Source organism: Hyperoodon ampullatus (assembly GCF_949752795.1).
Source record: "Hyperoodon ampullatus genome assembly, chromosome: 2".
In the NCBI taxonomy this organism is placed as follows: Eukaryota; Metazoa; Chordata; class Mammalia; order Artiodactyla; family Ziphiidae; genus Hyperoodon; species Hyperoodon ampullatus.
The window spans coordinates 161,543,299-161,665,194 of NC_136915.1; the positions used below are offsets into that span (position 1 = coordinate 161,543,299).

At 38.2% G+C, this 121,896-nt stretch overlaps 1 protein-coding gene across 4 annotated transcripts; it reads right to left on the reverse strand.

Moving 5' to 3' along the window:
• Positions 1-29,088: 29,088 nt before the first annotated feature.
• TDRD5 (tudor domain containing 5) lies at positions 29,089-119,923 on the reverse strand (the record flags this gene model as incomplete). 4 transcript variants are annotated; one of them, XM_079696398.1, is made up of 17 exons in its annotated part: positions 29,089-29,336; positions 33,831-34,041; positions 39,111-39,254; positions 40,012-40,194; positions 50,275-50,439; positions 52,677-52,814; positions 53,305-53,505; positions 65,777-65,843; positions 66,424-66,636; positions 68,717-68,937; positions 70,422-70,630; positions 72,590-72,743; positions 87,930-87,986; positions 91,241-91,324; positions 116,309-116,445; positions 118,663-118,842; positions 119,692-119,923. In XM_079696398.1, 17 exons carry the CDS (start codon positions 119,921-119,923, stop codon positions 29,089-29,091), a joined length of 2,844 nt encoding a protein of 947 aa, XP_079552524.1. The 4 variants fall into 4 exon arrangements, with proteins under 4 accessions (XP_079552524.1, XP_079552522.1, XP_079552521.1 ...); XM_079696396.1 differs by having other exon boundaries at positions 52,656-52,814; positions 70,422-70,594; positions 116,309-116,499; positions 118,432-118,842; XM_079696395.1 differs by having other exon boundaries at positions 116,309-116,499; positions 118,432-118,842.
• Positions 119,924-121,896: the final 1,973 nt, after the last annotated feature.

The following is a 121,896-nucleotide window of genomic DNA, read 5'->3' on the forward strand; positions in this document are numbered from 1 at the left end:
ACTAAGAGTAGCCCCCGCTTGCTGCAACTAGAGAAAGCCCGCGTGCAGCAGTGAAGACCCAACGCAGCCAAAAATAAATAAATTAAATAAATTTATTTTAAATAATAATAATAACAAAATAAAAGGACCCATTAGACAGGGACTACATCACCTCAACCTAGTCTCTTTGGCCAGTGGAAACATCTCCTCCTCCCTTATCTGAGAAGGCTGTTCCTGTCTTTCCAAAGCTGTCTTGGTGTTGTCAGTATAATTGGGTAAATAAAAATTCTTTTTATCTAAAGACAGGTTTTGCTGGTGGAAGCTTCAAAAAGGAGTGTTAGTTAGTTAGTTTAATTTCTTCCATATGACCAACTCTGCCGTCTGACATTCAAGCCACATATTAAATCAGAGCTAGGATTTAAGTTTTTCTTTTTAAAGATGTCAAATACTGTTTAATCAGTGATTAAGACCACAGATGTCTCTAGAGAGGGGTTAGATTATAAAACCCAGCTCAGTGGTTTTCTCTTATACAGCTCTACAATCCCTTATCCACAATTTGAAATTCAAAAACCTCTGAACATCAGTATAGAAAAGATCTCATTTGAGAAAGAACCTGAGCTGATCTGATCTGATTTGGTGGCAAATCTCAAGCAACAGTGAGGCTATTTAAAATCTTTATTTATCTCAGTTGGTGCCAGTATTTATTAATTCTACAAAAACATTGATGTATTTGAATGCCACTCCAGTCTCTGTAAGGGTTGTGTTATGTTAATAGACAGGATATGCACCAAATTTCTTTTCTAAATTTAGGGGGGAAATTGATTTTCAAAAACTGTTCTCGGTGAGGCAAGGGGAAGACTTTGTTGCTCCTGGGATGTAAAGAACAAGGAGGGGGCTTCCCTGGTGGCGCAGTGGTTGAGAGTCTGCCTGCCGATGCAGGGGACACGGGTTCGTGCCCCGTTCCGGGAAGGATCCCACATGCCGCGGAGCGGCTAGGCCCGTGAGCCATGGCCGCTGAGCCTGCGCGTCCGGAGCCTGTGTTCCGCAACAGGAGAAGCCACAACAGTGAGAGGCCCGCGTACCACAAAAAAACCAAACAAACAAACAAACAAAAACATGAGTGCGTTGGACTTGTATCACTAAAACTAATTGTAGGCATTAATATACAACTTTTTCTGTTGCAAATTCAAATTTTGCAAATTTTAATTCCAAGTTAAATTTTAACAAATAAATTAAAATACCAAATTAAATGCCTGGCTCAGCAAATAAATTTCTATGTAAACTTTTGAGCTTTCCTCAAAAAAAGAAGCATTTATTTCAATAATTAGCTGTGGAAACAAGATAGGGATAAACACTCATAATCTTTCTATTTATTTTCCCTACTAACAATGATTTTGAGCTTTACATTCCATGTATTTTTTTCATATATTTTCTGAGTGCAAATCAGTGCTTTTTTACACTAAGGGCTCACAAAAAATATACAGATTCTGGTTTGAGATCCAGCATAATAACCTGCATAGACGGGCTCTTAATATTTTCTGCTGATGACAACAAAGGTGTTAATTTCAGCTTGAAAAACAAACATCCCCATGGATTCTTCATATGGCACTGGTTCCTATTTTATATCAAATGCAAAGAAAGGGAAACTAGGGGACCTTTTCCTTCCCAGAAACTTGCTGCCAGTGGTCTGAGGCAAGAGTCCAAGTATTGCTCTGACCCACTAAAATCACATCAGAGGCCAGATGTGAAGGCTGTCTGGCTGTACCATCTGTCACCCCGTGATTACCAGGATTGTTTTGCCTACTTTGGAGGAAAAGGAGGCCCTGCTCCTCCAGCACTGTTCCATGTTCCTAGAAAGAGGAAATCCATTCCTTTTCAAAAGTATACGAGGGTTACAGAAGCTTAGCCTTGATTCTCTACTACTGTTGTTTTTTGTTTTTCTGCGGTACACGGGCCTCTCACTGTTGTGGCATCTCCCGTTGCAGAGCACAGGTTCTGGACGCGCAGGCTCCGGACGCACAGGCTCCGGACACGCAGGCTCAGCGGCCATGGCTCACGGGCCCAGCCGCTCCACGGCATGTGGGATCTTCCCGGACCGGGGCACGAACCCGTGTCCCCTGCAACGGCAGGCAGACTCTCAACCACTGTGCCACAAGGGAAGCCCTCTACTACTGTTTTAAAATCACTTTATGGATGCCAGCACATGGCATCTTGATGGCTTCCCTAATGGCGGTCAGTGCTTATAACTGGGAGGATAAATGCCCCCGTGTGATATGAAAGGTGATTGGGCTGTAAGGATGGTAAGGGCTCCTTGCAAATACCCAACCTGTCTTTCTTCTTGATTACCATTCTCAAACACTGTCCTCATTTCAGCCAGGGCTGATGGGAGGCCAGGCCCCAAAGGTAGGAGGCTGATGCTCAAATCTCCTAATGGAGCTTGACAGCAGCAGGATTAAAAGCACAAGTGCAGCACCCAGAAAACAGCACAGGAAAGCGTATGCATCCTTTCTATGCCCATTCTCCTGCTATCGGCTCTTTCTTTTAGAGAGCTGAACCATAAGAAAAATCTTTTCATAGAAACAGAGGTTTAAAAAAAAATAGTGATGAAAGGGCTTTGGAAAGTGGGAAAAGAGGACAGAAGTAAACTTTGCTGGGAGATTTCTAGGGGCCAGGATCTAGGTTTGTCTATAGAACAAATTCCTTGTGGGAAGCAGAGAGATCTGTGTACAAAAGACAAAATGACAGTTGCAGTAATACTATTAGGCTAGGTAGATTCATTTGTAAAACCAACTATAGACTTATTCTCTCAGGGCAAGTAAGAGCCTTCTCAGACTGGCCCAGCCTTGTGACTTTTTCTCTCCTGGCATCCTTGGCACTGTACCTCCTGGGTCTACATTTCCACTTTGGCATTGAATTGTTGCTTTGCCTTGTTATTGAACGATTTCACCTGAGTATCCCTTGCCTCCCCAGTGAAACGCTAAGATCCTCAAGGGTAAAGCAATGCATTAGAACTAATTCAAAGGTATTTACAGAGTGTCTACACTATATACTCAGCTGAAGGGAATTCAAACAAATTTAAGGGGCTCACAGTTATAGTTGGAAAAATAAGACACAGAGAACAACTATATGTCAATGCAAGGCAATGACTGAAGTCACAAATACATGGGGTTATATAATGAATATCTATCAAATTGCTTTCAAAAAGGAGACAATGCTAAAGAGACATCAAGGGAGCAATTTAAGAAGCCACAACTCCAAGAGGAGAAGCTTCAGGATGGTGCCTTTCAGCTGGCAGAAGGAGAAACAGAAGGGCCCATTCTGACTTTATCCCCTTGAAGATAAGAAGGAATGTTCTTCTCTTTCCAGAACAATAGCTATCCAGCTGGCTACAAATACATTCATTTACTGAGAATCTGGGATTAACTGATGCTTTAACAGGATTGACATGCTGCACATATGCCCAGGTTTTGAAACGAATATGGAGCTACTGCTTGGGACATGAGCTGGTGCCTTGAGGAACAGGACTAGAGTGACTTAGGATAGACACCATTAGCGCTCTTCCCCTTCTGCTAGGGTAGTTTACCTTGGTTGTAAGTTGTCCAAGTTGCCTTGTCTTTCTATCCTTATGGCCATTTACGTGATCGTAGACAGTGACAACTGGGAAATATGTCTATGTGGCAGACATTTCTCAAATAAAAGACCAAAAGCAAACAAATCACAAACCCGCCACCACCCAACAATTGTCATAGGAAAATATGCAAATGCCAGAAAACCTGTCTAGAGACAATGAATGTGGGTGCTCTCACATCTGTACTATGATTGAGCTGAAGGTGGGACCCAGCAGCAGAGAGAAAAAGGAGAAAAATCACTTCCTGCATGGAATCTGGTACTTGGCAGCCCCTTCAAAACACTCTTTCAGGCTGAAATGACTTGTCATCTGACGTCACCCTACCAGCACCAAATGCACTCTGACAAGCCACTTAAGCACAAAGCCTTTCCTTTTATAATTTCTGGAACAATAACTTTTGTCTATAGTCGCCAGAGATACAATCATTCATAACTGTGGATGATTCTCTGAGTCACTGTACGTTCCCAGGACTCAAATAAGACAATCAGAGATTGAAAATATTTTTAGAAGAAAATGTGCTTTGAATAGACATAGAAAGGACTAGGGATAGGAAAGATAATACTAAAAATACCTATGTGCTCACTCTGTGCCAGGTGTTGGTCTCAGCACTTTATATGTGCTGTTTCATTTCACTTGTGCAACAACATGCCAGCTACTATCCCATTTCTCTGCCCACTCACAGCAAGTCTCTGGAGTGAGTTAATATTGTCCCCACTGTCTCACTTCTCATTCATTCTTCCACCCATCGTAATCAAGCTCCTATCCCTACCCTCCACTGTCAAGGTCACCAACCATCTTCATGCTGGGAAATCCAGTAGACACATCACTACATGTAGCTCCACACTCAACCTTTTGGCAACATTTGGCAAAGCCGACCAAGCTCTGCTTGAGAGCCTCAAAGGCTGGTCTTTCTCAGGCTATTTTACGTTTCTCATAGGGTTTATCAGGACCCAAAGCTATTTTGTGTCTCTCCATACTAGAATGTAAGCTCATTGAGGACAGGGACTCTGTTTCGTTCACTGCTCTATCCCCAGGACCAAAAACGATGCCTGGCACCATTGCCCCTGGGATAAGATACTGGAGGATTAAGGGGAATGGATGGGAGACTTTTTTCTGTAGACCCTTCTGAATCTTTTCAAAGACTCAAGTTAGGGCTTCCCTGGTGGCGCAGTGGTTAAGAATCCGCCTGCCAAAACAGGGGACACAGGTTCAATCCTTGGTCTGGGAAGATCCCACATGACACGGAGCAACAAAGCCCATGCGCCACAACTACTGAGCCTGCGTTCTAGAGTCCATGAGCCACAACTACTGAGCCCATGTGCCACAACTACTGAAGTCCGCACGCCTAGAACCTGTGCTCCACAACAAGAGAAGCCACCTCAATGAGAAGACTGAGCACCCCAACGATGAGTAGCCCCTGCTCACTGCAACTAGAGAAAGCCCGTGCGCAGCATCGAAGACCCAACATAGTCAAAGATAAACAAATAAAATAAATAAATTTATATTTAAAAAACCAACAACAAAGACTCAAGTTAAAGAAGTAAAAGAATCTTGAAAAGTCATTCATTTCTCTCCCTTACCTTTTCGGGGCCATACCAAAGTGCCCTGAATGTGTTTTAGAGGAAGAGGAATGGAGACCTATGGGAAGTGATTTTTGTAGGTCATCTTGATAGTTTTGGTTTTCTTGCCATCTCACTCAAACCCAGATGTATTAGCAGTTGTTTTATTAGACATTGTCAGTAGCCATTTATGAATCTGAGAAAACATTATACTTCGGAAGACGGGCAATTTTCATCACCCCTATCGTCCTGGGCAAGTGTGCAGTGGGATTCCTTGATGTTGATTGTCCTTGGAAACTGGGAGCCAGTTCAGGCTTTATTAAACCTGGCCCTGGTTTCTGGCCACAGATGCAAACTTCTCATCTATAATTAAGCAGCTGATAACTTTGCAGGAAAGAAAGGTGATTTGTGAGCCCAAGATAGATTCAAGATGGTACATGCCCCTTTCTCTGCCAAAATGTCAGACATGGCCTCTGTAGGTCTGGACCAAATAGTGGAAGTCACCACTGAGGTAAGGGGATTATAAATCATAGAAACAGATTGAAGCACTCCACGGGGTTCTTGTCATGAGTCATTCTTCTTTTTCTGGGACCCACTGTGTTTGGGACAACACAGTTGAGAGTTCGTGTTTTAATACTTGCCAAGACTGAGGTTGTGAGCAACAGATTTACATACATAATGCCATTTAGTGATGAAGGAGATTTCTAATCTTCACTAGAATTCATATTTACTTTTAGACTAACCAATATTAATCCTTATCTAATTTCTTTTTATTCCCAAAATACTCCAAGTATTATTACAAAAGCTACTATTCCAAATCTCAAAGTTACTATTAGAGAAAGCTATTCATTCGTAAGGCTTTAGGGACTCAGACATAAGTAGATATAAAGAAGGGAAGGGACTTCCCTGGTGGTGCAGTGGTTGAGAATCTGCCTGCCAATGTGGCGGACAGGGGTTCAAGCCCTGGTCTGGGGAGATTCCATATGCCGCAGAGCAACTAGGCCCGTGACCCACAACTACTGAGCCTGTGCTCTAGAACCCGTGAGCCACAACTACTGAGCCCGTGTGCCACAACTACTGAAGGCCATGTGCCTAGAGCCCATGCTCTGCAACAATAGAAGCCACCGCAATGAGAAGCTCACTCACCGCAATGAAGAGTAGCCCCGCTCTCCACAACTACAGAAAGCCCGCATGAAGCAATGAAGACCCAACGCAGCCAAAAATAAATAATAAATAAATAAATTCATTTTTTTAAAAAGGGAAAATAAATTACATTTATTGAGTACCTCTTACATACCTAACACAGCTGAGATATTGGCATGAATTTGGGAAAATAAGTGTAAGTGACCAATATGCTTTGCAAATACTCATCATGAAACATGAGTTAGGGACAGCAATTGCTCTTAGAGTAGAGGGGAGAAACCTTGGTATAGAATCAGAATGACTTAGAATGAGAGGAATCTGGATTTCTTGATTCTAATTTCTCATGCTGTCCTCTAATAACTGGGCAGTCCTCAACACCTAAATCAGGAATATATAAAATCGTAGGTTTGGTCTTATCCACACTTTAAGAGACAGGATGGGAATTGGGGCATGGAAACACTCATAATTCCACTGCAGACCCACTAAATCAGAAAACTTAAAAGTGGGCCTATTGTCTGTATGTTCTAAAAGCTCCACAAGTGATTCTGATCCATGTCTCTGATTAAGATCCCATACAGCACTGTCCCGAGCCTCCTTTGTAGTCTGTGAAGTCAACAGCCCTGCTTGATCAGATATAGGCTTTTGCTCCAATCAAAAGACTTTTTTTAATTAACTTTTTAAAAAACTGAGACATAATTCACATGCCATAAAATTCACCCCTTTAAAGTGCACAATTCAGTGGTTTATTCATAAAGCTAAGAAACCATTTCCATTATCTAATTTCAGAATATTTTCATCACTCCAAAAAGAAACTCCATACCCATTAACAGTTACTCCCTATTCTCCCCTCCACCCTAGCTGTTGGCAATCACTAATCTACTTTCTCTCTCTATGGATTTGCCTATTCTAGAAATTTCATATAAATAGAATCATACAATATTTGGCCTTTTGTGTCTGGCTTCTTTCACTTACTGTAGTGTTTTCAAGGTTGATCTATGTTGTAGCATGAATCATTACTCCATTCCTTCTATGGCTGAGTAATATTCCATTGTATGGATATACCACATTTTGTTTATGCATTCATCCATTTGTTGTCATGAGTCATTGGGTTGTTTCTACTTCTTTCACTATCATGATTAATGCTTCTATGAACATTTATGTCCAAGTTTTTGTAAGGACATCACTTTTCATTACTCTTGGGTAAACAGCTAGGAGTAGAACTGTCAGGTCATATGGTAATTCTGTATTTAGCCAGACTGTTTTTCAAAGCAGCTGCATCATTTTATATTCCTGCCAGAAATGTATGAGGGTTCCAATTTCTCCACATTCCCATAACACTTGTTATTTTCTGTCTTTTTTATTATAGCCATGGTAGTGATTGTGAAGTATTACTTTGTGGTTTTGCTTTGCATTTCCCTAATTGCTAATGATGTTTAACACCTTTTAGTGTGTTTATTGGCCATTTGTTTATCTTCTTTGGAGAAATATCTATTAAGATCCTTTGCCCATTTTAATTGGGCTGGTTGCCTTTTTGTTACTGAGTTGTAAGATTTCTTTATGTATTCTAGACACAAGTCCCTTATATATTTGCAAAAATTCTCTCCCATTCTTTGAGCTATATTTTCATTTTCCTGATGTATCCTTTGAAGTACAAAATTATTTTGATGAAATCCAATTTGTCTGTTTTTTCTTTCGTTGCCTGTGTTTTTGGCGTCATATCCAAGAAATCATTGCTAATCCAAGGTCACTGAGATTTATGCCTGTATTTTCTTAGGTCTTTGATCCATTTTGAGTTAATTTTGTATATAATGTGCTGTAGGGGTCCAAGTTCATTCTTTCCAGAGCATATGCACAGCCTCAAACAGCTTTCTAGAATCTCAGGAATATGTACATCAGAGCTTTTCAAAGTTCTAGGTATATCTCATGCCCTACTTTTCTTTTAAGACTTTTGGTCCAGCTACTGTCCCAACTATTATCTACTGCCTCAGGCATTCATGATGTAAAATAATTGTCTCTGAATAGGGAATAGGTTGTTTGCACTGGTTGAACTCTGCCTCAAGTCAAATAAAGATATACTTGCTAGTGGAGTCTTCCAGGGAACTGCTAGACAGGTCAAAAAATAAAAATTCTCTGGTAATGGGATTGTGAAGAAGCTCCAGTCCTACTGCGCCCCTACAGTAGCTGCCAGGCTGCTGATTTTCACTGTGATTGTTGGTTTCAAGACCACCATGATGCTGGGGAAAGGGGGAATGGAAATAGGGCAAGTTAAAATGCCACAATGCGTGCTCTTCTTACCAAGTTTTTCTTGAACATTCCTCAGATTGCTGCAAGCCTTTGGTTAATTTCCAGAGTTCTGAACAAGTTGATTCTCACAATGTTGCCAATGTTTTCTTTGCCTTTATGAAAGAGAGAATTTTTGGAGATCTTTACTCCACCAATTTCCCAGATGGCTTTAGGTCCTGGACTCCTCAGTTGTTTCCTTCTCATTCTTAAATGACCAGTTGGGATCCTAGTCCCCTCTAAGAGATCAACTTATCTATCTTTCCACTACATGCCAAAGAAAATACCAACTTTAGCAAAAGAAAATGATGCATTTTTTAAGAAAAAGAGCTTTGATTAGTTATAAGTGATTCATTGGAATTGTAAAAATGAAAAATTTCTGTTTCCAAAAGACTTGAAGGGAGATAACTGTAGTTCAAGCTTTCTGCCACATGACCATTTCCTCTCAGGGTGCTCTTCTTTGGAACATGTGGAAAGTTTCATAGACTCTGAGTTCTTAAATGTATGTACAGCAAAAGATACAGCTGGAGAGGCCAAATGTGAAACAATATTATTCCCTGAACAGATTCAAGACACATAGATAAAATTCCTGCTTGGAATGTTATTGTTATCTCTTTGCTTTCATACAAATAGATGTGGAGACAAGACATGGGAAAGAGTTATACTTTCTGATAGGATCTTTGGACAGTTTCCTTTTCAAGGGGAGGTAATCTGATCCTCCCTATCCCCTATGTCTTCCTTTAGGCCTTCATTACTTCTACATGGATTATGGATTATTGCAATAACCTCTGAATGAGTGACCCTGTTTTCAATCTTGCCTCCTTCAGTCTATGCTTCATATTTGCTATCAAAGTGATCTTTACAAAGTGTATTTGAAATCCTTCAATGACTCCTTATTGCCCTCAGAAATCTCCACTCCTTTGTATGGCTTGCAAGACCCATTTTCATTTGGCTTCTGTCTATTTGGGGCAGCTTTATTTCTTCATTACCTTATCTGCTCAGTGATCCAGTCGTACTGATCTACTTGGAGTTCCTCAGATACACTCTTCCCTTGCTCCCCACATCTCTATACCTCTGCACATGTGGTCTCTTTGCTTGGTGCATACTCACTCTCCACCTTATTTATCTATATACTTGTCTCTCAATTTATATGCAATTAATTAAGTGAAGAAGAAACGAACTCCTTTAAAAATAACCATGAACTAATTTAAAAATTACTCAGTTTAAACTCATGTCAAAAGTTTTGGATCTTGTGATGGCCAAGCTCAGAAGAAAGTGTCCTAATCACAGTACTGCAGTACTTCCAGTAGGATGTAGGCTTGTTTCCTGGCAGGTATACACTTTCTTAATTTCTACATGGTACTATTTTGTTCTGGTGTTCTCAAATTAATCTCTGTAAATGTATATGCTTTTTAAAGCACAAGGAAAAAACCCCACAAATGAACATTTCCATAGGCCCCTAGATGAAGCAGTGAAAAAAGGTCCCTATTAGTTCACATAGGTGACAGATCAATAGTTGAGATTGCTGCCTAGTTGAAAGTGCTGAGGCTAGATCATTACCGAATATCCCTATTTTTCTTATGATGGAAAAACAGAGGAGAACGTAGCTAATAAGGGTTGGGTAATATCACTAAATTCAAAACCTTTATTTTATAAGCAATTTGCATACCATATATGCTTTTATAATGAGCTATTATTTTCTGGTCATACTTATCTATCAAAGGGTAATTCCCAAAATGTTACAAGCCTGATTTTTAAACAAAAAATAGTGAGCTCATTTCAAAGTTTTATTAACTCTAATGATGAAACCAGCAGGGTGGCAAAGTTGTTTTTAAAGGCAATGTGAAAACTTGGGATTTTTATAATTAATGAAGAAAAGAAAAAAGAATGGTGAAATAAATTTGCTAAGTTAGTTTCAAATTGGTTAATGTCCTACAGGACAATAAACTACAAACCTCAGAGTTATCTTCTTTAAATTGGCAAAAAAGAAAATCACCTTATAAATTTTACAGACTTGTAAAATGTTTGGGCCATGATCAGCTGGGCAAATAAAGTTAGGTAGGCTCTTTAGAAAATGCCCTTAGCTTGACATAAAAGGTCATAAGATCATCTTTTACTTTCTTTAGAGGTTCTGGGTATTTTCCTTAAACTTATTTTTTAAACTTCCCATCTCCCCCACAACTGGAATATGTCTCCCATACTTCCTTTCTTCTTTTTGTGCTTTTGAAATACCTTTCCAGTGGTTTTTAAATACCTTCTATGCACTAAAACCAGAGACAGGTAATAGAAATTCAAAACCTAGCACAGGCGAAAACTTCAGAGAAGTCTTCCCTGCAACGTATCCTGCTCTCCAGCCCTAGGCTTCGTCAGGCCTTCTCTGCTGCCGAGGATCCCTAAACATGCTCCACAGAACATTTATCAAGCCTACAGTGGTTGCTCATCGGCAAATTCCCGCCATCCTGCCCATCCTCTCACCAAACTGTGGAATCCTTAAAGACAAGAACAACATCTGTCTTTAGCATCTAGCACAATGCCTGACAAATGGTAGGTCCCTGACAAGTATTTGTTGATTGAATGAAGAAGCTGGGCTTTAGCCATCCAGGACCAGTGGGCTAGACATTTATTCACACTTGGCTTTAGTGTTTCCTCTTAGAGCCTATTCCTCAGTTTAAAATGGGTCCTTTGAGTTGGGGGAGGTGGAGACTTAGTTATCTTGGAAGAAATCTTTAACAGCCATCTTTCATTTTGTATGTGACTGGATCACACATTTTTGGACAAAGTGATGAAGAAATTTAACATCTTTTTGTAGTTAAAATAATACCACTTCATGTTGCCACAGGTGAGGAATTAGAAACAAGGGGAACTGGCATCTGTCTGGAGAAGGGGAGGGTTGATTAGGAACTAAAAGTTGTCTCAGTTATGATGAGGGTCAATGGAATGGTTTCTTATTGGCATAGTCGCAGAACTTAAGTTAATTCTTATATTACTTTGAGGCATAGCAGCTAAGAAGGGCCTATTTGGTCCTGGACATTTAAGGCCTCATTTTCTTGATTCATTCACTGCTTCTCCAAAAGACAAGCACTCCAAGAAAGGTCATCTAAGTGCTTATAGTCATTAGCTATTCCTTTTGACTTGGTTTTATCACATTCCCCTCCTAGATGGCTAAGTTCCCTGGGAAGAAGATTGGGGTTCGGGATAAAGTTGTAAGTGGATCTCATCAGATCCTAGTTTTTGCAGCAGCAGAAATTTTGTTAACCTTTAACATGAAAGTAATGGTGCTGAACATTCAGCCTGAATGTTCCCAATGGTTGTGGACAGTCTGCTGGGCCTGCCCTGAGCATTTTGTTCTTGGGACATGATCTACTAAAATGATTTAAAATAATGCTCTTACTCTGGTGCTCAAGGTGTAATTTTTTTCAAGTAAAATTATTTAATTAATTTTAAAAATTATTTTTGCAATTTGAATCTTATTTATTCCAAGATTCCCACCTCATCAAGGTGATAGGAAGGATAAATGCCCAGTGCCAAAACAAGTTTAAGATACTTCCTCCTAAAAAAAAAAGATACTTCCTCCTAGGACATTACCAAGAAAAAGAAAAACATTATGTTAAGCCAAAGATAAAGGACTGATGGGAAAATCTTCAAGTTGTTGAAGCAAGTATGCAGAGAGCATAGATTCTCTCCCCTTTATATGTGCAATCGTTAAAAAAAAAAAAAAAGAGGGAAGATTTAGTCAGGGGACTAGATTTCACTATAAGACACTAATAGTTACTAAGAGTGATGGGTAAAGTTTTAAACTGGATAGCCCAATCCTGCCTCTAAAAAGTGAAACAAGGGTCATGCTGCCTAGCAGGGCCTGCATGTGCTGTGATGGGGGAGGGCAGGGCAGGGCCCCTCATGGGGTGCAGCAAACAAAGATCAGAGAAAGAAGAGTTGAAAATGAAAATCTAAGAATGCTGAGGATCAATATGGCTCCTCCCCAGTTTGGCTGGGCCAGTTCTGCCTTACAAGATCTGGCAGGTCTAGGATTTCCCTCTAGAACCCTGGGCTGTCATCTAAGGTGTCCTGAGTTCAAGCTAGCATCTGGTCCGTTTTCACAAGAAGAAAGAACAAGTTCTTGCTACTGGCATTTAGTTGATCCCAAGGCCTACTTTTTTTTTTTTTTTTTAAACCCTCTCTCTGCCTGGTCAGTTGCACTAGGGAACTGTCTTCTTTTAGTAAAGGATGAGCTTTTTTGGTAAATTTAATACCATGGAAACAGGAAGTTTTACAGCCTGTGTCAAATAGGCCATAGTAACTTTTCATTGAATTAGAAAATGACAGCCCTCTCATTGAGTGACCAGTACAAGCTGAAGGTCCACCCGGAATGACGGGGGAGAGAGAGAAGGAAAAACCATCCTCCCCCATAGCTACTTCTTGCTCCATCTTCTAGTTTATGCATTTTAGCCGTATTACTACTACATTTCTGCAAACCGCTGTAGAGTTTTCTAGTTAGCAACTGCATACTGAGATGGTGATTTCTCTAATCAGTAATTCAGGAACATAACAGTGCAGAAATAAGGTGGGTTGCAAATTTACACAAAGTTATTGAGTAAACATTGTTATTTTAGTTGTTAACGATTATTTTTCCTCCTGGGACATTCTAGGAGGAAATGATTTTCAGCAGCAAGTCTGCTTCTCGGGCCCCATGTGTGCACTCTCTCATCCTCCCTCTCCCGCTCCACCTTCCTGTTGGCGTCATTCGAGACTGACGCCAACAGGCTTCCTGCGCTTGCTTTAATTTGTCTCTGCCCAGTGCATCGGGGTCACAGTGAGGTTACAGCAGATGTTCTTCTCACTGCTGATGCTTAATATTCATTTTGTTTTTTCTCTGGGGATTACCAGAGTAGGAAAAAACCTGGGGGGAGATGATTGGATATGGAGGGTGTTTGGAAGCTGTGGTGCTTTCTTTGGAAAGGGGGTAAATGTGGTCAGTCAGGCCCAATTCCCAATTTTGTTTTATCAGACAGGCAGGAACCTCAACCCCACTATAAGGTCCTTCTAGGTAGGAAGTATCTTGTTTATTCTCATATCCTTGGAGTTTAGCATGGGGCCTGGCATATAGAAAATAAACAACTTTTTGTTAAATAGGGTGCTGAGGGACTTGGTGATTGCCTGGGCAGAGAGACATGGACAGTCCCCGTCTTGTCTCAGAATGTCCCAGGACTGAAGGACCATCATAGCTGGGATATACGTGCAATCCCCACCTCAGCCAATAACCTTTTCTCCAAACCACACACTCTCCGGTTCTTCAAATATTTTTCATAAGACAAGTTGAAACAGGGGATATAACGCAACGGAAAGGAGCGTAGTCTTTCGAAATCATTCATTCATTCAACAAATATTTATCAGGTACCTATGTGCTATTGTTTTAGCCCCTTGGGATATAATAGTGAACAAAATAGGTAAAAATACCTGCTTGTGGAGTTCATATTCTGGTTGCTGGAGACAGACAATACACAATAAGAAGTAACATCATACGTTAGATGTTAGGTGCTATGGAAGAAAGGAGGGCAGGGTAGGAGGCATTGGGAGTGCAGGGTCAAGTAGTAATTTTCAAAATGACCTCTTTGAGAAGATGCAGATACTAGAGAGAGAAGAGCCAAGGCAAAGCCAATGGTGGGAGCGGCCTGTTTTACTCGAGGAAAGCAAGGTCAGTGTGGGAGGAATGGAGTGAGCAAGGGGGAGGTTGTGGGGATGAGGGCAGAAGGTAATGGGGGGCACACGTCAGCTAGGGCCTTGTGGGTAGGGTTGGCAGAGTTAGCAAATAAAAATATGGATTCCTGTTACATTTGATTTTCAGATAAACAATGAATATTTTTAAGTATAACTGTGTCCGAAATATTGCATGAGACATACTTACACTAAAAAATTATTTGCTGCTTATCTGAAATCCAAGTTTAACTGGGCATCCTGCATTTTATCTGGCAATGCCACTGAGGGCCACTGTAAGGACTCTGAGTAGAACTGGGAGCCCCTGGAGGGTCTCAAGCAGAGGAGAGATTCCTTCCAACTTATGGTTTGAAAGTTTCTCTCTGACAGCTTTGTGGAGAACAGAGTGAAAGAGCAACGCAGGATGCAGGGAAGCCAGATGAGGCTGCTGAAGTAACCTGGGCTACACACCGTGATTCAGACCAGGTGGTAGGAGTAGGCGTGGTGGGGAAGGGGTCGGATGCCAGATACATTTGGAAGGTAAAGCCAGTAGGACTCCCCCGCTGATTGGGTGCAGGATGTGAGAGAAAGAGGAGAGTTGGTGATAACTCTCAGGGTTTTGGCCTGCGTGGTTAGATGGAGGGAGTTGCAATCATGTGGGTTACAGAAGACTCTGTACAAGGCATGGTTTTGGTTGCAGACAGGGCAAAGACCATGAGTTCCATTTTGGACCTGCTAAGTTTCAGATGTTGTTTGGGTGTAGAGGTCAAGCGGGCATTTGAGTATATAGTTCAGGAGAGAGGTCTGGGCTGGAGAGAAATATGTGGGAACATATAGATGATAATTAAAAGCCATGGGACTGGAGGAACTCACCGAGAAAGTAAAGGCTGGTGTCCTCCAGCATTAAGAGGTCGGGGGAAATAGGAGGAGCCAGGAAAGGAGATGCCAAGCATTAACCAACAAGTAGGAGGGAACCCTAGAGAATGTGGTAGCCTGAAGGAGAGAAAGGGCGTCAAATGCTACCGATGGGTCAGGCAAGATGAGGACTGAGGGCTGACTCTTAGCATCAGCAATGTGGAGGTTACCGGTGACCCCTACAGGAGCACTTTTGATACAGCCGTGTGGGTGGAAGTGGGGGGGTTTAAGAGGGAATAGAAGAAGCATGGTGTGAAACAATGTAGACAACTCTTTGGAGGAGTCAGACATTTAGTTCCTGCCACTTACCAGATGCGACTTTGGGTAAATTAATTTTCTGAGGCTCAAGTTTCTCCTCTTGTAAAACAGGAATAGTAATAGGGATGCTGTGAAAATTAAATAAAATATGTAGAAGGTATAGCATATAATAAGTACTTAGTAAGTTAATATTAACATTCTTATGACACAATATTAATTTCTGTCAGTGTGGGCAAGATACTTAACCTTTCTGTGCCTCAATTTTCTTATCTGTAAAACAGGAGTAATAGTACCTACTCCACAGTGGTGCTGAAAGGATTAAATGAGGTAATCTGTATAAAGCAGATAATCTGTAACAAGCAGCTTGTGGCACCTTACATAAACTCGATAAAGCTCTTATTATTCAAGCAATACTCTTGGGAATGATGGTCTACCTCTTCTGTAAATGCGGTGTTGCCCAGAAGTGAACAGGGTGCTGAACTTATATACGATCCTTGTGCTAATGTGACCCAAACTCATTAGCTTTTGATGGCGGCTGTCTCTGCTGCTTTGTGATGTGTACAGCCCTATGAAGTGACGGTTATTAGAACTGATTCAAGATCTTGTTGTGAGTCAAACCCATTCTCTGCACCATAGAAGTTGCTTGTCTTCACCAGAGAGTGAAGTCACAAGGGTTAACAGTTGATTTCCATTTCCTCTATAGTCTTTTAACACAGCCTGCAAGATTCCTGAAGGCATTCTTAATCATTCTTGACGATCCAAGGAAGCCATGGACCTTCCCCCAAGAAAACACAAACACACAATTTAATGCCCTGGGATAAGAAAATCCTTTTAAAGACTCAAAATGTGCTTAAATTGTAAGAATTTTGCATTTTTTTTTTACAACAGAAGTTTATAAAAGAGGGTAAAAACATATCTGCTTGGAAAGTCCAAAATAAAGATGGAAAGGTGACTTTTTTTTTTCCTTAGAACTTTTTCAATGGAGCAAGGTAGCATTAGTAGTTGTAGCTTCCAAATATGGTTATGTTGGTGTTTCCCCTCCACCTTCACGTAATAAAGATGGACATACAGTGTTAAAGTCTAAGTTCTGTAAAGAGAGAGCTCTGTGGCAGCTTCTTGCAGGGTCAAATTAGAAGAAATTTTAAAGCGTGGTAAGAGCATCCTATGAGAATTACTCCAAGACCCGTACTTACCAAAGAAGTCACTTATGTCACTTTGTTTTTTTCAAGTAAAAAGAGAGGTTGGATGAAGTGAGCTCCAGGATCCATCCATTTCCACCACTGAAACTCTACAGTGCTGTGAAACAAAGTATTTCAAGGAAAAGATTTTTAGCATCAGGCTTGGCAATGGAATTCCTGTCCTAGAGCGCCACCTAGCGGTGAGGAGGCAGCAAAACCCAATCTCAGAAGAACCACGTACTTCAATTTAGAACACAATAGATTTTTTAAAATGCAGCTTTGTTGAAATATTCCTTTCACCAAATGTACTCTGAGAGGTAATTCAGGTAGAGAAAGTCTGGGTTTATAATCCCCAAGTTAAAACTCCCACGAGGTTTTCACACACTACTTTCACTCTTGCTGTCTGTCCCGTTTTAGCAGCTGCTCCTCAAAGCTCAGCTGTGTCTGGTCTTGAAGAAAAGCCCAGGAAGTATCACCAACAAACCCTCAGCTAATGCCCTTTGTGACACCAGATCACCCCAACACTCCTACAGACTCCTTCCAAAGACAGCAGGAAATTCAATTTCCTTAACGTTTCATATCAAGTTTCCAGTTGTACCCGTTTATCTTGTTGAATCAACTGGTTAACAAAGAATAAAAGAGTTACTGCTGACTTCATGGTTGGTCATGTCCTTCCTACACTTGTCATGTTGCTGTAACACTTGGTCCTTTTTGAGAGAGGAGAGAAAAGCCACCACAACTCAGGCATACAACACCACTCACATTAATCTGTTATTTTTTAAACATCTTTATTGGAGTATAATTGCTTTACATTGTTGTGTTAGTTGCTGCTGTATAACAAAGTGAATCAGCTCTACGTATACATATATCCCCATATCCCCTCCCTCTTGCATCTCCCTCCCACCCTCCCTATCCCACTCCTCTAGGTGGTCACAAAGCACCGAGCTGATCTCCCTGTGCGATGCAGCTGCTTCCCACCAGCTATTTGGTAGTGTATATATGTCCATGCCACTCTCTCACTTCGTCTCAGCTTATCCTTCCCCATCTCTGTGTCCTCAAGTGCATTCTCTACATCTGTGTCTTTATTCCTGTCCTGCCCCTAGGTTCTTCAGAACCTTTTTTTTTTTTTTTAGATTCCATATGTATGTGTTAGCATACGATATTTGTTTTTCTCTTTCTGACTTACTTCACTCTGTATGACAGACTCTAGGTGCATCCACCTCACTACAAATAACTCAATTTGGTTTCTTTTTATGGCTGAGTAATATTCCATTGTATATATGTGCCACATCTTCTTTATCCATTCATCTGTCAATGGACACTTAGGCTGCTTCCACGTCCTGGCTATTGTAAATAATGATGCAATGAACATTGGGGTGCATGTGTCTTTTTGAATTATGGTTTTCTCAGGGTATATGCCCAGTAGTGGGATTGCTGGGTCATATGGTAGTTCTATTTTTAGTTTTTTAAGGAACCTCTATACTGTTCTCCATAGTGGCTGTATCAATTTACATTCCCACCAACAATGCAAGAGGGTTCCCTTTTCTCCACACCCTCTCCAGCATTTATTGTTTCTAGATTTTTTGATGATGGCCATTCTTACTGGTGTGAGGTGATACCTCATTGTAGTTTTGATTTGCATTTCTCTAATAATTAGTGATGTTGAGCATCCTTTCATGTGTTTGTTGGCAATCTGTATATCTTCTTTGGAGAAATGTCTATTTAGGTCATCTGCCCCCTTTTGGTTTGGGTCGTTTGTTTTTTTGATATTGAGCTGCATGAGCTGCTTGTATATTTTGGAGATTAATCCTTTGTCAGTTGCTTCGTTTGCAAATATTTTCTCCCATTCTGAGGGTTGCCTTTTCGTCTGGTTTATGGTTTCTTTTGCTGTGCAAAAGCTTTTAAGTTTCATTAGGTCCCATTTGTTTATTTTTGTTTTTATTTCCATTTCTTCCACCCATAGGAGGTGGGTCAAAAAGGATCTTGCTGTGATTTATGGTATAGAGTGTCTGCCTATGTTTTCCTCTGAGGGTTTTATAGTGTCTGGCTTTACATTTAGGTCTTTAATCATTTTGAGTTTATTTTTGTGTATGGTGTTAGGAAGTGTTCTAATTTCATTCTTTTATGTGTAGCTGTCCAGTATTCCCAGCACCGCTTATTGAAGAGGCTGTCTTTTCTCCATTGTATATTCTTGCCTCCTTTATCAAAGATAAGTTGACCATAGGTGTGTGGGTTTATCTCTGGGCTTTCTATCATGTTCCATTGATCTAGATCTCTGTTTTTGTGCCAGTACCATACTGTCTTGATTACTGTAGTTTTGTAGTACAGTCTGAAGTCAGGGAGCCTGATTCCTCCAGCTCTGTTTTTCTTTCTCAAGATTGCTTTGGCTATTCTGGGTCTTTTGTGTTTCCATACAAACTGTGAGATTTTTTGTTCTAGTTCTGTGAAAAATGTCATTGGTCGTTTGATAGGGATTGCATTGAATCTGTAGATTGCTTTGGGTAGTATAGTCATTTTCACAATGTTGATTCTTCCAATCCAAGAACATGGTATATCTCTCCATCTGTTTGTATCATCTTTAATTTCTTTCATCAGTGTCTTGTAGTTTTCTGCATACAGGTCTTTTGTCTCCTTGGGTAGGTTTATTCCTCGGTATTTTATTCTTTTTGTTGCAGTGGTAAATGGGAGTGCTTCCTTAATTTCTCTTTCAGATTTTTCGTCATTAGTGTATAGGAATGCAAGAGATTTCTGTGTATTAATTTTGTATCCTGCTATTTTACCAAATTCACTGATTAGTTCTAGTAGTTTTCTGGTGGCATCTTTAGGACTCTCTATGTATAGTATCATGTCATCTGTAAACAGTGACAGTTTTACTTCTTTTCCAATTAGGATTCCTTTTATTGCTTTTTATTCTCTGATTTCTGTGGCTAAAACTTCCAAAACTATGTTGGATAATAGTGATGAGAGTGGGCAACCTTGTCTTGTTCCTGATCTTAGTGGAAATGGTTTCAGTTTTTCACCATTGAGAACGATGTTGGCTGTGGGTTTGTCATATATGGCCTTTATTACGCTGAGGTAAGTTCCCTCTATGCCTACTTTCTGGAGAGTTTTTATCATAAATGGGTGTTGAATTTTGTCGAAAGCTTTTTCTGCATCTATTGAGATGATCATATGGTTTTTCTCCTTCAATTTGTTAATATGGTGTATCACATTGATTGATTTGCATATATTGAAGAATCCTTGCATTCCTGGAATAAACCCCATTTGATCATGGTGTATGATCCTTTTAATGTGCTGTTGGATTCTGTTTGCTAGTATTTTGTTGAGGATTTTTGCATCTATGTTCATCAGTGATATTGGCCTGTAGTTTTCTTTTTTTTTGTAACATCTTTGTCTGGTTTTGGTATCAGGGTGATGGTGGCCTTGTAGAAGGAGTTTGGGAGTGTTCCTCCCTCTGCTATATTTTGGAAGTCTGAGAAGGATATGTGTTAGCTCTTCTCTAAATGTTTGACAGAATTCACCTGTAAATCCATCTGGTCCTTGGCTTTTGTTTGTTGGAAGATTCTTAATCACAGTTTCAATTTCAGTGCTTCTGCTTGGTCTGTTTATATTTTCTATTTCTTCCTGGTTCAGTATCGGAAGGTTGTGCTTTTCTAAGAAATTGTCCATTTCTTCCAGGTTGTCCATTTTATTGGCATAGAGTTGCTTGTAGTAATCTCTCATGATCCTTTGTATCTGCAGTGTCAGTTGTTACTTCTCCTTTTTCATTTCTAATTCGCTGACTGGTAGTATGTGAGGCCAGGAGGTCTCTGGTGGTCTAATGTCCTGAACTTGGCTCTCCCACCTCAGAGGCTCAGGCCTGACACCCGGCCAGAACACCAAGACCCTGTCAGCCATACGGCTGGAGTGCCTTCAGAGTTGGAGAAGCTGTCCTGCAGTGGCCGTTCTTCTGCGCTGAACATTAGAATCACCTGCTTCTTCCTTGTTTTGCTCCAAAGGCAGTGTTCCACAAAGAAAAACAGTAGCCTTGAAAATAGTCACAGCTCTGAGATGGCTTTTTTTTTTCCTTTGTGCTTAGCCGGGTTTCACTTGCTCACAGGGGGCTACATGCAGAGGCCTTGCGCCTGGCTCTTCCGACCAGAGTTCTTAGTGTGGAATGGCTGCTGCCAGCACCTCAGCTCAGGCGGGTGTGTGCAGAAGTTGGGTGAAGGACACTGCATCCAAGATGGCATCTGGGGGCCGTGTCCCACATTAAATCTTTACAATGTTTAGTGGGAAAATGCCACCATGCAAGATCAAAGAACCTGGGATTTAGATATCAGATGACCAAAATAAGATCATTTTCGGGGACATGGGGAGTTGCTAATCCACGGGGTTAAAACCTCAGTAACACAGCTAAGTTCTAGGGATCTGCTGTACAACATGGTGCCTATAGTTAACAATGTGCTATTGTCCACTTGAAAAATCTGTTTAGAGGGTAGACCTCCTGTTAAGTGTTCTTACTACAATTAAAATTTTAAATTCAGTTGCAGTAGTCAATCAGCACCCTATTTATTTAAAATAAAAATGATTTGCTAACACAATAGTTCTCAACTCCTCATTCCCAGGCCAGTGTTTCCGAGGGATAAAACGCTCCAGTCTGTCACAGTGGCTCACGTAACTGTGCGTGGGAGGGAAAGTGGGGGGTGGGGATGGTGGGCTCTGTCAGATGAGGCAAAGGACGAGGAGGTGGGCAGGCAGGACCAGGCAGCAGGAGTAGTTTGAAAAAGTTGGACAGCAGCCTCCTCTAACCCCTCCCTGAAGAACCATCACTTTAAACTTTAAAGCTTATGGTGAGAAAGTTCAGGGCACGGTGTGTAGTTTTTCTTGTCGTTGGGACTATCCTCCTGCACAGTAGTTCTCGGCCCTTTCTGCTCATTGGAACACCTGGGACCAATAAAACCAGAACCTTTGGAGGATGATGTGGTCCAAGCTGGGGACGTTTTTGAAAACTCCTTCAGGTGATCAAAACACAAGGCCAGGATGGCGAACTGCTCCCCTTCCTGTGGGCTCTGTAATGTCGGTAACGGTCAGTCATGAGCATTTTATATTTCCGTGTGAATCTTTAATTTAACCTTTGCCATCTAACAAGTTTAAAGCTGGTGGCGGTTTCCCTGCTCGTTTCTTTAGTTGCAAATCACTACACTGAATTCAAAACAGGAAAACCTCACAATATTAATCTTCCAAGTCAATATATTCTTAGAAAGTATTAATGGCATAAAAGTCACCAAAAACTAAAAAGGAGGTTCTTGGTAAGAAGAGTAGATTCTCTGGTGTCTTTCATTTTGCTTTTGCCCCTGGAGGCCATTATTTGGCACCATACGTAGCGCTGTCACAAGCCTGCCCCCCCCCTCATTACACAACTCAATTTAGCCCCAACTGAGAGGCCACCACAAAGTCCACAAAAGCAGTTTATGTCCAAATTAATATATTAACCCTGAAGAACACTTTTAAATCAATTTCTTTTGTCTGAATACTGAACTGGAGTCTGTGGTGCTGAAAGAATTTTCTGGAAAATAAGATGGGAAGTCAGAGGTGAGGCTCCAAGAGTAAAGAATGATAAACTAAAAGGAGCCAATTTGGTAAATCAAATTTTTCTGAGAGACGGCTAAGAGGCTGGTTGCTGAGAAGCTGAAAATGTTGAACTTAAAAAAATTTTTTTTTTTTAATTTTGGCACTTTCTTTCACAAGCCAAACCAGGAAAATAACCAAATATGGTTTGTGCAGAAGAGTGACCTGGACAAAATATCTCTGGTTCTTCTACTACTCAGTTGTCTTATCTGAAGGATGTGCTCTTTATTCAATTCGAAATGCAAAGTTTAAATGGGCTGTTTGCTCGTATTTGATTAGACTCTTCCCAGTAATGCCTTCTGTTTAATAGATATTCAGAACATAACCTTGTAGAAAAGAGATCAAGATTTCAATTGACCTTAATTATATCTTATTCTCTGTCCTGTATACTTATTCACTCAATAAAATGTACTGAACATCTACCACCTGCCAGAAAAGACATGAAGGTGGCTTGGCCTAAGGTGGTGGCAGTAGCTCCACAGAGAAATAGAAGGACTGGTGAGTATTTAGGGGTAGAATTTGACAGCTCTTTATGATGGGCTGGATGTGGGACGAAGGGCAGGGAGCAGTCAAGAATGATTCTACTCCTAGGTTTATATCTGAGGCAACTAGGGGATGGTGGCAGGGACACCAGGGGTGGAAGTGGGGGGGCAGGGAGGAGGGCAATTTTCTTCTTCAAGAATGTGTAGGGTGGGTTTGAGTCACAGACTCTTTAAAAACAGGGAACAATTTTGTACGAACATGCACTTTCTGGGGAGACAGTCCTCAGTGTTTGGCATTTATTTAAAATAAAGTTAATGACCCCATAAATGGTTAGGGATCACTGATGCATAGCATATAGAACTTGGAAATTCTTAAACATTACATTCAGGTCAAACAGATGGTTCTGCCAAGTTGTTCAAGCAAATGGTTTTGTTTTTTTTTTTAATGTAAATCTTCTCATGTGCCACAATCACATTCTTGGTAATGACAGGGAATATTTAAAAAAAATTTTTTTTAAATTTTTTGGCTGTGTTGGGTCTTCACTACCGCACACAGGCTTTCTCTTGTTGCAGCAAGTGGGGGCTACTCTTCGTTGTGGTGAGGGGATTCTCACTGCGATAGCTTCCCTTGTTGCGGAGCACGGGCTCTGCAGTGCAGGCTCAGTAGCTGTGGCGCACGGGCTTAGCTGGTCCACGGCATGTGGGATCTTCCTGAACCAGGGATCGAACCCATGTACCCTGCATTAGCAGGTGGATTCTTAACCACTGCACCACCAGGGAAGTCCAAGCAAATGGTCTTTAATAAGACTATGTCTCAAGAGTATTCTATGCTTATGATCTGGTACAAGAACAAGGTAGCATCAGTGAGCGTTAATTTCATTCAACTTAGCCAAGAGACTTGATAAAAATTCTGTAGAACTCTAGAATTTATAACAAAAACTAATCTCCACAATAAGTTGAATGACTTTGTAAATCTGAAAAGATTCTAAGCAAAGCCAGTACAGAATGCTGGTTTATTGATAATTACATGTTTGCTAGAACTGATTTGGCTTTTATTGTAAAACTCACCATTTTTCTCTTAATGCAAGTTTTGAGGCAACTTTGCTGAGCCTCGTCAATCTGGGTAAAGTCAACTGTTGGGTCAATTCCATGTAGAAACCAAATAAAGACCAAAAAGTTTTGGTGGAGTTATATTTCTGAATCCAGACAGTTTAGCAAAGATAAATCTGCATCAACTGCAGAAAAAGTTGTTGAAGAATAGTCTACCTGATCATAAACAGTTGTTCCACTGCCTAAAATGTGAGATGTAAGAAGGATGTTATCACTTAACTATAGCCAAATGTTCTACCCCTCTCCTCTCAATTCGATTAAGGTGGTGGCAGTAGCTCTACAGAGAAATAGGTGGACTAATGAGACATTTAGGAGGTAGAATTTCACAGCCCTCTTCCCCACTCCAGATGAGTACAGGAATGTTGTTACTTTTAAAATTCAGAAAAGAAAGGATAAACTTGTGGCTCTGGCCCATATCATGTATGTCTATTTAAGTTTCATCCTTCTAAGCAAAAGGAAAGACCAGTATTTGTTAAGGAGGGAGGTATTGTGAGGAGGAAATATGGAACATCCTATGGGGATATATTTTGCCTAATAGTATTCTAAATGGTTCATACACAGTTTTATTTAATTGACAGGTATTGTCATATACATGGTATGAGAAGAGATTTTTTCATCAGAACATACGAGTAACAACACTGTAGCAACAGGACGCTTTTGTCAAGGAGTCATTTATTGTAGTAAGAAATGAACTGAGCTCAGTCTTTGGTTTCTACCTGTGGTCCTGTGGAATGACAGATTAAGGAAGAGTTTGTACCAAACATCACTTAAATGGAGTTGAGAACCACCTGGAAATACTCTGCTCGAGGCAGAAGAGCTACTGCAGCAGACTCTGAATGTGGAACCAGGAAATCAAGGAAGTGACTGAAAGAGCACTGAATTACAGTCACAGCAAGATGGGACTAGGTTTGGAATTCATGTGTGGAATAGTCTCAAAAGAGAATTTAAGAAAGTGGAAGATGGCTTAGAAGGGTTTGATCCGTTGCTATGAAGAAGAGAAAGAAAGCAAGTCTTTGAAATGTGGCTGCCGGGTACTTAAGAAAAGGCTCCAGTGTGAATGAGTCTCCAATTTCATGGAATAAAAGTATTTACAATACAGCAAAGGTTTACAAAGGCCAAACTACTTGAAGAATAAAGAGGTCATGCCAAAAATTAAGACATATATTTTGGTCAAGAAGAATGTCAAATATTTGTTTTCACAACTACACAAGGAGATTTTGTATTTTACTCAACTAAGCTCTTTGGGTCACATATTTAAGTGACATTTTCATTCCTGCAGGATTATCACAACAAAAACTATAAAAAAACCACCTAGACATTTTTGACAAAACAAATTCCATCTTCATAAATATTTAAATAAATCAAACAAAATGCTGTTACAAACTCCAAAGATTAGGCTAATCGTAATTATTTGAGCCCAATAACTTCCCATTAGTTCCATAACATAAGTTTAGAAGGCAGAAATAAAGTAATATTTTGGTTTCCTCATCAAATTATTTATCTAAATTGCACCAAGAAGCAATAAGCAAGTAAACATTGTTTCCTATATAACCATTTTTCCATGAACTAAAAAACATTAAAAAAAATTTAACAGAAATATAAAACAAAGTTTACACCAAACAGAAAGATAAAAGCATTTCCTGAAATCTATGCTTATAACCAAGAAAATTTAGCTATGAATAAATTCTCTACTCAGTTTTGGGGTATGTCGAACACTCAATTTCATGTGAAAAGTGGCACACAATGATAATTCTAAATTTAGAGAAGTCCTTGCCTGAGAAGTTAAAACAATTTCTGTCTATGTGGTTAAGAATGGCAGAGTTTAAAGTATTCTGGTTCCAAAAGGCTAATGACACCAAGAACTTACTAGGCCAATTGGTGACTGACTAAATGAGACAAATGACACCTGTTAGGAACAGGGCTGCGTTCAAAGCACATGGACAAATTTAGCTGACAGGCACCTTGGTTGGCATCTTGGAAAATGTCAAGATCTGAATGAGCCATCAGAAATGAAAACTTTTAAATGTCTTAGTGATGGCTCCTAAAAATTATGAATAATGTGGCACTGTATACATAAGTAAAATGAATTTAATTCTGAAAAGATACCAGAAGTTTGTTAGAAAGGCCTTGCTACCTAGTATAAATGTTAATAGGAAGCCTCAGAAGGACTGCTCTGTAAGATTTTAGTTTCTCACCCCCGAAGATGCCCCCCACCCCGATTCAGATTCTTCAGCTGTATAACTGGCCCACTGTTAATCTATCCACATTCAAAAATATGAGATCTTTGTAAATCAATCCCTCTCCCCACCAACACCAGGGGCCGCTCAGCTATCTATCAGAACCGCCATTCTTTTGGACTTATGCCCAAACTGTGTCTTCTGGCATCAAATCATTTACATGACACAAGATGGTGTTGCAATATTTTCCTGTGGAAAGGGCCCTGAGGAGCTAGGAGTCAGCAGAAATGGGAATTTAAGCTGTGTGACCATAGGCAAGTCAGTCTTTCTAGGTTTCAAATTTCCTCATCTGAGGTCCCTTCTACACCAAAATTCGATAATTCTAAGTCTTTAGGTTAGACATAGTCTGACTGCAGGCAGAAGTCTCTAGTTATCCCGATACCTTGAAATGGACAACTGGCATCTCAAATGTGTGAGAGTGAGAGGGAAAAGGCATGGCTCACTCAGCTGGAATGGCCCTCTTTTGATATCCCATGGTGTGTTTTTGGATGGGAGAGGGGTACTGGCACAAGCCACTGGAGTTAAAACCTGAGTGGCTAATAGTAAAGCCACTCTCTCTTCCACCCCTAAGGAGTTTACAACCAGGATTCTCCTGTGTGTTCTCACCCCCATTCCCTCAACACACACCTCAGGCCCCCACTTCCCAGTCAACATTTCTTGGGGACCGTCACTACTTCTAATAGATCCTTAACACCAAAAATATGGGGGGGGGGCTGCTCTAAGTATAGTAGATATCAACCCATCTTTTGACAATAAAATATAATTAACCCTAAACCACGAGCATCTCCCGATCTTTTGAACATTTCTTATTGCTATTCCTGCCCATATACAGAAACCTATTTATTCATTTTCAAATGATCTATTAAATTTGTTTGATGCTTTGAGCTATTTCAGTTAACTATCAAACAAAGCACACCTTTTGGGAGAAGGAAGGGAAACATATTGGCAGATTGGCTGTCCTAGTCAAAGTCAAGTAGTCAAAACGTACGAGCCTCCAAAGGTTCATTCTTCACTCTGCTAATTCAAATAGGATCTTAACTATTCATTACTAAATAGGCTTCTGTCAAAGTGTGTTGACACTCATTAGTTTGACATGGATCTGTCCAAATGATTCTCTATCTGGCCATTTGCAAATGGATAGGATTCTGAAAGAGCCTTATTAGCACAGTGATTCCATTATCCCCATCTAACTGGCAAAGTGTGAAATTAGTTGCTGTCAGGTTACCCAGTGTTGGTAGAGTTCCTGCTGGTAGTTTTGTGCCGGTACAGAGAGGGTTATAGTTTGACCTACTAAATATGTAAATACTGCTTCTACCAGATTCACCCTTCCGGAAACCCAATGATTGTCCATCTGGAGAAGTGATGAATATAACTCAATATTCTGGGTTTCTTCTCTAAAGAATGAATTCTAAGAAGCATCATCCAAAATGAATTTTCTTCTTTAGAAACAAATTGTGGATAATTATCTAAACTTATATGAAAAACAGCTTTTCCAGTTCATATCACGGTTGAGTATCACATACGAAATTTAACTGTCATGTGATATTTAACTGTTCATTGACCCTCCATATAACTCTTCAACTGTCTTCTCCAATAAAGATGTCTGATGGAAAATCACAAAAACCCAAATGGGAAACCTGTTCTTTTCGGGTCAACTATCACTGATGTTTCCAGACTACAGATTTTTGGTCAATTAGTATACCATCATTCTTATAGATATATTGGAATTAAAGGTAAATGTGGATTTTAAAATTTTACTGCATTTAACATGTTTTCTCTAAGATCTTTAAACCAAAACACTCAGTAGTTAGAGACTTTGGGTTAAACTTTGTTTCATGATCACTTCATTCTAAGAAAGAAGTTTCAACCAGTAATACTCTACATTTAAATGCACTCTGATATTTACTCTCATCTCACTCCCTTCCTCAGTGGACATTTTGCTGATTAAGTAACTGAGAAGGAAAGAGGAGACATTCCTTATTGTAGAAAGAGAGAAAAGAACTAGGGGCCAGCTCTGCCATTTAACGCCAAAACAGGAGGCCTTAGAAGAGGGGCTAGAAGGGTGAGAACCTAGTTATACGCAGCGTGCCAGTAATTCACACCTCTTTCTCTGATTTTACCACTAAGAAATGCTTCTGTATTGGATTTTTTACATTTGGGTATAAGTCTGGTATTTTATCACAAAGAAATCTGTATCACTCACATTCTTTAATTTCACCTTTCAGTCTTTTCTCCTGATGGTTTATACTATGAGCTAAACAGAACGTCACATAATAAACTGGACTTCAGAGAACATAATGTTACATAAATGCTTAAACAATACCACTGTTCAACTACTGTTACATTAAGACTCCAGGGAACTATGATGACTTACAGAGATGGCTCAGCTAAGTTTCAACAATCGGTCTCTATAATTTTGTTGTTAGTCTTCAAGAAATTGCCTATATTGAAAGATAGCTTAATATTTTTTAAATGTAAGAGGGTTCACATGACCAAAGCTTCATGGTGTGGATTTTCTTACTGATCCTAGTATTTCAAAGAAATAATGATGGTAAAGATTGGAGTCCTAGATTCTCTCTATGATATAGAAGTTTTCAAATGAGAAAAGGCAGCCTTAAAATTCAGACATCCTTTTTCTGGAGATAGGGATGTGAGAATTTTTGTCTTACTACATATGGATCACAAAACATTAGTTTTTCAGTTTACGTTTATCAGTCATGATATATACAAGAAAAACATTTATAGAAACACAAAAACTCCTTTAAACTACTACGTTGAACAAAGGTGAACAAAACCATACAGAAAAAGAAACATCCATAAAAATGAAAATTAACATTAAACATCAATACTTACACAACAAAGTGGACTGTTCGCATAACGAAGCTAACGAAGAGTCACACAGAAAGACAAAAGCATCAACTAACAAAATACTACTTTGTCTCAATACCTCCTTCTTCTTTTGGCCTGGGAGGTCACCAGGCCCTAAGCATCTAGTTTATTTTTTTCCTCCCTGCTCTCTCATGCTTCCATCCTTTTCACACTGGGGTACCAGTGCAGGAGGCTCCTGGATGTGGCTAGCCGTGCAGCAGCTCCTAAGGCAGCAGTGGCTGTGCTTCGAGGAATGTAGAGCTTCTGAGAAATCTGGTGCTCAGGAGACAAAATCAAAGACAGCTGGTCCATGGCTCCCTGACTCTTATCTTTGAACACTGCAATAGCATGGCTACTAGAAAAATCTTCATTCTCTAGGCTCTCTGGAGAGCTTTCCACTGAAAAAGAAAGAAAACACAGGTCTTTTCAAGAGGTTCTCACCCTCTCCCATTCTAGATCTTTACTAACGTGTGTTACAACCATCTTCTGGTTAGGTGGTGCCAATTACCAATGGCAAATCAGAGAGAAAGAGACTCAGAAACCAGTCAAAAAATGGATAGGAGATGAGGATGGGGGATCATGCACAGAGATAAAATAAATCTTGTTAGGATGAGGGCAAAGAAGAGAGGAAAAAATATGTACTTGTGAATAAGGAAGGGAAGATATCTTTCTAGGACATCAAAAAAATAAATTGGATATAATTCCAATTCCAGGGAAGAATCCTTAAGCTCCCTTACTTCCTCCTCTCAGCAGTGAGCAAAATGGTGTCCCATGGGCCTTCTCTATTGTGAAAGTGGTTCCAATTCCAAGTCTGCCAGCATAAAAACAAAACTGACCAAACTGACCATAAAAAATGAAAATTAACATTAATTAACATTAACTGTGTTTGCTAAGAAATTCCAAAAGCCAATTATTAACCACAAAAAGAATTCCTTGGGAATTAGTTTAACTAAGAAGAAATAATCTTTTCAATGGAATAAACTGCTGGGAACTCCATGCTGAGAGTTCTTAATAGCCACGGAAGTGGATACTAGCATCCTCACATGTGTACTCTAGACCAGGGCTACTGAAGGAGCTGGTCTATGAATTGTTTGAGCCTGCCTGCAATGAGAGAAGGAGCTTTTGCCAACATATAAGCCAACACACTGCTTCCTTCAAGAAAGTCCTCCTCTAGGAAAAAAAAAAAATCTAGGGGAGCTAAACAATGTGCTATTGTGTTGTCCATCATCACAAATGCTTCATAGACTAGTATCGGTATGCTGACTACATTCTGAAAAGCACTGCTGTAGAGCTTAAAATTACAGATTTCAAAAATTCAGAAAAAAATCAGGCATAATCCAATATCTTATTCATCTTTGCATCTTTAGCATCTAGCAGCAGTAGCATGTGGTACATGTGCCATACATTTATGATAAATTAAATTAAGGAGAATTTTACAGGGTATTCTAAAAAGTAAAACTCTGACCGCAAGACTATAATTAATGCCCACTAGAGTGGAAAAGAGACAGTGAGTTCTAGTGAAATAATGGGGCTTTACAGGAAGTCATTGATGAGCTCAGATTTTAAAAGGTATAAAAACATGAAAGCAGGGACACATGATGAAAGAATTTAAAAGAGTAGCAAAACTTCTGCTTCCAGACATGATGCTAATTAAACAGGGATTGAAAAATAATCTCTCCTGCTTTAAACACTGAAAAACTGGACAAAGTATATAAAACAACAGCTTTCAGACACTGAACAACAAGCTCAGAGGACAGTGCTCCCTGAGAGACGGGAAACAAAGTGAGCCCTACAAGTGCCTGAGCTCACTGTCAAAATAAAGCCCAGGCTGCAGTACAGGGAGGGAGAGTCCACATTGAGCCTGGAGGTCTCACTGTGCTGAGAAGACAGAGTTTGGAATTCATGGAGGCCAGGTGTCTGGAATTCGTGGGGGAAAAGTACAAGTGAAGAGGCAGCTGCAGAGAGAGAAGAAGCTGGAGACCTGCAGAGGTCGCTTTGAGTCTTAGGCTGGGTAGTGATCTGGCTCACGTATGTGAGGGGACCACCAAGGCCAGGGAGAAAACCTACGTGAAAGGAGTAGGCAGAACAAACACTAGGCATTTTATACTGGGGCAAAATAGTTTGTGTTCCCACCAGCTACAGTGTAAAGACGTCCTAACACATAGGACATCAAGTCCCATCAATACCCTCAGAAAGGTACTGCCTGCCTAGCAGGGCCAACAGACTTAAGGCTTTTCTAAATCAGCCTAATGAAACCTAAAATAAACACAGTAATAATCAAACCAATTTCAGGTAATTTAATTACATTCCTACCCCCCCAATAAATTATACATACACAGCAGGGAGGGAGGGAAGGAAGGAAGAAGGAAGGGAGGGAGGGAGGGAGGAAGGAAGAAAAAGAGATTCAGCCAACAATATATAATTCAGCATCTGCCATCCAATAAAAAATTACCAGATATACAAAGGAGCAGAGAAATATGACTTGTAATTAGGAGAAAAACCAATCAATAGAAGCCAATTCAGAAGTGACAGATGACAGAATGCAGAAGTGATACATATGCTAGAATCACAAGACATGGGTATTAAAATAGCTGTCATAAGAACACACCAAGTATTCAAGAAGTGAATGATGAGTATGCTGAAGAGAAAGATGGAAGATATAAAAAAGACCCAAACCAAACCCTAGAGATTATAAATTGAACTTCTGAGATGAAAAATATACTGGATGGGAAAAGAACATATTAAACACTGAACAGGAAAAGGTTATACTATGCTCATAGATCAGAAGACTCAATATTGTTAACACGTCACTTCTCCCCAACTTGATCTAGAGATTAAAAAAAAATCCCAATAAACTTTTAGCAGGCTTTCAGTAGAAATTAAATTAATCCTAAAATTCATATGGAATATGACCTAGAATAATAGCCAAAACAATTTGAAAAAGAAGAAATTTATATGATTTCAACACTTATTATAAAGCCACAAAAATCAAGACAGTGGTATAAAGGCAGACGTAATAGTAATAGAACAGAATGAAAGTCCAGAAATAGACCCTCACATATACAACTTAATTGGCTTTTGACAAAGACATCAAGGCAGTTTAATGGAGAAAGGACAGTCTTTTCAATAAATCATGCTGAAACAGCTGAATAATTATATGTAATCAAAATAAACATTGATCCTTACATCACACCATACACAAAAATTAACGAATTGGATCACAGACCTAATGCAGGACCTAAAACTACAGAATTTTTATAAGAAAATGTAGGAGAAAGTCTTAGTTACTTGAGTTAGGAAAGATTTCTAAATAGGACACAAAAAGTTCAAACTATAAAGGAAAAAAAATCAACAAATCTGATTTCATCAAAAGGAAAACTTTTGCTCTTCCAAGGATGCTGTTAAGGAAATGAAAAGGCAAGCCACTTACCTGAAATATTTGCAACAGATGTATCTGACAAAGGTTCTGTATCCAGAATAAAGAAGTTTTACAAATCAATAAAAAGAAGATAATCCAATAAAAATGCACAAATACTTGAACAGGCAATTCACTAAAGAAGATATACAGATGGTACATAAACACATGAAAACATAGTCAACATCACTGGCAAATAGGGAAATGTAAATTAAAACCACAATAAGATACCACCACACACCCACTAGAATGGTAAAAGTTTAAAAGACTGGCAATATAATATGTTGCCAAGAAGATGAAGCAATCAGAACTTACTTATATCGCTGGTGTGAATTACCAAATGGTTCAGCCACTTTGGAAAACATTTTGGCAGTTCTTAAAAAGTTAAACAGGGGCTTCCCTGGTGGTGCAGTGGTTAAGAATCCACCTGCCAATGCAGGGGACACAGGTTCCATCCCTGGTCCAGGAAGATCCCATGTGCCGCAGAGTAACTAAGCCTGTGCGCCACAACTACTGAGCCTGAGCTCAAGAGCCCGTGAGCCACAACTACTGAGCCCGTGTGCCACAACTACTGAAGCCCGCACGCTTACAGACCATGCTCCGCAACAAGAGAAGCCACTGCAATGTGAAGCCCGTGCACTGCAACAAAGGGTAGCCCCCACTCGCTGCAACTAGAGAAAGCCCATGCGCAGCAACAAAGACCCAACGCAGCCAAAAATAAATAAATAAATAGATAGATAGATTTATTAAAAAGAAAAGTTAAACATTAAACATGCAGTTAGCATATGACTCAGCAATTCCACTCCAAGGTACTTGCTGAATAGAAATAAAAAACATATGTCTACACAAAGAGCTGTATGTGAACACTCACAGCAGCTTTATTCATAATGGCCCAAATCTGGAAACAATCCAGATGTCTGTCATCTGGTGAACAGATAAACAAATTGTGGTATTTCCATACAACTGGGTACTACTCAACAATGAATAGGAACAAACTTTAGACACCACCAACAACATAAATGAATCTCTAAAAATCACGCTAAATGAAAGAAATCAGACATAAAAACGACATACTGTATGACTCCCTTTATATGAAATTCTAGAAAAGGAAAAGTAACATGCCAGAAGCCAGGAAGTAGGGGTAGGGAATGACTGCAAAGGGATATGAGGAAGCCTTTTAGACTGACGGAAATACTCTATTATCATGACTGTGGTGCTTATTACAAGACTGTACACATTTGTCAGAACTCATAGCATTGTACACTTAAAAACTGGCAAATTTTCCTGTGCATAAACCTGACCCCGCCACCCCCCAAATTGCAGAAAAAAAGAAGAGTGGCAAAGTGAAAGGGAACAATTGGAGGAGTTCAGACAAATGCTAACATCAGCAATTTTTCAAGTCATGTTCTGAAAAGATAAATGAAGGTTTTTAACAACATGGCAAACCATTGTATTTGTCAACTGTATGTCAACCTACCTGAACCAGAGTGTTTTTGTGGGTAATCGACCACTGCAGGAGTTGAGTTGAGTGCTGCTGTGGACAGCTGAATTTGCTTTGGCCAAGTCTCAATGCTGCTAGGCTCAAACTGGCCACCTTCTGCTGACTGCTGTGACTGGATAAAAGAGATGTAGAACTCCTCCAATTCGGGCAACGTGGGAGAATCTGAGCAACTCTTTAAGTTTGGTCGCTACAGAATGGGGAAAATGGGGCAAAAGCATGAAAAGTAACTGTTAGTTCAACAGTAAGAATTAAGTCTATTTTGTTTCCTTACTTATATACAAAAGAATATTTTCATATCATAATTAATAAATAAAACTCCCCACTTTAAAAAATCTAGATACTCTCTGGAAAACAAGTCCTTCTCTAACTTAGTAACCATTAATTCAAGAAGCGTTTATTGAATGCATATTATGAGCAAACATGGTACTGAGGGCTGCCAAGGAAGAACGGCAGGAAATGAGAGAAATAACATTCACTGAGCACTCATTGTCAGGCACAATGCTAGGTTCTTGGCATGTGTTTCTTCAATGAAACATCAGAACGTTTTTCTAGGTTAGGTGTTATTACATCTTCTTTTTTTTTTTTTTTTTTAAAGAATGGGAATAGAGGGAAATCTCTCTTTTTTAAAAAAATTTATTTATTTATTTATTTATTTTTGGCTGTGTTGGGTCTTCATTTCTGTGCGAGGGCTTTCTCTAGTTGTGGCAAGTGGGGCCACTCTTCATCGCAGTGCGCGGGCCTCTCACTGTTGCGGCCTCTCTTGTTGTGGAGCACAGGCTCTGGACGCACAGGCTCAGCGGCCATGGCTTACAGGCCCAGCCGCTCCGTGGCATGTGGGATCCTCCCAGACCAGGGCTCGAACCCGTGTCCCCTGCATTAGCAGGCAGACTCTCAACCACTGCGCCACCAGGGAAGCCCTGTTACATCTTCTTTATTAACGCTTCCTTTACTTAGCATAATGCTTTTTTACAAGAGGATTACCAAGTTATCCAATGTCAACCAGTAAGCGACAAGGCAGAGATGAACTCAGGCTAGCCTATGTTCTCTCTGCTCCATCACACCGCCTCCCAGTAAATACGATCCCTGTCCCTAAGGAGCTCACAGTCCTCGGCTAGGGAAACAGTACACGTGCTGCAGGTGGCCATGAAGAAGGCATTAACTGCATTCCGCAGCATCAACAACATGCTAGGAGAACACAAAGGACTTAAAGGAAGGCTCCTCAGAAGAAGTGACAAACTGGAGTACTAAGAATCAGGGTTTGAGAGGAAAAGATGAACTTCCCAAACAAAGCCTCGATTTGGGCTAAAGTGAATGAAGTGCCAAATTTTAATCAATAGATCCTATATCCTACCACAGAGTTGCTGCTGAAATAGCCACAGTTTACGGTGACTCAGAGAATTCGTCTTCTGTGATGCTAACTAACTGGCACTGACGATTAAGTGGGCCCCATCAGGACCAGGCCGTAACGAACCAACCTAAGTGGCTTACAGCCTGGGATCTGCCCAGGGTAAACTGAAACAAAATTTATACAGACAGAAAATGTAGCTTTGTGTGTTCTTTAGGCTGTGGAGTAGACATTTAATATCAGCTGGCATTCCTTTTGCATTCCTTTTTTCTTCCATTACAAAACACCTTGTTCATTTTCAAACATGGCTGGCATGGATGTGACTGATATATAATTATGTCATATACAAATGGCTGTGCCCCTTTATTTGGCAGCAAAAATGAAAACCCTAAAAGTCCACATAGCTATCCTGCCATACAATATGCTACTTCAGGAGAGCGAAGAGCTGGATTCAAATTTTTGCTTAATTTATGCAACTTCATGTATGTGCTTTAGCTACCCTTTAAGTTTATTCTCACTGAAAATGAGGTTCTTTCAATAAAGCTCCAGTGATAATTAAGTAAATATTAATATGGCAAACTTTTAGAGCTGGAAAGATCATTAGTCCAAATCAGTCCTTGCAGAGGATAAACTAAGGCCCCAAAAGCCAACTTGTTCAAACTTGTGGTAAAGACTAAGCCATAGATTACAGAACTCCCAGACAGGTGTTTTTTACACTAAGCCCTGCTGCCTATTTTCAGTAGTTTAACAACAATCAAAATCAGAAACCGTTTTTTAAAAGCTGTATCTTTTTTCTTTCCTGATAAATATGATTTTGAAGAAAGACAAATTGTTAAAACATATTTAAATGCATTCTGACAGCTTTTCACACTGGAAAAAAAAGAACACAGGTGAATGCCTTCTAAATTTGTATGCCAGTACTGAAAGCAAGTACTTGTGGTCAACTTAAGCACTTAATTGAAAAGTAAGAGTCTCTTCCTCTAAACAGTGGTTTAGAGTGCTGCTGCTCAAAATGTGATTCACCATCAAGCAGCTTCAGCATCACCTGGAAGCTTGTAAGACATGGAGAACTTCAGTCCCCATACCAGATCTGCTCAATCAGAATCTGCATTTTCACAAGATTCTCAGGTGATCTGTATGAACATTATAGTTTGAGAAGCATTGCTCTACCAGATTTATCCCTCTGTAGTTATCAACTACTGACTCCCTCGTAGTTGTCTGAAAATATACCTTTATGGAACTAGAGGTTAGTAGCAGATTTTCAAGAAACGTGTTCATGGTTTCTGAAACATTAACTTATGCAATCAAAAGCATAGCCCCAAACCACAATAACATACACCTTCACGCCCACTAGGATGGCTATAATTTTTTTTTTTTTTTTTTGGCGGTACATGGGCCTCTCACTGCTGTGGCCCCTCACGTTGCAGAGCATAGGCTCCAGACGCACGGGCCCAGCCACTCCGCGGCTTGTGGGATCCTCCCGGACCGGGGCACGAACCTGTGTTCCCTGAATCGGCAGGCGGACTCTCAACCACTGCGCCACCAGAGAAGCCCCCTATAATTTTTTAAACTAGATAATAGCAAGTGTTGGCAAAGATGTGGACAAATTGGAACACTCTTATATTGCTGGTGGGAATGTAAAATGGTGCAACTGCTTGGAAAAGTCTGGCAATTCCTCAAAACACTAAACACAGAGTTACCATAGGACCCAGCCATTCAACTCTTAGGTATATACCTAAGAAAACTGAAAACATATGTCCACATAAAAACACATACACAAGTGTCACAGCAGCATTATTCATAATAGCAGAAAAATAGAAACAATTCAAATGTCCTTCAGCTGATACATGGATAAACAAAACGTGGCCTATCCATACAATGGATTATTCAGCCATAAAGAGAAGTAAAGCACTGATACATGATACAACATGATGAACCCTGAGAACATTACGCTAAGAAGCCAGACACAAAAGGCCACACACTGTATTGATTCCAATTATATGAAATGTCCTGAAGAATAAGTAAATCAATAGAGAAAGTAAGATGAGTGGTTGCCTGGGGGGAAGAGGGTTGGGGAGGTTGGGTGGGGGTGACAGCTGAAGAATGCAGGGTTTCTTTTTGAGATAATGAAAATGTTCTGAAATTCTTACGGTGATGATGGAGGCACAATATGCTAGTAAACTAGTGAATATACTAAAAGCCGTTGAATTGTACATTTTAAATGGGTGAACTGTATGGTATGTATATTATATCTCAATTAAGCTGAGGAGACAGAGGATGGAGTCTGAGCCCCACGAATGTGGAGGAGCTTTGACAATCTCCTCAGGCTTTCAGCCGAGATCTCCAAAGAATCATGCTTTAGGAGTAAGAGCCACATTCAAGGAGTAAGGACAACAGTGAAATACAGCAGTCCTCACCAAACCTAAACCAAGCCTCAATACGTGTGAAGGTGACTGGCCGGTATCTGCCAGCCACTAGACAACTGAACCCTCTTTGGAGGAAGCTATCTCATCCAGAGCCTCTCTAATTTTTTACCCATCATGTTCAACATTCAATTAAAAAGAACCATGAGGGGGCTTCCCCAGTGGTGCAGTGGTTGAGAGTCCGCCTGCCGATGCAGGGGACACGGGTTCACGCCCCAGTCTGGGAAGATCCCGCATGCCGCGGAGCGGCTGGGCCCGTGAGCCATGGCCGCTGAGCCTGCACGTCCGGAGCCTGTGCTCCGCAACGGGAGAGGCCACAACACTGAGAGGCCCGCATACTGCAAAAAAAAAAAAAAAAAAAAGAACCATGAGGTATGCTCCGCCTGTCTTTCCCCTCCCCTGAATGCCCAAAACAGGATCAAATGACAAGATCAAATAAAGAAAAGACAGTAAGAACACACTCAAAGGTAATTCAGATATTGAAATCATCTGCGAAAAACTTTAAAATAACTATGATTAACATGTTCAAGAAAATGGAAGTTACAGACAAAATTGAGGAAAATATGGAGAAAACGGAGAACTGGAATCTATAAAATAAAGAATCAGGGCTTCCCTGGTGGCGCAGTGGTTGAGAGTCCACCTGCCAATGCAGGGGACATGGGTTCGTGCCCCGGTCTGGGAAGATCCCACATGCCGCGGAGTGGCTAGGCCCGTGAGCCATGGCCGCTGAGTCTGCGCGTCCGGAGCCTGTGCTCCACAACGGGAGAGACCACAGCAGTGAGAGGCCTGTGTACCGCAAGAAAAAAAAAAAAAAAAGGAAGACTAAAGTCAGAAATATGGGAAATTAAACATCATACTCCCGAACAACCAATGGGTCGAAAAAGATCAAAGGTAATTAGAAAATATTATGAGACAGACAAAAATGAAAACACAGAGTATACCAAAATTTATGGGATGCAGCAAAGGAAGAATTAAGAGGGATGTTTCTAGCAATAAAACATTAAAAACACATTAAAAAAGGAAGAAAGATCTCAAACAACTCAATTTTACACCTTAAGGAACTAAGAAAAGAAGAACAAACTAAGACCAAAGTCAGCAGAAGGAAATAGTAAAAATTAGAGCAGAAAAACAAATGGATTTTATTCCAGGGTTAGTGTTTTCTGCCAAAGCAACAAAAAGAAAAAAACTGGCCTAGATGATAGGACAGATACAGAACTTAAAATGTATGGTTAAGTGAAAATACCTGTTTTCTCTATCCCTAATGTAGAGGCTTAATCAATCTTTTAATTCTAGTCTCAGAATTTTTTTCTGGAGAGATGAATAACTATAGTAAGTTAACTGAAATTTATTTTTAAATAAACATACATTTTTATGTATATGTATTGTTCCAAATGCTAAGAGAGGGATCATTAACCAGAATTTTACTTTCTAAAAATGAAAGTATTTCCTCATGAAAACTTGTAACAATAACATTCATTAGACATTTACCTTTTGAATTCTGGTTGTGCCAGTATTTTTTTCTTGAGCACCCAGTCCTTCTGGTTTTTGAACTTCTACTTTCTTCCCACTCACAAGGCCTGAAGGCTGCCATGGATCATCCCATATATCTTTGGGTGTAGAAAAACACCAATCCTATAGAGAAAAAAATTGCAACAATAAACTGAGATATAGTGCCATATGGTCCAAATGGAGGATAACTTGGGCAAGGTAAAGGCAAAGAGGCAATGTATACTAAACAAGAAAAGATATTTATTAACTTTCTATATCAGTGTGAGTTTTCCCCCTTGCTTCACTGGTCCATGCCCAATACACTGAATTCCTCTGAATACACAGATCACATAAAAAAAACCATAACTCTCTTTGTAGTATCTTCTTTAATACTGTTTTCATGGTTAGATGATTTTCATGATCATCCGGTATTTAAATGGCACAAATAACAAGGGGCAACTTAAGTGCTGATATTTCTTCTTTCTAAGAGCTGGTGGAAAATAAATTAAAATTTAAATATATAGGGCCCAATATTAGTAAATATACTCACTGCAGAGATCCAGACATAATATTACAAGGCAATGCAATAAAAATTAAATTAGGGAAAACTGTTTATTTCTAGATCCTAAGGCTGTGACTAGGTGCCAATGGTAAAACAAAAATCATAATGATGGATAGGATAGATAGCCACAATAAGTCCATGGTTTACTCTCCCCTGATTCATCCTGCCCCCATCCCTAACACTACCATCTTTGGTGGGGGTGGGAATACATTCTTCTGAATTATTGTCTGATTAATCCCTATGAAATGCAGAATGCATAGCTTTTTTGAGGCTTGGACAATTACATTAATATCTCCTTTTGCAGTAGTGATTTGCGTTATGTTTTCCCAAGGATCTAACCTTCTGTGGCATTTCTTTACATGATGAATATGGTTTCTCTCCACCAAGCCTTGAGGTAGATAAGTGGGAGGCAGTATCACTTCCTTCTCCCATTCCAGCCTGCAAAGGTATCCAGTTCTCATCCCATATATCATCACCTATGGTTACTGACTCCAGGCATGGCATTCCAGTGGGAATCTCATCCTAGAATGTATCAGGTGACAAATAAAACTTTAATTTATGGTTCCTGTATGGATACATTTTGAAATTTAGGTTTACAATTTTTCCTAACTCCAGGTAAAGATGGCAGTTCGAGTACATAATTTATTACTCTCTCTCTCTCCTGACACATCACCAAAATAAAATAATTTAAGGTATAAACTTATGGTCAAAGAGAATGTAAAAGGAGAAAACATCACCTATGTTCTGGATACAGGAAATCAGACAACTGACAACTTATTATGCAATCCTGAGAAAGTGGAATCCTGAGCTTGGAGCAGGAAAAACTGAGAGTCAACCCAAATTTATACCATAAATACTGCAAAAGTTCAGGAATTGCTCCTACAGAGTTTTTGGAATTGAGGGTGTAAAGTGGGAATGAAAACAAGAGCTCTCGTTAAAAGTCTGTGTAAGAAGCAGTTAGATCTCCAGGTACCCTCCCTTATTTAAAAAACCCAGGAAACTACACCTCTTCCTCCTGCTGGAAGACTAGAGGTCTTCTGGAGGGTAAAGCTGAGGATAGTGCAAGTACATAATAAAAACAGTAGAATTAAATGAAGCGTTGTTTTATACTGAATATAGAGCTCTATCACTGTCTTTTTGATAGCAGGACAGAGATGAGAGTAAAGAATGCACAAACTTGAAGATAGATCCATTCTGATTATCCAGTCTGAATAACTGAGAAAAAAATTGGGAAAACAAACAAACGTACATACAAAAATAGAGCCTCAGGGAACTATGGGACAATACCAAAAGGTTTAACATTTGTGTCGTCAAAGTGCAAGAAAAAGAAGAGAAAGAATGCAGTGTAGAAAAGTTATTTGAAGAAATATGTCTGAAAACTTCCCAAATTTGGTTTGGGAAGACACAGACCTACAGATTCGAAAAGGTTAGCAAAACTCAAACAGGATAAACTCAAAGAAATTCATGCCTACATAGATTACGATCAACATGGTGAAAACTAAACACAAACAAATATCTTGAATGAAGCCAAAGAAAAATTACACATTATTATAGTGGAACAACAATTTCAACACTGCACATCTTGTATCAGAAAACATGAAAGCTAGAAGGAAGTGAAATGGAATTTTTAAAGGGTTGAAAGAAAAGAACTGGCAACCTAGAATTCTACATCCAGCAAAAGCATCCTTTAAGAATGAAGATGAAATAAATACATTCTCAGTGAAGAAAACAAAAATAATTTGCTTTCCACAGACTTGCCCTAAAAGAATCATTAAAGGGAGTTCTTTGAATAGAAAGGAGATGATACCAGAAGGAAACTTGGAATATCAGAAATAAAGGAAGAGCAACAGAAAAAGTAGATATCTGGTTAAATATAATAGACTATTCCCCTCTTGAATTTTTCAGAATGTTTGAAGATGGAAAGCAAAAAATATAACATTATAAATTCTCAATATACATAGTTATTATACATAGTAGAAAATAAAGAAGGTGGGAAGGGGTAAAGACCTATATGGTAGTAAGATACCTACATTCCACTTGAAGTGGTAAATATTGATTAAGTCCACTGTGAAAAGCCAAAGGTGTATATTGTAATTCCTAGAATAATCAGTACAAAACTATACATATACAATGAAAATGTAATAAGTAAATTAAAATAGGCTACTAAAGAAGAATGCTAGGGCTTCCCTGGTGGCGCAGTGGTTGAGAGTCCGCCTGCCGATGCAGGGGAAATGGGTTCGTGCCCCGGTCTGGGAAGATCCCACATGCCGTGGAGCGGCTGGGCCCGTGAGCCATGGCCGCTGGGCCTGTGTGTCCGGAGCCTGTGCTCCACAACGGGAGAGGCCACAACAGTGGGAGGCCCACATACCGCAAAAAAAAAAAAAAAAAAAAAAAAAAAAGAAGAATGCTAAATAATAAAAGAATACTACCAAAAAACTGTGGTACTAAAAGAAGAAAGGAAGAGCAAAGGAATGAAAAGCTGGGGAAATGAATAGAAAAATAATAAAATGGTAGACCTAAAATCAAAACATATTGATAGGGCTTCCCTGGTGGTGCAGTGGTTGAGAGTCTGCCTGCCAGTGCAGGGGACACGGGTTCGTGCCCCAGTCCGGGAAGATCCCACATGCCGCGGAGCGGCTGGGCCTGTGAGCCATGGCCGCTGAGCCTGCACGTCCGGAGCCTGTGCTCCGCAACGGGAGATGCCACAGCAGTGAGAGGCCCGCGTACTGGGGAAAAAAAAAAACATATTGATAATTTTATTAAATGTGAATGGACTAAACATACTAATTAAAATTCAGATTGTTGTGCCTGGACCTAACCCTTCCCACCTGCAGGCTGGAACCAGCCCTGGGACACCCAGAACCATGCAGCCAGCTGTGCTGGAAACCAGCTCCACCACCAGCAGACCGGCACTGCAGAACCAGCCGACCCAGAACCTGGCCCAAGCCACCACACAAGGCAGGGCCTGGCAACCAACCAGGCTGAAAGCCAGCCTTGGCTACCAGTTCACCCAGAGTAGTGGGCCCAGTCACTACAGAAGGGCCCATGCAGCCCACATGGGGGCATCCCTATAGAATATAGCTCTGGTGACGAAAGGGGAGTGTGCTGCTGGGCCCCACATGACGTCTCCTATATAAGGCCACTTTCCAAGAGCAGGATATGGAACAAACTAACCCAATATGTAGATATAAACACAGAGAACTAGGCAAAATGAAAAAGAGGAATATGTTCCACATGAAGGAATAAGACAAAACCCTAGGAAAGGAACTAAGTGGATATAAGCAATTTACCTAATAAAGAGTTTAAGGTAATGATCATAAGTATGCTCAACAAATGCAGAAGAAGAATGGATGAACACAGTGAGAAGTTTAACAAAGAATTATAAAATATAAAGAAGACCCAAACAGAGCTGAAGAATACAATAACGGAAATAAAAAATACACTAAAATATCAACGGTAGATTATATGGTACAGAGGAACATATCAGAAAACTGGAAGACAGAGTAGTGGAAATTATCCAAACTGAACAGAAAAAATAATTTTTTAAAATGAGGATAGTTTAATAAGAGGCCTCTGGGACATCAAGCATGCTAACATTCACATTATACAGGGGTCCTGGAAAGAGAAGAAAGAGAGAGAAAGGGGCAGAGAACTTACCTGAAGATGTAAATAGCTGAAAACTTCCCTAATTTGGGAAAGGACACAGATATCCAGGTCCAGGAACCACAAAGAGTCCCAAACAAGATGAACCTAGAGGTCCACACCAAGACACATTATATTTAAAATGGTAGAAATTAAAGATAAAGAGAGAACCTTAAAAGCAGAGAGAGAAAAGCAACTAGTTATATATAAGAGAACTCCCATAAGACTATCAGCTGACTTCTCAGCAGAAACTTTGCAGGCCAGAAGGGAGTGGCATGATGTATGTCTTCAACCAAGAATACTCTATCCAGTAAGGCTATAATTCAGATTTGAAGGAGAGATAAAGAGTTTTAAAGACAAGCAAAAGCCAAAAGAGTTCAGCATCAGTTTTACAAGAAATGTTAAAGGGACTTCTCTAAGCAGAAAAGACCACAACTAGACATATAAAAATTATAAAAGGAAAATCTCATTGGTAAAAGCAAACATACAGTAAAGGTAGTAGATCAGCTACTTATAAAGCTAATAGGAAGGTTAAAAGATAAAAGTAGTAAAATAATCTATAACCACAATAAGTAGTTAAGAGATACATAAAACAGAAAGATGTAAAATATGATGTCAAAAAAACACTATATGTGAGGCGGGGGAGGGAGTAAAACTGCAGGGTTGTTACAGTGTGTTTGAACTTGAGATCAGCAACTTAAAATAACTATATATATATGCCTTTAAAACTTTACATATATGTGTGTGTGTGTATATATATATATACATATATATATACACACACACATACAGAGAGAAAGAGAGGGAGAGGGAGGGAGGAAAAGGGGGAGAGTTAGTTATATATAAACCTCATGGTAACCCCAAACCAAAACTCTATAATAGATATACACAAAGAGAAAGAAATCCAAACATAACACTAAAGATAGTCATCAAATCACAAGGAAAATGAGCAAAAGAAGAAAGGAACAAAAAGAACTACCAGAACCAATCAACAAAATGGCAATAAGTATATATCTATCAGTAACCGCTTTAAATGTAAATGGACTAAATGCTCCAATCAAAAGACCCAGATTGGCTGAATGGATTTAAAAAAAAAAAAAAGACCCATCTAAATGCTGCCTACAACAGACTCACATCAGATCTAAAGACACACACAGACTGAAAGGGAGGGGATGGAAAAAAGATATTCCATGCAAATGGAAATGAAAAGAAAGCTAGGTTAGCAATACTTATATCAGACAAAACAGACTTAAAACAAAGACTGTAACAAGAGACAAAGAAGGATATTACATAATGATAAAGAGATTAATCTAACAAGAAGATGTTACAATTGTAAATATATACACACCCAACACTGGAGCACATAAATACCTAAAGCAAATGGTAATAAACATAATGGATTTTATTATAAACAATAATAGTAGGGGACTTTAACACTCCACTTACATCAATGGACAGATCATCCAGATAGAAAAATTAATAAGGAAACACTGGTCTTAGATGACACAGACCAATTGGACTTAATAGAGATATATAGAATATTCCATCCAAAAGCAGCAAAATCACATTCTTTGTATGTGTACATGGAACATTCTGCAGGATGGATCACATGCTAGGCCACAAAACAAGTCTCAATAAATTTAAGAAGACTGACATCATATTAAGCATTTTCTGACCACAATGGTATGAGACTATGGAAGTCAACTACAAGAAAAAGCTGCAAAAAAAACACCAACACATGGAGGCTAAACAATATGCTACTAATCAAAAATGGGTCACTGAAGAAATCAAAGAGGAACTTTTAAAAATACCTGGAGACAAATGAAAATGGAAACACAATGATCTAAAAAATCTATGGGATGCAGCAAAAGCAGTTCTAAGACGGAAGTTTATAACAATACAAGCTACAAACAAGAAAACAAGGAAACAAGAAAAATCTCAAATATACAATCTAACCTTATATCCACAGGAACTAGAAAAAGAGAAACAAACAAAACCCAAAGTTAGTAGAAGGAAGGAAATAATAAAGATAAAAATATTGTAAAAATAAATGAAAGAGAGATTAAAACAACAATAGAAAAGATCAATGAAACTAAGAGCTGGTTCTTTGAAAAGATAAACAAAATTGATAAACCTTTAGCCAGACTCTTCAAGAAAAAGAGTGGGCCCAAATAAATAGAATCAGAAATGAAAGAGGAGAAGTTACAACTGATACCCCAGAAATACAATCATACAAGACTACTAAGAACAATTATACACCAACAAATTGGACAACCAAGAAGAAATGGATAAATTCCTAGAAACATGCAATCTTCTAAGACTGAATCAGGAAGAAATAGAAAATCTCAACAGACCTATTACTAGTAATGAAATTGACTCGGTAATTTATAAAAAACTCCCAACAAATAAAAGTCCAGGACCAGATGGCTTCACAGGTGAATTTTACCAAACATTTAAAGAAGAATTAAAACCTATCCTTCTCAAATTATTCCAAAAAATTGAAGAGGAAGGAATGCTTCTGAACTAATTCTATGAGGTCAGCATCACCCTGATACCAAAACCAGACAAAGACACCACAAAAAAAGAAAATTACAGGCCAATATCACTGATGAAGAACTAAACTTGTAATTACCATACAACTCAACAATTGCACTCCTGGATATTTATTCCAAGAACTTATGTTCACATAACAACCTGTGTACAGACATTCATAGCAGCTTCATCTGTAATAGCTAAAAACTAGAAATAGCCCAAATGTCCTTCAACAGGTCAATGATGAAACAAACTATGACACATACATGCCATGGAATACTACTCAACAATGAAAAGATCTAACTATTGATACATGCAATTACTTGAATTATACTGAGTGAAAATAGCCAATTTCAAAGGGTTACATACTATATGATTTTACATAGCCTTTTTAAATGACAAAATTTTATAAATGGAGAACCAATTAGTGGGGAGAGGGGTGGTGGGAGGGAGTGGGTGGATGGATATAAAAGGGGCAACACAGGGACCCTCGTGATGACAGAATTATCAGTATCTTGACTGTGCTGTTGCATACATGAACCTGCATGTGTTAATACTGTAGAGAACTAAATACACACACACACACACAAATAAGTACAAGTAAAACTGGAGAAATCTGAACAAGATTGGTGGATTGTATCAATGTCAATATCCTGATTGTGACACTGTACTACAATTTTGTAAAATGTGACCACTGGGGGAAGTGGGTAAAGATTACATGAGATCTATCTGTATTATTCCTTATAGCCGCACATGAATCTTTTAGTTACCACAATAAAAATGTCAATTAAAAAATAAAAAAGAAATAAAACTAATTCAACATTATCTTTTCCAGAAAACAGAAAAGGAAGAAATGCCTCTAGACTCATTTTATGAGGCCAGCATTACCCTGGTACTAAAACCATACAAAGATAGTACAAGAAAACTACAGACCAATATCCTTCATGGAAATAGACATAACAATATTCAACAAAACATTAGCAAATGGAATCCATAGTGTATAAAAAGAGTAATACACGATGACCAAATGGGGTTTATCCCAGGAAAGCCAGTTTAATCCAATATTTAAAGATCAATTAATGTAATATACTGTATTAATACAATAAAGGAGAAAACATGATATCAATATATGCAAAAAAATCATTTAACAAAATTCACATCCATTCATGCATGATAAAACTTTTCATCAGGATAACAAAGACATCCTCTCTCACAACTTCTGTTCAACATCGTGTCTGAAATTCTAGCCAGTGCAATAATAAGGCAGGAAGGAAGATAAAGACACACAGATTGGAAAGGAAAAAATAAAGCTGTCCCAATTAGCAGACAACACTATTTTCTATGTAGAAAATCCCAAAGAAATCTACAAAACACCTCCTAGAACTAATAAATGAATTTAGCTAGTTCACACCATACAAGGTTAAAACACAAAAATCAATTTCTACATACTAACAATGAAAATATAGAAACTGAAATAAAAAGATATCATTTATAATTTCTCCCAAAGTAAATTAAATAATTAGATAAGTATTACCTAAGTTAGCTTAATCTTTGTTAGCTTTAAATACCTGAAGATAACAAAACATGTTCTGTGTATTAAAAACTATAACACCTTGGGCTTCCCTGGTGGCGCAGTGGTTGAGAGTCCGCCTGCCGATGCAGGGGACACAGGTTCGTGCCCCAGTCTGGGAGGATCCCACATGCCGCGGAGCGGTTGGTCCCGTGAGCCGTGGCCACTGAGCCTGCGCGTCCACAATGGGAGAGGCCACAACAGTGAGAGGCCCGCATACCGCAAAAAAAAAAAAAAAAAAAAAAAAACTATAACACCTTGATGAAGGAATAAAAGAAAACCTAAATAAATATATATACTGTGTCCACAGATTAAAGATGTTAATTCTCCTCAAATTTATCTACAGATTTAATGAAATTCCAATAAGAATCGCAGATACAGGGGCTTCCCTGGTGGCGCAGTGGTTGAGAGTCTGCCTGCTAATGCAGGGGACACGGGTTCGAGCCCTGGTCTGGGAGGATCCCACATGCCACGGAGCAACTAGGCCCGTGAGCCACAACTACTGAGCCTGCGCGTCTGGAGCCTGTGCTCCGCAACAAGAGAGGCCGCGATAGTGAGAGGCCCGCGCACTGCGATGAAGAGTGGTCCCCGCTTGCCACAACTAGAGAAAGCCCTCGCACAGAAACTAAGACCCAACACAGCAAAAATAAATAAATTAATTAATTAAAAAAAAAAAAAAAAAAGAATCGCAGATACAGATAAGTTGATTCTAAAATTTAAATGGAAAGGAAAAGGAACCATAATATTAAAAATAATTGTGCAAAAGAGTAAAGTAGGAGGAATCATACTACCTAATTTTAAGAGGTATAAATCTACAGTAATCAAGACTGTATGCTACTGGCAAAGGAATAGACAGATCAATGGAGCAAAATAAAGTCTAGGAATAGTCTCACACAAATATGGACATTTGATTTTTGGAAGGTCTACAAAGACAATTCAATGGAGAAAGCAGAGTCTTCTCAACAAATAGCACTAGAACAACTGGACATCCGTATGCAATAAAATGAAACTTAACCTAAATCTCACACCTTATAGTAAAATTAAGTCAAGATGTCTTGACACTGAAAACACTGTACATAAAAGAAAAAAACCTGATAAACTGAACTTTCTCAAAATTAAAAACCTTTCCTGTATGAAAGACACCATTAAGAGACTGAAGCTACAAGTGGGAGAAAATATTTGAAAATCGCAAAACTGACAAAGGGCTATCCAGAACATATCCAGAACAAAAACCCAACAGTAAGAAAGAAAAAAAAACAATCAAAAAATGGGCAAAAGACTTTAATAGGCATTTCACCAAGAAATACATGTGGATGGCAAATAAGCACTTGATAAGATGGTCAGCATCATAGTCATTAGGGAAATGCAGAGTAAAACCACACTGGGATACTACTACACACCTATGAGAATGGCTAAAAATAAAAATTACTGACAATATCAAGTGTTGATAAGATATGGAGCAACTGGAACTCACACACTGCTGGTGGGAATGCAAAATGGTATACCCAGTCTGGAAAACAATTTGACCACATAAACCAGCAATCCTACTCCTGATGTTTATAAAAAAACCTGTACACAAATATTTATAGAAGCTCTATTCATAATTACCAAAACCTGAAATAACCAAAATGTCCTTCAATGCATGAATGGATATACAAACTGTGGTACATCCATACAATAAAATACTATGCATCATCAAAAGAAATGAACTATTGACACATGCAACAATTTGGATGAAGGTACTATGCTGAATCAAAGAAACCCCTATTGGGAAGTTACAAACCGTATGATTCCACTTATATGATAGTTCTGAAAAGGTAAAACTACAGTGACAGAAAACATAAATGGTTCCTAGGGGGTTAGGGATTTGGGGAGATGTAATTATAAAGGGGTAGCACCAGGGAGCTTTTTCAGATGATGGAAGCATTCTGCATCCTGATCGTGGGGGTGGTTACATAAATGTATATGTGTATCGATAGGACAGTACTCTGAATACAAAGTCAATTGTGTACTGTATGTTGATTTAAAGAGAAAGAAATATTAACACCAGAGAAAATAAAAGTTATGCAGGAAAGGAAAGCTTGCTGTAACATACTACTTGGCTGTAAATAGCATTTACAGAGTCATAGCAATAAAATATTGAATGGTGATCTAATGGAAAGCTTGATATAACTATATTAGTAAGATGATGGTGGGGGAACAGAAAGGATATTTTTGTCTGTGGTGGGGGAGAAGGGATGAAAGAGAACTAAACCCTCATGTCTAGTAGTAAGAAGGGTATACATCCTTAAAACTGAAGAATCAGGAAATAACATTAAGCATGCTATTTAATGAAAGAAATCGAGGTAAATTCCAAAAAAAGCAGCTAAAAGAGATGAAAATGGTTGCTCGGTGAAATAGGAAATGTAGGGGAAGGGGTTATAGGGAACTCTAAGCTGTGTGTACCCAAACATTTGTTTGTTTTTTTTAAAGCTGTGAATACATAAACATTTGATTAAAATAAAAATAAAGTATATCCTTCAAAAAAGTTGTCAACATTTTTCCTGATGGGTTTTCTTAATACCATTTCTCAATACTAGTTTCCATTCACTGCATAATTCTTGAAGACTGTCCAGAGCTATGGGATAGTAAAACACATCAAAGTTAAATAATGGCATTTCTTTTTTTGTGATCAAGGCTATATTGCTGCAACTTTGGTCTTGGTGACTGTTGAAGAATTTGTAATTCATCTGTGGGAGATGCTCTGATGGCACTGGAGCAGTAGGGTTTAAAGAGCTATGTTATTCCAGTACCCTTCACTTATGAATTAATTATATTACATTAATTACATTAAAAAAAACTGTCTTCCCTTCTCCTACCTCATTTTCTTCCTTCAGATCTTTTAGCTTGGAGATGGAACACTTTGGATAGTCTTCACAGCTCTTCTCTTGGGTTTTCAAAGAACTGAATTCAGAATCCTTTAACGGCTCCTTTGAGGTGACTGACTTAAGGTGGCTGAAAGCCTTTTCATCATTAATATCTCGCTAGTAGATATGAAAGAGAAATTATTTTATTTTCTATACTATTTCCAAAATCTACTTGCCTATAAATTGAGGGGAATTTTTTGCTATGGTTCATGCATATGCCATATTATTTTCTAACTTTATGCACGACCCTAGGTCTTCCCATCCTACTAAACTAGTTCAGGCGGAAAAACATTTATGGAGTACAGATTACGTAATGTGTACAGGGTAGCTCTGTGGATATAAAGATGAATGCAACAGGTCCCAGCTCTAAAGGAACTCAAAATATAGCATGAAGACACACAATCAGATAATCACAGCACAACCTTCAGTGTAGAGCCAACACAGAGATATGACCAAAATATCACTGGGGAAGGAGGATGTCTGAGAATATGTAATAAAGGAGATAACACAAATTGTTAGGATGCCTAAAAGAAGAGTAGGAATTACAGGGAACTCAGTGTATAGAGGTAGGTGTATGTGTGTATATCTGTGTGTGTAGCATATGGGAGTCTTGATATGTTAAAATATAGGCTGGGATAGGATAGAGGAGCTTTGGACCTTATCTTTTTTGCAGAAAAGATGGCCTTATTTCATTTTCAGGACTGAACTATGATTATTTAAACACATCAACACAGTGATGATAAGATATCCTAAAAACTTTTAAGGTTGAATTCAACTCACTATTTAAGAATCAGGAAATATAACTGTTCTAATCAAGTAATAACAACTAGCAAAAATTCAGGTTTCAGAAAGCCAAACAAGCCCAATTAATTTTAACTAATTTTATTTTATTTTTTAAAATAAATTTATTTATTTATTTTTGGCTGCATTGGGTCTTCGCTGCTGTGCATGGGCTTTCTCTAGTTGCGGCGAGTGGGGGCTACCGTTCGTAGCAGTGTGTGGGCTCCTCATTGCGGTGGCTTCTCTTGTTGTGGAGCACGGGCTCCAGGCGCACGGGCTCAGTAGCTATGGCTCATGGGCTCTAGAGTGCAGGCTCAGTAGTTGTGGCGCATGGGCTTAGTTGCTCTGTGGCATGTGGGATCTTCCTGGACCAGGGCTTGAACCCGTGTCCCCTGCATTGGCAGTTGGATTCCTAACCACTGTGCCACCAGGGAAGTCCACTAATTTTAAACTAAAATGAAATCTAAAATGTTGACATCATTTTAAACATGCAGCAGTAAACATTCACACATATTTTTCAGAGTAGGTTAATCTCTCTGTAGTCAAATGGCCTTTAAAAAAATTTTTTTACTGAAATATAGTTGATTTACAATGTTGTGTTAGTTTCAGGTGTACAGCGAAGTAGCCTTTCCTTTTTATCTTTTCTAATAGTAAAAGTCCACTAAAAAAATAACATCATCCCTATAATTTAAAAATTCAGGTATATAAAACATACTTACACAAAATAATATTTTCGTATTTTATTCAAAGAAAAAAGCTTTGCTGTGTCCAAAAAAATAAATTTTGGGCTCTCAAACTGAACCCAATCTATATTCTTAGCCCAGTATTTGTTGCCATGAGGAATATGAGACTCAGAGGACATGTCTATTTATCTGCTTATTTGTTGAAAAATCATTTAACTTCTTACTTACTAATGTGCTTCACTTTACTTATATCTAAAATGGGGATCCTAAAGCACCAATCTGGTAAAGTGGTTGTGAAGATTAAATTAACTAGTACATGCAAGTACTTAGAACGGTGCCTGCCATGCAGTATGAGTTCAATAAGTGTCGGTTATTATTTTTTTATTATTGGTACTGTGGGATGGAATAATACACAATATTATTATTACTGTGGGTAGGAGTTGCCACAGGTTTACAGAGAAAGTAAGAAATGAGAATACTTCAAGCAGAATCTAAGGAGTGTAGAGGGAAGAACAGCATTTGGGTCAGTGTAGTTGAGGTCACAACTGCAGCAAGGCAACAATGGAATTCAGTGTATGAGAGAAATCATACAGGAAAAGCATGGCTGAAGTAAAGGTTTAAACCAGCAAATGATGAGAGACAAGATAACTGTTAAGATTACTGCATAGTTTCCAAACTTTCCTAGGTTAGGAATGCCTCAGTTTCGTCATCAGTAAAATAAGGTTAATTATAGTCACTACATCACAGGGATTTTATAAGTATTAAATAATATATTTAAAGTACCTTTTATAGTGTTTGGCATATAGTAAGTACTCATTAAGTATTAACAATAATAAAAAGAATATGATGATGTTTGCAAAAACCTCTTACCATGGTATATAATTCTCTCTCTTTTGATTGTGGACTTATCTCTCGATCTTCATTAAAATAGTGCTGCTGGGAAGGATAACCCAGTTCTGTCAGGACAATGTCCTCTGGCCCTGCACTGGATTTAGTGTATAAACTTAAAGGGTTGAGGTCTCTGAAACCCTAGGATTAAAAAAATACGAAGGAAATTTAGTTTCTCAGAGAAAAAGTTAGCACTTCATAATTTTCAAATGTTGTGGAAATGCATTATCTTCTAAAATTTAATAGTCAGATTTTTTTTCTATAGTGATAGTTTTTGCTAGCCACAAAAATTATCAACATCAATATTAATGAAAATGTACACACTGCTATCAATAATTACAAAATAAGAGAGTGTTGCTCTTCTCTAAGAAAACTTCAGAAAATTAAATAATTGGGGGTAAGACAGAATCCTCAATCAATTATTTAAAATAAAAGTATATTCTAAAGGACAATAAGCCAAATGTAGTTTTTTTGTGATCATGTGAAAATTAAGAAAGTGCTCTGCATTAAGAAGGCAGGAATCTCACAGATATCACTAAAGAATAAATCAAATAACCTTCAGTATTAAATTCTCTTATACCTTAAACTGTTGAGATTAAATACATTACAAAATACATCCAGACTGCTCTACCTTAGAAGGGACATTTTCTCGGCATACAATAGCATGGCCCTCTGTTCTCAAGACATGATGGAAATAGATGTCTTCATGTGAGGATGTATCACACAGAAAAATGTAAAGGATTCCATCTACATATTCATCCACTACCCCCACTAATGGCTTCAAACCACACAACTTCTGGAACTGCAAAATAGCTCTGGATGTCCAATGTTCCTGAAACACAAACAAGATATGAGATTCAGGGGGCTTCCCGGGTGGCACAGTGGTTGAGAGTCTGCCTGCCGATGCAGGGGACACAGGTTCATGCCCCGGTCCGGGAGGATCCCACGTGCCACGGAGCGGCTGGGCCCATGAGCCATGGCCGCTGAGCCTGTGCGTCCGGAGCCTGTGCTCCGCAACGGGAGAGGCCACAACAGTGAGAGGCCTGCGTACCGCAAAAAAAAAAAAAAAAAAAGATATGAGATTCAGATGACAGATTCAAACATGAATTATAAAAACCATATACAAAAATGAATTCCTAATGAACTAGAGATTTTAGTGGGACAATCAAAGCATGAAAATACTAAAATAACACATTTGAGGATATTTATGATTTGGGGATGAGAAAAGTCAGAATAAAGGAAAAATGATGGAAATGGGAGTATGGGAAAGATTTTATTTTAATGTGATGAAAAACTTACATGTTTGGAAATGTTTGAGTTAGATTATTGGACCAACCCTCCCACAGAAACTAAATATTCTAGATAAAATATTTTTTAAATATGTCCCAAAAGCATCAAAGAACTGACAAAAGTGTAACAAATCAGGCCAAAATTAAAGGGAAAGTGGGAACTATTTTTGCCTTCAGGGTATGTGCTAATCCACGCAAATCTTTACTTTGGTTTTGATGGTCTCACAGGTCAAAAAAGACAGAAATCAAAGCCAGTAACCACCCAGAGTAGGGAGTGGAGAGGAGGACTTTCCTTTATTAAGCTGAGTCCCTAGGGGTTCATGCTCAGGATAAGGAGGAAAAGAAATAAACTAGCCTTCACTGGATTTGCAGCTCAATTTTCACATCATCTGGGTGGTACACAAATCCTCAGGTTGTTCATTTAAATTAACATGGCTCCAGACTGGTCGTACTGCTAGATACCTGGCAGAAGCGAATATAAATCTCTCTGGAGGTAGGTAATCTCAATCTGTATTCAACCATTTTTACAAAAATTTTTAAAAGTCAATGAGCAGTACACAGACAAAGATAAAAAGCATATAAAGAGACAATGAATCACAAGGAAGAGAAACAACATAACTAATACAAAACTCAAAAACTTTAGATGTTTGAATTTCCAGATGAATTATAAAAGAACTAACATACTATGCTTAAAATAAAAACAAAAAAACAAAATAAATTTGAAAGCTTCTGCAGAGACCTGAAATCTATTAAAAATTGATCTAGCAGAATTAAAGAACCAAGAGAACTTTTAGAAAGTAATAATATAATAACCAAAATTAAAAACTTAATAGGTTTATTCAATAGCAGATTAGGTAGAATTAAAGAGTATATCAGTAAAGTGGAAGGTGATTTGGAAAAGTTACCCAGAATGCAACACAGAAGACAGAAATATGTAACATACAGAAGAGAGGTTAAAAGATATGGAAGGTAAATTGAGAAGGTTTAACATACTTTTAATTATCGTTCTAGAAAACGAGAGGCAGAAACAGAGAGAGAGAGGGAATATAAATATGAATATGGGGAAATGACAATAATTGAAGAGATAATGGCTGGGAATTAGCCAGATTTAATGAAAAGTAACAATGCACAGATAAAAAGTCCAATGAGCCACAAAGCAGGATAAATAAGAATAAATCCACACATAAACATATTAAAACTGAAGAACATGGTTTTCAGACTTCAGAAACATGTTAGAGTGGAAAAACTACCTTTGTCTCCCCCTTTCAATCTACATCCAGTGAAACATCCACAACTCAACAAAGGTGTCTCCACCCAACACAATAAGGCACTGGAGAATTCCACAAATCTGCACACCCAAAGCTGGGTGTACTGGAACGCACAGTGGGGGCGAGGGAATCTCACAGCCTGTGCCTGCAATCCTGGCCCTCCAACTGAGGCAGCGGAGCCCACAGCTTCAGAGAACCCAGTAGCAGCAGGGAAGGTGGTGCACACACTGTGGCCACCTGACCACTCCCGGCACCCGTGACCACAGGCAAGTGGGGAGCAGCAGCAGTGGGGCCCGTGACCCTGTCCCTCCAGCATCTGAGGCGCCCATGACCCCTCCTCCCATCACCCTTCCCCCACAGAAGATCCTGTGTGTCAAGGGATCCCAGACACAAGGAAAGAGCCAACCATCCTGGTGACGACAGCGGCTCTGGCAGAAGCATGGCAGCAACGACCCTGGTGGCACAAAAAGCAACAAAGAAGGCATGGAGCCACACCTATTACAGGGTAGGTGGAGGCTGAAAAGTGCTAACTCTCAAATATGACCAGAGGCAGCTCAAGGAAGAGAAACCGAAAACTTGCGTGATGGTGCCACCTACTGGAGGGAATCTAACTCCTAACCTGTCATTTAATACTAAACGCACTGGCTCAAGAACACTTCATCAAACAACATGAGGGCCCACAGTGACACGGTACCACAAAAAGACAATGACAATTCTCCAGAAACCAAAGTTATGGAATGTTCCAATTTAACTGATAGAGAATTCAAAATAGCTGTTGTGAAGAAATTCAATGAGCTAAAAGAAAACTCAGAAAGGCAGTTTAACGAGCTCAGGAATAAAATGAATGAACAGAAGGAATACTTTACCAAAGAGACTGAAACTTTGAAAAAGAACCAAATAGAAATTCTGGAGCTGAAGAACTCAATAAATGAGATGAAGAATACATTAGTCTGGGACTAGAGCAGACCATATGGAAGAGAAAATTAGTGAGCTTGAAGATAGAAATCTAGAAATGATACAAGTAGAAGAGGAAAGGGAAGATATTTAAAATGAGGAAATCCTACAAGAGCTCTCCAACTCTTTAAGGACAGGCAACATTAGGATAATGAGTATCCCAGAAGGAGAACAGAGGGAAAAGACAGCAGAGAGATTATTTAAAGAAATAATACAAACCTGGGGAAGAAACTGGATATACAAGCCCATGAAGCTAAGAGAATATCTAATTACCTCTATGCAAAAAGACCTCCTCCAAGACATAATATTAAAATTGTCAAAAGTCAATGACAAAGAATTTTAAAGGCAGCCAGGGAAAAAAGGATGGTGACCTACAAAGGAGCCCCCATTAGGCTACCAGTAGATTCTCAGCAGAAACCCTACAGGCCAGGAGGGAGTGGAATGACATTCTCAAAAATACTAAAAGATAAAAACTGTCAGCCATGAATACCCTATTTCAGCAAAGTTATCATTCGGATATGAAGGAGAAACAAAGACTTTCCCAGACCAACAAAAGCTGAAGGAGTTCATCAACACTAGACCTGCCTTACAAAACATGTTGAAAGGAGCTCTTCAACCAGAAAAAATAATGGCAAAAATACAAAAAGCTTTGAGCAAAGTAATAAAAAGACAGAACTGGAAAACTGCAACTCTCTATCAGAACAGATTTTTTAAACACTTTATTAATAAATAGTATAAAATCTAAAGGGAGAAAAAAATAAAGCAGAAAAACAAATATAGCTCTCTTAGTTTGATAACAACTCACAACATAAAAAGGGGTAATTTAAGACAAGAAAAACAAATTTTATAGGGGAAGAGGAAAAGGACGGCACTTGTATAGGTAAATGAATATAAGATGCTATCAGCAGAAAATGGACTATTTTAATTGAGATGTCTTATACAAACTTCAGGGTAAACACAGAACATAAAAATAGAGCAGAGACACAAAAAACAGCAAAAGAGGAAGCTAAGAAAAATATCTTAGAAAACCACCAAACCAAAATGGCAGACAGAAACACAAGGAAAAAGAAACAATGGGGGGAAAAAAAAGAAACAATGGGAGATTTAAAGCAACCAGAAGACAAAAGCTAAAAAGCCAACATCCAACTATCAATAATTGCCCTAAATGTAAATAGACTAAATTCACCAATCAAAAGGCACAGAGTGGCTGGACGGATTACAAAGCAAGACCCAACTAAATGTTCCCTCCAGGAGACTCATCTCAGCTCTAAATACAAACATAGGCTCAAAGTGAAGGGATGGAAGATGATTCTCCAAGAAAACAGCAGCCAAAAGAAAGGAGATATAGCTATATTCATATCAGGCAAAATAAACTTCAAGTCAGAAAAGGTACCAAGAGACAAAAATGGACAGTATAATAAAGGGGAAAACACATCAAGGAGATGTAACAGCGATTAATATATTTGCACCTAATATAGGAGCACCAAAATATATAAAACAATTATTGACAGACCTAAAGAGAGAAACTGGCAGCAACATGTAACAGTAGAGGACTTTAATAACACCCCACTTACATCTATAGATAGATCATCCAGATAGCAAGTCAACAAGGAAACACTGGCCTTAAATGAAACAACAGACAAAATGAATTTGATAGATTTGTACAGAACATTCATTCCACCCAAATGCAGTAGACTATACATTCTTCTCAAGTGCACATGAAACTTTCTCAAGGATAGACTGTATGTTGGGATGCAAAACAAGTCTCACTAAATTTAAGAAGACTGAAATCATATCAAGTATCTTCTTTGATCACAATGGAATGAAATTAGAAATCAACTACAAGAAGAAAACTAGAAAAGTCACAAATATATGGAAACTGAGCAACATGCTACTGAACAACTATTGGGTCAATGAAGGAATCAAAGAAGAAATAAAAAATTACCTGAAGACAAATGAAAATGAAAATACATCATACCAAAATCTATGGGATGCAACAAAAACATTACAAAGCGGGAAGTTTATAGCAATATACACCTACCCTTAAGAACCAAGAAAAATCTCAAACAATCTAACCTTACAGCTAAAGAAACTAAAAAAAAGAAAAACAAAAGGCAAAGTTAGTAGAATGAAGGAAATAATAAAGATCAGAGCAGAAATACATAAAATAGAGAGTAAAAGGACAGTAGAAAAGATCAATGAACTAAGTGCTGGTTCTTCAAAAACATGAACAAAATTTGACAAACTGTTAGCTAGACTCACTAAGAAAAAAGAGAGAAGGTCCTGATAAATAAAATCAAACAAAAGGCAGAAATAACAACAAATATCACATAAATACAAGATTATAAAAGAATATTATGAACAGCTATGTACCAACAAATTAGACAGCCTAGAAGAAATGAACAAATTCTTAGAATCATACAAACTTCCAAGACTGAATCAGGAAGAAATAGAAAATCTGAATAGACTGATCACTAGCACAGAGACTGAAACAGTAATCAAAAGCTCCCAAAAAAACAAAAGTCCAGGACCAGACAGCTCCACAGGTGAATTCTACCAAACAGTCAAAGAAGATTTAATACCTATCCTTTTCAAACTATTCTATAAAACTGAAGAGAAGGGAACATTTCCTAACTCATTTTAAGAGGCCAACATCACCCTGATACCAAAAGCAGACAAAGACAACACAAAAAAAGAAAATTCAGGCCACTATCTCTAATGAACATAGATGCAAAATCCTCAATAAAATATTAGCAAACTGAATTCAACAGTACATCAACAAGATCATACTCCATGATTAAGTGGGATTTATTCCACACAAGATTGGCTCAATATTCACAAATCAATCAATGTGATATACCACATTAACAAAATGAAGGATAAAAGCCATATGATCATCTCACTGGATGCAGAAAAGGCATTTGACAAGATTCAAAGCCCATTTATGATAAAAACTCTCAATAAAGAGGATACAGAAGGGACATATCCTCAACATAGTAAGGGCCACATATAACAAACCCCCAGCTAACATCACACTTAAAGGAAAAAAATTGAAAGCTATTCCCCTAAGATCAGGAAGAAGACCAGGATGCCCGTTCTCGCCACTGTTATTCAACACAGTATTGGAACTCCTAGCCAGGGCAATCAGGCAAGAAGAAGAAATAAAAGGCATCCAAATTGGAAAGGAAGGAGTAAAACTGTCACTATTTGCAGATGACATGATTTTATATATAGAAAACCCTGAAGACTCCATCAAAAAACTCTTAGAAATAATAAATGAGTAAAGTAACAGGGTACAAAATCAATATATAAAAATTTGTTGCATTTCTATATGCTAACAATGACCTAGCAGAAAGAGAAATTAAGAAAACAATCCCATGTGCAATTGCAACAAAATAAAACATTTAGGAATAAATAAAACCAAAGAGGTGCAAGGTCTGTATATTGAAAACTATAGGGACTTCCCTGGTGGTGCAGTGGTTAAGAATCCACCTGCCAATGCAGGGGACACAGGTTCGATCCCTGGTCCAGGAAGATCCCACATGCTGCGGAGCAACTAAGCCCGTGTGCCACAACTACTGAGCCTGCACTCTACAGCCCGCGAGCCACAACTACTGAAGCCTGCATGCCTAGAGCCCATGCTCCACAACAAGAGAAGCCACTACAACGAGTAGCCCGCGCACCGCAACGAAGAGTAGCCCCCACTCGCCTCAACTAGAGAAAAGCCCATGCGCACAACAAAGACCCAATGCAGCTAAAAATAAAATAAATAAATTTAAAAAAAGAACTCATACAACTCAAAACAATAAAAACAAACAACCTGATTTAAAAATGGGCAGAGGGGCTTCCCTGGTGGCGCAGTGGTTGAGAGTCCGCCTGCCAATGCAGGGGACAAGGGCTCGTGCCCTGGTCCAGGAAGATCCCACATGCCGTGGAGCAACTGGGCCCATGAGCCATGGCCACTGAACCTGCGCGTCCAGAGCCTGTGCTCTGCAACAGGAGAGGCCACAACAGTCAGAGGCCTGCGTACCGCAAAAAAAAAAAAAAAAAAAAAATGGGCAGAGGAACAGAATAGACATTTTTCCAAAAGAAGACATACGTATGGTCAACAGGTACATGAAAAGATGCTCAACATCACTAATTACTATGGAAATGCAAAACAAAACCATAATAAGATAGCACCTCACACCTGTCAGAACGGCTATTGTCAAAAAGGCAAGAAATAAGTGGTGGCAAGGATGTGGAGAAAAAGTGAAACCTCTTGGTGGGAATGTAAATTGGTACCTCCACTATGGAAGACAGTATGAAGAGTCCTCAAAAAATTAAGATTAGAACTATCATATGATCCAGCTATCCCACTTCTGGGTATTTATTCAAAGAATATGAAAACACTAATCTGAAAAGATATCTCAACCCCCATGTTCTTTGGCATTATTTACAATAGCCAAGATATGGAAACAACTGAAGTGCCCATCAACAGACGAATGGTAAAGGAGATGTGGTATACATGTACATAACGGAATACTGCTCAGCTTTAAATAAAATATAAACGTCTTGCCATTTGCAACAACATGGATGGAACTTGAGCATTTTATGCTAAGTAAAATAAGTCAGATAGAGAAAGAGAACTACCACATGATGCCACTGATGTGGAGTATTAAAAAAATGAATAAACAAACAAAAATAAAATAATGTACAAACCAAACAAAAACAAATACATATATATGGAGAACAGAGTAGTGATTACCAGAGGGGAAGGGGGGAGAGCAAAATGGGTAAAGGGGGTCAGGCCAACTATGGTTACAGATGGAAAATAAATTTTTGGTAGTGAACACGTGGTAGGGTATCCAGAAGTAGAAATATAATGTTGTACACATGAAACTTATATAATGTTATAAATCAACATTACCTCAATTACAAATAAATAATTTTGTTTCCTAAAGAGTAAATTTACAAGGTTCAATTTCATTAGCAGATAGTTTTAATGCCATCCTGAAATTGTTAAAAGCATAGTATCTTTTGAAAAAATATCCTAGGGCTTCCCTGGTGGCACAGTGGTTAAGAATGTGCCTGCCAATGCAGGGGACACAGGTTCAAGCCCTGGTCCGGGAAGATCCGACATGCCGCGGAGCAACTAAGCCCGTGTACCACAACTACTGAGCCTGTGCTTGAGAGCCCGTGAGCCACAACTACTGAGGTTGCGTGCCACAGCTACTGAAGCCTGCGCGCCTAGAGCCTGTGCTCTGTAACAAGAGAAGCCACAACAATGAGAAGCCTGCGCACCGCAACAAAGAGTAGCCCCTGCTCGCCACAGCTAGAGAAAGCCCGTGCACAGCAACAAAGACCCAAAGCAGCCAAAAATAAATAAATATATATATAAACTTATAAAAAAGAAAGAAAGAAGAAATATCCTGGATTATTGAGAAGGTCTTTCTTCTATACAGATAGCAAATATCTATAAAATAAAAATCTATCCTTCTTTTTTAAAAAGCTGAAGAACACAAGTAACAAATACGAAATTTTAAAACAGCTACAGACAGAAGGGATATTGCCTTCAAAGGAACATCCATTAGATGGACAGCTGGCTTAAATATCATAAGGGAAACCAGAAGCCAGTGTAATGATACCTTCCATGTGCTGAAGATAGTAACTACCAACCTAGAATTCTATACCTACTGAACATATCTTTCAAGAATAAGCACAGGGCTTCCCTGGTGGCGCAGTGGTTAAGAGTCCGCCTGCCGATGCAGGGGACGCGGGTTCGTGCCCCGGTCCGGGAGGATCCCACGTGCCGTGGAGCGCCTAGGCCCGTGAGCCATGGCCGCTGAGCCTGCGTGTCCAGAGTCTGCACTCCGCAGTGGGGGGGCCACAACAGTGAGAGGCCCTCATACCACAAAAAAAAAGAAAAAAAAAAGAATAAGCACAAAATGATATTTTCAGGTGAACGTAACTGAGTTTGCCATCAATAAACCCTTACAAAATGAAATCCTAGGGCTTCCCTGGTGGCGCAGTGGTTGAGAGTCCGCCTGCCGATGCAGGGGACACGAGTTCGTGCCCCGGTCCGGGAAGATCCCACATGCCGCGGAGCGGCTGGGCCCGTGAGCCATGGCCGCTGAGCCTGTGCGACCGGAGCCTGTGCTCCGCAAGGGGAGAGGCCACAACAGTGAGAGGCCCGCGTAACAAAAAAAAAAAAAAAAAGAAATCCTAAAAGATACAATTCAAATAGAAAGAAAATGTTCCCAGAGGGTTTGAGCAGCAAGACTGAAGAGCTAAGAAACTGAGAAATACGTGACTAAATCTAAATGGATGTTATTATTATTATATGCGGTTATTTTCTTGAGGGGTTAAAAACAATAACGTTAATTACAAAACAAAAATAGATCAGAAGAGGACGTTAAAGAAATTCGTGTTCTAGGGCTTCCCTGGTGGCACAGTGGTTGAGAGTCCACCTGCTGATGCAGGGGACACGGGTTAGTGCCCCGGGTCTGGGAAGATCCCACATGCCACAGAGCGGCTGGGCCCGTGAGCCATGGCCACTGAGCCTGTGTGTCCGGAGCCTGTGCTCCACAACGGTAGAGGCCACAACAGTTAGAGGCCCGCGTACCGCAAAAAAAAAAAAAAGAGAAATTTGTGTTCTAATATCCTTGTATTGCTACATACATATGCTGTACTTCCTAGAGTAATCACTGAAATAACATAGTGGAATGATTAAAAAACCTCTTCAAAATAAGGCATACAAGGTGAGAAAAATAATAGGTAAGCCAGTGACTTTTCACTAGGGCCACTGGGTTCTCTCCAGTGCTTGCAAAGTTTAGTTGTCATCTAAGGATTTGGGCGGATTTTATATCCGTACAATGATTTTGGAACGCACCCATTCTATGGCTCCCTCCCTTTAAGTATTACACCCTAACTTCTAGCTGTTCTGCTATTCCCAAACAATGTCCTCTAATCCTGCAAGCCAGCAAGGCTGTAGACTGGGGAGTGACCTCAGGAAAGAAACTGAAAAATTCCTGATTTACCTACTGCGGTTTGACTTCCAAGGGTAGACTTCTACTTTTCTGCCTGCTTTAGATTTTGTATATGAGAGTATTAGCTCATCAAACCAGAAAAAAGATATAGAAATAAAGATATGAATGAGATACATTCAGTTAAAAAAATTATGGAGCACCTACCATGCACCAAACATTGATCTAGGCACTGGAGATACAGTGGTAAATATGACAGACAATATCCCTGATCTCAGGAATTACAATGTTGTATGTGAACAAACAATTAAAATAATACCAGATAGTGTTATAGAGATAAAACAAGGGGCTTCCCTGGTGGTCTAGTGGTTAAGAATCTGTCTTGCAATGCAGGGGATGCCACTTCGATCTCTGGTTGGAGAACTAAGATCCCACATGCTGTGGGGCAGAAAGCCCATGCACCACAACTACTAAGTCCACGTGCTCTGGAATCCGTGAGCCAAAACTAGAGAGCCCATGTGCCACAACTACTGAGCCCGCACACTCTGGAGCCCATGCACCACAACTAGAGAGCCCGCGTACTGCAACTAATGAGCCTGCACACTCTGGAGCCCGCACGCCACAACTAGAGAGAAGCCCACACACTGCAACAAAGAGCCCGTGTGCCTCAACTAAAGATCACACATGCCACAACTAAGACCCGATGCAGCCAATAAAGAAAGAAAGAAAGAAAGAAAGAAAGAAATATTAATGGTACAGATGAACCTATTTGCAGGGCAGACATAGAGAATGCACGGGTGGACACAGTGGGCGAAGGGGAGGGTGGGATGAATTGGGATATTAATTTTGACATAAATACACTACTATGTGTAAAATAGATAGCTAGTGGGAACCTGCTGTATAGCACAGGGAGCTCAGCCCGGTGCTCTGTGATGGCCTAGGTGGGTGGGATGGGTGGGGGAGGGAGGTCCACGAGGGAGGGAATGTGTGTATGCTTATGGCTGATTCACTTCACTGTGAGACAGAAACTAGCACAACACTGTAAAGCAATTATACTCCAATTAAAATAAATAAATAATTTTTTTAAAAAAAAAGATAAAACAAAATGATGATGAATGACTGAAGAGGAAGAGTGCACTTTAAATTGACTGGTCAAGGAAATCCTTCTTGGGGAAATAACATCTGGGCTTAAATATGAACGACAAGAAGGAGCCAACCATGAGAATTCTTTGAATAAGCTATTTCAGTGACCAGCATGGGCAAAAGCCCTAAGGCCAGAAGCAGTTTAGGAAGGAAATTGCAAAGAAAACAAAAAATGGAAGCCACCTGGCTGATATGAGAGTAACGGACATTGGCTATGAGTGGGTCACAAATTTAGCCCTGACCTCCCTGATGGAAGTATTAAAAAGAAACCTAGTCAGGGCTAAAATGCACCCTAGAAAACAATGCTGAGTAGTGACTCGTCCAAAAACCATACTTTGCATAATTATTTATAATACTCAAAAATCAGAAGTGGACTGAATTAATCTAACAATAAAGGGACAGTTAAACAGGCTACAATGCATGTTTAGCTAATAGATTACTTATGTACCTATTAAAATTGAGAACTATAACATATAAATGTATTTATGCTATAATGTTGAGTGGAAAAATGGAATATAAAATAGTATGATTACTATTTTATATAAGCCTAAAAACCCTACAAAACCCTCATCCCCAACATCCAATAAACGAAACTGAAAGAAACTCATCAGATTTCTAAATTGAATGCATTTGAATGGTGGCATTACAGATAATGTTTTTTCTTCTTCTTTTCTCTTTATTGTGTTTTTCAGATAAAAAAAGTAAGGAATAATCCACGTATATGTTAGCAACTGATAAGTTATTTAGGTTGAACAGACAAATATGGTGTAATAAATGTGTATGGCATGTATAATTAAGAGTTCTGAGGGAATAAACATAAAATTAGGTGCATAACTATAGCTACATAAACCAATGTTGTCTATATGGATGAAAGTGCCTCCTGCTCCATCCCACTCCAATCATCTCCCACCACTAGGGAATTCTTTAAAAAACATATATCTGATTGTGGCAGTTCCCTTTAGTTGCTCCCCTGTCTGGACATTGTGTCCAGACTCCTGCACATGGCTATGGGTCTCCACCTTAGTTTACTGTCTACTTCTCTGACATCATTTGCCATGCACCAATTCCAGTACATCCTCTATTATGTAGCCAAACAGAACCACTTAAAATTCCTCATATTTGAGATATTTCATGCTGCTCTCCCTTTGCCTGAAATGTCTTTCTTTTCTTGTCTGTCCAGTTATAGAACTAATCTTCCTTCAAAGTTTCATGCAAATGCCACCTCTATTATGGGGCCTTCTCTGATTACCCTGAACAGAGATAAGCGCTCTTCCTTTTGCATCTCTACCACACACTGCAAAATTTTCTAGCAAATATGACACAGCACAATTATTTTTGTCTACGTGCCTATCTTTCATACTGTCTACAATGATTTCTTTGATTTCTTTGTTTCTCATTCTATGTTTTATTTTTGTATTCTGAGAACCTAGAATTGTTCTTGGCATCAAATGTTTGCTGATTAAACAGGAAACAAGCAAACATACCTCTACTGGTCTCACCCAAGCCAAAGAACAGGGGATAGCCTGAGCTGGAAGCCTGGTGTAGCAGCACCTGCAACAGATAATCAAATATGTGAATATTTAATCATATTTCAAAACCGCATTTTATGGAATCTCTTATCCATTCCTTGATTTAAGCTTTTCACACCATTTCAGAGTATTTTACTCATGCATTTTAAAATTAATGTCTTACACTTTAAAGTAACCTAAGAAATACACTTGTAAAAACATAATAGTCTTTGAAAACCATGCAATTAAAATATAGGTAGGATATGTATAACTGAAAATAAATAAATAAATAAAATATAGGTAGGAACAGTTCAACCTTCATGCTATATAAATGCAACTCTTAGCATGACCCAAAGAATGATTTTCTTAACATAAGATTGAAATTTAGTCTCATGGTTCATTCAGATTCACAGTCATGAGAAAGACGCGAGAGATAATAATCCAACTGTGATTATAATGACCAAATGACCATTTGCCAAACCTACACTAAGATGAAAGGGGGTGGAATGGAGGGTAGGATGGAGGGAGAGAGGCAGGAGAAAAGGAAGAGAGATCCTAAGCCCACAGAGCTTCAGCATTACAGCTCAAAACTTAAGTTGTCCTTATTCAGTTTATTAACTCACTTGAGGAACCTCAGGGAGGACTTCTGAACAGTTCCAATATTTCCAAAGTCTGGATAGAACACTTCAACTTCCTCTTTCCCAAGAATTCCATGGATAATGACCCGATACCACCACTTATCCTCAGAAATCCTTACACAACAGAGATGTCCCGGTTGGATAAAATACTCTGGCATGGCATATCGATCAGAAACCAGCTGATAAGAATAGCAGCGCCTGTGGAATTCCATAATACACAGAAACCCATAGGGGAAGAAAAAATTAAAGTTCATTTTTATTGATGTATCAAGAGCAGGAATGTCTTGGCAAAAGCAAAGAAAAAAATCCTCACTTTTTCTGATTTGGTAATGCTTATTATTAATACCAATTAATTTTCTTTTTCTTGTCCAAATCCCTTCTCTTTATCAACAAACTTCTTCCAATAAAAACTTACTAAGTGATTATTATGTAACATTATGCCAGGTGTTCTTGGGTGGAAGGTGAATATATAATGTGGTAAAGTTAGAAAAAAACTTTTGGAGAGATACAAAGTAAATTATTCTTGTATATGGCACCAATGTAAAAATCAGACATTTGTTGTACATGAATAAATCTAAAGTAACTGAAAATGTAAACATTTTACATAGTGTTTACTAACAAAGGACATGATTTTTTCACTAGAGAAAAGATAATTTAAAGCAGTAGCTCTCTAAGTGTAGTTCACAAATCCCTGCGACCGTGATACCCTTTCAAAAAGTTCCTAAGATCAAAGCTATTTTAATATTTTAGTATTATTATGAAAATAGTTATTTGCCCTTTTCACTATGTTAATATTTGCATTGATGCTGTAAAAGCAAGGGTGGGTAAAATTCCTGGTGCCTTTGCTAAATCAAGGCAGTGGCATCCAACTGTACTAGTAAACATTTATTTTTCACTGCCATGCATTCACATTAAATAAAAAAGAAAGAAAAAAGAGGCTACTTTCACTTAAGAATGTCCTTGATAAAGCAATAAAAATTATTAAGTTTATTAAATCTCAATCACTGACTATCTTTTCAATATTCTCTGTAACAAAATGCAAGTACAAGTAAAATACTTCCCAAGTTGTTTTAATGAAAAGCACTTTTGCATTTCAGTTGTGAACTGAATTAGCTGCTTTTTGTGTGTGTGTGTGTGTAGATTTATTTTTACTTGGAAGATGAACTAGACACTCTTTTCATGGAACACCATTTTTGCTTGAAAGGTCACTCACAAACTATGTTTATTCAGACTTGGGTATTTGCCACACATTTTCTCAAAAATGAAGCAAGCTTGCCACTTCAAGGAAAACATTGACAGTATTTATTGTCAATGATAAAATTCAAAAGCATTCAAATGAAAATTAGGATTTTGGCAATGCTGCATCCACCACCATAAACATGACAGCTTCCTAATACTTAATACTTTTCTGATGCAATCAGTGATACTGTTAATGAATGTGATTTTTTTAAAGATATATTGTATGATCAAATATGTCAACATCTGGAAGATCTATATAACTCAGTGAACCAGTATTTTCCAAAAGACCAATACATGATGTTTTAAAATCGTAGATGGTGGTAAAATTCAGGGCCAGTTCCACTGAGTCCACACTGAGAAGTTCCCTATGCTTACTTTAATGTTAAGCTACTGCTGTCTTGAAATTCTTAATACTTTTTAAACAAGGAGTCTTACATTTTAATTTTGCACTGGAGCCTGCAATTACATAGCTAGTCCTGGATCCATTCAAAGTGTAAAGGCAGAAAATGTATTTTAACATAGTAGAGTTTGAAAAGTTCAAATTCCACACTGAAACTAACTTCAAGAAACTACCACTTGTCAAGTTTCAGTATACTATCAAAGAGTATTCACAATTTTCTGAAAAGGCTATTAAAATACTCCTTTTCCCAATTATGTATCTGTCAGAGGCCAGATGTTTTCATGTACTTCCACCAAAATAAAGTATTTCAAGAAATTAAAGACAGAAGCAGATACTGAAATCCAATTTTCTTCTAGTAAGCCAGATATTAGAGATCTGCAAAAATGTAAAACAGTGCACTATTCTAATTTTCATAAAAGTTATTTTTCATAAAATGTTATTTATATTCAGAAAAATGAATTTATCATTATTTTTAAACAATATTTTAAATTTTTTACAGTTTTAATTTCTATATGATAAATATTGATAAACAAAAGTTCTCTTGGGTCCTTAATTTTTAAGAGCCCCGAGACCAAAATGTTTGAGAACTGACTTAGAATGAGATACATGAAAAATACATTGAAAACAACAGATTCCTACCGCATTTCAATCATCATGTCTTCAAGTAACTCTGATGAATCCGTGCTATAGATTCGGATGTAGAATTGACTAGGAGAGATGATATACTCCACAAAGACCCCCACGAGGGTACTGGTACCTAATGGGGGTAGTTTGCATAATTTCTTGTCCCGTACAGCATCAGGTGGGATATCATGATTTGCCATTGCCAAGTTGAGCTGTGATTTGTTAATTTCTACTTGCTACAAGTTAAAAAAAAATCAAAGAAACCACTATAAATCTTTGAGTAACATTTCAAACTCTATGACAACGTTTCTTAAAATATATTTAGTGAGTCACCTTTATCAGAATTACCTGGCAAATTATAAAAATGAAAATTCTTAGGCTTTAGCCCAGACTCACTCACTAAAAGTGAGGCCCAAAATTATGCCTTTAAAAAAATTCCCTAGGTGATCCTTACCTACATTAAAATATTAAAAGTACTGTCTTACGATATTAGGTAAAGAGTGAAAAGTGTGTCACACAACTGCCCTATATAAAATTGAAAACATCGTACTTCAAATACTTAGGCTGAACTAAGAGTCTTATCCTACCCAATTCTACCAACAAAGGCAACTTTAAAGAATGGATTAAATTTCAGGGCTTCCCTGGTGGCACAGTGGTTAAGAATTTGCCTGCTACTGCAGGGGACACGGGTTCGAGCCCTGGTCCGGGAAGATCTAACATGCCGTGGAGCAACTAAGCCCTTGTGCCACAACTAATACTCAAAACTTTTAAGTACTTTATACTTTTAAGGCTTAATACTGAGCCTGCGCTCTAGAGCCTGTGAGCCACAACTACTGAGCCCACACGCCACAACTACTGAAGCCCGCGTGCCTAGAGCCCATGCTCCACAAGAAAAGCCACTGCAAGGAGAAGCCCGCACACTGCAACGAAAAGTAGCCCCTGCTCTCCGCAACTAGAGAAAGCCCGCACACAATGACAAAGACCCAACACAGCCAAAAATAAATAAATTTATTTAAAAAAAAAGAATGGATTAAATTTCAGACTAGTCTTCCAATCAAAAATACGGTTTCTCAAACACTCTCATTCTCAAATATAGTATTTTCCTTCAGGCCTTTCTATTGTCCTCTAGAAAATATAGCAGGCTCTCCAAACAAAATGTTTTCCTTCCATGAAAGAAGCCAGGTGTAAAGGGCAGAAGGCAAGAAGAGTAAGCAATTAATTCCTTAGTAACTACAAAATAAGTAATAGGAGATGAGAATACAAAAAGGGAGAAGTGTGTGTGGAGATATAATAAAGGGGAAAAACAATAAAAGCACCCTCTAACTGAGGCTAGGTGCAGGGGCAACCTGCAGCAGTGCTGAGGCATACAGCTACAACAGAGCTCCTCAATTCTTCCCTCAAAAGCCATGGAGGGTTGTGAAGCCTACTGAAACACATGGACAGAGAATCAGCAGTGTTATCCTGAAACAACTGTCAAATCTTCGAAGCCAACTGAAAAGCCTGAAATGAGACTCAAGGAAAGCTAGTTATACAAAAGGCTGAAAACCAGAATAAATGCTGCATAAGGTGACTTCAGACCAAAGTTCTGGTCTAGCCTAAGAAATCATACATCTAGAAATAAGACTTTTCTCAAACAGAAATTTTGTCTAAAGAAACATTCATTCAGTTACTTTCCATAATGCTGAATCTCCAGGGCACAAAGCCATCAAACCTTACTCACCAGCTGTAAAGGCTTTACCACCAGATTAGGCTTCTTGCAAATCTTCTGTTCTGGCTCTTTGTGGTTTTTTGAAGGGCAATCCTGTGTAGTCTCCTTGATAACAGTAGTAGACAGTGAATTTCTAGGGGGACTGGACACACAAGCTTTGGCTTCTATTTTCTTATCTGATTGAACTAAACATGAATTTCTGACTGATGACACAGCTCCATCTGAAATGACCAATAGAGGAGCCTATGTATATCTATTAAAATAATTTGGAAACTGTTAATAAGCACATTCTATGTGCCAGGCACTGGGCAGATAATGATAGAAGAGAGATATGAACCTGTCTTTGCAGACCTTTCAGTACGAAGAGATGTAAGGGAAGTTCCAGATGGGAACAAATCTTACGTTATTTATGTTGGGGGGGGCAAGTCTGATAAGGTTTTTTTAACTTTGGTGAAAGGTTTTATTTTACAACATCCTGATTTCAATTTATTTTTTGTTCAGCTTTAGCTGTGAACATTCATTGTTGCTTAATGTACAACGTATGTGACTACTTAATAGTCCATAATACAATGCCTTAATTTTTAGGGAATTCCCAAACCAATCACATATTTTGACCATACAATCATACAAATTTACATGTGTATGATGATTATAGGAGGGTGACACATTAAAACAGACCCCATATAGACATAAAACCATAGTGGCTCCTAAAGAAATAAACTAGTAACTGTACAAAGATATTTATCACTGTATTTTTTATAATAATAAAAAAATGGATACTCTCTACATGTCCATTGACAGGAGACTGGTTAAATAAACTATAATACAGTTACATAAAATAGTTATATGTAGTCAAAAAGGAAGAAATAAACTTGTATATGCTGTTATAGAAAATTACCTCTATGAAGTATAAAAAGCAAAGACTTATATAATGTTTATACAATACTGTTTTGTGGAAGAAAATTATACATATGATAAATAATTATAGAGAAGAGGTCCAGAAAAAAAACCCACTAAAACTATTACTACTAGTTACTACCTCTGCATTGCTGGAATTGTTTAAACAAGCAAATACTGCTTTTGTAATTTTTTTCTAAGTGCAGCTAGGCTCACATATACATTTTTAAAAGTCTGGAAGGCTATATAAAAATTCTAATGGCATTTTTGGTGGGAGTAAAATGTAAAGAAATATTCACTTTCAACTTTTTACTCATCTGTGCTATCTGAATTTTTTAGAATGAATGCAAGTTACTTTAATCAGAAAAATCAACAAAGATACATTTACATTTTGTAAAAAAAAAAACACAGCTGTCCACTTTAGCCACTTGTAGAAACTTATAAAAATATAAGTATCATACTGTACTATAGATGGCAAGACATTACCATTAAGGGAACTGAGGGAAGAGTATATGGGGTCTCTCTGTATTCGTTCTTAATAACTGCAAGTGACCCTACAATAACCTCAATAAAAATTGCAAAAGAAAAAAACCACTAAGCCAAACAAAAACAAAAGTCAAGTGCCCTAAATGCAATGTGATATCCTGGAGTAGATCCAGAAACAGAAAAAGAACAAAACTGATAAAATCGGAATAGAATCTGGAGTTTAGTAAATAGCAATGTACCAATGTTAATTCCTTAGTTTTGATAAATATATCATGGTAATGTAAGATGTTAAAATTAGGGGGAAACTGGATGAAGGGCATATGAGAACTCTGTACTATCTTTGCAACTTTTCTATAAACCTAAAATTATCTCAAAGTAAAATGTTATTTTTTTTAAATTACAACTGCTGAGTCTCAATGCACACCCATTTATTCTGAACATACACGTATTTCTAAGAACCTCCATATATTTCTAAACAGAGTTAAGAACCACTGAACTATCTAGTGCTTCCCCCTCAGAACACCATTTCAGAAAATTTATTTCTTCAGAATTATTAAAAAATCTGGACAATGAAGAAAGTAAACTTTAAAAACTCAGATTTAATACAGTCACCTCATTGCAACATATATCACCAGAAAGGAGGTCATTATATACAAAACATTTTCAAGGCTAATGTGTGATCTGTTTGGTTGATGTGGTTACAATAATGCCTATTTATACAGCCAGTGCTTTCTTTTTCCTTGTTCTTACAGAGACAATTAAAAATCAGGTTTGCATCATATTGTAATTCAACTCACCAGGTGGTAGAGGCTTCATATCAGCATCAAACACCAGCAAGTCTTGTTCTCCTTCCCTGAACTCAACATGGAGAATGTCACTAAGAGCTCCAACAAGCTCGGTCACATTTAAGAAGCCCAGTTTTTTGGGTGAAAGTTGCTCTTTAAAAATTACCTGTCACCAAAACAAAAATAAAAACAAAAACAAAACAAGAATATAACATATACAGATGCCCATGGACAATGCTTTAATTTGGACTTAGCCAAACTAAATTTGTAAGGGTGCATCAACTCAGGCATTACAACAAACCCTTGCTTCCGTGCCAAGTATAATACAAACCAAGAGACCTATAATCCCTCACCATAAACTTCTAGGCCAACTTCAAGTTCCTTTTACAGCATATGTTAAATTGAAAAGAAAATTAAGGGACATTTTGACCTCTCATTTTTCACAATGTCTGATTATAAAGTAAAAAGTCTTTTTTAAAAAAGAGGGGAACACACAAAATACAAAAATCATAATAAAACTTGATATTTCTCTATTTTCAGGGAAAGAATATTCACTACCACTTTCCACATGCAATAAAATACTATTTTCAAACATTTCCTTAAAAATTTTGTTTATTATTTCACCCTGGAAGTTGGGATAAGTAGGCAGGTATCAATGTATTTCCTATAACTGTCTGATTTTCTCACCTTGGAAAAGAAGAAGAACTATACCAAATACAGAGAGAAGAGAATATATATAAGATAGATAACAAGTATGTTTGGTTTAAACTGCACAGTGAATTGGTAAGTTTGCCCTTGTTAATAAAGACGTCCCATTAAAATGTCTGAATTCTTAAACTTTTGTCTCCATAACCAAGGTAAAGCAGTTGAGCTAACCGTAGTTCTTGCTCTCTTCCTCTTGACTAGGTGTTAGTAGGAAATAAATCCCTGCTCTGACTTAAGCACCTTGGGGAAGATCAACAGGAACACAGAGGGCAAACAGTTCTAAAGGACTGACCCTTGACAAAGGGTGGGATTTCTGCAGTGCATACTTCTTGTTGGTGTAATGCTCTGAGACCCAACTCAACTCTTTATTGACTTCTCCCAGGACACTTGTAAAAATGGGGCCCAGCATCAGTCAAGTCACAGTTTAAAGGGTCATTAGTATCACATCTATAGCCAATCACAGATATCCCAAGAGAGAAAGAACTGGTAGAGGACAGAAGAAGGGTGGTGGTGAATTAGATTTGGTACTTCTACTTACTTCTTTGTACATTACACATTATGGCTTCTTTTCTTTTTATGTTCATTAGTCTCTAATGGTTTCTTTACCTTCTCGGTAAGTGCCCAGTACTATGAATGTGCAATTCAGCTGAACACATGACTAGGTTGGGAAGGATTCTTTTTAATGTAAGTTATCAATTTTTTGAATAAGTGATATTCAGAAGTTTTAAAAAGGTACACAGCAAAAACTAAGTCTCCAGCCCACTCCCATCCCTCAGTTGACCAGGAGATCACCTCCTTGGAGGTAACCATTACTACTAGTTTCTTGTGCAAACCATCACCAGCAGATTCTTGTGAAACTTTCCAGAAACTGTCAAAACTTGAACATTCATCATGCTTCAACATAATAGATTACACCTGTTGTATTTTTTATGAGTTAATACGGAGGTAATTCCAAACCCTTATATGAAACACAGTTGAGTAATCCTATCTCAGAAGCAGTTTCTTTTAGTAAGTTAGTTTGGTCCATCCATTGATATGTCAGACACACTGCCCTAGGTCCTTTGTTATGCTATCTTCTTTATATACTCCCAACCATAAGCAAGAAAGTAATTGGTGTATTTCTATTCCCACTCTCTTACTTCTCTTCCATCTCCAATCCATTTTGGTTGTTTTATTTTTTCCTTAGAGTTTATATTTATGCCTTCAAATATATGTATATATCCTATTACATGATTTCATTTCCTCATGGAGTAGATTTTGTAGATGATACACTTGTAGTGCAAACACTTTATTTTCTGCAAATTGGCAGCTGGACCCAGCGGCTTGATCAGACTCATGCTCCACCCCTATGACAAGACTATTGGTGATGCCATGTTTTAAAAAGAGGCACATATAATGTCTGGTTGTCGTTTTTTTTCTTTTCTTGGTGCTGTTAGGAGCTATTACTGGTCGATGCCTGATCTACTATTTTATTGAGAGGCTTAACATAGTGATATTCTAATTCTATAAATTCTTTTTTGTTATTTAGTTGGAATATTTTATAGAGATATGCTCCCCTCATCTGCTATTTGGTTAACCAGTCCTACCAGTTCATTCAGGAAAGTGAGGTAAGTGACTGGCTCTTTCTCTTTATTTACCATTTTCTAAGGTAATGAATTGGTTCTCTATCATCTTCCATGATAACCAATTAGTTTTGTTTTTGTTTGTTTTATTTATTTGTTTGTTTGGCAGGGGCTACTCTTTGTTGCGGTGCATGGGCTTCTCATTGCGGTAGCTTCTCTTGTTGAGGAGCACGGGCTCTAGGCACGCGGGCCCAGCAGTTGCAGCACGTGGGCTCAGTAGTTGTGGCTCACAGGCTTAGTTGCTCCGCAGCATGTGGGATCTTCCCGGACCAGGGGTTGAACCCATGTCCCGTGCATTGGCAGGCGGATTCTTAACCACTGCGCCACCAGGGAAGCCCATCGATTAGTTTTTAATATCATATGAACTCATAGAATTAAACATATTTGATGGGCTTCAAACCACTGCAATTATTATCCTTATTGAAGCCTGAAATAACACTTCACATGGATTCCTAAGCCCTTCTAATGTGAACCTAGTCTTTAATAGTCCTTGCTGGTCTGGAATGGTAAGGTGTTCCAGGTTCAATTTATGCAATAAGAAATCCTTGTACATACAATTAAAATTATCTCATAATTACCCCCATATATCCCATAAGTATTAATATGCTCTATATCAGGGGTGCCCAACCCCCAGGTGGCATACTGGTACTGGTCCGCAGCCTGTTAGGAACAGGGCCGCACAGCAGGAGGTTAGCGGCGGGCGAGCGAGCGAAGCTTCATCTGCTGCTCCCCACTGCTCGCATTACCGCCTGAACCATGCCCACCCCCCATCTGTGGAAAAACTGTCTTCCACAAACCTGGTCCTTGGTGCCAAAAAGGTTGGGGACTGCTGCTCTATATCACATTACTCAATAGTCTCAGAAAAACAGTACTCACATTACCATCACCAGTATAATTAATAAAAGCAGTTTACATTTTTTTCCTATGCTCACCCCTTCTCTTTCTACCGTTTTGTGTAATTGTCCTTTATATTGTCAGAGTATATAGCCATTATATACTATATTCTCTTCTTTCTAACCCTCATTTGGTCTTAGTTTTATAAGTGGCGCTCACGTTCAGTTCTTTTGTTGCTGTCCCTCAAGTGATTTTGGTTACCTGAAGTTCATTCTTCAGTAGACTCCTTGAGGTCTCATGGGAACAATGGTTCTTCAATTCTTGCATGGCGGCAATAGCTTGTCTACGTCTGTATAGTTGAAAGTCAATTTTGCTAGCCATAAAATCCTTGGCTCACATTTTTTTTCCTTGAGTGTTTAAAATATGTTATTTTTTAAATCCCTTTTCTTCTAAACATGAGAATGTTTAGAAGAACAATGAAAATGTCCTATAACCTAATTTTGCCTCCTTTATAAGTCACTTGTTCATTTGTTCAAAGGATTATTTTTTTCTTTAAGTCCAATAATTTGGCGTTTGTCATTCTGGGTTGATATTCTCAGGTATGCAGTGAGGTCTTTCAATATATAATGTCAAGTCTTCCATTTCAGTAAAGTTCACTCAAATTATAGTTTTCAACATTTGTTCTGTTCCATCATTGGTTTTATTTCATACGTTGGCTCTTCTCTGCCTGTTTTCAATGCCTGTTACTTTCGCTTCAATCTTTCTTGTTCATTTTTCCTAGTATTTTCTTATGAAAATTTTTAAACACAGGAAAAGGTGAAAGACTTGGACAGTGAACATCTGCCACCTAGATTATATAATTATTAGTATTCTGTTATATTTCCTTTATCATCTATATAGCCATCTACCTACCAAACCATCTTACCTTTTTTATGCATTTCAACATGAGCTGCAGACATCAGTACTCTTAACCCCCAAATATGTCAGTATGCACATAATTAACTGAGTTCAATATCTGTTAGTTTTTTAAACATAAAATTTGCATACACTGAAATGTTTAAAACTTAAGTTTATCATTCAATTAGCTTTGATAAATGCACACTGTGTGCCGCAAACTCACATTTAAGATATAAAACATTTCCATCACTCAGCAAGTTCTTTCTTTCCCAGAGAAAAACAACTCTCTTTTTCCACCATAAATTAGCTTTGGCTATCCTAGCAATTCAAATAGAAGGTATCCTACACTGTATACTCTTCTGTTCAGCAGCAAGCGTCTCTCAAATTCATCCATGTTGGTTCATCTATCAGTAGTTGATTTATTTTTAATGCTGAATAGTATTTCATTGTAAGAATATACCACAATTTCTTTATTCATTTTCATACTAATAAATAATAGAGTTGTCTCCAGTTGCGGCTATTAAGCATAAAGCTGTTACAAATATTATTGTACAAGTCTTTTGGGGGAACAGAGGCTTTGATTTCTCTTGAATAAATAATTCTGGATCAAAGAGTAAATATACATTTATTTTATAACAAACTGTCAGAACATTTTCCACAGTAGTACCATTTTATACTTGAACCAAAAATGTATGAGTTTACTAGCATTTGTGTTTTAATCACTCATACATCTACACTTGTGAAGTGTCTGTTCAAATCTTTTTTTAATGGAGTTGTTTGGCTTTCTGTAATGGAGATATAGAAGGTTCTCTATGTATTCCAGATATGAGTCCTTTTTCAGATGTATGATTGTAAATATTTCTTCCCAGTCTGTGGTCTGCCTTTTAATTTTTAAATGGAGTCTCCTAAATAGTAAAATTTTGATAAAGTCTCATTATCAATTTTCTTTTAAATGATTATTGCTTTCTACGTCCTAAGAAATTCTTAAATATCCCCAGATTGTAAATAAAGTTTTCTTCTAGAAGCTTTAATTTTGAATTTTTCCCATTTATGTCTATGATATATCTCTAATTTTTGTACATGGTGTGAGGTTGGGGTTGAGATTCATTTTTTTCCCCACATAAGTAGTTGTTCCAGAATCATTTGTTGAAAAGATTTTCCTGTCCCCATTGAATTCCTTTGGCATCTCCATCAAAAATCACTTGAGTGCATAAGAACTGAACTCCTTATGTACTCTCATATATGACAAACTTATGGATTTGTCAGTATTTACAAATAGCCTACAAGAATTATGATGGGGACAATACTGAATCTATAGATTAATAACAATACTAAACTTCTTACCCATGAATGTTACAGCTCTCCATTTAGTCTTCTTTAATTTCTCTAAGCAATGTTAGTATTTTTCAGTACAGATGTCTTATGTTTCTTTGTTAGACTTATTTTCAAGTAATTTGACACTACTGTAAATAGAATTTTAAAATTTTCATTTTCCAATTGTTTGCTGCCTCCATATGGAAATATAACATATTTTTATATTAATCTATATTATATTATTTTTATTATTAATCTATATAACAGACAACTTTTTTATATTCTTAACTTTGGCCTTAATAAATTCACTTATTAGTTCTAATAGCTTTTCATGGATTCCTTAGTACATTCTATGTAGATAATCATGTTTTCTACAAATAATGACAGTTTCACTACTTCAAGTTTTTGTGCCTATTTTTTTCTTATTTTATTACACTGTCTAGGACCTCCAGTACAACACTGAATTAGAGCCATGCGAATGGACATGGTAGCCCTGATTTTAGGGGGAAAGTGTCCAGTGTTTTACTATTAAGTATGACAAGTATAGGTTTTTCATAGCTATCCTTTACCAGGTTGAGGAAGTTCAGTTCTATTCCTACTTTTCTGAGAGTTTTGATTACAAATGGGTATTAAATTTTGGTAATTCTTTTTCTGCATCTACTAAAATGATCATATGGTTTTCTTCCTTATTCTGTTAACATGGTGAATTATATTAATTCCTTTTGAAATGTTACTCCAACCTGTATTGCTGGGGGAAAATACGCTCTTGTTCACATATTGCTGGATTCAGTTTACTATTATTTTGTAATATTTTTTATCCTATGTTACGATAAACATGATCTAATTGGGTTTTTTGGTAATGTCTATGTCAAGTTTTGGTAGCAGGATAATGTATTCATAGAAAATAGTCCCCAACTCATTCTATTTTATGAAAGAAACAATGTATGATTAATATAATTTCCTCCTTAAAAGTTTGACAGAATTCACCAATAAAACCATATGGGCCTGGAGTTTTTTCTTCTTCTCCCTTCTTTTGTGGAGAGGTGTTTTGCTTTGTTTTTTTTAAATAACAAAAATCCATTTCTTGATACTTACAGGGATATTCAGATTTTCTATTTCATCTTGCCTCAGTTGGGTAATTTGTGTCTTTTGAGGAATTTGTCCATTCCATCTAAGTTGTCAAATGATAGGCACAGTTGTTCATAATATTTCCTTATTGTCCTTTTAGTATCTGTATAACTTATAACGATATAATCTCTTTCCTGATATTGGTGTTTGTGTCCTCTCTTTTTTTCTAATTTAACTAGTTAATGGCTTATCAGTTTTGGTGATCTTACAAAGAATCAATATTTGGCTTTGTTAATTGTTGCTATTTTATTAATGTCTATTCTTGATTTTATTATTTCTTTTCTCCTACTATTTTGACTTTACTTCGCTCCTCCCTTTTCTAGACTTCTTAAGGTAGACCTTCAGGTCAATGATGATTTTATACCTTCCTTTTCTTCTAATTTAGGCATTTGAGAGCTATAAATTTCTCTTTGAGCACTGTTTTAGCTGCATCTCACAATTTTTGACATGTTATATTTTCATTTTCAATTGGAAATATTTTCAAATTTCCCTTGTGATTCTGTCTTTAATAAGTTATTTAGCTACATTCAATATCCTGTAATAAACCATAATGCAAAAGAGTATGAAAAAGTACACATATATATGTATAACTGAATGACTTTGCTGTACACCCAGACACTAACACAACATTGTAAATCAACTATACTTCAATTTTAAAAAATAAGTTATTTAGAAGAAAACTGTTTAATTTCCAAATTATCTGGAGGGTTAATTCTTAGGTAATTCATTGTATTGATTTGTAATTTAATTCCATCTTGAAGAACATACTCTGTAAGATTTCAGTATTTTGAAATTTGTTGAGACTTATTCCATGGCCAACTACATGGTCCATCTTGGCAAATGTTCCATGTGTACCTGAACAGAATATGTATTCTGCAGTTGTTGGGTACAGTGTTCTATAAAAGTCAAACAGATCATGATGGTAGAGAGTGTGGTTCAGATTTTCTATGTCCTTATTCATTTTTTTGACTATTTTATTAAATGCCAGAAAGAGAAAACCCCTATAATTGTGGAGTTAAATCATAATTAATTCTGTCAACTTTTAGATCATTTATCTTAAAGCATTATTAGGTGAATACACATTTGACTGTTGTGTCTTCCTAATTAACCGTTTACCCTTATGAAATGTCCCTCTGTCTTTGATAATACACTTTGCCTAGAATTCTGACTTTACCTGATTTTTTTAGTCACTTTGATTCTTTTATGCTTACTGTATGTATGTATATCTTTTTCATCTTTTACTTTCAACCAATCTGTATCTTTTTACTAACAATGTATTTCATGTGGACAGCATTTAGTTGCATCTTTCTTTTTCATTCCATCTCATAACTTCATTAATTGTAATATATACTCCACTACATTTGTGAAATTATTAATATAATTGGACTTACAGATACCATTTTTTAAATTGAAGTATAGTTGGTTTACAATGTTGTGTTAGTTTCAGGTGTACAGCAAAATGATTCAGTTTATATACATATGTATTTTTCAGATTCTTTTCCTTATAGGTTATTACAAGATATCGAATATAGTTTCCTGTGCTATACAGTAGGTCCTTGTTGTTTATCTATTTTATATATATTAGTGTGTGTCTGTTAATCCCAAACCCCTAATTTATCCCTCCCTCCCTTTCCCCTTTGGTAACCTATGTAATCTATGTCTGTGAGTCTGTTTCTGATTTGTAAATAAGTTCATTTGTATCATTCTTTAGATTCCACATGTAAGTGTTATCATACGATATTTGTCTTTCTCTGACTTACTTCACTTGGTATGATAACCTCCAGGTCCATCCATGTTACTGCAAATGGCATTATTTTGTTCTTTTTTATGGCTGAGTAATATTCCATTATATATATATATATATATATATATATATATATAAAAAACATCTTTTTTATTCATCTGTTGATGGACACTTAGGTTGCTTCCATGTCTTGGCTATTGTAAACAGTGCTACAATGAACACTGGGGTGCATCTATCTTTTTGAATTATGATTTTCTCCAGATATATGCCCAGGAGTGGGATTGCTGGGTCATATGGTAGCTCCATTTTTAGTTTTTTAAGGAACCTCCATACTGTTTCTCAATAGTGGCTGCACCAATTTACATTCCCACCAACAGTGCAGGAGTGTTACCTTTTCTCTACACCCTCTCCAGCATTTATTATTTGTAGACTTTTTTTTTTTTTTTTTTTTTTTTTTTGCGGTACGTGGGCCTCTCACTGTTGTGGCCTCTCCCGTTGAGAAGCACAGGCTCCGGACGCGCAGGCTCAGCGGCCATGGCTCACGGGCCCAGCCGCTCCACGGCATGGGGGATCCTCCCAGACCGGGGCAAGAACCCGCTCCCCTGCATCGGCAGGCAGACTCCCAACCACTGCGCCACCAAGGAAGCCCTATTTGTAGACTTTTTGATGATTGCCATTCTGACTGGTGTGAGGTGATCCCTTATTGCATTTGCATTTCTCTAATAATTAGCAATGTTGAGCATCTTTTCATGTGTCTGTTGGCCTTCTGTATGTCTTCTTTGGAGAAATGTCTATTTAGGTTTTCTGCCCATTTTTTGATTGGGTTGTTTGTTTTTTTTATAATGAGCTGTATGAGCTGTTTGTATATTTTGGAAACTGAGCTCTTGTTGTTCACATTGTTTGCAAATATTTTCGCCTATACAGCTAACGTTTTTGCTATTTAATTTCTGCTAATTCCATTTGTATTTTGTTTCTCTCAAACTCTGTTCCTTTGTTGTCCTTCAAGCAAAACAGCTGAACAGTAAACCCTGTCTTCCTTTGAGTTTACTGAGTATTTTTATACAATTCCATTTTAATTTATCTATTGGCTTTATAGCTAACTCTGCATTATTTATTGTTCTATACATCCTTAACTTTTCAGTCTTACTGTATTGCTTCACATAAAACACAAGAACCTTGCAAACTATAGTTCCATGTACTGCCCCTCCACTCATTATGCTATGGTTTTCACAAATATTACGTCTACATGTTACAAACCCAATTATACAGTGTTATAATTTTTGTTTTAAATAGTCATATACTTAATTGATTTTTTTAAAAGTCTTTGATATATACCCACACATTTACCATTTCCTGTGCTCTTCAATCCTTCCTATAGATTCAAATACAATCTGGCATCATTTCCTTCAGCCTGAAGAATATTCTTTAGAATTTCCTATAATGCAGGGCTGCTTACAATTAATTACCCATTTTTGATTATCTGAAAATACCTCTACTTTACCTTCATTCTTCAAAGTTCTTGAAAGATACTACCGAGATACTATACTACTGGTAATAAAAAATTGGGCAAAGAGTGGGGTTTTTTTGAAAACTTTAAAGATGTCATTCCACTTCTAGCCTTTACTGTTCCTAATGAGAGGTCAGCCATCATATTTAACATTGTTCCCCTCTATGGCAATGTGTCATTTTTCTTTAGTTGCATGATTTTCTAATTACTTTGAGTTTTCTGCAGTTTGACTACGATGTGCCTATGTAAGATTTTCTTTGTATTCATTTTGTGGGCTTTTCTGGGCTTCTTAAATCTGTAAACTCTTTCATAAAATTTACAAAATTTTCAACCATTATTTTCTCAAGAATTTTTTCTCTTTTCATTTTTTCTCCTTACCATCCTTCTCTCATCACAATTACACATATGTCAGGCCACTTGGTATCGTCCTACAGGTCTCTCAGATTCTGCTTTTTTTTTGGCCACGCCACACGGCTCACAGTACCTCTCAGTTCCCCAACCACGGACTGAACCTGGGCCATGGCAGTGAAAGCACCAAATCCTAACCACTATACCACCAGGGAACTCCCAGATTCTGCTTTAAAAAAATTTTTTTTTCATTTATTTTCTCTCTCTGTTCTTCAGATTGGATCATTTCTACCAATCTGTTCTGGGGTTCACTGATGCTTTCTTCTGCCGTTTCCAATTTGTTCTTAAGACACTGCAGTGAATTTACTTCAGATATTTTATTTTCAACTCTAGAAAATCATTTGACTTTATAATTTCTTTTTCTCCACTGTTTCTTATCTGTTCATTTAGTGTGAACATATATTGCTTTACACTCTTTTTTTTTTTTTTTTTTTTTTTTTTTGCGGTATGCGGGCCTCTCACTGTTGTGGCCTCTCCCATTGCGGAGCACAGGCTCCGGACGCACAGGCTCAGCGGCCATGGCTTACGGGCCCAGCCGCTCCGCGGCATGTGGGATCTTCCCGGACCGGGGCACGAACCCGTGTCTCCTGCATCGGCAGGCGGACTCTCAACCACTGCGCCACCAGGGAAGCCCTACACTCTTTTTAATGTGGTTTTAAGAAGTCTTTAAAACCTTTTTGCTAACTTCAACATCTGCATCATCTCAGGATCAGTTTCCATTGATTATTTTTTCTCTTCACCAAGGGTCACATTTTCTCTTCACCAAGGGTCACAACAAGAACGTGGGTTCTTGTTTCTTAATCTATCCAGTAATTTTGGTTTGTATCCTGGACATCATAATAGGTAAGCTGTAGAGACTGGAATCTTTTACAGTCCTTCTAAGAGTACTGCTTTTTGCTTAGTTTTAGCTGGGAGTTAACTTGACTAATCTTAAATTCTGACTCCCCGTGGTGGGCAACAGCTGAAATAGATTCAGTTCTTTTAGCCTTACTAGGCTGCTCTGAGTCTGCCCCAGGCATGTGTAGTTCAACAGTCAGAGATCTGAGCAGAACTTATGTGCAGAATTTGATGCTCCCTCTCTGTAGCTCTCTCCATCCTATGATTTCTCCTCTCATTTCTCAGCTGCTTGTGTAGCTCCAAATCAGAAGCCAGTAACTTCTGATTTCTATCCAATCTCCAACTCCAAACAATGTATGGGGCCTGCCATCAGGCCAAAATCCAGGCAAACAAAAAGGTGCCATTCCCTCCTCCAGGTGCTGACTCCTTTCCAGTTTCTGCCTGCTTTGGGACAATTTCTAGTACCTTCAGAGAGTGATTTTGAATATTTTGTCCAGAACTTATAATAATTATCTTCAGGATTGTTCCAATATAGGCTACTCAGACATAATATTACCTTAATTTATTTGCATGCCTGAGTTTCTCACTAGATTTCAAAAACCTTAGTGACAGAGCCTTTTATGCCTGGATCCCCAGTGCCTCCCTCATTTATTTTCACTTTCAAAATGTTCCTCATTTTTACCTACTGTTTTTCTTAGGGCATTAGCTGTTATATTTTTTGCTCTTGTAATCTTTGAAGTTTAATCTTCATTTCTGAAATGATTTTTCCTTTTATTTATAATTCTTTCCTGAGTACTGTTCACCTTATTTCCAAATTCGTGTAATTCAGATTTATGTTGTTCTTTCATGCTTTGTATCACTTTCTTAATATATATTTTTGAAAAAGTAGGTTTCAGTTTTGATCTTTATTAGGGACTTATCTTTCTGACATGCTTTTATTGTCAGTAGATACGTTATTCTGCTCCTTATTCTCTTTTTTTCTTAAGACAATGATGCAATTTGACCCTGATCCTCTTCTGTTGAAATTCACTGAATTGTGAAATTCATTTTCCTGACTTACAGGACATCATTCTGGATTGCTTTCTGCTTCACAGAGCTCCTCCTTCCATTGTTTTCATACACTGTTTAAAAATACAGTAGGGGGCTTCCCTGGTGGCGCAGTGGTTGGGAGTCCACCTGTTGATGCAGGGGACACGGGTTTGTGCCTTGGTCCGGGAGGACCCCACTTGCCGCGGAGCAGCTGGGCCTGTGAGCCATGGCCGCTGAGCCTGCGCGTCTGGAGCCTGTGCTCCGCAGCGGGAGAGGCCACAGCAGTGAGAGGCCTGTGTTCCGCAAAAAAAAAAAAAAAAAAAAAATACAGTAGGTTAATTTTGAAATTTCCTGGCTCTTTTCCCTTCATACTACTTACATCTAAGACTTCTCTTTTTCTACTGTCCGGATCCTGCTCAATTTTTCATTCATGTCTGTAAGGGAGCTCTGGCTGGTCAGTTTCAAAAATTCACAGGAGCTATGGTGCTCCAGCCCTACTCAACTCTTACCATGAAACATTCTCTGCTATTAGATAAGTCAAAATATCATCCAGTTTCAGCTGCTGTTTTCAAAATGGCTTGCTGTACACTCTAGTGAATACCTGATGGCTATTTTGCAATTCTTTTGTCCCTAGGTCCATCAGACATTGGCTCTCTTGCTTCCCTGTTTTCTCCTGGCACAGACATTGATATTATGAGGCTCTTGTGGCTGCTGCTGATTACTCTCCAGCAATTATTCATGGGAGATATATTACCCAATTTTGTTATAAGTATTGTCTGTGGATTTTTTGTCTTGCTATCTAGTTTCTCTGACTGTTGTTACGTGGCACTTCAGGAAGATCCAAAAACTATGCTGCCACTGCACCATCTTCCCTTCAATTAGCAATTTAACAAAGGATCTTGAAAGAATGGCAGACTGGTGCCCAGGTATTTCAAGAGGACAAATCACACAGGTAGCTTTTATAACATGTTGGATAAATAAAGGGTTAGTAAGTGTTACTATAAGTTAGAATAAAGGTTAAATTAAATCTATACTTATTATATATTTCTAATAATAATGTTGAATTTCTGCTGAAGTCTTTTTACTAAGAAGGGCAAAGAGCTTCCCTGTAACATTAAAAGGTTTGTTTTACAGACTCACAGACTTAGAGAATGAACTTATGGTTAGCAAGGGGGAAGGCGGGGTGGGGAAGGACAGATTGGGAGTTTGGGATTGACATGTACACACTGCTGTATTTAAAATAGATAACCAACAAGGACCTACTGTATAGCACAGGGAACTCTGCTCAATATTCTGTAATAACCTAAATGGGAAAAGAATTTGAAAAAGAATAGATACATGTATATGTATAACTGAATCACACTGCTGTACACCGGAAACTAACACAACATTGTTAAGCAACTATACTCCAATATAAAAACAAATCCTATTTAAAAAAAAAGGTTTATTTTAATTTCTCCAAGATTGTTGATTTTTAATCTTAACTCCATGAATTTTTATTACAGGAAGCTACTTTTGCTAAAATGTTAGTTGTAGAAAACTATTCACTTTGAGTTGTGAATCTGGCATAGGAAGTTTATTTTTACCCATAAATTTTGTGACAATTAAGTCATATTCTATTACTTTATTACTCTATTTTACACTTTATTCTTTTTATTTATTTGTTTATTTATTTTTGGCTGTGTTGGGTCTTCATTGCTACGTGTAGGCTTTCTCTAGTTGTGGCGAGTGGGGGCTACTCTTCGTTGCAGTAGGCGGTCTTCTCATTGTGGTGGCTTCTCTTGCTGCACTGCATGGGCTCTAGATGCAGAGGCTTCAGTACTTGTGGCACACAGGCTCAGTAGTTGTGGCTCGCGAGCTCTAGAGCACAGGCTCACTAGCTGTGGCGCGTGGACTTAGCTGCTCCGAGCCATGTGGGATCTTCCCGGCCCAGGGCTCGAACCCATGTCCTCTGAATTGGCAGGCAGATTCTTAACCACTGAGCCACCAGGGAAGTCCCTACACTCTATTCTGTAATTTCATTTTTAGATAAGTGACTTTACTTGTTAATCCAAAAAACATCAAGACTCTTTGTTTTAGCTTTCTCTCATGGGCCTATTTGAAATAAACTTTTTGGCTCTAAAAGATTCATTTCTTTAAATTCACAATGTGAAATTAAGTTTTCTCCATCACTGAGGGATGATATGCATCTTTTCTAAGTTTTCTTTTTTTTATTCTACTATGAGTTTTAACCGTTATCGAACAATTACTATGTGGCAGGCACTGTTCTAATTACTTTATTTTAAGCCATTTAAACTTGACAAAACTCTATTATAAAGTAGGTAATATTATTCTGACTTTACATATCATCTATGAAATAGCACATAGAGGTGATGTATCTTAACCATTATGCTATGTAGTATCTCACAACATCCGTGTTCATATGTACAAATATATGATAGTGTTCATGACATAGTAGTTAAGAGTTAGGATAGTAAAGCCAGACTGCCAGGGTTTCAAATCCTGGCTCCCCTCATTATTGGCTACCTGACCCTTAGGCAAGTTACTTTTCTGTGCCTCACTCTGTTGTGAAAACAAATGAACTTCTATAAGAAAGGCATTCCAAATAGAGACTGGCACACCTAACCCATTTTTAAAAATTGGGTATATGGCAGTATCTGAATTATCATTCTGCAATGTGATTTTTTTCACTAAAACATAATTGTTCCAAAAATGATTCATGGTGCATGGATGAAATCTAGTTCATTTATTTTCTCTGCTACATATTACTCCATTGTATAAATGTCAATCTCAATTTATTTATCCATTCTCCTACTGATAGCCATCTAATTTGTTTCCAGTTTTTTACTGTGCTGCAATGTGCGTGTCATATGTATGTCTTCATGTGCACATTTAAGAGTTTCTCTAAAGTGTATCTGTAGAAGTATTAATAGAACTCCTGAATCATCAGGGGTGCATATCCTCAAGTAAAGTGATATTGCCAAAATGCTCTCCAAAGGGGTTTTGTCCCACAAGCAGTGTATGAGTTATTCTGTTTCTCCATATCCCCACTGACACTTAGTATTATCAGACATGAAAAATAACTTTTATTCTAATAATATAACAATAGTAGTAAAAATATTCTTCCTATGCATAATGAAGTATTTATTAAGAATCAGATTCTTAACTCTTTTAGTAAATAAGAGGCCACCAAAATGCAAAGCAAGATGTTTAAGTTCTAGAGCATAGACTTGGAGGATCCAAGGAATAGCAACAAAATTTCTATCAACCATGAGAAACATAAGCAAGCCATAAAAAAACATGGTTGGTGAAAAAGAAAACACTCACCTCAAACTCTCCAAGAAGTTTAGAAATAAGTAAACCCTCTGGAAACTTGGATACAACCTAATAAATAGAAAATTGAAATACAATATAAATAGACACCACTGGAATGCTGGGTGACAAAATATCAAAATAAGAAAGTATAAATTTAAATAGTAACAAGGCAAAAATAACATTATTATTGAGTGAATGAATTTAAGTCACAGTATTGTTTTAAAAAACAGTTTCCAGGTTTTTTTTTTTAATATTTATTTATTTGGCTGCACCAGGTCTTAGTTGCGGCATGCGGGATCTTCGATGCGGCGTGAGGGATCTTTAGTTGTGGCATGCAGGATCTTTTTAGTTGAGTCATGAGGGATCTTTAGATGTGGCATGTGGGATCTTTTAGATGTGGCATGTGGGCTTTTAGTTGTGGCATGCAGGATCTAGTTCTCTGACCAGGGACTGAACTCAAGCCCCCTGCACTGGGAGCACAAAGTCTTAACCACTGGACCACCAGGGAAGTCCCAGTTTCCAGTTTTAAAAAAAGTAATAACAACCAAAAAAGGCAGTGAATTCCAAAATTTCCAGAGTTCAGAAATCATTCTTGTATAATACTGCACTGCCACAACTCCCCAGAAATTCCTATACATAGTTCTTTAGCTCAGCTAACATAATTAGCTTTAGCTCACATAAAATAAATATTCTATGGCATAATTTCAAGCATTCTAACTAGCAGAAAAGAAATACAATGCACACTATAGAAAATGTTGGAAAACATAGTTAAACAAAGATAGTAGCCATTGTTTGTCCATATGCACATAAAAATACCTTTACTGAATATGAAAATAAGGTCATTACTTCTCCAGCTTTTTAGTATCATATCACAGGCTTCTTTCCATATCAGTAAATATAGATCAACATGTTTCCTAGTGAAACTGAGCAGGACCCTGTTGGGCTCCTGGGCACAGAAGCCTTTCCATGTCCCCCGTTGCTTGTAGGGAACAGACTCCAGCCTCCATGACCTTACTGAGTTCCAAAGGGCAGATATGAACAGCTGCTAATCCGGGAAGGGAAGGGATGCAGAGTCAAGGGAGAAACAGCCAAGAAAAAACAGTGCAGCCTTGGAACAGCGTCCTGGTTCTGCCTCAAGGGATATACATAACAATGTCTTTAAGCTCTTCATAGACTTAAAACGTAACAAATGGAAGACGTCAGCATTCTTCATACCAGAGAAGACCACCTGAGGCCACACTAAAGGAACCAGAAAAGCTCTTCAAGAAGATTACCTGAGAGGAGATTAAAGGAATGCAGCCCCTTCACACACCTTAATCTTATCAGCAAGCCCACCCTTGAACTGTTGCCATAAAACTCCTCACCAGACTCCCCTGGGTTGGGACACATAGTTTTCAAGGCACGAGCCTGCTGTGTCCCCCTTTGCCTGGCAAAGCAATAAAGCTATTCTTTTCTACTTCACCCAAAACTCTATGTCTCCGAGATTCAATTTGACACAAGAGTACAGAGGCTGGGCTTTCAGTATCATTAGCTATAGTTTCTTCAAACAGTCAATATAATAAAATTTATTTATTTAATTATGTATGGCTGTTTCCTGTTTCTCATCATCACAAATACTGCAACAATTATCTTCATACTTGCATTTTGCATACTTGTGCAAATATTTTTAGGATGAATTCCTAGAAGTGGACTTGTTCTATCCCAATAAGGTATAAAAAGCTTTGTGTTTTCCTAGACCTTTCCAGATATTATATCTTATTAAAAATTCTAATTCAAGCTTCAGAAAAATATAAAGTAAAAATTATTCCAAAATCCTATGACCCAGAGACAGTTGTTGTCGCATTTCAGAAAACATCCTTTCAGAAACCTTTTTATGCACACACATACTCACATTACAGTTTTTACATGAAAGGACAATACTAAACGTGCTATTCTATAAAACCTGTTTTTAAAGTCCAACAATATACCAAGAAGATACTTCCATGTAAATTAATCGAGACACACCTAAACCTTCTTTTTTTTTTTTTTTTTTTGGGACGCGGGCCTCTCACTGTTGTGGCCTCTCCCGTTGCGGAGCACAGGCTCCGGATGCGCAGGCCCAGCGGCCATGGCTCACGGGCCCAGCCGCTCCGCGGCATGTGGGATCTTCCCGGACCGGGGCACAAACCCGTGTCCCCTGCATCGGCAGGCGGACTCTCAACCACTGTGCCACCAGGAAAGCCCCTAAACCTTCTTATGAACCACATGATACTCCCTAGTTTGGGTGGATAATGTAAGCAATTCTTTTTTCAAAGAATGCTTAATTTTTGTCTAGTTTTTTGTTACCATAAAAAAAAGTCATATTGAACACCCTTAAATAAATAAATAATTGTTAATAAGTAAATAATTGTTGGACACTTAGTCAAATGTCCAAACAAAAAAACAGGGCCTGAATGCACCAAGGTTTTTGCATTTCTCCCAGTAAAACCGCAACAGCTGAAACAGAATAAAGTAAGGCAGTAAGAGTTGTAACGATACTCTTGACCATTCAAGTCAGAATTAACAGCTCCCACCAAAATTTTAAACATACATACCCTTTGGCCCAACACAAAACAGCCAAAGAGCTTTCACAAATTAATGAGGAGAAACAATAAATTAGGCCAAGGACATGAACATGCAATTCACATAAGAAATGTAAATGGCGATTAAGCATATGAAAAGATGCTCAGTGTAAAAATCAAGAGGTATAAGTTAAAACAACATGATTGGATAGTGACATTTTACTGTCAGTGGGAGTGTAAATTTGCTCAAACCTTTTAGAGGACAATTTAGTAATATTTATCAAAACAAAAATATTCAATACCTTTGGCAACTCTACTTCTAGATAAATGTTCAAGGACATTAACTGCAGCATTTTTTAATAGCCAAGGCTAGAAATAACCCAAATGTTAATAACGGATTTCATAAATGAAATACGGTATACCAACACAATGGGATACCATGCACTGTTTAGAATAATACTTGACATACATACATATAAACCTGGTATTGGAAAGATCTTCAACTTTTAACAATGATTTATTGGGGTGAGGGGAAGAAAAGAGAATTTTTGGAGGAACTTACATTTTCTAAATAATTTTGAGAACTTTAAAAATATTTAGGAGTATGAAATTTATTTTTTTCTAATCTTAAAAAATTAGCCACTCCATTTGTAATATATTTGAAAAGATCAGGAATAAATATAAAACTAAAATATTTGTAGGCAAATTAAAATTAACCACAAATGATACCCAAATGTATAATCAATTATTCTCATCCATTTCCCAGAAACAGCAAACACTTACAAATTTTATCTTATGTTTTAGCTCTGGATTGATAGTCCCTCCAGGTCCAGTTTGTGCAATAACTGATTTGAAGGTATTCTCCAACTATGAAAAAAGGGGAAAAAATTTTCAAGTTACAGTCAAAAAAAAAAATAGTTAAAGATAAATCTGAACAGTATTAAAGGAAACATCTATCAAAGGAAATGTACGTCAATCAAATGGAAGAATAGTGTTCCTAAGAGGCACTGTAACATTTCATACCCTATAAAATACATTTAGAGTTGATGGACTCTTTTTTTTAATATAGTTTTTAAAATTTTTATTGGGCTATAGTTGATTTACAATGTTGTGTTACTTTCTGCTGTACAGCAAAGTGAGTCAGTTATACATATACATATATCCATTCTTTTTTAGAGTCTTTGCCCATATAGGTCATTACAGAGTACTGAGTAGAGTTCCCTGTGCTATACAGTAGGCCCTTATTTGTTATCTATTTTATATAGAGTAGTGTGTATATGTCAATCCCAATCTCCCATTTATCCCTTCCCCACTTCCCCCCTGGTAACCATAAGATTGTTTTCTACATCTGTAACTCTCTGTTTTATAAATAAGCTCATTTGTACCACTTTTTTAGATTCCACATATAAGCAATATCATATGATATTTGTCCTTTCCTGTCTGACTTACTTCACTCAGTATGACAATCTCTAGGTCCATCCATGTTGCTGCAAATGGCATTATTTCATTCTCTCTCTTTTTTTTTTAACATATAGACTTTTTTTAACATTTAACATATAGACATTAAAAATGTAGAAAGGTTTGAGGGTTTTTTGTTTGTTCGGGGTTTTTTTTTTTTGGCCACGCAGCTTGTGAGATCTTAGTTCCCTGACCAGGGATCGATTCTAGGCCCTCAGCAGTGAAAGAGGGGAGTCCTAACCACTGGACCACCAGGGAATTCCCTCGTCCTTTTTTATGTAGTTGGACTCTTTATAAAACTAAACACTGAAATTTTCCAGGATAATTAACATTCTCTATAACAACTAGATTGAGTCTTCAATTACAAAATCCCATACTCTTTTTTTTTTATGCTTTTATTTATTTTTGACTGCATTGGGTCTTCACTGCTGCACGCGGGCTATCTCTACCTGTGGTGAGTGGGGGCTACTCTTCATTGCAGCGCACGGGCTTATGTGGTGGCTCCTCTTGTTGCGGAGCACAGGATCTAGGCATGCGGGCTTCAGCAGTTGTGGCTCGCAGGCTCTAGAGAGCAGGCTCAGTAGTTGTGGCGCACGGGCTTAGCTGCCCCGCGGCATGTGGGATCTTCCCAGACCAGGACTCGAACCCATGTCCCCTGCACTGGCAGGTGGATTCTTAACCACGGCACCACCAGGGAAGCCCCCAAATCCCATACTTTTACCCAGTAAAGATTTTTGTTACTAAATTTTCTTCTGTTTATAAAATTATTCAATGTTTATTAAACACATTATTTAATGCAGGTTAGAGATGGGATGGTGGAAGGTCCCTGGGAGCCAGGAATGAGAGTGAGCCAGGGCACCAGTGGGATGTCTTGCCTTAAGGAGACAGGAAGGAGAGCTCCTGCTGTTGTAGTAGAAATGAAGAAGGACCAGTAGGGATACAGGAAGGCTCTGTAAATGTGGGTCAGCAGGTGGAGAGAGTTACTATCTGATAGCTTCAGTATTCTCTCTGTGAGTTCAGAAGCAAGGCCCACTCCTGAGAACAGCAGGAAAGGAAAGGGAGCTCAGACAGCTGAGAAAGTGGAAAAATAAAGTTGAGGAAAAAAATGGATGATTATCTAAACTCAACAGGTAGGCAGTAAAGATAGGTGAGGCCTGAGTTAAGATAGTAGGGGTCAGAGGATTTTAGTAAAGAGAAGCCAATGGCATAGAGAGGCCCCAATATGGTAAAAAGATGATGCATGGGAATAACTGAAAAAATAAGCTGGAAGCACAGGAAGTTAGGAGTAGAGAGTATCATGGAACATATCCAGATACCAAGGTCCAGTGAAGAGCCACAGAGTGGAAACCTAAAGCAGAATGAAAGGGTGGGAGGGAGACACAAGAGGGAGGAGATATGGGGATATATGTATATATATAACTGATTCACTTTGTTATAAAGCAGAAACTAACACACCATTGTAAAGCAATTATACTCCAATAAAGATGTTAAAAAAACAAACAGGTGAATAAAATTTAACAGGAAAGCAAATAATAAAATTCAGGATATTTTTAAAATTATAAAAAGTAGAATGAAAGATCATGGAGTTATATTTAGAGCTGATAAGTAAATGTAAAAAATATACATTAGAAAAAACACAAGGATATAAAGAAAAATACAAATCACCTAAAATCCTATCACATAGACATAATCACTATTAATTTATTCCTTCTAAGCTTTTTTTTAGTATTTCTTCATATTGCCACTTGGCCTGTCATTACTTACAAACTGTGTGACCTTTTAGGTTTCAGTTTCTTCATCTGAAAAATGAATACAATCTCATTATCTCCTAAGGCTGACATGAAAGTAGGATCTGAGAAAGGGGGAATTAGATTCCTAAGATTATATAACTAACTTTCACAAAATGCCTCAGCCCTTGGTCTTAGGTTCATTACATTTCTTCTGGATCTGCCATGGGATAATTCCCTAAAGCTCTCCCAGTGAACAATGGGAGAACCTAAAGATAATTGATTTTTCACATCCCAACATGCTCCCACCATTGAAGATTCAATACAACAACTTATTACAGTAAGTCCCCTACATACAAATGAGTTCCAAGAGCACATTTAGAAGTCCAAGTTGTTCGTTAAGTCCAACAAAGTTAGCCTAGGTACTATATAGAACTGTACTGTAATAGATTTTTAATACTTTTCACACAAATAATACATAAAAAACAAACACAAAAAAATAAAGAAAACATTTTTAATCTTACAGTACACTACCTCAAAAAGTACAGTAGTACAGTACAACAGCTGGCATACAGGGGCTGGCATAGAGTGAACAGGCAAGAAGAGTTACTGACTGGAGGAGGGAAAGGAGGTGCGAGACGGTAGAGCTGAAGGATCGTCAGCAATAGGAGACAGAGGGCAAGCTGCAATTTCACTCACACCGGGCGCTGATGGAATGCACGTTTGCCTCTTTGAAAGTTCACAACTTGAAGGTTCGTACGTAGGGGGCTTACTGTAAATTACCACTGTGCTAGGTGTTTCAGGGGACAAAAAAAAGGGTCACTTTTCACAGCTACACAAAAATTCACCAATTTTGATAAGTTTTTTTTTTAATGCATGTTGATATGACAGCTGTCACAATACAATCTAACAAAATTGTTTCAAATGAAGCTAAAGACAACTAGGTGCTACTAGAGCCATCTTATGGAAAAAACCGAACGAACTTTTTAGCCAACCCAATATTTGCCAAGCCTGGGTTAAGATGTCAAAATGATAGGCTCGGGCTTCCCTGGTGGCGCAGCGGTTGAGAGTCTGCCTGCCGATGCAGGGGACACGGGTTCGTGCCCCGGTCTGGGAAGGTCCCGCATGCCGCGGAGCAACTGGGCCCGTGAGCCAAAATTACTGAGCCTGCGCGTCTGGAGCCTGTGCTCCGCAACAGGACAGGCCACGATAGTGAGAGGCCCCCTGGAGCCTGTGCTCCGCAACAGGACAGGCCACGATAGTGAGAGGCCCGCGCACCGCGATGAAGAGTGGCCCCCGCTCTCCACAACTGGAGAAAGCCCTCGCACAGAAACGGAGACCCAACACAGCCAAAAATAAATAAATAGATAAAGCAAACTGTCAACAAGTAAAAATAAACACTATAAAAAAAAAAAAAGAAAACTAGATTCATATTTGCTAAAAAAAAAAAAAAAAAAAAAAAATGATAGGCTCTTAGCTAGGAACAGAATGCATCTCAAGAAGATAAGAAAAAAATGTTGTTTGCCTCAAGCTAGATGAGTAAATTAAGCTGACTTTAAACTGAATGCGGTGACGGTGATGGAGATTTTTTAAAGTCCAAGTAATCCTGGGAATATCTAGATAAGTAGATAAGTAGATAAGTAGAGGGTAAAAGTTATAATGTTGGGGGGAAAGTAGGAGTGGGAGATAATCAGTGATTGACATGAAGAAAGTAATCAAGAGGACACCCTGATTTCAACAATGCTTTAGTGTCAGATGCCTACACACCAAACAGAAAAAATGGACAATAAATCAAGTGAACAAAAGATCATAAATAGGGGCATAAATAAAGATGGAAACTAACCCACTATATATATATGCCATATGCAGATAGGAGCCTACAGAACCAGAGAAGGGGCAGAGAAGAGCTTTTTTTTTTCAAAGATATACTCCTCAAAAAAGTGGATGAAGATATGAATAGGCAATTGATTAAAAATTAACACTAGCTAGCTAATAAAAGCATAAAGTTCAACCTCTAATAAACAGACATTAATAGTCAGATATAGTTATTTGCCTATCAAATTGGAATATTATTTTTACAATAATGCTCATTTATTCATTTAACAAATATGTACTGAACACAAACTATGTGCCTCACATTGTACTCAGCACTGAATATACAGGGGTAAATAAACTAGGTATGATCACTGCCCTCATGGAACTTGCAGTCTAGTGATGGGAGACCAACATGAGACAGTCATATAACTACATAATTACAATTACGATAAACATTATGAAAAACCCACGGAGTGTCATGATAGAATACTATGCCTGAAAGTGTTAGGAAAGCAATGTGAGATCTAACTTAGACTAGGGTTGGTGAGGAGGGAGAGGTCAGGGGAGGGTGTTCTGAAGAAGTGTCCATTTATACTGAGTACTAGCAAAGGTACAAGGAAAGAAGCACATACACATGCATCTTATGTGAGTGTTAACTGAAACAACTTTTATGGAGGACAACCTAACTACATACATGATAAGCTATAAAAGTACATGTTCCTTTAGATGTAGTGATTGCTCCTCTAGAATTTTATCCTGTGGAGTAACAGAGATATCTGCAAATTTGAGCAAGATTTTCATCAATAAGGTTATGTTTAATTGCAAAAATAGCAACAGCCTAAATCCCCAAGTTTATGTGGAATCTAGAATCATGGTACAGATGAACCAGTTTGCAAGGCAGAAATAGAGACACAGACATAGAGAACAAATGTATGGACACCAAGGGGGGAAAGAGGGGGTGGGATGAATTGGGAGGTTGGGATTGACATATATACACTAATATGTATAAAATGGGTAACTAATGAGAACTTGCTGTATAGCATAGGGTTTCTACTTTGCTATACAGTAGAAACCAACACAACATTGTAAAACAACTATACCCCAATAAAAAAAAATTTTAAAAATCCCCAAGTTAAAAAATTATGGCATATCCATAGTGCCATTAAAAATTATGTCACATTACAATATTTAACAATGTGGGATGTTCATAATTCATAATTCTGACTAAAAAAGCAAGTCACAAACCTGAACCAGAATGATGCTAAATTTTTTTTTTTTAAAGAAAAGGTCAACTTTTCTGGGTGATAAAAGAATATGTGATTTTAATTTTCTTCTGTGCTTTCCTGTATTCAAATCTTTTGCAATCTATCTGTATTACTTTTGTAATAAGAGAAAAATTTTAAAAACATAGACACCTGGGTGATATTTAGAAACAGAGGGTGGAAGCATTTTGGAAGGAAGATACATGAAGCTAAAAGCAGAAAGGAACAGAAGTTACATCTTAGAGGAATATACAGCAGACCTTTTGGCCATGTGGTAAAACAATACGTTTCCGATAAAGATCACAAAACTGGCACAGACACACATACAGAAGTGACGCTTTCAACTGCTCAAATATTTGCTAAGTATCTCATTTGACTAAAAGCTAGGCAGTATGAAATTTGACTTGCCAAACTAAAAATTTCATCTGAACTCACAGGAAAATAGGCAGGGAACAGCTACTCTAAGTTGGCCAGAGAATGCAACTTCCAGAGAATTGCACTAAAGAACTACTGAAGGGCTCCTTTTGACAGTAATTGTTTAATAGATCCAGTTACTTGTTTTTTTTTGTGTGTTTTTTTTTCCAGTTACTTGTTGAGGACACTCTTAATAGACACTGGAGCCAGGTCATCACGTGAAATTTAAAATCCTTCTTTTCTTATATTCAGTACCAATCACAGCATCTAATTCATGTAAAAACTATCAATTATTTGAGTGAAAAAGTTAGTTGCAAACTAAGACCCAGCCCTGATTTTTAATTCATTTAAGACCAGAACTTCTTTTATAATTCCAGGTGTACCTACTTTAAATCTCATGCTGAATATTACAATAAGTTTTCTAAAAGTAGGGTAGGATGGGGTACTGATGAAATAAAATTATGTTAAGACAGGACAAGAAAAATTAAACATAAAATTCTCTCTCTGCGCATTTGAGCCACTACCTGCTTTACTGTGTATTGTACATCTGCATTATACATTAACTAGATCCCCTTAAAAGACACAGGAATGCCTACTTGCCAAAAAACAAAAATAAAAGCAAAAAACAATTTCCTCCTGGCTCCAGCAAAGTAACTCCTTAGGAGATAAAAATTCCTTTCTCAATCCTGTAGGGGGGTCACAACAACCTACTAATTGCCCTGTTGAACTATGTAAACTGTCAGTATGTTACTTTGATGTATAACCCTTTGTCTCAAACACTGATGTAACTGTGCCTTGACCTCTAACAGGTGGAACAGTTTTCAGAGCTTTCTGAAAGACTGCCTCCTGGGTTATAATTCTCAGGTTGGCTCGAATAAAATTTCCCATTTCTTTCTTAGATCGACTATTAATTTTTTTCATTGACAATACTCTTAGTTGTGAGACTGGAGAACAAAGAAATGCCAGATCCCTGTTACTCTGACCAAACTCTCTTACGGGCAATAACCTGTTAATGGGAAGTGAAGTAACATCACTGTTAGCTGTAGTCTAGGTCTGTACACTAAGGCAGAGAATTCTGAAGAGCTGGGCTGGACAGTGTCTGAGGCTTCATTCATTAGAATGATAATAGCTAATCCATACTTGCCCATTCACATTTTCATCCCTCATCTAAACTTCCTCTGAAGAGGTCAAAATAAAGGAAATTGAATAGACTGTGGTAAATAGATTATTCATGTCTTGCAAAAACAGGGTTTAAGTCAGAATGGCCATCATCAAGAAATCTAGAAACAATAAATGCTGGAGAGGGTGTGGAGAAAAGGGAACACTCTTGCACCGCTGGTGGGAATGTGAATTGGTACAGCCACTATGGAGAACAGTATGGAGGTTCCTTAAAAAACTACAAATAGAACTACCATATGACCCAGCAATCCCACTACTAGGCATATACCCTGAGAAAACCATAATTCAAAAAGAGACATGTACCAAAATGTTCATTGCAGCTCTATTCACAATAGCCCGGAGCTGGAAACAACCTAAGTGTCCATCATCGGATGAATGGATAAAGAAGATGTGGCACATATATACAATGGAATATTACTCAGCCATAAAAAGGAACGAAACTGAGCTATTTGTAATGAGGTGGATAGACCTAGAGTCTGTCATACAGAGTGAAGTAAGTCAGAAAGAGAAAGACAAATACCGTATGCTAACACATATATATGGAATTAAAAAAAAAAAATGTCATGAAGAACCTAGGGGTAAAACGGGAATAAAGACACAGACCTACTTGAGAACGGACTTGAGGATATGGGGAGGGTGAAGGGTAAGCTGTGACAAAGCAAAAGAGAGGCATGGACATATATACACTACCAAACGTAAGGTAGATAGATAGTGGGAAGCAGCCGCAGAGCACAGGGAGATCAGCTCGGTGCTTTGTGACCGCCTGGAGGGGTGGGATAGGGAGGGTGGGAGGGAGGGAGACGCAATAGGGAAGGGATGTGGGAACAGATGTATATGTATGACTGATTCACTTTGTTATAAAGCAGAAACTAATAAAAAAAATAAAATAAAAATAAATAAAAATAAAAAAAAAAAACAGGGTTTAAATTTTTCTAACCATTTGCTTTTGTGAAATAAAGCAGGAAAATGGGAAAAGGTAGGATACTAATGAACAAGCCTGCCTGTTCCTCTTGCAGGTGAAAAAGAAACTCCAGTCCTCATTTTACAAAGGAGAAACTGATTGTTTTTTAAATGTTTTTTCTATGACAAAAATAATATACGTTTTTTATATACAAAAATAATATACAATTTAGAAAAATACATTTCCAGCCTATGACAGCCAAAATTCCTTCACTTCACTTGCTGAATACTGAAACGTTCAGGGTCCCAGTCTTTATTAACCTCCAAAGCTTTATCTCCCAATGGACCCCCAGCCCAAAGATGACTCAGGAACCCAACAGGTCTTCTGGCCCTGGAGACTTGCCTGGCCTAGCACTCTGAGAGCATTACACAGGAGGCACAGAACACCATTTATATTAAAGTCACATTGATTTAGATTCTACTTAGTTACATCATTCAGACATGGTAAATGTGCTTCTAATTCAGAATTTCACCTTGGGCAACATCATGAGCTTGGCAAGTTTCTCTTTGGTGTCTAACCTTGTCACTTCTCTCCCCTCCAAATCTGCATGTAGAATTCCCATGATCCCTGGATCTTCTTTAGGGTAAATTAATCTTTTGATTTGTGTATATGCGTGTGTTACTATAAAATGGAGGTTTATGTTTTATTTATTCTTAGTGCAGATGAGCAGTTTAATTGAAGTCTTTGGATGACTATAATTTTGAGTAAGGCATTAGCACTAACAGTGGAAATGTTAGGCATTCCATTGCTGTTAGGGTCTTAGACGAAGGGAATTTGAGACAGATAAATATTTCAAAACTCATCAGAATGACTAGAAAACAGATAATGCTTATTCTGAATAATTATTTCTCTTGTGAACTTTCAAAATTTTTTCTATACAAAAAAAAAGTGAGCTGATCCTAATTTAAAGTTCATTGCTGCATTGCAATTTGAATAAAGCTTCTAAAGGCTATTATTTGAGTCTTCAGCTGGAAAAATGACACATCTAGTTGCCATGTGTTCACTAGAGTTAATTTCCTAAGACTTATTGAGCATCTCCTTAGCATAGTAGGTTATTTAAGCTGAAAAAGATATGAGTTGTCTCCCTCTAGATGCTTATGCATATGCAGAACCATGAAGAACAATGCGAACGGACAAATCTGAGTTTAAGTTTTGGCAGTGAAACTTTCTAATTAAGAAGTTATTTAACCTCTCACACCTCAGCTGCTTTCTCTGTAAAACAGGAATTGTAAGTCTAATATCCCAGGTATCCTGTTTTATGAGTAACTTAAAATGAGACAATATAAGAAAATGCAGGGCATATCATGGTCTCTCAAACAAATAACAGTTCCCTTTTTGTCTACAATATACTGCAGATTATGATGAGTGAGAAACCAATCTTAAACCTTCAAGCGGGGAAGAGCTTTGTAGGTATGAGATCAGAGGCAGAAGTAAAAGAAAAAGACTAATAGATTTGATATTCCTAACTTGTGAACTTCTATTTCAAAAAAGGAAAAATGACAATTCAGAAAAATAAATTTCTAGCCTATGACAGCCAAAATTTCTTCACTTCACTAAGTAAAAATTGACTAAGCAAACTTTCTTCCACTCATTAAGATGAGCATATCTCAAGAGAAAAATAGGCAAAGGAAGAGAACAGATAATTCATCAAAATAAATTAAAGTGGCTAATAAACAATTTTAAAAGTTCAACTTTGTCAGTAACCAAAAATGGATATGAAACAATTAGACTATGTGTAGCTTTCGGTCAGAGAAAATATTTTTGTATTTAACCACGTTTCAAGAATTAACATTTGAGTTTTTAACAACCACATGAAATCCCATGGGTTATATAACCAAAAGGCATGGAGAAAACAGACACTAACATACCATTTTTTGTAGAACATACTGGTACTTTTCTGTATATCAGTTTGGAAAAAAATCATTTTTAAAAATGCAAATTTTTTTGATAAAATTAATGAAAAAGAGTCCAACAGTTAGTTCATTGTAACCTTCTGAATTTCAAAGATAAAGACAGGAATTGACAAACATACAGTCAGTTTGTCTACCAAGGAAGATGACCATGCTGGTGTCAGGTCTCTCCAGCACAGGAAATGTCAGGAAAAATAAAAGAAATCTAAACAACGGGGAAATCACTATGAAAGGAACAGGAGTGGAGCTTCCCTGGTGGCGCAGTGGTTGAGAATCTGCCTGCCAATGCAGGGAACACGGGTTCGAGCCCTGGTCTGGGAAGATCCCACATGCCGCGGAGCGACTGGCCCCGTGAGCCACAATTACTGAGCCTCCGCGTCTGGAGCCTGTGCTCCGCAACAAGAGAGGCCGCGATAGTGAGAGGCCCGCGCACCGCGATGAGGAGTGTCCCTCACTTGCTGCAACTAGAGAAAGCCCTCACACAGAAGCGAAGAGCCAACACAGCCATAAATAAATAAATAAATATTTTTTTAAAAGGCAAAATTCCTTTTCTCTATTTAAAAAAAGAAAAAAAGAAAGGAACAGGAGTGAAAACTATCTTTTGGCAGTAGGACTGTGAGTAACTTTCTTAGGCTGAGTTTTCTGTATTAAGAAAACTTCATCATTCAAAAGAAAGTTATGGCTCCCACCCTCCTACCATAAACAGGTGGAAAATAATGAGTTTCAGATGTTAAATAACAGTGTGCAACTGAGCGGTGAGTCCTAAACTGCCTCACCTGACAGCCTGGAGAGTTCAGTCTGTAGCACAGCAAGAGGTAATAGAAACAGATGAACTGAGGAGACAGATTCCAGTTTGGGGAGGAAAAGGATGCTAATATACAGGTAGGTATGGAGAGTAGGGATTGGCACAGAGAGATATAGCTCTGGAGGTCTGCAGAGGGACCCCTCAAGTTTCTGGATGAGCACTGATGTGTGCATAAGGCAAGGGAAGGGGATGTTCTCTGAGGCTGGGGAAACAAACAATAAGAAACAACAGGCCAAATAATATCCAGAGCTCACACAGAGCTGAGAATAGTTAAGTGTCCCACTAAGGCAGAATGGAAGGACCTCTTAACACATCCAGGTGAATCCTCAGAAAGGTAATGCCTCAGTGGTGGAGCCAAATTAGCCCTAGACTGAAGGTTTCTCTGGACTAGCAGTCTTAGCCTGCTAAGGGTTCTATAGCAAAATAACTTAGATTAGGTAGCTTTAAACAACAGAAATGTATTTTCTCACAGTTCTGGAGACTGGAAGCCCAAGATCAGGGTTCCAGCTAAGAAATAAAATATCGCTTGCCATATCAGTAAATAAAGGATGTTGAAGTCATCAGCAATTGTAGCTACCCCAGATGGTGAGCCCTGATGGAACTCAGGATAAAAACAAGGAATGCCCACCATCTAGCAGCGATCAGACTGCAGCTACTCCCAACGGTGCAGCCTGAGGAAACTCAGGATGGGAAATCATAGGATAGTGGCCCCAGATAGCTGAGGTGCATATCAAAGGAATTATTTCAGTGAACTCAGACTCTTGCATCTTCCCCTATGTAAAAAAGTACTAACTAAATTCCATAACTTGAGATATCTAGTTTTCTTTTATTTACAGTAGTCTTTTGTTCCAACTACCTGGTATTGGTATAAAAACTCCTATATATCCTGGTTTCCCCCCCTTCCTCTTCGGAATAGTTTTCTCAGCATTTATCTGAGAGGCTGCCTCCCAGGCTTGAAGTACTAAGAATGTCTGCTGAATAAAACATAACTCTCTACTTACAGGTTGTGCAATTTTTTTTGGCTGACACAGCATAGTTGGATCCTGGTGAGGATTTTCTTTCTGACTTGCAGATGGCTGCCTTCTTGCTGTGTGCTCTCACGGCCTTTCCTTGGTGTATGCACATGGAGGAGAGCAAGCTCTCTGTTTTCTCTTCTTATAAGGGCACTAATCCCATCACGAGGGCTCCACCCTCACAACTTCATTGAACTCTACTTCCCAAAGGCCCCATCTCCAAATACTATCACATTGGGGGTTAGGGCTTCAACATATGAATTTTAAAGGAACACAATTCAATTGACAGTACCCGCCCTAACAAATCTTAAAAGCAAAACTCAAAATGATCGATTCCAAGTAAATTAACTGAGTGAAGCTCAACAATTCATAATGTCTAGCAGCTAATCAAAGTTACCAGCCATGCAAAGAGGTAGGAGAATGTGACCACATCAAGAAGGAAAATAGGGAATTCCCAGGTGGTCCAGTGGTTAGGACTCCATGCTTCCACTGCAGGGGGCACAGGTTTGATCCCTGGTTGGGGAACTAAGATGCTGCATGCTGTGGTGCAGTCAAAAAAAAAAAAAAAAAGAAGGAAAATAAATTCAAAACCCAGAAATGATAGAGATGATAAAATTAGCAGTTAAGATAATTAAAAGTTATTATAAATCTTATAAATATGCTTATGTATATAAAGAAAGTATGAACATAATAAAGAAATAAATAAAGGACATAAAAAAGATCCAAGTGGAATATGTAGAACTTAAAAATATAATGTCTAAAATGAAAAATAATCTGGATGGGATTAAATGCAAAAGAAGATCACTGAATTTGAAGACAGCAAGAGAAAGTACCTAAAATGAAGCACACAGTGGGGAGGTGGAGGGGAAGAGACTCAGAGAAAGAAAAAGAACAGAGCCCCAACAATCCACAAGGAAATAACAAGCAGTCTAATACAGGCATCCTAGAAGAAGAGGAAAGGGGAAAAAATATTTGAAGACAAAAATTCTCCAAATTTTCTAGGAGGGCAGATCTTATGTTAAGTGTCCTTATCACAAAAATTTAAAAATAGGGAATTCCCTGGTGGTCCAGTGGTTAGGGTTCTGCATGCTCACTGCCAAGGGCCTGGGTTCGATCCCTGGTTGAGGAACTAAAATCCTACAAGCCACGTGGCATGGCGAAAATAAATAAATAAATAAATAAATAAACAAACATATAAGATAAATAAAATAAAATAAAAATAAAGAGGGCAGGTGATGAATATGTTTACCATATTGGCTGTGGTGATGGTTTCAGAGGTATATAATTATCTCCAAACTCATCAAGTTGTATACATTAAACATACACAGCTTTTTGTACGTCAATCATACCTCAACAAAGATTTTTAATTAGAAATAAATTTCCAGATCTCATGAAAATTATAAAACCCTCTGCAAAAAGCTCAGTAAATCTCAACCAGAACAAATAAAGAAAACTCTACCAAGGGACATCAGAATGAAACTGCAGAAAAACAATGATAAAGAGAAAATCTTGAAAGCATCAAAGGGGGAAAAAAAACTGCGTTATGTACAGAAGAACAAAGAATGACTACAGATTTATTGTCAGAAACTATGCAGACCAGACAGCAATGAAACTGTCTCTGAAGTTCTAAAAGAAAAAGAACTATCACCCCCAGAATTCTATACCCAGAAAAAGTATCATTAAAAAATGAAGACAGACTTTTTCAGATGAACAAAAGCTGAGAATATTCATTGCCAACATATTTATGTTATAGGAAATGTTAAAAATGTCCAGGCAGAAGGAACATTATACTGAAGGGAAATTTGGGTGCAAAGGATTGGAGACTTTTAAAAATAAATAGGTAATTTATTTTAACATTTTTATTACTTAAATGTTGCTTATTCAAAATAAATACTTTAAAGCAAAAATAAAAATGCATTAAGGAGCTTATAACATATACACAATTAAAATGTATCACAACAATGGCACAAAGGATGGGAAGAGAGAAATGTAAATCTATTGTTCTAAAGTTCTTAATCTACATGAAATAGTATAATATTACATGAGGATCAACTGTGATAAATTAAAAACATATGTTGAGAACCCTAAGGCATCCATTAAAAATATTTTTGAAGAGTTATAACTAATAAACAAATAACAGCAACAAAACAGAATCATAAAAAATACTTAATCAGGAATAAGGTAAGGATGTCCCCTCTCACCGCTGCTTTTCAATACTGTTCTAGGAGTCCTAGATAATTCAGTAAGATAAGAAAAGGAAATAGAAAGTACAGCTGACCCTTGAACAACATGGATTTGAACTGTACAGATCCACTTACACACAGATTTGTTTCAGTAAATATATTAAAAAGTTTTGGAGGTTTATGACAAGTTGAATAAACTTGTAGGTGAACCACGTAGCCTAGAAATATTCAAAAAAAATTTTAAAGGTATGTCATGAATGCATAAAATACATGTAAATACTGGTCTATCCTTACACAGGCATAAGATGAGTGATATTTAATATAAAAATAATGTCTTCATTTTCTTACTGTTTTATAACTGTGCTTTCAAAGAATTATATTACTATACAGTATGTCTCTCGTAATTGGAGAAACTGCTCATCAGCCTATAATCACAGGTAAGTGGTTTTTTAAAAAAATGAAACAATGCTTCCAATACTGTATTATGAATATAATACTGAATGTCATAAAAATTTTATAAGTCATTCGTTAGTGTACAGGCTAGGCTACCATGAAGCAATCATATCGATTACTTTAGGCTATCATAAAGCAATCACATTGCTGCTTCTACAACATCAATGCATGAATCACTGTACCTGTAACTAATATTATTTTCTGTTTCACATTATCTTTTCATTTCTGATGTCTAGTGTTAGTAATATGTATAATATATACAGTGTTTTGTATCATGTAAAACAATATTGATATAAGTACTGACAGATAATTCATCTTGTAAACAGACAATATAAACTTATGCTGTTGATAAATATAGTAGAGTTCTGTAAATGTATTTTTCTTATGATTTTCTTAACACTTTTTCTCTAGCTTCCTGTATTACAAGAATACAGTATATACTAACATATAATATATAAAACATGTTAATAAAATGTTTATGTTATCAGTAAAGCTTCTGGTCAACAGTAGGTTATCAGTAGTTGTTTTGGGGGAGTCAAAACATGTATGCAGATTTTTGACTGTGCAAGGGGTAGGCACCCCTAACCCCTGAAGTATTCAAGGGTCAACTGTATAATAATTCAGAAGGAAGAAATACAACTATCTTTGCTTGAAGATGACACAGTTGTCTATATAGAAATCCCAAAGAATCAACCAAAAATACTGGAATGAATATGCAATTATAGCAATGTTGGAGAATACAAAGTTAATAATACAAAAGCCAATCACTTTCCTATATACCAGCAAGGAACAAGTGGAATTCTAAAGGAAAAACACATAGCCATTTACATTAGTGTCCCCAAAATGAAACACTTAGATATAAATCGAACAAAATAGGTGCAAAATCTATATGAGGAACAATACAAAACACTGATGAAAGATATCAAAGAACTACTACTAAATAAATGGAGAGATATTCCATGTTCACAGATAGGAAGACTCAATACTGTCAAGATGTCAGTTCTTCCCAACTTGATCTATAGATTCAATCCAATCCCAATCAAAATCCCAGCAAGTTTTTTTGGGGGGATATCAACAAATCAATTCTAAAGTTTATATGGAGAGACAAAAGACCCAGAATAGCTACCTCAATATTGAAAGAGAGGAACAAATTTGGAGGACTGACACCATCCGACTTCAAGATTTACTATCAATACAAAGCTACAGTAATCAAGGCAGTGTGGTATTGGCAAAAGAACAGACAAATAGGGGCTTCCCTGGTGGCGCAGTGGTTGACAGTCTGCCTGCCAATGCAGGGAACACGGGTTCATGCCCTGGTCCGGGAAGATCCCACATGCCGCAGAGCGGCTGGGCCCATGAGCCATGACCACTGAGCCAGCGCGTCTGGAGCCTGTGCTCCGCAACGGGAGAGGCCACAATAGTGAGAGGCCTGCATACTGCAAAAAAAAAAAAAAAAAAAAACAGACAAATAGACCAATGGAACAGAACAAACAATGCTGATATAGATCCACAAAAATATAGCCAACTGATCTTTGACAAAGAGAAAAGGCAATACAATGGAGAGAAGAGAATCTTCAACAGTGGTGCTGGAAAAACTAGACATCCACGTGCAAAAAACTGAATCTAGAGACAGACCTTACACCCTTCACAAAAATTAACTTAACATGGATCACAGACCTAAGTGTAAAATACAGACTATTAAAACTCCTAGAAGAGAACATAGGGAACACATAGATGACCTTGGGTATGGTGATGACGTTTTAGATACAACACCAAAGATATGATCCAAAAAAGAAATAAGTGACAAGCAGGACTTCATTGAAATTAAAAACTTCTGCTCTGTGAAAGACAACATCAAAAGAATGAAAAGACAAGCCAAAAACTGCCAAAAAGAAATTGCAAAAGACATATCTGATAAAGAGTTGTCATACAAAATATACAAAGAACCCTTAAAACTCAACAGTAAGAAAACAAACAACCTAATTAAAAACTGGGCAAAAGATCTGAACAGACATCTCACCAAAGAAGATATACAGATAGCAAAGTAAGCCTATTAAAAGATGTTCAACATCATATGTCATTAGAGAATTGTAAATTAAAACAACAGCGAGATACCACTATATACCTAGTAGAATGGCCAAAATCCAAAACACTGACAACACCAAATGCTAATGAGGATGTGGAGCAACAGGAACTCTCATTCACTGCTGGTGGGAATGCAAAATGATACAGCCACTTTGAAAGAGAGTTTGGCAGTTTCTTGCAAAACTAAACTAAACTCTTATCATACGATAGAGCTATCATGCTCCTTGGTATTTACCCAAAGGAGCTGAAAACTTATGTCTACACAAAACACTGCACACAGATGTTTATAGCAGCTTTACTCATAACCAAAACCTGGAAGCAACCAAGATGTCCTTCAGTAGGTAAATGGATAGATAAACTGCAATGTATGCACACTATGGAATATTACTCAGCACAAAAAAATGAGCTATCGAGCCATGAAAAGACACGGAGGAACCTTAAATGCATATCATTAAGTGAAAGAAGGCAATTTAAAAGGCAACATTTGTATGATTCCAACTATATGACATTCTAGAAAACACAGAACTATAGAAACAGTAAAAAGATCAGTGGTTGCTAGGGGCTAGGGAGGAGGGAGAGAAGAGCAGATGGAGGACAGAGGATCTGAGGGGCAGTGAAACTATTCTGTGTGATACTACAATGGTGGATATATGTCATTACACATTTGTCAAAACCCACAGAATTTACAATACCAAGAGTGAACCCTAATGTAAACTGTAGACTTTGGGTGATTGTGATGTGTCAGTGGAGGTTCACCAACTGTAACAAAGGTACCACTCTGCTGCAGGATGCTCACAGTAGAAGAGGCTGCATGAATGTGGGGGCAGGGAGTATATGGGGACCCTCTCTACTTTCTGTTCAACTTTGCTGTGAACCTAAAATTGGTTTAAAATTTTTATTTTTAAAAATTAATCCAAAAGAAAAAAATAGGAAAAAACCCCACAAAAATCAGACTTAAATCAAACCATACCAGTAATTACACTAAATATAAATGGTATACACACCCCCATTAAATGACAGAGATTGACAGATTAAATAAAGAAGCAAGACAACCATATACTGTCTAAAGGAAACACATTTTAAATATAAAACAGGTATGTTAAAAATAAAAGTATATAAAAAGATACACAGTGCTAACATCTAAAGAAAGCTAACATCACTATGGTAATATCAAACAAAGTAGACTCCAAAACAAGGAACATTATGAGCCATAAAGAGGGACATTTCATAATGATAAATAGGGCAATTCATCAGGAACACATATCAATCCTATATATGTATGCACCTAACAGAGACTTATAATATCTGAAGCTGAAAGGTAAAATAGACAAATTCACAATTATATTTGAAGATTTCAACACTGATCCTGCAGTAATTAATGGAAAAAGTAGGAAAACATCAGTAAAAATATAGAATTCCTGAATGACACTATAACCAACTTTACTAATTGACATTTATAGAACCCTCTACCCAAATATAGCAGAGAACACTCTACCCAAACATTCCTTCAAAGTAGATATGAAACATTCACCCACATAAATATATTTTGCGCCACATAAGTCTCAATATATTTACAAGGAATGAAATCAGACTATGTTTTCTTAACACAATCAAATTAAATTATAACTCAACAACATCTCTGAAAAGTCCCCAAGTATTGGAAATTAAACAACATGCTGTTAAATAACCCATAAGACAAAAGAAATCACAAAGGAAATTAGAAAATATTTTGAACTAAATGAAAATACATCACATCAAAATTTGTGAGATACAGCTAAAGTAGTACTTAGAGAAAATCCATAGCCTTAAATGTTTATATTAGAAAAGAAGGACCAAAATCAATGACCAAATTTTCTTTTCTTGCTCTTAAGGTAAATATTAACCCAAAATAAACAGAAAGAAGGAAATAATACAGATAAGCACAGAAATAAATGAAATAGAAAACAGGTGGGAAAAATCAATAAAACCAAAAGCTGGTTCTTTGAAAAATCACTGGATAAATCTTTAGCCAGACTGATCATGAAACAAAGAGAAATTATCAATATTAGGAATGAAAGAAGGAGCTTCACCACAGATCCTACAAATCTTAAAAAGACAATGAGTGAATATTATAAACAAATTTATTTCAACAAATTTGACAACTGAGATGAAATGGACATCTTCTTGAAAGACAAAGTATCAAGGCTCATTCAAAAAGAAATGGATAATCTGGGACTTCCCTGGTGGTACAGTGGTTGAGAATCCGCCTGCCAATGCAGGGAACACGGGTTCAAGCCCTGGTCCAGGAATATCCCACATGCCACAGAGCAACTAAGTCCATGTGCCACAACTACTGAAGATCGCACACCTACAGCCCATGCTCCGCAACAAAGAGAAGCCACTGCAATGAGAACCCCGTGCACCACAACGAAGAGTAGCCCCCACTTGCTGCAACTAGAGAAAGCCTGCATGCAGCAAGGAAGGCAGAATGCAGCCAAAAATAAATAAATAAATAAATAAATTTATTTAAAAAGAAAAGAAATGGATAATCTGAATAGCTCTTTATCTGTTAAAGAAACTGGGTCTGTAATTTAAAATCATTACCCCAAAAATCCCCAGGCCCAGACTGCTTCACTGCTGAATTCAGTGGAATGTTTAGGGAAACCTAATACAAACTCTTGCCAAAAAAAAGAAGGAAAACATCCCAACTCAGTTCAAAAGGCCTGTATTACCACGATTCCAAAACCAGATAAAACATTACAAGAAAACTACAGAAAAATATACCTTATGAACATTAACACTAAGGTCCTTACCAAGAAAACAGCAAATCACATCCAGCAATATATAAAAAGGCTAACACATGATGACCAACATGCTGGATTCATTCAGCAACATAAGGTTGCTTTAACGCTAAGAAAAAAAACAAATCAATGTAATTTATCACATAAAGAGATTAAAAAAGAAAAAGCTCTATAGAATTCTGACTCCAATTACAACGTGTGTGAGGGTGTTTCCCCATATCCAAGCAATTCTTCAACACAAGCTGGGTGTCCTACAATTCAACTCAATTCTGACACTGGAGATCGCATTCAGATTCCAAGGTTAAGGGTCAAGTTCTACAAGACTGAACCCCCACCCCATCCTCTGACTTCAGATGACAATTGCAAGTCCAGGTTGTTACCTGAGCTTCTGATCCAGTGGCTACAAATCAGGTTTCCACAACCCTCTCCCTGGGTTCAATTTAATTTGCTATAATGGCTCAAAGAACTCAGAGAACATTTTAATTACTGGATTACAGGTTTATCATAAAAGGATATAACTCTACACCATACACAAAAAGTAACTCAAAATGGATTAAAAACCTGAACGTAAGACCAGAAAACATAAAAATTCTAGAAGAAAACTTAGATGGTGAGCTCCTTGACCTTGGTCTTGGAAATGATATTTTGAATTTGACACTGAACGTAAAGGCAGCAAAAGCAAAAATAAACAAGTGGGACTACATCAAACTAAAAATCTACGGCACAGAAAAGAAGACCTCGATAAAATGAATGGGAGAAAATATTTTCAAATCTTATATTTGATAAGGGGTTAATATCCAAAATATATAAAGGACTCTCACAACTCAACATCAAGAAAACCCTAAATAATTCAATTAAAAAATGAGCAGAGGATCTGAACATTTTCCCAAAAACATACAGATGGCCAATAGGTAATGAAAAGTGGCTTGATATCAGTAATCATCAGGGAAATGCAAACCAAACCACAATGAAATATCACCTAAAACCTGTTAGAATGACTATTATCAAAAAGACTAGAAATAACAAATGTTGGCAAAGGTGTGGAGAAAAGGGAACCCTTGTGCACTGTTGGGGGAAATATTAATTGGTGCAGCTACTATGGAGAACAGTACAGAGAAACACCATATCATCCAGCAACTCCACCACTGGGTATTTATCCGAAGGAAACAAAAACACTAACTCAAAAAGATATCTGCACTCCCATGTTGACTGCAGCATTATTTACAATAGCCAAGACATGGAAACAACCTAAGTGTCCATTGAAGGATAAATGGATAAAGAAGTTGTGGAATATGTATATCAGCTATAAAACCAGAAGGAAATCCCACAATTTGTAATAACAATGGATGAAACTTGAGGGCATTATGCTAAGTAAAATAAGTCAGACAGACAAATACTGTATGATCTCCCTTACATGCAAAATCTGTTAAACAAAAATAACAACAAATAGCCAAACTCTTAGAAACAGAGAACAGATGGGTGGTTGCCAGAGGCAGCATGCTGGGGGTGGGCAAAATGGGTAAAGGTGGTCAAAAAGTACAAACGTCCAGTTATCATCAGTCCTGGGGATGTAATGTACAGCATGGCAATTATTATTTATATACATATTAATTGTATATTAATAATAATATATATTCTATGTTAATAATAATATGTAGTCTATAATTAAAAGTTGCTAAGAGAGTAAATCTTAAAAGTTCTCATGACAAGAAAAACAATTTGTAACTGTGTGGTGATGGATGTTAACTACACTTACTGTGGTGATCATTTCACAATACACACATATATCTAATCCTGTTGTAATCCTGTTGTACTGAAACTTAATACAATGTTATATGTCAATTATATCTCGATTTTTTTAATGAATGAAAAATAAATAAATAAAAATAAAAAGATATAACTCAGGAAAAGTCAAATGGAAGAGATACATAGGGCAAGGTATATGGGAAGGGGCAAAGAACTTCCATGCCTTCTCCTGGCATGCCATTCTCCCCAAATCTCTAGGTGTTCACCAACCTGGTAGCTCTCTAAACCCAGACTTTTGGGGTTTTTATGGAGGCGTCGTTATATCAGCATGACTGATTAATCATTGGCTATGACTGAGCATAATCTCCAACCCTCTAATTACATGGCTGGCTCCAATAGCAACCCATCCTTAGGTGATTTCCAAAAGTTACCTCATTAAAATGACAAAAGATACTTTTATTGCTCTCTTTACTTAGGAATTTCCATAGGTTTTAGGAGCTCCATGCCAGAAAAGGATGAAGATCAAATATATATTTCTTATTATAAATCATAGTATCACATCCTATAATCATCTCAATGGATGGAGAAAAATTCAATATACATTCACGGAAAAAATTCTCAGAATCTAGGAATAGAAGAGTATTTCCTCAATCTAATATAGGGCATTTATAAAAATGCTACAGTTAACATAAGAGTTAATGATGAAAGAATGAATGCTTTTCCCCTATAGTTAGGAACAAGGCAAGAATTTTTACTCTCACTACTTCTATTCATTACTAGAGAAACTAGCCTTTGTCACAAGGTAAGAAAAAGAAGTCATATAGATTGAAATGGAAGTAAAACTGTCTTTACTCCCAGTATAAACTAGAGTTGAGTTTATCGAGTACCTTGATTCAAGGTCACAGGATACAAGGTCAATATACAAAAAAATTGATTTTCTACATACTAGCAATAATTAATTAGAAAATAAATTGACAATACCCTTTATAATAGTATCAAAAATATAAAAAATGTAGCTATAAGTTTAACAAAATATACACAAGCCTTGTGTACTGAAAACTATAAAACAGTGCTGAGAGAATTTACAGACCTAAATAAATGGAGAGCTATACTGTGCTCAGGAATCAGCAGATTCAATATTATCAAGATGTCACTTCCACCCAAACTTATCTATAGATCCAATGCAATTCTCATCAAAATCACAGAGAGCATAATTATTTTTGGTAGAAACTGACAAGCTGATTTATATCAAGTTAAGTTTATATGGAAATTCAAAGAACCTAGAATAGCCAAAGCAATTTTTTTTTTTTTTGCGGTACACAGGCCTCTTACTGTTGTGGCCTCTCCCATTGCGGAGCACAGGCTCCGGACGTGCAGGCCCAGTGGCCATGGCTCACAGGCCCAGCCGCTCTACCGCACGTGGGATCTTCCCGGACCGGGGCATGAACCCGCGTCCCCTGCATCAGCAGGCGGGCTCTCAACCACTGTGCCACCAGGGAAGCCCGCCAAAGCAATTTTTAAAAGAACAAAGCTGTAGGACCTAACCATATAATTTCAACATATTATAAAACCACAGTCATCAAGATAGTGTGATACTTGCAAAAAGACAGATCAATGTAGATCAATGGACCAAATAGAGATAGAGACAGAGAGTCCTGAAAGAGACCTACACATACATGAGGTCAATAGATTTTACAGAAGTGCCAAAGTAATAAGGTAGTCCAGTGAGGAAAGAGTGTTTTTCAAAAATAGTGCTGGGGATTCCCCTGGCAGTCCAGTGGTGAAGACTCCAAGATTCCAGTGCAGGAGGTGTATGCTGGCTCCGTGGTTGGGGAACTAAGCTCTCACATGCCATGCCCCATGGCCAAAAATAAATAAATAAAATTAAACTTAAAAATAATAAAAATTTTAAAAATAGTGCTGGAATAATTGGCTATCCATATGCAGAAAACTTTGATCCATACCTGGTACCCTACACAAAAATAACTTGAAATAGACCTAAGAACTAAAATCAAAAAACTTCTAGAAGAAACCATAGGAAAATATTTTTGTGACTCTGGATTAACCAAAAATTTATTAGGTAGGCAAGAACCAAAAGAAAAAAAATAAATAAATTAGATTTCGTCAAAATTAAAGACTTCCCCACAAAAGACAGGATTCAGGAAATGAAGAGGTAAGCACAGACCAGGAGAAAATATTTGCAAAACATGTCTCAATAAAGGACTTGTAACCAGCATACATAAATAACTCTTCCAACTCAATACAAAGAAAACTCGATTTTTAATAATGAACAAAAGATATTATTAGACACTTCAAAGAAGATATACAAATGGCAAATATACTTATGAAAGGATACCCAATATTATTCATCATTAGAGAAACTTCAGTTAAAGCCATAATGAGATACTACTATACACACACTCAAATGGCTACTGTTTTTTTTTTTTTTTTTTTTTGCGGTATGCGGGCCTCTCACTGCTGTGGCCTCTCCCGTTGCGGAGCACAGGCTCCGGACACACAGGGTCAGCGGCCATGGCTCACGGGCCCAGCCACTCCGCAGCACGCGGGATCCTCCCAGACCGGGGCACAAACCCGCGTCCCCTGCATCGGCAGGCAGACCCCCAACCACTGCGCCACCAGGGAAGCCCATGGCTACTGTTTTTTAAATTGATAACATCAAATGTTAACAAAGATGCAAGTGGAACTCTTATACATAGCTCATGAGAAAGTAAAACTGTACAGCCACTTTGGAAACAGTTTGGCAATTTCTTAAAAAGTTAAACTTAAAAAAAAAAGGTTAAACTTACTGTCTGACCCAACAATCCTACTCCTAGGTATTGACCCAAGAGAAATGAAGTCAATGTTCATACAAAGTGTAAGCAAATGTTCATAGCAGCTTTATTCATAATACCCCGAACGGGAAACAACCCAAATATTATCTAATGGTGAATGGATAACAAATTGAGGTATATCAGTACAGTGGAATGATACTCAATAAGAAAAAGGAACAAACCACTGATACATACTAGATGAATCTCAAAAGCATCCTGTTGAAAAAGCTAGACACAAAAAGCTAAGCATTATTTAATCCCACTTATATGAAACTCTTGGAAAGTCAAATTATACTTATAGAAAGCAGTAGTTGTCTGTAGCTGTAGTTGGGGAAAGAGATCAACTACAAAGATGAAGGAACATTGGGGAGATGATGGAAATGCTGTTTCTTGATTTTGATGGTGATTACACAACTAGATACATATGTTAAAACTCAAACTGTACATTTTTTTTTTTTTTTTTTTGGCGATACGCGGGCCTCTCACTGCTGTGGCCTCTCCCCTTGCGGAGCACAGGCTCCGGACGCGCAGGCTCAGCGGCCATGGCTCACGGGCCCAGCCGCTCCGCGGCATGTGGGATCTTCCTGGACCGGGGCACGAACCCGTGTCCCCTGCATCGGCAGGCGGACTCTCAACCACTGCGCCACCAGGGAAGCCCTAAACTGTACATTTTTAATGGGCAAATTTTACTATATGTAAATTATGTTACTAAGGCTACTTTTTTAAAGTTACAGAAATGAAGCACTTTTATGTCTTTAATTTCCATGTGTTTACTTTGAGCTCTACTTAGGTTGTTATCTTGCTAACTTAATCAGGCTTTTGTTGGCTTTATTCTAGTAGGTTTTACTCAAAGTCCTTCAGCATTATAGTCACAGAAAAACACCAGGATTGCAGTGCTCAGGGCCAGCCATTCAGGTGAAGATATTCATGAGTTAAGTTGCAAATATGCTTCTATAACTTTGGTGAAAAGCTGGAACTAGAGATACAGATTTGGGAGTCATCTGCAGAAAACAGTTGAAACCATGGAGTTGATAAAATTGTACTCTTTTCTCACTGCCACCTCTCACTTCTTACTAATCCACAGAACCATAGAAAATGCTTAAGTTAAATGTGAAATAAGTGAATGACTTGAATTTTAAAAGGTCAGCTTCTCCATGAAAGCTAAGTAATAGCTACTGAATTTAAACACATTTTTGGTGTATTTATAACTCCAAAGTCGGATACCTCACCTGGTTTAATTTTTCAGTGTGATTCAGCCTTGAAGTCTCCACATTTGACCTAGAAGTATTCTCCACGTCCAGTATTTGCTTCGGTGGTTCCATGTTTGAAGTGGGTTGTGAAAAGCATGCCATTGCTACCGGGGAGCCTGTGGGATATGACCTTTGTTGCTTCCTTCTAAAAGGCTGGGTAAAAATTTTACCTTTTGCAAATAAAAGAAGAGGAGAAAAAAATTATCACTAACAATTTCTAGTTTTCTGGTGTTTATATATAGAGGCTAGGCCCTCAACTTAGAACTAAAAATTAAGTAAGCTTACATTTTTATATTAAGCCAATAAAATTTACATACAAGGGAATGATTAGTCACCTACAGAAGAAAACCAAGAGATCATAAGTGTGTTACTGAAAGGTTGGGGCTATCTAAAACTCCACTTAAGGACACCTGAATATAACTACAAAGAGGCAGGATTCAATAGGTATAAACCTAAAAAGCTGTATCCTGTTTAGGAGACCAAAAAGTCTTCAAATAAGGAATCTGATTGAATTATGCTTTTCAAACTGGATAACCATCTAGTGGTATGGGGGGAGGGGTAGGGAATGAAAAGCTACAGAATAAAGGATATTCTTCTAGAGTATACATTTTTCTTCAAGATTTGTAGGCAGGGGAATACTACAGGAGAGGTATATTCTGTTACACAACATGAAAGACAGATCACCGGACCCCACCATGGCCTAGCTCTTTCTTTACCCTAAGATCAAGGTCACACACAAAAAAAATTACTTCCAAGATATCCTGATGAGGAATAAGGTACCATGTATGGGAAAAATGAACAATTCAATCACTGGGAAGGAATATCCACCCCCCACAAGTCAATAAGTTGGCAAACTGCTTTATACAACTCAATCTCACGTAAGTTTAATAGCATGAGTTACTCTCCCAAAGTTTGAGCAGCGCAAGAATACTGATACAGGGAGTTCCCAGGTTGCCTAGTGATTAGGATTCCAGGCTTTCACGGCCATGGCCTCGGTTCAACCCCTGGGGGTCAGAGAACTGAGATCCCACAAGTCGCGCAGCAGGGCCAAAAAAATTTTTTTTTAATTTTTAAAACAAATACTGATACGGTTGAGGTTTAGACTCAAAACACTCAGTGGCCCCTATAGCCTTCCCTGACCAGAGCCTGTAAACCCCCTAGCATATTCTTGTCAAATTACACTTCCCACCACAATTTAAATATTGGTTTGTAAATTCATGATATTCTCATGGTTCACCTGTATTAATCTAAATACAAATTTTGAGAAAAAAAGAAAATCATTGAAACGGGCATAGAATTCCCCAAATAGGCAGTGTATAGATTCTATAATGTCAAGGGTCTAGAGGGACACTATACAAATGATCACATCAGTTTTCTGAGCCTTTAAGGGAGACAGTGATTGTGTAGGAAAAGCTCACTGAATGAGCAGTAGTAAGAGTTCGATATCTAACTCTAGCTGTACCACTTTGCAAGTCATGAAATTTTCAGAAAGTCATTTAACTTTCTTGAGCTTTGGCTTCCTTATCTATAAGAATAAGATTGGGTTACTCACCCAACGTGTCTATGGGATGAGAATCCAAGGTAAATTGCTATACAAATAAGGTGGTTATCATTACATCAATTACTACAATGCCTGCTAGGATATCAAAGATCAGTGTTAGCAAAGATCAGATGGCAAATGCTACAAACTAGTATTATTTTTAAAACTTTTCATTTTCCATGTTATATCTTCTTTACCTGAACACATATAACTAATGTTCATTTACAGCACTCTAGAGAGAGCTGATCTCGTGTTTTCATAATAATAGCTACCACTTATTATGAGCTTACTAAATGCCAGGCACTTTACAGACCCCCATCTCATTTAACCCTCAGCCTGACTCCAAGAGGTAAGTATTATTATTCCTATTCTAGAGATGAGGGAACTAAGGCTTAGACATTTTAAGTAACTTGCCTGAGATCATACAGCTAGCAAGTGGTAGAGCCAGGATGCAACTTCAACAAACTGTTGGAGCTTAGCCATTATATACATACGTACATATGTACTACAACTGCTCCAAAGTCTGCTGATCTGCAATAGTTACCAGTGCTAATATGCTTACCTGCTGGCCATCCTCTCTGCTTTTCCTTGGATAGGCTCTTCTTCAGCATCAACAAAGAACCTGCTCTGGTCTGTTTTACAGAAATGACATCTGCAGCGGCATTCAACACTTCAAACATAGAGAAGAAGCCATACTGCACATACTGGAATGATCGTCCAAATCGCTTGGCAAATGCGTTCTCAAAATCAGAAAGGAGAACAGGAGATAACGTCAGGAGGTCTTTCAACTCACTCTTCACGACAGCTGGAAGAATAGGGGGCACCCTTCCTCGGTAAGGTACTTGCCGCCGTTGAGAGCTGGGCCCAAAGCAAACACTGGCCCTTCTCTTCTGCACAGAGTTTCGAACCTTACGGCTGCCCCTCTGTTTTGCAACTAAACTTTCTATTCCTTTGGTGGATTCATCTGGAACGGCTAAGGAGGTGTGAAAAAAGAAATCATATTTAGGTGAAAACGTACTTCCTTCTTTATTCTTTGCATCTGTGGTTATATAATTTTTAACTCTCCAAGGAGCTGTGTATATAGGTGACATGATAAACACGAACCCGTGGTTGCTCCATTTCTTGCATTTTAGACAACAGCTTGTTAGCTTCTCTACTACAGGATGAAGAATGAACAGTAAAACCCAATTTATTATCACTGCTGCTAATTAACTCCTGAAAGATCTGAAACCCTAGAGATGAACAATAAACCTCCCTACAATTATGTTTCTGTGCTTCATGAAATTTTAAACGTGATTTCATAATTTGAAGTCCCATTGTTAAGCTTCTCCTGACTTAAGGTGCAATAATATTAAATCACATGCACAATGTAGTTTTTGTGAATGCACAGTATTCTGGGGAAGGTTTCTTTTTTTTTTTGTTTTTTTTGCGGTACGCGGGCCTCTCAATGTTGTGGCCTCTCCCGTTGCGGAGCACAGGCTCCGGACGCGCAGGCTCTGGACGCGCAGGCTCAGCGGCCATGGCTCACGGGCCTAGCCCCTCCGCGGCATGTGGGGTTCCCAGACCGGGGCACGAACCCGTGTCCCCTGCATCGGCAGGCGGACTCTCAACCACTGCACCACCAGGGAAGCCCTGGGGAAGGTTTCTTGGTTGTGCTAAAGCTCTAACTCTGTCCACAACCTCTAAGGTGCCTATGATCCCTCTTCTCCCTCACAAAAGTAAAATCCCCTGCCGGGGATGCAGGATAATTGCAGAGCTAGAACAATTCTTTACTAAGTGATTATTATTGCAAAGTTCATAGACCTTCAAATCTTAAACCTACCTTTCAGTATTACAGTACCGTCCTCACGGGGGCAGACACTGACAACATCAGGCATATCCAACACCAGCTCCATGGTGGACCGATACCCAAGGATTTGGAGTGGTAAACGGTTGCCAACCATCGAAAGGTACTCCTTTTCCAACTGCTGTGGGGTCAAACCATCTCTGAGGGAAATGAGAAGTGACCTTATTTCCTTCCTCAGGCATTCCTGTATACGCTCTTGTTTAGACATTGCGCCCTACAAGATTTAAGACAGAAACACTGCTCGTGAGGAAAAGCAGGCAAACCCAAGATGGAAAAATAAATAAAATAAGAAGTCTAAAATGGCCAATAGTGGAATACAAACAACTGAGATGCGACTTCTACAGGTGATGAGGCAGAAGCAGTACCACGAGGGTGCTCTGAAACTTCGTTCAGCAAAGCCCCCATACAATTGAGTCTTTATCCCAACCTGTGTTGATTAACCTGTGTGCATCGCAAGAAATCCCTGCCACGGCCTAGTGTGTGAGAAGTCCGAGTTCCTGGCTCGTTTTTCGGTGAAGCGTTAACTCTGATTGCTCGGGGTCTCACTCTACACTGCAAACTTCGTAACAGATAAATCTTTCGTCCACTCTTTGGGAACCAGGGCTGGGAAAGAGGCAAACGCAACACCCCTTTCCCAGCGCGAGGACAGGGCTCCGAGTAAAGATGCTCGCACCGGCATACTTTCTCCACCCCGAACCTATGCGGAGGATCCCCGCGTCCCCTTCCAAATCAACGACCTCATCGTTGCCCAACCCCTCCCTACTTCGCTCGAGCGAGGGGTGGAGGTGGGGCCCCCTGTCCCGCTCCCAACGTCTCTCAAGGGCGCCGGCAAAATGGGGACTTGTCCTTGCGCCTGCCCCGGGGACTGCCCACGACCCAGGGTAAGAGGCAGGCCGGAGGGAAGCAGGCGAAGCGCCCCTCACCCTGGAACTGGCGCCGGCGCTGCCGCTGTGGGCCTCGCAAAGTCAAAGGCGCTCCCCTAACTAGCGGCCACGGAAGAGGAGCTGCGAAGCGGGCTGCGCGCCTGCGCACCGGTGCCGGAGGGCCCGCGCGGTGCTCCCACGGCGCCGCCTTCCGGCCCTGAGGGCGCGCTGCAGGTGGGACGGTCGGGCAGGTCCTGGCTGCTCCGGAGTCTAGCCTGGGTTCCGCCCCAGTCCTGGGGCCGCTTGGCCGGGCTCCCAGGCAGCGTAGGCGGCCTTCTGGGATGGCCGGCGCCTGCCTCTTGCGGCGTGCTTGGAAGACACGCGGTGCGGCAGCGCGCAAGAACCCCTCCAACGACCTCCCGGCCAGGGTCAGGGAGGGTCAGTCCCGCCCTACGGACGGGCAGCCCGAGAATGAGGCTGCGAGGTTCTTAGCCTCGGTGTGCCTCTCATTCACCCGTGGAGCTTATTTAAGGAAGAAAAATGATGCCCAGGTCTGATCAGCAGAAATTCTGATTCAGCAGGTCTAGGTCTACTGGGGGAAATTTTAGGCAATTCTGGTGCTTGGTGGAGAATCACTGCTGAACTAGATAGATGCAACTTAGGCTCCCGGAAGAGAGGAATTGGTGAGGCGAGGAGGGATTCTTTTTTTTTTTTTTTTTTTTGTGGTACGCGGGCCTCTCACTGCCGTGGCCTCTCCCGTTGCGGAGCATAGGCTCTGGACGCGTAGGCTCAGCGGCCATGGCTCACGGGCCCAGCCGCTCCGCGGCATGTGGGATCTTCCCGGACCGGCCACGAACCCGCGTCCCCTGCATCGGCAGGCGGACCCCCCACCACTGCGCCACCAGGGAAGCCCGAGGAGGGCTTCTTGAATGACTGGAGAACATTCCAGGTACCCCTGGAGATGAAAGAGCTGGGAAACTAAAGAAGAGGATGTATTTGAGCAAACAACCTGGGGGTGTATTTATTGGATAGGTGGAAAGAGCCAGATTTATAAGGTGCTAGAAAACCAGAAAACAGTATATAAGAGGTGTAGACTAGAGAGGCATAGTATGAAGACTTTTACCTTAAAATATACAATCTAATTAAAGGAACAAGACAAACCGAAAGATAAGCAAGGAATTCGAACCAAGAAGGAAATCAGAGCACACACATCTACTTTATCTTCCATCTAAAATTCCATGACATTAAAAAAAAAACAAAAAAACCTCTAAGAAACAAAATGTTCCATCAATGAACCAGGAATATTTTGTAATCTCTG